The sequence below is a fragment of the Solea solea genome, chromosome 1 (genome assembly GCF_958295425.1).
Source record: "Solea solea chromosome 1, fSolSol10.1, whole genome shotgun sequence".
Lineage (NCBI taxonomy): Eukaryota > Metazoa > Chordata > Actinopteri > Pleuronectiformes > Soleidae > Solea > Solea solea.
In genome coordinates, this window is record NC_081134.1 from 21,540,858 (window position 1) to 21,662,753 (window position 121,896).

At 41.0% G+C, this 121,896-nt stretch overlaps 6 protein-coding genes and 2 non-coding genes across 17 annotated transcripts in view; 4 read left to right on the plus strand and 4 right to left on the minus strand.

The window, feature by feature from the left end:
• Positions 1-17,098, plus strand: part of pitrm1 (pitrilysin metallopeptidase 1) — a 23,387-nt gene extending 6,289 nt beyond the window's left edge. Inside the window, exons 11-27 of the mRNA XM_058635826.1 lie at positions 691-804; positions 4,035-4,131; positions 4,305-4,439; positions 5,425-5,563; positions 6,402-6,518; positions 6,624-6,753; positions 7,625-7,745; positions 8,671-8,747; positions 9,647-9,812; positions 9,973-10,073; positions 10,648-10,768; positions 11,696-11,746; positions 11,850-11,962; positions 15,592-15,717; positions 16,217-16,362; positions 16,674-16,776; positions 16,864-17,098. Of these exons, the coding sequence (XP_058491809.1) occupies positions 691-804; positions 4,035-4,131; positions 4,305-4,439; positions 5,425-5,563; positions 6,402-6,518; positions 6,624-6,753; positions 7,625-7,745; positions 8,671-8,747; positions 9,647-9,812; positions 9,973-10,073; positions 10,648-10,768; positions 11,696-11,746; positions 11,850-11,962; positions 15,592-15,717; positions 16,217-16,362; positions 16,674-16,776; positions 16,864-16,957 (1,951 nt within the window). The 3' untranslated portion in view covers positions 16,958-17,098. The remainder of the gene's footprint in view (positions 1-690; positions 805-4,034; positions 4,132-4,304; positions 4,440-5,424; positions 5,564-6,401; positions 6,519-6,623; positions 6,754-7,624; positions 7,746-8,670; positions 8,748-9,646; positions 9,813-9,972; positions 10,074-10,647; positions 10,769-11,695; positions 11,747-11,849; positions 11,963-15,591; positions 15,718-16,216; positions 16,363-16,673; positions 16,777-16,863) is intronic.
• Positions 1,485-4,016, plus strand: LOC131463797 (tripartite motif-containing protein 16-like). Its single transcript, XM_058635838.1, has one exon. It carries the CDS (start codon positions 1,659-1,661, stop codon positions 3,306-3,308), a length of 1,650 nt encoding a protein of 549 aa, XP_058491821.1. The 5' UTR covers positions 1,485-1,658; the 3' UTR covers positions 3,309-4,016.
• Positions 17,099-25,657: 8,559 nt separating the features above from the next.
• LOC131460731 (ATP-dependent 6-phosphofructokinase, platelet type-like) lies at positions 25,658-57,318 on the minus strand. Of its 5 annotated transcripts, XM_058631475.1 has the most exons (23): positions 57,070-57,318; positions 52,851-52,924; positions 49,583-49,660; positions 48,904-49,093; positions 48,651-48,816; positions 47,651-47,695; positions 47,445-47,553; positions 44,967-45,062; positions 44,546-44,638; positions 43,211-43,336; positions 42,385-42,449; positions 40,795-40,864; positions 38,194-38,340; positions 37,109-37,179; positions 36,378-36,465; positions 34,680-34,832; positions 32,624-32,776; positions 31,665-31,829; positions 30,516-30,577; positions 29,306-29,417; positions 29,124-29,223; positions 28,932-29,037; positions 25,658-26,445 (listed from the first exon to the last, which is right to left on the minus strand). In XM_058631475.1, exons 1-23 carry the CDS (start codon positions 57,170-57,172, stop codon positions 26,286-26,288), a joined length of 2,532 nt encoding a protein of 843 aa, XP_058487458.1. In that variant the 5' UTR covers positions 57,173-57,318; the 3' UTR covers positions 25,658-26,285. The 5 variants fall into 5 exon arrangements, with proteins under 5 accessions (XP_058487458.1, XP_058487494.1, XP_058487484.1 ...); XM_058631511.1 differs by lacking the exons at positions 34,680-34,832; positions 44,967-45,062 and adding an exon at positions 46,540-46,635; XM_058631501.1 differs by lacking the exons at positions 32,624-32,776; positions 44,967-45,062 and adding an exon at positions 46,540-46,635.
• On the plus strand, positions 41,089-41,180 carry trnar-ucu (transfer RNA arginine (anticodon UCU)). Its single transcript is given in 2 exon segments — positions 41,089-41,125; positions 41,145-41,180. It is a non-coding gene; the product is annotated as a tRNA-Arg (tRNA).
• Positions 47,157-47,248, plus strand: trnar-ucu (transfer RNA arginine (anticodon UCU)). Its single transcript is given in 2 exon segments — positions 47,157-47,193; positions 47,213-47,248. It is a non-coding gene; the product is annotated as a tRNA-Arg (tRNA).
• A 2,757-nt stretch (positions 57,319-60,075) lies between the features above and the next one.
• On the minus strand, positions 60,076-92,745 carry LOC131461432 (nuclear receptor coactivator 2-like). Of its 6 annotated transcripts, none has more exons than XM_058632706.1 (23): positions 92,626-92,745; positions 86,035-86,051; positions 84,409-84,519; positions 84,126-84,304; positions 82,355-82,458; positions 82,095-82,272; positions 80,387-80,587; positions 77,377-77,478; positions 77,157-77,297; positions 76,519-76,666; positions 73,256-74,405; positions 72,593-72,800; positions 72,299-72,493; positions 67,848-68,012; positions 67,665-67,770; positions 67,417-67,585; positions 66,383-66,727; positions 65,052-65,129; positions 63,974-64,376; positions 63,528-63,714; positions 63,335-63,449; positions 62,759-62,836; positions 60,076-62,249 (listed from the first exon to the last, which is right to left on the minus strand). In XM_058632706.1, the coding sequence occupies exons 3-23, from the start codon at positions 84,498-84,500 to the stop codon at positions 62,238-62,240; spliced, it is 4,356 nt and encodes a 1,451-aa protein (XP_058488689.1). In that variant the 5' UTR covers positions 84,501-84,519; positions 86,035-86,051; positions 92,626-92,745; the 3' UTR covers positions 60,076-62,237. The 6 variants fall into 6 exon arrangements, with proteins under 6 accessions (XP_058488689.1, XP_058488716.1, XP_058488708.1 ...); XM_058632733.1 differs by having other exon boundaries at positions 73,256-74,291; positions 86,035-86,089; XM_058632725.1 differs by having other exon boundaries at positions 73,256-74,294; positions 86,035-86,089.
• Positions 92,746-94,986: 2,241 nt separating this feature from the next.
• On the minus strand, positions 94,987-109,602 carry lactb2 (lactamase, beta 2). Its single transcript, XM_058645365.1, has 7 exons — positions 109,337-109,602; positions 108,532-108,692; positions 105,350-105,470; positions 97,021-97,199; positions 96,351-96,499; positions 95,871-95,958; positions 94,987-95,504 (listed from the first exon to the last, which is right to left on the minus strand). The coding sequence occupies exons 1-7, from the start codon at positions 109,456-109,458 to the stop codon at positions 95,461-95,463; spliced, it is 864 nt and encodes a 287-aa protein (XP_058501348.1). The 5' UTR covers positions 109,459-109,602; the 3' UTR covers positions 94,987-95,460.
• Positions 98,172-103,821, minus strand: LOC131469917 (tripartite motif-containing protein 16-like). Its single transcript, XM_058645351.1, has one exon. The coding sequence runs from the start codon at positions 101,598-101,600 to the stop codon at positions 99,954-99,956; it is 1,647 nt and encodes a 548-aa protein (XP_058501334.1). The 5' UTR covers positions 101,601-103,821; the 3' UTR covers positions 98,172-99,953.
• Positions 109,603-121,896: the final 12,294 nt, after the last annotated feature.

Genomic DNA, 121,896 nt, shown 5'->3' on the forward strand with positions numbered 1-121,896 from the left:
GGCTGTAACATCCACAGTAGAGATGTGGTTGAGAGGAGGTGGATAGCTGTGCTCCGCTCTTCTTATATTCAAATACTGAACAACTTTCTGCTCTGAGGTTGATGCCGTGCGCGTTCAGGTGCTTCGTTAAATTTGTTGTGTTGCCGACCTTAGTGGTGATATCTATTTAACAAATTGTGTCACGCACTATATTAGTATTACTTTTGTTGAAATGGAGCCACACTTTCAACCTCGGTGGCATTTTTAGCCCCTTCATCACAACACACTTACGTGTAGTTTACAACACAGATACACGTGAACCTGGTCTGTGGGTGAAACAGCACTGTATTCTTCCTGCACGCCGCAACCACATGTAACGTTACAACCAATCACTGGCAGCATTATCAGAACTTGATCACCTGATTAACTTCGAAGGTATCGAAACTTAGGACCGAAAAACAAGGTCGGTGCCATAAAAGAACCGAAGTTCGGTACCCAGCCCTAGTCGCGTAGCAGCGTGTAATTAGTCTTCACTCGACTTGTAGTTACGATGTTGGGAGGTATTTTTCTTCCACATATACAGGTTCCCATAAAGAGCATTAGTTTGCTAGGATCCTTCTCTATTTTATCTATTTTACTGGAGTATAACAGGTTCAGTATTAAACGTCGTTGATATTCGCTGACTTTAAAAAAAACTTTTCCGTCGTGCAGATATGACGGCAGCACCAGAGAGGCGTCGTTCAGCATTGGCCTGCAGGGCATGGCTGAGGAGGACACGGAGAGGGTAAAACAAATCATCAGCCAAACCATGGAGGACATTATTGAGTAAGTGACACTATTACGGGTTCTTGTTTTAATGGATTTAAAAAAAATTGACTTGGAAAAAAAATTGGAAATGAGTAGAAATCAAAGGTGGTTTAAATCTTAAGAGTTTGAGCTGGTGCTGGATATTTTCAAGATTCAGGACATGAGGTGGGAACGAAATTGCAGTCCCTAAAACCCGGTCAGCCCAAACATTAATAAACAAACAAGTTAAAATTAAAATTAAACCTCTGGGGGTAAGGTGCTGTGTGTGGCTATGAAAGATTAAAAAGACTTGTGGTGACTTGTGGCATGTTGGTACTGAGGTAAGTATATAAATAAATTAGTGCAAAAGACTTACAGTGCAAACAGTCCGTGGACACACAGTCACATTATCAGGAATGCGGGGGGGTGCAAACAGTACAGTCGGTGGGGGTGGGGGCAGCAAGGCTATGGGGCTACAGAGTGTTCATTTTCAATTTTAAGAAGGATTTTCATTGTCAAATGTCTCAGTTGTCCATGTCCCAAAATACATCTTGCCTAATTCAACAAGTCATGTCACATGTTCACTTCTTATCTTGCTCTTGTGTCGGCACCTTCTCTTAAAGCCACACACACACACACACACACACACACACGTTTCATCCGGTCTAAAAAGTCATTGTGGCAAACTTTGACCCCATTTATTACGTTCTCTATGATTGTGCAGAGATCACGCAGAGTTTGTGTGAAGTGGATTTGTCATCAGAATTACAGCAGAAATGTCAGATATAAACTTTAAATGCCTCCGCCTCCTCCGGAAACATGAGTCACAGTGGAACTTCCTGTTCTTTGTGTTCTGCTCGTTCGCTTCGAAGCTGTTGTTATCATAAGGAGAAATGGCTCAGGGAGGAAATCAGGTGGACCGAGAAAGATTCTGCTGCTCGATCTGTTTGGATCTACTGAAGGATCCAGTGACTGTTCTCTGTGGACACAGCTTCTGTATGAACTGTATTAAAAGCCACTGGGATGGTGAGGGTGAGAAGATGATCTACAGCTGTCCTCTGTGTAGAGAGACCTTCAGACCGAGGCCTAAACTGATGAAAAGCACCATGTTAGCAGATTTAGTGGAGGAGCTGAAGAAGACTGAAGTCCATGATGCTTCTGCTGATCCCTGCTCTGCTGGAGCTGAAGATGTGGCCTGTGATGTCTGCACTGACAGGAAACTGAAAGCTCTCAAGTCCTGTTTGGTTTGTTTGGCCTCTTACTGTGAGGAACATCTCCAGCCTCATTATCAATCACCTGCATTTAAGAAACACAAGCTGGTGGAGCCCTCCAAGGACCTCCAGGAGAACATCTGCCCTCGTCACAATTTGGTGATGGGCATGTTCTGTCGCACTGATCAGCAGTGTATCTGTCGTCTCTGCTCTGTGGAAGAACATAAAAACCACAACACGGTCTCGGCTGCAGTAGAGAGGATGCAGAAGCAGAGAGAGCTGCAGCTGAGTCTCCAGAGACTGCGGGACAGCAAGAGCATGCAGATGCTTACAAAGGAGGTGAGGGCTATTGATCTCTCTGCTGATAAAGCAGTAAAGGACAGTGAGAAGATCATCAGTGAGCTGATCCGACTCCTGCAGGAAAGAAAATCTGAGGTGAATCAGCAGATCAGATTCCAGCAGAAAACTGAAGTGAGTCGAGTAAGAGTTCTTCAGATGAAGCTGCAGCAGGAGATCACTGTGCTGAATTGGAGAGAAGCTGAACTGAAGCCGCTTCTGAACTCAGAGGATCACACCCAGTTTCTCCTCACCTACCTCTCAGTGCCAGCACTCAGTCCATCTACACACTGGTCCAGCATTCACATCCAACCTCGGAAATACTTTGAGGAGGTGACGTCAGCTGTGGCAAAGGTCAGAGATCAAGTACAGCACGTTCTGACTGAGACACAGAACAATGTCCCAAGGACAGAGACTAAAGTGGACGTTTCACTATCACAGCCACAGCCAGAGACCAAAGAAGACTTCCTCAGATATTCACAGGCAATCACACTGGATCCAAACACAGCAAACACTTGTCTGGTGTTATCTGAGGGAAACCGAACTGTAGCAGCAGTGTGGGAAGCGCAGCCTTATCCTCATCACCGAGACAGATTCACTCATTTGTGTCAGGTCCTGAGTAGAGAGAGCATGACTGGGCGTTGTTACTGGGAGGTTAAGTGGACAGGAAGAGGACTTCGTGTAGCACTGACGTACAAGAACATCGGTAGATCAGGGAGATCGGGAGAATGTGTGTTGGGAAACAATGACAACTCTTGGGCTTTGGATTGTTCTAACAACTGTTGTGAGTTTTTTCACAAGGGGATCAAGACCAAAGTGTCAAGTGGTTTGTCCTGCAAAATAGGAGTTTACCTGGACCACAGTGCAGGTCTTCTGTGCTTCTACAGAGTCTCTGACACCATGACTCTCCTCCACAGAGTCCACACCACATTCACTCTGCCTCTCCATGCTGGAGTTAGGCTTAATTTTCCCGGAGCCGTAGCTGAGTTCTGTTAATAGAGCTGTTTACGGAGCAGTCAGAAAAATAAACCAAGGAAAAACGTAGCATAGTTTTAACACTGTGCTTGGTTGAAACAACCAAACGTTAAACGCACAGATGAACGGACTTTTCTCCACATGAAAACACAAACTGCTCTGTTGAATATTTGTGTTGACGTGTTTTGAGCAGCGTCGTTTCTCTATAATTAGGTTTTAACGTGTTTTTTTGTTCTGAAAAAGCTGATGTTTTGTACATTCATGATCTGCTGATGTTTTTATGAAATTGTAATGACTGTGATCGTCGTCAATGAGGTCGATGTTTTTTTTCTTTGTGAGATTGGGGTGAAACTAAATTCTGTTTGTCTGAAGTGAATCTGAGGAACAAGAGTCCCTGAACAGACATTTTCTAAATCAATATGAGGGAATACATTGAAGCTTAAAATAAATAAGGTGAATAAACATAGACTTTTCTTGTGTTGTGGATCTCATTCAAACACATTTCAGCAAATAAGAAAAAAACAAGAAAAAAACACAAGAAGTAAACAGGGTAAATAGTATGGTAGAAATAATGCATGCATAGTATTGTGTTTTTATACAGTAACACAATGGTAATATTAAACCTGTAGTATAAGAAACAACAATAAAATAATGATCCAGCTTCAACTTCCATCAATGCCTGAAGACCAGGATATCACATTTTAACAGCACAGTTATCACTGTGCTCCTTCTTATCGTCTGACACAGGAACGGCTTTGCGGAGGAAAGAATCGAGGCACTCCTCCACAAGATCGAGATCCAAATGAAACACCAGTCCACCAACTTTGGTCTGTCCTTGGCTTCGGTGAGTTTAACTGCGCCTGAAATGCTGTTTCTGTGTGGATACAATACGATTTTAAGAGAAACTCATATTGGTCGACCTCTAGTCTGAATCGAGATTTTGTACTATGTTCTCTCATTGCTGGTTTGATCATTTGTTGATTGTGATTTGACTTTGTTTTTCCCCTATGTCTCTAGTACATTGCATCATCGTGGAACCATGACGGTGACCCAGTTCAGCTGCTGCAGATCAGCGACAGCGTGGCCAAGTTCAGAAAGGCATTGGAGGAGAACCCTCGCTTCCTCCAGGACAAAGTCAAGCAGTACTTTAAGGTGAAAGAAATCGGTGCCGCTTTGAAGTTAAAAAGAAAGAATTATGGAGTAAAAATCCCAGGTTGAGGTGACAGAGTTTGCATGTTCTGCCCGTGTGTGTGTGTGGGTTTTCTTCAGGTTCTCCAGTCTCCTCCCACAGTCCAGAAACATGCAGACGTGGGTCTTTGAAATCCTTAAGAGTTTCTTGAAAAAATTCAAGGCCCTTGGAAGTATTGGAGAGTGAAATGAGTCATTGAAAGTGCTTGAATTTTGTGCAAGAAAGAAGTTCAGTTGATATTTAGGTTAAATGTCTCCCCTTTTTGTTACGACGCAGCCTACTGTTTCATGCCCTGCGTTGCTTGATGTACGTAGTCGAGGCCGATGCATGACAAACGTGGACTCATAATTACTAAGACGGTGTTGTGGACACTGTCCTCTGTCTCTCTCGCCGTCGTTGACGTGAGATTCCGTGCAGAACAATGAGTGAGTAAAGTTAAAATGAGAGAGAGCAAATGACGACGTGACGCCTGGGAAACTGAAAAGATCTCTGTCTGACCAAAGACAAATGCCAAAAGACTGACTTTGACCAAGATCCCAAGGACAATCACTTAAATCAATAAAAGTGGATGAAGACAAAGCTCTTACAAGTTGCCACCTTTAAGCTGTGTCAGCACATTCTGTCCTTGAATTTGAGGGAATTGGTCCTGCATTTGATGTCAACCAACCTGTGCAGAGTTTAATTGTGTGACCCTCGTGTGGAGGATAAAGCAGTAGAAAAGTGCGTGAGTGAGTGAGTAAGACTGGAATTTGTTTAGTCTAAAAATACGACTCGATGACTTACTGAATAACTCATACTCAAACGAGTTTACCCGTTCTCTCATGAGTAACGTCTCCAGCTCTGCGTTTGTCTACAGAATGCCACTTCTTTACATGTTTTATACCAGAGCGTTTGACGTTCATATTCTGTGCAAACACTGACTTTTAACTGTCCCTCTGACCACTGCAGGAGAACACACACAGACTGACCCTGTCCATGAGCCCAGATGACGCCTATCTGGAAAAGCAGGCCAAAGCCGAGGAGGAGAAACTGCAGAAAATGGTCCAGACTCTGTCTGACTTCAACAGGACGGAGATTTATGAGAAAGGTAGCCGTAATTTCGTCACATGGACTTCACAGCTCTCTAAGTAGGTTGAGTCATGTTAAAGCCATCTGTTCACGCCCAGATAGTTGTCAGATAATAAAGTTTTATGAGAAGGCAGGGCAGCCTTTTTGTATCGCACATTTCATTCACAAGGGCATGAAATGTACAATTTGAGAACAATTTACAGTATAACATAAATAAAACAGCAGAACACAGTGTTACAGGGCACTTCCCGTGTCATGGCAATATGGCAGCTAAATTATGAACAGCTGACTTCCTGTTGGGTCCGTAGTTCACGCGTAAGGGGTCCGTCTCTTGTGTCACATATGATGTTTGAGCCAATCAGTGGATGTACGGCAGAGTTACAGGGCACTTCCTGTTCCGTGGCAAATTGTCGAAATTGGTCCGATGTTTTGCCGTAACCACACCCCTTTTTAATAACGTTTCATCTTTGATGTGGTTAGTACAAATTGACTTATTTTTTATGTTTGTATGATAAACGTGCTCAGACGAGTTTGGTGATTTACGAAACGTCCAAATCACCAAGATGGACGCCCAAATTCAAAATGGCCCACTTCCTGTTGTGAAGTCATGGTCACAAAACTTTTTTCTTCATCTTGGGCTGTGACATATGTCTGCCAAGTTTCGTAAAAAAAATGTGTGCATCTTAGTTTTGGCGTTGTTCTACCGTGTTTCACTCTAACATCTAAGCCATTTTGCACCACTTTTACGTATTACCCTTATTTTACCAAATTTGCGTGCAAATTTCCGTTCGTTTTCACCAACGTTCAATTTCTCAAAAATGTGATTGTAAATGTTCGATGGTTCTCCTGGTGAACAGGTCTGGAACTGCTGGGAGCTCAGAGTCAAACCCAGGACGCCTCCAGTCTGCCGGCGCTCAAAGTGAGCGACATTGAGCCGACAATGCCCGTCACTCCTGTCAACATCAGCTCCATAGGTACGGCACAGTGTCCACTCTAGTCTTTGTTATCACAAAGGTGAATTTTGAAGGAGTGTCTGAAGGGACGATGATTTTTGTCTGTCCTCTTTTATGTCCACACAGGCAGTGTCCCCGTGCAGTACTGCGAGCAGCCCACCAATGGCTTGGTGTACTTCAGAGCCATGTGTAGCCTCAACACGCTGCCAGAGCATCTGAGGATTTACGTCCCGCTCTTCTGTAATGTCATTACCAGGTGAATTAAAGGTCCAGTTTATGGGAAATTATTTTCATTTGGCCGAAATTGAAGATGAAATAATACTTGGATTTCTCCGGAATCCCCGTGGGATTCATAAAAAGTTCTGGTTCTGATAATAATAGCACTTTTCTTCACAATTTAACAGTAAGTTACAGTTAACACCTCTTAAGTTGAATACAAAGTTCTTAATTAAAATTATTAAAACGAAACAAAGATTCCAGACTAAACCTGAAAATGTCACCTCGAAATATCAGCTTGTATCAGCATGTTCTGAGTTAAAATCATTAATTTTGTCATTATTTCGAGCTTTTGGAAACAATGATTATCATTTTTCAATATTTTATGACAATTTATGCACCAAACTGAAATAAGCAGCAAACTAATGGATTATGGAAATAATTGTTGCGGCCATGTGTTTATTTATGTATCGTCTTACATCATGTCTGAAAATTTCAAATACATTCCTTACCGACCCTTTTGGTTGTTGTACGTTATGTTTAAAATTGCAATAAGAGACATTAAAATGCCAAAATGTAGGTTAAAAGTGCTCAAGCAGATGAAATTTACGCACCTCGAAGCCGCACCTTTAAGCTCAACACACCGCAGACATTTAACCAGAGTCCTTGAATGCATCTCGTCAGCTCAACACACGCTGTGAATCCTGCACAAATATATTTGAAGAGTAAAACCATTAAATATTTAAATATTGATGTGAACAGTGCGGGCGCATCCAAATTCACCCCTGAATTAACTGCAGTTTTGTGACGATCAATGATGGTTTTGTTTTATTTAAAAAAAAAAAAAAAAAGCCTTTTATTGTTTTTGTTGTTGTTTTTTAAAGCTGTGCTGTTTGTTTGTGTTCCCGCAGAATGGGCTGTGGTGATCTGGACTACAGGCAGCAGGCACAGCAGATGGAGATGAGGACAGGCGGCATGTCCGTCTCTACCCAGGTCATCCCCGACTCCACAGAGCTGGACGTGTACGAGCAAGTCAGTGCCAGCGATAATATGAGATCTAAGATTTTTTTAATTGATCCCCATGAATCACTAACAAACCACAACCATTCAGTTGTAATGATTGTGTTTGTTATATGAAAAAAAAACTAAATATAATCACATTTAAGAAGCTGAAAAATCACAGAACTCGGAGAAGGTCGGACTGCGTGATTCTGGAAACAAATGTTTTTTTTCCTTAGAATTGAGGGCACGATTATTTTTCACAAATCAGAATGTTTATTGTACTCATGAATAAAAGATTAGAAACATTGTAGTGGCTTCAGTGACACATGGCGTGTTTCCGATCGCTCGACTCGTGACATTGTTACCAGGTAAAAAGTGAGTGCTGTCACAGGAAGAGATACAAGAATCAAAGTGAACAGTGCCGAACTGTAGATGAGTTAAAAAGACTTAACAATCCTGAAAACGTGGATTAATCTCCAACATTTAGCAAAGCAAATGTCTAAAGACTCATCATTTAACAGAGGAGTCTGGTGGATTTGGTGACAGCGCTGCCGAAAGCCTGCGATCCTGAGTGGCCGTGTGATTCTCGTCACTAACACCTGAGTTTTCATCACCATCCATTTTGTATTTATTTCTCCTAGCGCACACTTTCTCCTATGTTCTGTGCCACACTCACTCCGCGCCGCTGCTTGTAAACTCTCAACTGAACCATGTGACGTAAAGGCTTCATGTGGTGAGAGAGAAGGCAGCGACGAGAAACTCCCAGAGGAAAGAAAGGATCGTTTATTTGTGAAGCAGCTTATGAAATCGTTGCCATTTAGAAATGAGATCACGTGTAGCTGTGAATCGAGATTTTTTTTAACGATTTATTGTGCAGCTCTAGTTTGTGAAATCTTTACTGCTTCAGGTTTTAAAACCACTGACATGTTTTTAATGTGTTTGTTGTGTGTTTCAGGGAGTTCTCCTGTCCTCCTCCTGCCTTGAGAGGAACCTCCCTCACATGTTTCATCTGTGGAGTGACATTTTCAACAGGTATCTCCCCCCCCCCCCCCCCCAACACTGTGGCAGATTTTCAACACAAATCACCAGTGAATAAAGCATTCAGACTTTATTTATACAAATAAAGCACTTTTTATGCAACTGAGGGTAAAAGGACGTTTTATATCATTCACTATTGAGATATATATATATATATATATACATATATATAAATCAAATCCTGAATAGACACATATATGTATATGTATATATTTACTGACATATCACCCAGTCTTTCAGGATTGTTAACATGTATAATATATATATATATTTATGTGTGTGTATATATGTATATATATATATATATATATGTGTCTGTGTGTGTGTGTGTGTATATATGTGTATATATATATATGTGTGTGTGTGGACTCAGGACAAGTTTTCTTTAGAGATGTTATTACCTTTCATTTCAGATAATGCCTGCTTTATTTCTTCAAATGAGGGATATTTTAAGTGTTAGAAACAATAAAAACTGACTATAAATATGGTCAAATTCTGCTATAACAAATAATTAGGCTTGAAGTCTTAATAGAGTGACTTTTTTATCAATATATGTATAATATTTACTGTATTTCACACATTTATTCAATAATTGGCTGTCAGAAAAGATGGTAAAATAAAAAGAAAAACAAATAGTAACAGATAAAATTAAATAGTTAAGTAAACAAAGTACATAAAAGTATTAAAGTAAATAAAAGGAGTAAAACATGATAAAATAATCGGTACGATAAGACAGAAATAAAGAAAACGGTTGTGTCTGATCCTGAAATGAAATAAAAAGGTTCATAAATAATAAAGTTTGCTTTTAAAGAGTTCTGTGCTCCCCTCTGGTGTTCAGGAAGTGCAAACACAGCAGTAAAATTGATCAGGTGTTTATAAATGTTTCCCTTTAGCCCTCACTTTGACGACAACGAGCGTCTCAGAGTCCTGGTGATGAGGTCGGCGCAGGAACTGGCCAACGGGATCTCGTACTCGGGTCACATGTACGCCATGACCCGTGCGGGCCGTCACCTGACCCCTGCTGGAGACCTGCAGGAAACTGTCGGGGGAATGGAGCAGGTACTTTTCTCATAGTCACTCATAGTTAAGTGAAACCTTTTTTTGACAGAGCTTTTATATTTTTTTTAGTTTAGTTCTCATTTTGTGCATAAGATGGCACAAAATATAAAAGATTTGCAAATTTGTGGATCAAGCTAACGTTCTTTGTCGCGGTTCATAGGTGAAGTTCATGAAGAGGATAGCCGAGATTTCCGACATTGGCCACGTGATCAGGACATTGCCCAGGATCAAAAGGCACCTTTTCAACCCGGATATCATGAGGCCAGTGTGGTCTCATCTCTCCTGCTGATGCTGTTGTTGTTGATGTTTCATCCACAAGATCTTTTCACAAACACACGGGAAACATGCATGTGCAAACGAGAACGGTTATATGATGTGCAAGAAAACGTGTGTGTTTCCTGCTTATTTTCTGGTTAAATATGATAATACAGGACTTAATTAGGCTGTATTTTAATCTTGGGCTCCACAGCAAAGACGAGCAAATGTCCCTTCGCAGGCACAATGTAGTTTCTGCAGTGTGACAGAGGTCACATCCAAACTTGGTATTGGGGGCCAAACTAGGCCGAAAAGCCAGCCTGAGACATGGACGTTGGCATTTAGTGAAATATGGCTGTCAGCAGCTCCAACTGTGATTATTTAATCTAATCTGAAGACTGAGAGATCTCAAACATGTCCTATCAAATATATCTTTTTGTTATTCATAGGTTCATTTTGCATTTTCCATTATAAAATTCTGTGAAATGTCGTCATAAATATCATCATTGTAGCTGTGCATCGCGACGTCTACGTAACTTTTCTAACTTTAAACCCCCAAAATGTGTGTTTTTCTTTACAGATGTGCGGTCAACGCAACGCCACAGAAACTGAGTGATGCGGCCGCACAAGTGGAGAATTTCATCGACAACGTCAGTGTCAACAGGAAAGAACGCAAACTTTCCCGACCAAATGTTGTAGAGGTGAAGTCACTGCAGTTTATACTAGGGATGTCCCGATCCGATATTGATATCAGATATCGCTCTGATATCAGCCTAAAATCTCTTGACATAAGCTCTCCGATACAACAGTCCATTCCCCTTCAGCCCTTCTATCTAGAAGCGCCCGTTCTGATCACGAAGCCGCACAGCAAGCGTGAGTTAGCCATTAGCACCACGCTAGCTCATCCTTTGGCGAGCTGCTGAAACAACATTATTTCATAAACCAGCGCCACCTGTCGACTTTCAACAGCCTCTGTTTGTTAATTGGACCCCAAAAACCAGCCATGCCAAGAGCTTTGTGTGTTTTAAATGTGTCCTGAAGCTCCACACACGGAGCTAAGTACATCTGCGGGGCCGGTCCTCGGGCTCCGTGTTTACCTGCGGGACAAGTCACTCACCCTGTGTGGGTTGGGCTAATCCAAAATAGTGAAAACAAGGGGGGTGTTCTCTGAAGACACGTTGTTGCCTGTGAAACACGGGTGCTCTGAAAACACCCCCATTAGCACTTGGTGATGAAATTAACCATAGACTGTTTGAAATTAACATGGCAAAAAATCGAATATTCTTATGTTGAAGGTTAACATTTATGTAACCATTGCTTAATAATAAATGGGTCAGTTTTTCCTCATACCTACTGTTGCTGAATATTGTTCTCTGTTTAAGTAATATCACTTGATCAAGCCTATTCTAACATTCCACACTATAAAATATGTAATTAAAGTATGTATGATTCATGCTGATATCGTATCGGATCGGTATCGGCCAATACTCAAGGCTGCAATATCAGTATCGTATCGGAAGTGAAAAAGTTGTATTGGGACATCCCTAGTTTATACCACTGAAAATCATTCAATCATATCAACAAATCTGACATGATTTTACTGACTTTTTCATCCTTTGTTAATCCAGAGACCATTAGACCCTCTGGACAAGTCTGGACCGAGGAAGAAACTGATCACTGTAAGTTCATCAGTGATTACGATTGTTTTCACGATCAATGAATGTGTCAGTTATTTTCTCAATTAATCAATTTGTTCATAAATTTTTCTCATTTTCTCCACAGGAGCTGAATTTCCAGCCGTGTCAGATGAAAACCTTCTACGAGATGCCTTTTCCCGTCAATTTTGTCAGTGAGAGCATACGAACGGTGCCGTTCTGCCATGAAGATTACGCCAGGTAAATAGTCCTTGTACCACAAACTCCCTTTACATCAGGGGCCTCAAACTCAAATAAACTGTTCAGTGATCAGAAATTTAAATTATATCTTGATATTCCATCATGATGTTGCAGTAAAAAAAGATTTAGGATGACACGTAGACATCATCATCATCATCATCATCCTCCGCTTATCCGGGGCCGGGTCGCGGGGGCAGCAGTTTCAGCAAGGGACCCCAAACTTCCTTTTCCTGAGCCGCATCGACCAGCTCCGACTGAGGGATCCCGAGGCATTCCCAGGCCAGAGTGGAGATGTAATCTCTCCACCTTGTCCTAGGTCTACCCCGAGGCCTCCTCCCAGCTGGACATGCCTGATATACCTCCCTCGGGAGGCGCCCAGGAGGCATCCTCACCAGATGCCCGAACCACCTCAACTGGCTCCTTTCAATGTGAAGGAGCAGCGGTTCTACTCCGAGCTCCCCCCGGATGACCGAGCTTCTCACCCTATCTCTAAGGGAAAAGCCAGCCACTCTCCTGAGGAATCCCATTTCGGCCGCTTGTACCCGCGATCTCGTTCTTTCGGTCATGACCCAACCTTCATGACCATAGGTGAGGATAGGAACGAAGACTGACCGGTAGATCGAGAGCTTTGCCTTCCGGCTCAGCTCCCTTTTCGTCACAACCGTGCGGTAAAGCGAATGCAGTACCGCACCAGCCGCTCCGATTCTCCGGCCCATCTCCGGCTCCCTCGTCCCCTCACTCGTGAACAAGACCCCGAGATACTTGAACTCCTTCACCTGGGGCAAGGCGTCATACCCTACCCGGAGAAGGCAATCCACCGGTTTCCTGCTAAGAGCCATGGCCTCAGACTTAGAGGTGCTGATCCTCATCCCGACCGCTTCACACTCGGCCACGAACCGATCCAGTGAGTGCTGAAGGTCGCAGGCTGACGAAGCCATGAGGACCACATCATCTGCAAAAAGCAGCGACGTGATCTCAAGCCCGCCAAACCACAACCCCTCTCCCCCACGACTACGCCTCGATATCCTGTCCATGAAAATCACAAACAGGATTGGTGATAAAGCGCAGCCCTGACGAAGGCCAACACCCACAGTAAACAGGCCTGATTTAGTGCCGAGAACCCTGACACAGCTCATACTTTGGGCGTATAGAGATTGGATGGCCCTAAGTAGTGCCCCCCCCACCCCATACTCCCGCAGCACCTCCCACAGTATCTCCCTGGGAACCCGATCATACGCCTTCTCCAGGTCCACAAAACACATGTAGACCGGATGGGCGTACTCCCAGGCCCCCTCCAGGATCCCTGCAAGAGTAAAGAGCTGGTCCGTTGTTCCACGACCAGGACGGAATCCGCATTGTTCCTCTTGAATCCGAGGTTCGACAACCGGTCGAACCCTCCTTTCCAGTACCTTGGAGTAAACCTTACCAGGGAGGCTGAGAAGTGTGATGCCCCGGTAATTGGCACACACTCTCAGGTCCCCCTTTTTGAAAAGGGGGGCCACCACCCCAGTTTGCCACTCCTTTGGCACTGACCCCGACCTCCACGCAATGTTGAAGAGACGTGTCATCCAAGACAGCCCCTCCACACCCAGAGCCTTCAGCATTTCTGGGCGGATCTCATCAACCCCTGGGGCCTTGCCACTGCGGAGTTGTTTAACCACCTCAGTGACCTCCCTCAGGGAGATTGACGATGATCCCCCATCAGCCTCCCTCTCTGCCTCCACCACAGAGGGTGCAGATGTCGGATTCAGGAGTTCCTCAAAGTGTTCCTTCCACCGTCCGGTTACCTCCTCAGTCGAGGTCAACAGTGTCCCATCCTTACTGTACACAGCTTGGATGGTCCCCCGCTTTCCCCTCCTGAGGCCCCGAATGGTTTTCCAGAAACGCCTTGGTGCCGACCGATAGTCCTTCTCCATGTCCTCTCCGAACTTCTCCCATACCCGCTGCTTTGCGTCTGCCACAGCAGAGGCTGCCGCCCTTCGGGCCCGTCGATACCTTGCAACTGCCTCAGGAGTCCTCCGGGATAACATATCCCGGAAACACTCCTTCTTCAGTCGGACAGCTTCCCTGACCACCGGTGTCCACCACGATGTTCGAGGGTTACCGCCCCTTGAGGCACCTAAAGCCCTGGAGCCACAGCTCTCCACTACAGCTTTCACAATAGAGTCTTTGAACACTGCCCATTCAGGTTCAATGTCCCCAGCCTCCACAGGGATACAGGAAAAGCTCCGCCGGAGGTGAGAGTTGAAGGCCTCTCGGACAGGGGCATCCTCCAGACGTTCCCAGTTCATCCGCACTACACGTTTGGGTTTACCAGGTCTATCCAGAGTCCTCCCCCATCCTCTGACCCAACTCACCACCAGATGGTGATCAGTTGACAGCTCTGCCCCTCTCTTCACCCGAGTGTCCAGAACCGGCGGCCTTAGATCAGATGAAACGATCACAAAATCGATCATCGACCTTCAGCCAAGGACACTCTGTTACCAAGTACACTTATGAGCGTCCTTATGCTCGAACATGGTGTTTGTTATGGGTAGTCCATGACTTGCACAGAAATCCAATAACAAACGACCACTCTGATTTAGATCAGGTAGGCCGTTCTTCCCAATCACGCCTCTCCAGGTTTCCCCATCGCTGCCCACGTGCGCGTTGAAATCTCCCAGCAGAACTATGGAGTCCCCCGACGGAGCCCCTTGCAGGACTCCATCTAGGGCCTCCAAGAAGGCCGGGTACTCCGAGCTGCTGTTCGGTGCATAAGCACAAACAGCAGTCAGGGCTTTCCCCCCTGCAACCCTAAGGCGCAGGGAGGCGACCCTCTCGTCCACCGGGGTAAACTCCAACACAGCGGCGCTCAGCCGGGGGCTTGTGAGTATCCCCACACCCGCCCGGCGCCTTACACCCTGGGCAACTCCAGAGAAGAATAACTTCCAACCCCTATCCAGGAGTGTGGTTCCAGAGCCAAGGCTGTGCGTGGAGGTAAGCCCCACCAGATCTAATTGGTAGCGCTCCATCTCCCGCACAAGCTCCGGCTCTTTCCCCCACAGCGAGGTGACGTTCCATGTCCCCAGAACCAGCTTCTGCCGCCCAGGTCCAGTACGTCGAGATCCCCGACCTTCACTGCCACCCATGTGGCAGCACACCCGACCCCAGTCGATCTCCCTGCAGGTGGTGGGTCCACAGGAGGACGATGAAGAGGCCACAGGACTTGTTCGGGCTGTGCCCGGCCGGGCCCCGTGGTAGACCCGGCCACCAGGCGTTCGCTCACGGGCCCTCCGTCTGGGCCTGGCTCCAGGCGGGGGCCCCGGGCTTCCTCCGGGCAGGGTCACTCTCTTCCTCTGTTGTTTTTTCATGAGGTTTTTGAACCATTCTTCGTCAGGCCCCTCCCCTGAGACCAATTTGCCTAGGGAGACCCTACCAGGAGCACTAGGCTCCAGACAACACAGCTCTCAGAATCACAGGGGCACTCAAACCTCTCCACCACGGTAAGGTGATGGTTCCCGGAGACACGTAGACAATTGTAATTAAAACACTAGACAAACTTATATATATATATATATATATATATATATATATATATATTCACTCAGTGTAGATGAACATAACTTTATTTGTGTTTGTTTTTCTTTCAGTTTGTGTATCTTAGCGAGGATGATGACAGCCAAGTTCCTCCACGGAGAGATCCGAGAGAAGGGCGGAGCCTATGGAGGCGGGGCCAAGATGGGGGGAGGCGGTCTCTTCACCTTTTACTCATACAGGTTTGCCAACGTTTACGACGATTCACTGACAATCCCGTTGCCCTCAGAAATTGTGCCTGGTAACGATGTCACAGTTGCTAATGTTAGCATTATCGCTAGGTCTGCTAACTAGCAAGCTAATCTGGTCCATGTGATAAAAACATGGTATGATATAGAAGTGTCTCCACAGACACCAGTCAACAGTGTTACATGTACGACTAAAAACAGTCGCACTGTCCAATTTTTAACTGATGTTACGAATTTTACTATTTGTGGATTAGCATAAAAAAATCAGTTGATATTTGAGTCCACTAGATGGCACCAAGTTTACTCTGTTTGCAATATTGTGATAATATCATATTGTGACAGTATTGTGACATAAATATCATGAAAATATCGTATAGTTACTTAAGTGTCGTATTGTGACACTTATGTCACAATACGACACAAAATTTAAAAAAATGTCACAATATCCATTGTGACATTTTTTTAAATTTTGTGTTTGTCTTCTTTGACTCAGGGATCCAAACTCGGTGCAGACGTTATCTGCATTTCGTAAAGGTGTCGACTGGGCTAAGTCAGGACAGTTCACCCAACAAGACATCGACGAAGCCAAACTGTCGGTTTTCTCCGCCGTCGACGCGCCAGAGGCTCCGGCCGACAAAGGTATGTAAAAAAACTTTGAATAAGTTGTTATTTTTTTCTTTATTATAAACATAGACGTAGTATTTTATAAAAATATTTACATTTTTAAGTATTTAGGTAGTTTTTGACATTTTAGGTTGTTTTTTACAATATTAACATTACGTAGTTTTTGACGTATTACATAGGGGTTTTTTTACGTTAAACGTAATTTTTTATGTTTCACATAGTTTTTTTGACATTTTACGTATTACGTCATTTTTTTGAAGTTTCACTTATTACGTGATAATGATATGTTCAGTGTTTTCAGTGACGTTTTTCTGTGTCTGTCGCAGGAATGAGTCATTTCCTCAGTGGAATCACAGACGACATGAAACAGAATCACAGACAAAGACTTTTTGACGTCACGCACCAAAACCTGTCGGACGTGGCTGTGAGGTAAAGAAGGAAAAAACACTATTATATCTAATAACTTTGCTTTTTATTTTTGAAAACACAAATTTCTTTTGTGTCGTTTCACTTCAGGTACTTATACACTGGACAGAGGACGCACGGCGTCGCCATCCTCGGACCAGAGAACGAGGCGATTAAGAAAGATCCGACATGGATCATAAAGTAACCTGATTGCTAGGTTTTTATGTCATTAAAAAAACTGAAAGTCCAGTTGTTATGACGGCGATAATATTGTGCTATGTGCAGAGAAACCGAAAGTACTGTAAATCTACTTGTTTGGATTTATTTAAAAAAACACATGATCATGTTTTTTTTTTTGACTCCTTCCTGTAAACATCCTTAGTATTTTTACATTTAACATTATTACACTGTAACATAAAATGAGTCGACTCTTTATTTAATGCTATATCAATTTTCACTCTCCACCAAGTTGTTGATCCACTGCTGCCTCCATCACTGAGTTCAAATGTCTTATTTTGTCACTTCAGCATTTGAAATCCTTTGTTCAGATTTACCTCAGTGACACAAAGTGACCATATGGGGGCAGCAGTAGACCAGCAGCTCCTGTGTCCCTGTAAGCTAATGGTGCATTTCCACCGGCTCTACTCGCCTCACCTCGGCAAGACACGGCAAGGCACGATTAGGTTGCATCTCCACTACAAAAAAGTACCTACTTAACGTGGGCCGAGTCATCACTGCACGGCTGAGTGAAACTGCGATGACTTTGTTTTATACGCGACACACACACACACACGAGTGACGAGTGACTTTACACCACACTTCTGTAGTTGTTGGAGATTAACCCACGTTTTAGCATTGTTAAGTGATCTACAGTTCAGTGCTGTTCGGCTTGATTTTTGTGTGGGAGGTCTCTTCCTGTGACGGGACTCAACGGCCGGCAGTCTGACCAATCATCGCATAGTACCTGCCTTTAAGCACGCTTGGAACCTCTTCTGAGCAGGTACTAAAAATAGTACCTGGTACCAGGTACTAGGCTAGTGGAAACGCTACTTAAACTGTGGCGAGGCGAGGCGAGTAGAGCCGGGGGAAATGTGCCATAAAATCACTGATTTTCTCTATGGATTCTTGTGTGGGAAAATGAGCAGCTACATAATATCTGTGGACAAATAATTGTTTGTAGATTAATAAATATAAAACAATATTCATTATATTCATAAGAATCATATCATTGAAGTTCGTAAATTGCGTGTTCGCCTGCACCAAAAACCATAGAGAAAATCAGTGATTTCAGCTCATGAGAACACAGGAGCTGCTGGTCTACTGCTGCCCCCGTGTGGTCACTTTGTGTCACTGAGATGAATCTGAACAAAGGATTTTAAATGCAGAATTTTACAAAATAAGACATTTGAACTTAGTGATGGAGGCAGCAGTGGATCAACAACTCTGTGTTGTGATGTTAAAATCACTGATTTTCTCTGTGGGCTTTGGTGTGGGAGAGTGGTTTACAAACGTAACTTTTACACAAGAAATTACAGACATATCTACGGTGGCCCTGAAGGTCAAAACAGAACAACATTTCAGAAAACAACCACATTTTCAGATTACGTAGCTGTTTATTACCTTTTTGATGTAATTTTAATATAAATGGTCACTGTTTAGTTAAAAGAGTTGTTTCTGCTTATATAAGATTTGGACCTAGAACCTGGTGAAGGTTTGTTTCTGATTGGACAGAACCCGAGTAAATTCATAGTTTATTCAATGGATGCAGCCAGAGAATCATGCTAAAATATAAGCTGATGTGATTAGTTGTTTCGCTGCCAGTAAAGAAATGACGCTTTGTGAATGGTGAGCTACGCAGAAGTGTAGACATTGATGCCCTTTGAAGATGATCAGGAGTCAACGATTTGTGTGGAAATCGGCGCCGTGATGCATTTTGACAACATCCAGAAGACAAATCCACACTTCACAGTATCTAGACCCTGGAATGAGACACGAATATGGTCAGCTACCAAGGATCCACCAGACCTATCCTTCCTAGCCAAGCTAACGCCAGCCGCATACAAAGGAGTTGACATAGATTGGGACAGCCTAAATCACTTCGCTGTCTGGCCAACGAATCCACACTCGTAGAGTCCAATACCTTAAATAGGACATGGCTATAGTATAGTATGTCGTCCAAAATGTGACAAGAAAGTCATAGTATAGTATGTCTTCCAATATGTGACAAAAAAGTCAGTATAGTATGTCGTCCAAACTGTGACAAAAAAAGTCATAGTTTAGAATGTCGTCCAAAATGTGACAAAAAAAGTCATAGTTTAGTATGTCGTCAAAAATCACTCAAAAAGGTCATAGTTTAGTATGTTGTCCAAAATGTGACAAAAAAGTCATTGTTTAGTATGTCGTCCAAAATCACTCAAAAAAGTCATGGTATAGTATGTCGTCCAAAATGTGACAAAAAAAGTCATAGTTTAGAATGTCGTCCAAAATGTGACAAAAAAAGTCATAATTTAGTATGTCGTCCAAAATCACTCAAAAAGGTCATAGTTTAGTATGTTGTCCAAAATGTGACAAAAAAGTAATGGTTTAGTATTTCGTCCAAAATCACTCAAAAAAGTCATAGTTTAGTATGTCGTCCAAAATGTGACAAAATAGTCATAGTTTAGTATGTTGTCCAAAATCACTCAAAAAAGTCATAGTTTAGTAGGTCGTCCAAAATGTGACAAAAAAAGTCATAGTATAGTATGTCATCCATAATGTGACAGAAAAGTCATAGTTTAGTATGTTGTCCAAAATGTGACAAAAAAGTCATAGTTTAGTATGTCGTCCAAAATCACTCAAAAAAGTCATAGTTTAGTATGTTGTTCAGAATCACTCAAAAAAGTCATAGTTTAGTATGTCGTCAAAAATGTGACAAAAAAGTCATAGTTTAGTATGTCGTCCAAAATCACTCAAAAAAGTCATAGTTTTTTGTAACAATATGACTTTGTTATATTGTTACAATATAACAATATATTGTATCGATTTATCACTCAAAAAAGTCATGGTTTAGTATGTCGTCCAAAATCACTCAAAGAAGTCATAGTTTAGTATGTTGTCCAAAATGTGACAAAAAAAGTCATATATAGTATGTTGTCTCAAATTACTCAAAAAAGTCATTGTATGGTATGTTGTCTCAAATTACTCAAAAAGTCATAGTGTATTATGTCGTCCAAAATGTGACAAAAAAAGTCATATATAGTATGTCGTCCAAAATCACTCAAAAAAGTCATTGTATGGTATGTTGTCTCAAATTACTCAAAAAAGTCATAGTTTAGTATGTTGTCCAAAATGTGACAAAAAAAGTCATATATAGTATGTCGTCCAAAATCACTCAAAAAAGTCATTGTATGGTATGTTGTCTCAAATTACTCAAAAAGTCATAGTGTATTATGTCGTACAAAATGTGACAAAAAAAGTCATATATAGTATGTCGTCCAAAATCACTCAAAAAAGTCATTGTATGGTATGTCGTCTCAAATTACTCAAAAAAGTCATGGTTTAGTATGTCGTCCAAAATCACTCAAAAAAGTCATAGTTTAGTATGTCGTCCAAAATGTGACAAAAAAGTCATAGTGTAGTATGTCGTCCAAAATGTGACAAAAAAGTCATAGTTTAGTATGTCGTCCAAAATGTGACAAAAAAGTCATAGTTTAGTATGTCGTCCAAAATCACTCAAAAAAGTCATAGTTTAGTATGTCGTCCAAAATGTGACAAAAAAGTAATGGTTTAGTATTTCGTCCAAAATCACTCAAAAAAGTCATAGTTTAGTATGTCGTCCAAAATGTGACAAAATAGTCATAGTTTAGTATGTTGTCCAAAATCACTCAAAAAAGTCATAGTTTAGTAGGTCGTCCAAAATGTGACAAAAAAAGTCATAGTATAGTATGTCATCCATAATGTGACAGAAAAGTCATAGTTTAGTATGTTGTCCAAAATGTGACAAAAAAGTCATAGTTTAGTATGTCGTCCAAAATCACTCAAAAAAGTCATAGTTTAGTATGTTGTTCAGAATCACTCAAAAAAGTCATAGTTTAGTATGTCGTCAAAAATGTGACAAAAAAGTCATAGTTTAGTATGTCGTCCAAAATCACTCAAAAAAGTCATAGTTTTTTGTAACAATATGACTTTGTTATATTGTTACAATATAACAATATATTGTATCGATTTATCACTCAAAAAAGTCATGGTTTAGTATGTCGTCCAAAATCACTCAAAAAAGTCATAGTTTAGTATGTTGTCCAAAATGTGACAAAAAAAGTCATATATAGTATGTTGTCTCAAATTACTCAAAAAAGTCATTGTATGGTATGTTGTCTCAAATTACTCAAAAAGTCATAGTGTATTATGTCGTCCAAAATGTGACAAAAAAAGTCATATATAGTATGTCGTCCAAAATCACTCAAAAAAGTCATTGTATGGTATGTTGTCTCAAATTACTCAAAAAAGTCATAGTTTAGTATGTTGTCCAAAATGTGACAAAAAAAGTCATATATAGTATGTCGTCCAAAATCACTCAAAAAAGTCATTGTATGGTATGTTGTCTCAAATTACTCAAAAAGTCATAGTGTATTATGTCGTACAAAATGTGACAAAAAAAGTCATATATAGTATGTCGTCCAAAATCACTCAAAAAAGTCATTGTATGGTATGTCGTCTCAAATTACTCAAAAAAGTCATGGTTTAGTATGTCGTCCAAAATGTGACAAAAAAGTCATAGTGTAGTATGTCGTCCAAAATGTGACAAAAAAGTCATAGTTTAGTATGTCGTCCAAAATGTGACAAAAAAGTCATAGTGTAGTATGTCGTCCAAAATGTGACAAAAAAGTCATAGTATAGGATGTCGTCCAAAATGTGACAAAAAAGTCATAGTTTAGTATGTCGTCCAAAATCACTCAAAAAGTCATAGTATGGTATGTCGTCCAAAATGTGACAAAAAAGTCATAGTATAGGATGTCGTCCAAAATGTGACAAAAAAGTCATAGTTTAGTATGTCGTCCAAAATCACTCAAAAAGTCATAGTATGGTATGTCGTCCAAAATGTGACAAAAAAGTCATAGTTTAGTATGTCGTCCAAAATCACTCAAAAAGTCATAGTATGGTATGTCGTCCAAAATGTGACAAAAAAGTCATAGTGTAGTATGTCGTCCAAAATGTGACAAAAAAAGTCATAGTATAGTATGTCGTCCAAAATGTGACAAAAAAAGTCATAGTATAGTATGTCGTCCAAAATGTGACAAAAAAGTCATAGTTTAGTATGTCGTCCAAAATGTGACAAAAAAGTCATAGTTTATTATGTCGTCCATAATCACTCAAAAAAGTCATAGTTTAGTATGTCGTCCAAAATTACTAAAAAAAAGTCATAGTTTAGTATGTCGTCCAAAATCACTCAAAAAGGTCATAGTTTAGTATGTTGTCCAAAATGTGACAAAAAAGTCATAGTTTAGTATGTTGTCCAAAATGTGACAAAAAAGTCATAGTTTAGTATGTCGTCCAAAATCACTCAAAAAAGTCATAGTTTAGTATGTCGTCCAAAATGTGACAAAAAAGTAATGGTTTAGTATTTCGTCCAAAATCACTCAAAAAAGTCATAGTTTAGTATGTCGTCCAAAATGTGACAAAATAGTCATAGTTTAGTATGTCGTCCAAAATCACTCAAAAAAGTCATAGTTTAGTAGGTCGTCCAAAATGTGACAAAAAAAGTCATAGTATAGTATGTCATCCATAATGTGACAGAAAAGTCATAGTTTAGTATGTTGTCCAAAATGTGACAAAAAAGTCATAGTTTAGTATGTCGTCCAAAATCACTCAAAAAAGTCATAGTTTAGTATGTTGTTCAGAATCACTCAAAAAAGTCATAGTTTAGTATGTCGTCAAAAATGTGACAAAAAAGTCATAGTTTAGTATGTCGTCCAAAATCACTCAAAAAAGTCATAGTTTTTTGTAACAATATGACTTTGTTATATTGTTACAATATAACAATATATTGTATCGATTTATCACTCAAAAAAGTCATGGTTTAGTATGTCGTCCAAAATCACTCAAAAAAGTCATAGTTTAGTATGTTGTCCAAAATGTGACAAAAAAAGTCATATATAGTATGTCGTCCAAAATCACTCAAAAAAGTCATTGTATGGTATGTTGTCTCAAATTACTCAAAAAGTCATAGTGTATTATGTCGTCCAAAATGTGACAAAAAAAGTCATATATAGTATGTCGTCCAAAATCACTCAAAAAAGTCATTGTATGGTATGTCGTCTCAAATTACTCAAAAAAGTCATGGTTTAGTATGTCGTCCAAAATCACTCAAAAAAGTCATAGTTTAGTATGTCGTCCAAAATGTGACAAAAAAGTCATAGTGTAGTATGTCGTCCAAAATGTGACAAAAAAGTCATAGTTTAGTATGTCGTCCAAAATGTGACAAAAAAGTCATAGTGTAGTATGTCGTCCAAAATGTGACAAAAAAGTCATAGTATAGGATGTCGTCCAAAATGTGACAAAAAAGTCATTGTGTAGTATGTCGTCCAAAATGTGACAAAAAAGTCATAGTATAGGATGTCGTCCAAAATGTGACAAAAAAGTCATAGTTTAGTATGTCGTCCAAAATCACTCAAAAAGTCATAGTATGGTATGTCGTCCAAAATGTGACAAAAAAGTCATAGTATAGGACGTCGTCCAAAATGTGACAAAAAAGTCATAGTTTAGTATGTCGTCCAAAATCACTCAAAAAGTCATAGTATGGTATGTCGTCCAAAATGTGACAAAAAAGTCATAGTGTAGTATGTCGTCCAAAATGTGACAAAAAAAGTCATAGTATAGTATGTCGTCCAAAATGTGACAAAAAAAGTCATAGTATAGTATGTCGTCCAAAATGTGACAAAAAAAGTCATAGTTTAGTATGTCGTCCAAAATGTGACAAAAAAGTCATAGTTTATTATGTCGTCCATAATCACTCAAAAAAGTCATAGTTTAGTATGTCGTCCAAAATTACTAAAAAAAAGTCATAGTTTAGTATGTCGTCCAAAATCACTCAAAAAAGTCATAGTTTAGTATGTCGTCCAAAAATCACTCAAAAAAGTCATAGTGTAGTATGTCGTCCAAATTCACTCAAAAAAGTCATAGTTTAGTATGTCGTCCAAAATCACTCAAAAAAGTCATAGTTTAGTATATCGTCCAAAATCACTCAAAAAAAGTCATAGTTTAGTATGTCGTCCAAAATGTGACAAAAAAGTCATAGTGTAGTATGTCGTCCAAAATGTGACAAAAAAGTCATAGTTTAGTATGTCGTCCAAAATGTGACAAAAAAGTCATAGTGTAGTATGTCGTCCAAAATGTGACAAAAAAGTCATAGTATAGGATGTCGTCCAAAATGTGACAAAAAAGTAATAGTATAGGATGTCGTCCAAAATGTGACAAAAAAGTCATAGTTTAGTATGTCGTCCAAAATCACTCAAAAAGTCATAGTATGGTATGTCGTCCAAAATGTGACAAAAAAGTCATAGTATAGGATGTCGTCCAAAATGTGACAAAAAAGTCAGTTTAGTATGTCGTCCAAAATCACTCAAAAAGTCATAGTATGGTATGTCGTCCAAAATGTGACAAAAAAGTCATAGTGTAGTATGTCGTCCAAAATGTGACAAAAAAAAGTCATAGTATAGTATGTCGTCCAAAATGTGACAAAAAAAGTCATAGTATAGTATGTCGTCCAAAATGTGACAAAAAAGTCATAGTTTAGTATGTCGTCCAAAATGTGACAAAAAAGTCATAGTTTATTATGTCGTCCATAATCACTCAAAAAAGTCATAGTTTAGTATGTCGTCCAAAATTACTAAAAAAAAGTCATAGTTTAGTATGTCGTCCAAAATCACTCAAAAAAGTCATAGTTTAGTATGTCGTCCAAAAATCACTCAAAAAAGTCATAGTGTAGTATGTCGTCCAAAATCACTCAAAAAAGTCATAGTTTAGTATGTCGTCCAAAATCACTCAAAAAAGTCATAGTTTAGTATATCGTCCAAAATCACTCAAAAAAAGTCATAGTTTAGAATGTCTTCCAAAATGTGACAAAAAAGTCATAGGTTAGTATGTCGTCCGAAATGTGCCAAAAAAGTCATAGGTTAGTATGTCGTCCGAAATCACTCAAAAAAGTCATAGTTTAGTATGTCGTCCAAAAACCATTAAAAAAAATCATAGTTTAGTAACGTCCATAATCACTCAAAAAAGTCATAGTTTAGTATGTCGTCCAAAATTACTAAAAAAAGTCATAGTTTAGTATGTCGTCCAAAATCACTCAAAAAAGTCATAGTTTAGTATGTCGTCCAAAAATCAATCAAAAAAGTCATAGTGTAGTATGTATGTAGTATGTAAACTCACACCAAAGAAAATTAGTGATTTTAGCTCGCGGAGACAGCAGCTGCTGGTCTACTGCTGCCCTCTTATGGTCAGTTTGTTACATTACATGTCATTTAGCAGACACTTTTATCCAAAGCCACTTACAATGGAATTTAGTACAATCAGCCAGGGGTGGAGTTGAACTTGCAACCATTGCGACCATGATGTCTTTCGCACACAGGGTACCGGTCTTAACCACTGAGCCACTCCACCCCCGTTTGGGGACACATTCCTCAGTTTGTGTCACTGAGGAATGTCTAAATTAAATATTTGAAATTCCTAAGTGACAAAATAAGACATTTGAACTTACTGAAGTAGGCAGAAGTGGATCTAGAACTTCTGTTGCTATGATGTTAAAATCGCTGATTTTCTCTACGGGGTTTGGTGCCGAGGTAGTGAGCGGTTTCCAGAGCGACAAACAAACATCATGTTCTACTGTCACTGCCTCATACTCTTCAGGGAAAAATACAGACACACACACTTTCTCGTTTCCACACAACAGATGCTTTATTAAACTTGAAAGGACGCTCACATGACACACGGCGCTGGCACAGAAGCTAATGTTGCGCACACATCACATTCTTTTGCTTCACTTCCACAGAACGCGACTTAAGATTGAAAAAAAAAAAAAGAAAGACAAATGACAGACACTTTTTCAAAGTGTCTTTGACGGCTACAGTGATTCTAATGGCTCGTTCCCTCGTTTAAAAGCAGCTTTACATTAATTTACGATTAAAGTGCAGGAGAAAAAGAGGAAAAAAACTAATAAATAGAGCTACATTTTTAAAACCAAACTTTAAAATGCGATACATTATATCCTCATATATATATATATATATATATATATATATATTAACTCTATTTCCTAAATTTCCAATCAATCTCTTACTTGTTGAAATGACCCTTTAAATTGAATGTGTATATCTAAAATAATAGATATATTGTAGATCCGTCCTGAAAGTGCAGTGATTTTAACATATAATATACCTTTAATAATACTAATATCTATCTACCTATATATGTATATATATATATTTAATTTATTTTCTTAAATCTACTGCGGTGTGTGGTCGCCGTCACAGTCGCGGCGCTGTCTCTGCCTCCGCGGTTCAGATGTGATGAGACGTGGTGTGGCTGTCTTTGGGCCGGATCCGGGTCACGTGTTCCAGCTGCCCGGAGTCGGACACGTCGTAGCTCGTCTTGTACTTGGCCAGGATTTTCATCAGGGGGCGGAGCTTCAGCCACCACTGCTCCTTCGGAATCCTGTGGCTGAGAATGTTAAAAAAAAAAGATAGGAAGGTTTTAATTAGTGCTCAGCCCCTGCTCTGCTGCTGTATACACACAAATGCTCCCTTTCACACACGTTTTTCTTTAAATAAAACAGAATATTCCGCGTAGCCTTAAATGTACAAGTTTAAAAATATCCGTACACTTAACGAGAAAGTCTATAAAAATGTCACAGTTAAAAGTAAAAAAGTCGTACTTTACGTAATAAAAATGTTGTCGTGTCGTCAGACGTCAAAATAGACAAACTCAACATGAAAGCATCGTTGTAGTTCGTGTCCCAGTACAGTAAGACGTCCAAAATGTCAAAACGTATAATTTTTTATAAAATCGTACAAAAATTGTAGTTTTACAAGATATTAAAAAACAGAAATTTTTGGAAAATGTTGTAGTTTAGGGACGTCAAAAACGTCAAAATATTGTTGGACTACATAAAACAGTAAGATGTAAAAACATAATTTGGTAAGACATTAAAAAAAACCTCAAAATATTGTCGTAGTTAACCTCGCAACAACTTCATAGAAAAGTTTTGACACCAAAAATATTAAAATGTAAAAAGTAGGAATCTAAAATCTTAAAGGGGACATATTATACCCTATTTCTCCAAGTTAAAATAGTTCCCTGGTGTCCTAATGAACATGTCTGTGCTTTGGTCAAAATACCATAGGGATGAAGCACCATAGCAGTTCAATAACCCTGCCAAAACCGCCCCTTTCAGAACGCTCGGTTTTGTGCATGGTCCCTTTATATGCAAATGAGACACAGGCAAACACACACCCACTTCTTCCAGGGGGTTTCTGATTTGTCCTTTTTACAGCGCTCACTAGCTCAGCTGCTTCTCGTCTCCCCCTCCCTCCACTATTTCTCTGACAATATCAACATGGCAGCGTGTGCGGAAAACAGCGAGAGTGCCGTCACAGGAAGAGACGTCCGACACAAGGATCAAGCCGAACACTGCCGAACTGTAAATCAGTTAAAAACAATTTAACTGCACCGCTGATCGCCAGTGGCGAGTAGCGAGCTGCATAAACTGCCGCTGTATGTGACTGTATGAGTCTGTGCTCCGGTCATGGAGAACGTACTGAACAAATATTTTTAATTAGGACGTGTCAGAATGGTCAGTTATGAGCTCTATTTGACCTTTTCTTAAAAATGTGTGTGTTTGTACGTCGGTGAAATACGGTCGCTGACTAAATATGGCGACCGCTGACCGCAGTCTGATGTGAAGTGGTGCGAACACACGAACACACGTTTGCTGACTTTATCCGGCTGACTTTTTTTATTTATATTAGCTTCATATATTAAATCCTCTGAGGCTGGAAGTTTGTGTAAAACACTGTGCTCCACTGTGCAGTCACCAACAGCAAACTTGTCCCTCTGCGTTGACATAATACCGCTCTTCCTCCCTCGCCTGCACTCTCGCATTTTATAGGGACAAGGTGGAGCTAAGGTGGAGCTCTCCAAGTAAACTTACTGGTGGGCGGTAACATTCGTGGTAAAATGCGCATGCTGCCGTCATAAGCGCAGGGAATTCAACATTGCATTGCCTATACTTACACTAAGGGGGACCACGAAAACATGACTGAGTATTCTTTTTCCACACTTTGGCGACTGTTAGGGCCTCCAGAGTCCCAAATATAAGTATTAATATGATTAAAAAGTTGATTTTGCATAATATGTCCCCTTTAACACTCTTAATTATGACACTAAAAGAGTTCAGCAAGGCAAAAAAAAGGGAAGTCACGAAAACATCACAGAAAAGTCGGTAAAATAACACAAGGTAAACAAATACTTAACGTCTTACTTTACGTTAACAAAAATGTCACAACATCGTAAAATAATAAAAATAAAATAGGTTAATAGGATATTAAAACTTTGTAAGTTAGTAAGATGTTAAAAAACACTGTCACACTTTGTCACAACTTCATAACACAATAAGGGGCATGAAAAAGTTGAAACATTGTCATAGTTAACGTCACAACTTCATAGCAAAGATGCCTTAAATGTCAAGATTTTTATAAAATCTGACAAAAATGGACCTTAAAAAAAAGTAAAAAAAAATTTGTATTTTAGGGAACTAAAAAACCAATGTATAAAAAAGTCTCTGAAAATGTCAAAACGATTTAATATCAATTACATTACATGTCATTTAGCAGACGCTTTTGTCCAAATCAGCCAGGGGCGGAGTCGAACTTGCGACCATTGCGATCATGATGACTTTCGCACACAGGGTACCGGTCTTAACCACTGAGCTACTCCACCCCCTCAACAACCAAAAAGTCGCAAAAACAGAAAAGAAAAGTCAGTAAAATAACAAAAGATGAGGCTAAAAAATAACAAACAAAAAAATGTCACAAATTTTTTTTAAATTTTAAAATTTTAAATGAAATTTTATGAAAGCGCCATTAGCTGCAGCTTTAGCACTAGCATAGTTTTCTTCGTCAAATGATTTTTTCTCAAGATTTTCTTACACAAAGTCCGTCTCGTCTCGAAGCTGCGACACGGGCTGAAAGACCATCGCTCTACGACGCATCCCCAACAGGCAGGCGGTGTCGTCCGAGTTCGCAAACACTCGCCCTGCGACAAACACAGAGAAAACGTTCTTTAGCGTTAAAAACTCAAGACGACTCAAATCGTAACCAGAGCAAAAATTTATTTTTTACCTCCTTTGTACGAATCTTTGAGCGTCCGAGTGATCCACTGCATAGCTTTGGCTGCGATTTTGGTGCCGAAGTTTCTGTCAAACGGAGATGGAGCGCCCCCCTGTGGACAGGAAAAAAAGAAATGTGAACTATAAAATCATCAGAAACAAACGATCTGCCATGTTTATGAGTGTTGGTCAAACCTGCTGCATGTGACCCAGGATGTTCTTCCTGCAGTCGAACACGCCGCGACCTTCCTCCGAGTAAAGCTGGTAGATGAAGTCCGCCGTGAAGTTGTCGTTACAGTTCTCGTTCCTGGAAAATCGGAGACATTGCAGACGAGAAAATAAACAAAAACAACAAGTAAATGAAAGAGTCAAGTTCAATGAAATTATAAAAACTCTCCCACGTTCACACAGAAATTCAACTCTCGTTACAAACGCTGCAAGCTCTGTTTTTGTTTGAAACCTGGCAGGAATTCTTCTGAGAAAGAAGTGGGAATTTAAGAGTTTAAAGTCAGGAAGTCAGAATTATGCTAAAAAAGTTGGAATTTGGAGGAAAAAGTCTGAAATTTGGGACCCTGAGGGGAAAAAAAGTGGGAAATCTGAAGAAAAAGTCAGAAAGTTGGAATTCTGGGAAAAAGTGGGATATGTGAATCGATTAATCGTTACAGCCCCATATTTTTATGGCAGCTCAAACTTTTTTCCTGTGCATCACAGGAACAACATAAATAATGAAAAGAGTCAAATTGTAAGTAAACAAATGATTTCCATGAGAAACAAAACTTCATGTTACTGCAGATACACGTCAAACAAATATCCAGCGACCCATCTGTGGGTCCCGACCCAGTGTTTGGGAAACACTGACATAAAAAAAAAATCACAAAGTGAAAAAAACCTTTAACTACAAACAACGTTTTCCTGATTTTTCTTTAATATTTGATTATTTAACGTTCAACGACAAAGTAAAACTGGAGTGAATTCTCCTCAGTGACCCTGAGCAGGTGACATCAGCTCTGCTGACGCACGCTTGTGAGGCTTATTTAAATTCTGCAGGTGTAAAAATAAAGTCATAAAAAAAATAAAAACACACCCTTGGTACAATGTCACCTAAACACTCATCTCACACTCGTCCTATTTTCCTCCTCAGGAGGAGCAGTGAGCAGGAGCAGTGCTGCCATCGCGGTGGTGCAGTGGACTAAAATAGCCACTAACAGGAGATGAGACGCGGAAAACAACGCAGAAACAGCAGCAAGGTCGAGCCGAGTGATGTTAGAAAATGATTTAATGATTTTTAAAAATGAAAAGACGTCAGGTTTCTCCTCTCCCTCCAGACGACCAAACACAAACACAGACACAAAGTGTTCTGGTGAGGATGTAATGACACATGAAGGAGACAGTGAAGGATCCTCACCTGAGCACTAGTCCTCTCTGGACGCTCGTCTTCATCTTCTGCGTCAGATGCTCCACGTTGGCCTGGAAAACACGGAGCGGAGTCAAGTCAAGAAAACCGGAGCGGAGACAAAAATACAACAACCTGCACGACGACAACGCGACGACACTCAGGCCGTTAATCACACGCTGCCTCCTCCTTCTCCTTCTCCTTCTCTTCCTCCTCCTCCTCCTCCTCCTCCTCCTCCTCCTCCTCCTCCTCCTCCTCCTCCGACTCACCACAACAGAGGCAAGGTAATGTCTGGGCCACTAGAGGGCGCCAACACGTTTGTTTTTAAATGTACAGTATGTGTCGGTGTTTCAAGACGTCTTTGGTCATCAAACTACTTTTTAATAGGGTTTTTCCAGATTTTTCAGCACCTTAAATGTGAATATTCTCTGGTTTCTTTGCTCTATATAAGAAAGAAATCATGAAAAGCTGAATTAATTTTGGTTTGTGGACAAAAACAAAGACTTTTTTTGGATTTTATGCATCGAAAAGTGATTGACACATGATGAAAACAATAAAATAAAAGTTCCTTGAATGACTTAACTAAAAAGGTATTGTGATTATGATTAAAAAATAATAATATTTTGTAAAAATGTTGTTTTTCAGATTTTAAACCTGTGTCAAACATCAACAACAACAACATAAAAACAAATAAATACATATTATGAATTAGTGTTGAGTTTAAAAGAGATAGTTCAGGCGTTTTAGAGTGTAGTTTTCACTATTTCATATTAAATAGCCCCCTTTCAACAGAAAACTTAAATATGTGTCACTTTATAAAACCACTCACTCTCCCACACCAAAACCCACACCATCAATTTAAAAATCACAGCTCAGAGATGTTGTTGATCCACTACTGCCTCCATCAGTAAATTGAAATGTCTTTTTTTGTCAAATTCGGCATTTAAATTCCTTTGTTCAGATTTAGCTCAGTGACACAAAGTGACCACACGAGGGCAGTAGTAGACCAGCAGCTCCTTTGTCCCTGCGAGCTAAAATCACTGATTTTCTCTATGGACTCTGGTGTGGTGAAAATGAAATTGTAAGCAGTTGTATTTTTGGTCATTTAAATAATAACTTTCCCACATTTTAAACAACTTCTGGAAGTGTTTCACGTCTCACCTGCAGGTCGCGGATGTCAAACGGCTCCTCGTAGATGTAGACGGTGTCGGCGCCCGCCGCCAGACCGCCCACCGTGGCCAGGTAGCCACAGTAGCCACCCATGGTCTCGATGATGAAGACACGCCTCTTGGTGCCGCTTGCCGACTGTTTGATGCGATCGCACGTCTGATTCACATTAGGAGGAAAAATGTCCATGAACAAAGAGAGCGGGAGTTTATTTTATGACACAGAAAACACGTGAGTGTATAAGTAGAGCTGACAACCGTCTAAATAAAAGATGTTTGCTGATAGTCCTGCTGTTTAACGAAAACTGGAAAAAACGTTTTCCTTACCTTAACTGAAATAAAAAATGATAACACAAAATGTATTATTAATTAATTGATTTATCATTGTTATTATTATTATTTTTATTAATAATTAATTTTTAGGTTTTATTTGAGACACAATACCTGGAAAGAAGTCCAATTTACAAAAAAATTTAAACTAATAAAAACCCAGTGACATCACAGCAATGTTAGCTTACGAAAGACAAACAGATTTACACACAGGAAGAGAAAGATTTATCGCAGAATTTCATCATCAATATAACAACATTGAATAACATGCACAAGCATATAAAGATAACGGCGTGTTTTCTTAAAAAGACTTAAAAGATGCTGCGTTCCATTTACATCAGAAGTCGGAAGAGGTCAGAAATGAGTCTTGAGCTAACCACACACACAAACCATGTAGCAAAAGGTTTGCGAATAACAACTCTAACAGAAGTTTGTCTACGATTATTTTACTGTGAAACAAGTTCAACAGGAAGTAACAGGAAATTTGATTGTAGTTCATTGTAGCTCCAGTTCAACCTTAAATTCCGACTTTTGACTACAACTGGAACGCACCATTAAATCCAAACAGCACCAGGATTTTCTTGTTTTAGTTTGAATCCGCTCCACTGGACCTTGCTCCCTTACCTCCACGATGGCGTTGATGGACGTGTCGGCGCCGATGCTGAGGTCGGTGCCGGGAACATTGTTACTAATGGTGGCGGGTAACATGCACATGGGGACGCAGAACTCCTCGTGGTGGTCACGGGCCTCGTACAGCTGCAGCAGCGACTCAAAGGCCTGGCGGTGGCAGGCGGCCGCAATGTTGGGTTAGACCAGCAGGGGGCAGCACACTACATATACATGTGCTGTCAGTCAGTGAGTGAGTGAGTGAGTGAGTGTGTGTGTGTGTGTGTGTGTGTGCTTGTGCTGTCATGGTGCTCAGAGCAATAATCAGACTTTTTGGCGAAATCTAAAATTATTTTTATATTTTAATAACCTGATACTGAAAAATCATTTGCTGCATTTTCGGAATTCCTGCCTAGTGCAGCTTTAATTTCTGTAGTTTTTATACATTTTAACACATTTTTTGGTATTTATATCCATTTTAATTGAGGAAATATGCAACTTTTCTACTCTTTAAATGCAAAAAAACTTTCTATTTAAAAAGTTAAAAAAAATCAGAAAACCTGTTTTGATGACTAAAAAACCCTTAAACCTTTTAAATGATTATCAACATAATTCAATTCGTAGCTAATCGTTTCGGCCCTATTTGCTATTATTAGCTCTGCTTTTGAAAGATTTTCAAAACAGAGCCTTTTTAACAAATAACAACAAACCGTTATTTTATTTTATTTTTATTTTCTGATTTAAGATTCTCAATTAAATATGGAAAGAACGAATGATACACAGATTTTATTTTATTTAAACTGAGACCATGACAGTGTGTGTGTGTGTGTTCCCTGGCTCTCTCCTGTTGACGGGGGCTCTGGCTTCCTATTGGCTGAGAGGATGTGGGAGTGTGGGAGGGGGGGCGAAGCAGGAGGAGAAGATAATACGTGACAGTGTTGACGTGACGAGATAAAGACTGGGCCGAGACGCTCCGAGAGAGACGACGTCTCCTTCTATGTCCGATAAAACCCAGAGACTCATTTAAGGTTCAGGCCACAGAGTCTCCTGTGGGAGAGACAATGAAGAGGAAGAGCGTCCCGCTGCTGTTTACCAGACAAATACAAAAAAAACATGCCACAACACGCAACTGCATGCTCCGACACTTACCTGCCACCCCGAGCTGACACGCTCGCCTCCAACGACAACCAGCAACAAAGGTTTTCTAACTTCTGTGACCTGATTTTACGTCTTTGTGTGGACGTGTCTTTACTTAGTTTTTTAGGTTTTTTTTTAATAAATGTCAATGTTTTGCGGCGTTATCTTTTTCAAAGGAATCTTTCCCTGTCTTAACTGCTGTGTCTTCATTCTACGATGAAAGTGCACCTGTATCACTGCCGCCGTGTGCTTGTTTACGTGTAAACAGAACGTGTGTGTGTTCCATTTAAGCCGAGTAAAATCTAGGTCCCGTGTTTACACTGAAAATATGACAGCAGTTCACAGCAGGCTCACCTGTCAAAATCTGCACCGTCTTAAGTTTCCTACCCCCTATTTCATTTCATTTCCTGCTTTGACGGCCCTTTTTCCAACAGGAAAGTTTGTGTCACCCTGCACCAAACTCCAGTAAGAAAAACAACAATTTTAACATCACAGCACACAGGAGTCGCTGACCCACTGCCGTCTCCATCACCCAGTTTAAATGCGTTACCTTGTGATTTCGGTTTCTGAAATCCTTTGCGCAGATTTACCTCAGTGACACAAAGTGACCACATGGGGCAGCAGTAGACCAGCAGCTCCTGTGTCCCTGTGAGCTAAAATCACTGATTTTCTCTATGGAGTTTGGTGCAGATGTGAAAGCATTTTGTTTCTACTTGGAAACAGTCATCTAATGGTGAGATAAAGCAAAGAAAAAAACATATAATTTTAAGACCTAAACTGGAGTATATCTTATTAGGTGCAGCGTGTGCGTGTGTGTGTGTGTGTGTGTCCAATATCAATTAGCTCCACCCTCTGATTGCTGGCGCATGGAAGCAAGCCGTCACACAAAGACGCTGTGATACCTGGCAGGCTGACTGTAAAGCGCAGCCACACTTACATCAGTGATGGCGTTCAGAGCGGTGTCTGCACCGATGCTGAGGTCTGAACCAGGTATATTGTTGGAGACTGTGGCCGGGACCATGACCATGGGCACACAGAACTCATTATATTTGTCCCGTGCTGAAGAAAGCTCCAGTAATCCCACGTAGGCCTGCAGCAGTGAGAGTCTTATTGGTTTGGTTTGTTTTTGATGTAGAGACAAAGAGGGATGAGGTCGCGAGAGGCAAAGCGGTGGGGGAAAACAACATGGATGGGAGGAGCTGAAGCAGTGGTGGTGGCGGTGGTTTCTGTATTATGTTAATCTTAAATACGACGTTTTATGGATGAATGAGAAACAAGGAGGAGGGGAGGAGTCAACTGGCAGAGAGGGAGGGGCTTAACGTGAAGAGGTGTTGTATAGCTGTAGCTGTCGGAGGAAAAGGGGAGGGGAATGGGAGAAATTAAAGTCTGGAAGGAGTTGACTGGTGGGAGGAGCCAAGAGGAGAGAGCCAGGGCCAATCAGTGAGACACAGACAGGAAGTGGACGACAAACAAGGATGAATTGACGATATGCATGGTCACTTAGTCCGATTATTTACGATAAAGATTCTACAGAGTTTTAGTGACAAACTTTTTCATTTTCAGCCATGTTGAATAACTACTTAAACAACCACTTAACAGCAATATCGGAGGTTTTAATCGCTAACGTTACCTTACAAAGTCAGGTAAAGGAAGTTAAGGAGCTGCCTTCTATTTTAGCTTTAGCTTTAAGTGATGCTTTGGGCATAATCGTCAGTTCATATTTACATCAGGGCCAAACTGCCAAGTTCAAACACCAGCGTATTTTTTTTTTTTAAGCATTATTTAACGACCTAATCTTAGGTATTGATGAGAATTTTACATTCATTTAACCTTAATTTGGAACTTATATAAATCCATTTTAGTGGCTCAAAAATTACACTTTTTTGTGTCCGATACTGATACCGATCTCAGTCTTAAATGTTCTTTTACCACATTTTGTTCAGTGATCTGCAAATGCCCTTCATGACACAACCCTACCGTTTATTATCTGAGCCTGGAACAAGTACAACGAATGTGGTCGATTTAAAGTGTTAAAATTATTTGTTAAATTAACCTAAACCAATGGGAATTGCCTACTCTGCTCTCAGAGGTAACCCCAGCCCTTGACCTGTCAAGATTCGAACCAGCCACCCTCCAGTTACTCGCCAAGATCTCTTACCACTCAGCCACTGTTCTGCCTGTATTTACCACTGAACTCTAACCAGCCATTTTACAAACATAAAGCTACGACTGCGTAGTGGACATTTGGTATTTTAACATTTCCTCTTGCAGATAATCCAATCCAATGATTCAGGTGAGTATTGGGTCTAAATAAAGTTATATAAAGTATAAATAACAAACAAAGGTTTGTCTTTGCAGCTTGGCCTCTACATAGAAACACTAACATGGGGACAGACGAGACGAGAAAGTGTGTAACATTTAAATGTGTCTTTGTTGTGTTTTTAAAAATGTAAAAAAAATTACATTTTCAAATCAGCATAGTCAGTGAAAATGATATGGACTCAATGCTGAACATGGAAAACACATTCAAACTGGAATGAAACAATAATGGAACGATCTTTTTAAGTCATACATACTACTATTTTTTTTTCTGGATCAAAAAGAAAGATTAAATTTCAGTGTCAAAGTTACGTACCTCAAAACCCCCGATGACGAGCAGAGCGTTGATGTTGTGGATCCTCATCTGCTCTGCAATTTTGTCCAGATGTTTTCCTGGAAGAGTTCTAGACAATAAAGAGAAGGTAAGTTACAGTAAGTGAGACATTTTTCCACTTAAATACAGGAGGAAACGTGGCTTTATTTGTAGCTACTTTTGGAAACAGTGGGGGTGCCACAGGGTTCAGTACTTGGACCGCTGCTGTTTCTTTGTATATCAATGGAAAATGTTTGGTTTCAAAGCCAACAAGTGTGTTTTAAAGAAGATAACTGATTTTCAAAGTCACTGAAGTGCTGATGACACTGCGGTATTTTGTGAAGTGGAACATCTAAAATGACTTTTGGCCACAGTGGAGAAAAAAACTGCACATAATTTTCCACTTAAATTTACAGCTACTATTAAAAATGGTGGGATTCCACAGGGTTCAGTACCCGGACCACTGCTGTTTTGGTATATTAATGGAAAATGTTTGGTTTCAAAGCCACTGAAGTGTGATTTAAAGGAGATAACTGAGAAAAATTCCACTTAAATCCAAGTAAAGTGACTTTATTTGTAGCTACTGTAAGAAACGTGGGGGGCGCCACAGGGTTCAGTACTTGAACCACTGCTATTCCTTTGTATAGCAATGGAAAATGTTTGGTTTCAAAGCCACTAAAATGCATTTTTAGGAAGATAAATGAGAAATGGTCTACTTTATTGACAGCACTCACCTTTTTGTCCCGAGCAGTGACCCTCCCTGACCAGTCCATCCACCCACATCTCCCCATTTAATCTCCTTGATCTAAAAGAGGAAATAAATACATGTCACTTTATAAAAAATATTAGTATTAGTACATTTTGGGCCACTTTTGTCTTGATCTTTGAGCAGTTTCTCCCTCATTTTAAGGTCATCCCTTTGTGAGATTATGTTTCTTAAAACGAGTAAAACATGTATCAAATTAAGATTTGGTTTTATTTATTTTAAGTATGGCTATTTTGTGCAGCTTCACTTTTTAATCACGTCTAATCCTCCCGCGCAAAGGCTTGATCGCTTTCAATGGGTCAGTTACTTTCCACACAGCTGAGAGAGAATGTGTGAATGTGTGATACTCTGTGTGTGTGTGGAGTAGCAGCAGCTGTGGGAGCGCAGTAATTGGCTTACAGTAAGCAGCAGCAGTGTTTATCTGCACACACGGTTATTATCAGTGTAGCAGAAAGGACGGAGGGCGACTGCGACACTTCCTGCTCCTCTGCTCACTGTGACCTCAGAGGAATGTTGTGTTTACTCTCCATCAGTGACCGAAGCTTACATTACATTTACATCTAATATACAGGCTAACATTAGATTATCCTCCTGATAATGTAAGGGAGGAACAATTATAAACCAAAGGTCTCATAACTCACGGCCAGACCTCCCATCGACTTAAAATCAACTTCAGGTTTGCCACACCTAAATCTTGATAACAGTCGAGTAAAAAAGTCTAAATCGTGTTTTGTGGCAGGAAGATCTCGTCGTAGTGTGTGGCTTGTAAACCCGAAATGTGTGTATTTTTTAATCATAGTAACGATGGTATAGCATTGAAAAACGGAACGCACCATAACGTCTACACCCGAAAAACACCAGGGGGCAGTGTTAAGGGTCAGTCTGTCAAGTTCTGCGACGTGTTGCTCAATCTCGGAGGATTTATTAGCTTGAAACTCGTCATTGTTGATGAAGATTTTCCTGGCAACATGGCCGTGTAAGCAAAGTGAGTCACATGGCGTCCGGAGCTCAGACTTCACCTTAAATGCACGGTGCCCCCATCCACCGCCTCACCTGTCCTTTGTAGAATCCCTCGAAGCCGTCGCTGACCGCAAACACCCTGTGGCCCTCTGCGATGCCCACTCTGACGGCAGAGCGCACGGCGCCGTTCATTCCTGCCGCCGGTGCCCCGACATTCAGCACCGCCACATTGAACGCGTTCTGCGGGTTGATACACAGAAACACAGTTAATGCACGGAAAAGTAAAGAAAAACCTTGAGCATTTGTCGGCACACGTCAGACACGACAAAGCAAAGTCCAAATACAGTCCAAAATACAGATTTTCCAAAATATTTCTGCAACCTATAAAGCCTAGAGATACTATTGTTTATATACTGATTTATACACAGGATTTATAGAGATTATATCAGTGGTCCCCAACCCCCAGGCCGTGGACTGGTACCGGTCCGTGGGTCAATTGTACCGAGCCGCCCAGAAAGAATACATAACTTACATTATTTCTGTTTTATTTATTATCTGATTCTGAACGATGTTGGAAAATTACCGGATTCTCTCCGCCACGTGTGTATGACTCACTCTGGACGCATGTCAAGATGCTTGCCTCGGTCACATGTCACAGTCCCCCAACCGTCAACGCACGGCTGCGCTCTTTGCGGTATCGTTGGTGAAATGTTACGAGGGCGCTGCTAATAAAGTTGCATACACAGTGGATTCACATTTATTATAATATTTACAAAATACCAGTTTTTATGCCGATCGTATGATTTTATTTTGTTGTATTTATCCGCCACACCTAAAAGGCCGGTCCGTGAAAATATTGTCTGACATTAAACTGGTCTGTGGCGCAAAAAAGGTTGGGGACTGCTAGATTATACGACAGACATGTGGATACAGTTTATTCTTCTTGGATTAAAAAGTTACAGTTTTCTGAAGTGTGGTTGTATTAGATCGTGCTTGTGAGAATGAGACTCTCTCCATCACACCGAAGTCCATAGAGAAAATCAGTGATTTTACAAAACACACCGGAGTTGTTGATCCCCTGCCTCCATTAGTCACTTTTGTGCGATTTTTTTAATTTGGTGTTTGTAATAATTTATTTAGGTTTACCTCAGTGACACAAACTGACCACACGGGGCAGAAATGGAGCAGCGGTGGGGCAGCAGATCCTGTGTCGGTGTGATATAAAAAAAACAATGATTTTCTCTGTAGAGTTTGGTGTGAGAGAGTTTCTGTTTTCAATCAACAACATCGTAAACTGATGCAGACATCTTGTCTTGGTTTAATCCCCCTTTTTTTATGAATTTTATGCTCTTGACCTGTAGCACTGAGAATTTGATTAAAGTATCAGTACCGACTGTGCCAGTTAAGTATACAACCACACTTCAAAATAAAACCATTAAAATATCAGCTTAATGCCTCAGTCAGAACAGTTTGACCGTCTCCGCGTCTCATTAGCGAGACCTGGTCTCAGAGCAGCAGCAGCAGCATCAGGCGGAGATTACCTTCACATGCAAGAAGCCACATGCTGCTTATGAACTCAGAGAAACGACAGCAGCAGCAGGTTTCTCATTACAGCCGAAGGCTGGAGTGCAAACGGCCACGGACAGTTTTCTGTTTCTGTCAAGGTTCTCCCGCTCTGTGCTGCTCCTGACTGAGCCGGACACAACTTTCATGCCCTGAACTCATTCACTGACAAACTCCGGGAGCACAGAACCATCTGGCTTCTGATTGGATGATGGGATACCACATTGTCACAAAAATGAAAAATGTCAGTCAGGCCTGTGAAATCATAATGAACTTTCAATCAGTGTTTCCAAAACCTCAAAATCATGTTCTCAAATGTCTTTGTTTTTGTCCACACACCAAAAATGATTCCATTTAATTATTTTTGTATGTATGTATGCAGCAAAAAAAACAGGAAATATTCACATTTTAGAATCTGAAAACAAAAAAAAACTCAAAATTATTAATAAATGATTAAAATAGTTGCCGATTAATCCAGTAATCGATGCATCAATAATGGATTCAATCAATAACTAAATCATTCATCAACTATGTTGTGTTTTCAGTGTTTTTTCAATAATTAAAAACTGGTTGATTTCAGCATCTGAAAATGTGAACATTTCCTGGTTTCTTTGCTCCATTATAACAAAGAAATCATTCAACATGAATGGTTTTGGTTTGTGGACAAAACAAGACATTTAAGAACATCATCATTTCCAAGTTTGGGAAACACTGATCAACCTTTTTCAACATTTTACGGACCAAACAATTACTCCATTTGATAAAAATAATCATTAGATGCAGCTCTAATTCATAGTAAAGACAAACCCGTGACTGTTGTTTAGTTTTTCGAAAATCCACTCTAAATGAGTTCATCTGCGAGGTTAAAGTGGAGTTGAACTTGAGTGTGTTCAGCTGCAGCCTCATCACATACTACTATCTCCTCGTCCTCCTCGTCAGGACCGACACAGTCACAGAGAAACAGACTCGAGGGGTTAGTGCAACAAAAAAACATGACCAGGAAATACCTCACAGGCTAACGCACAAATCTCAGAGGTGCTGGTGGAAAAAGACACATTAGAGTGTTAGTAAGTTCTTGGTGTGTTCATGTCGTTGTTGTTGTTTCAGGGTTCTGGATCAAAGGCCACTTACGTGTGGAAGTTCCCCGTCAGCTTTGTGGTAGGAGAGGAGTCTGTATGTGGCGAGGTTGTGCTCAAAGCTCCTGTAGACGACCAGAGACACAGAGGATCAGAGAGCAGTAACAACAACGACAGTATTAAGCACCATGAAGCAACCAGGAACCATTTTCAAGAATTTAGGCCTTTGGCTTGTTGGCAGCCACGTTAACAGATTAGACCAAAGGTGGTGTAAACTGAGACGAGGCATGATTTCCATGGTTACATGGTTGAGTGACTGAGAGCAGCTGTTGTGTTTAAGTTAATACCAGGCTCTGTGGCGCAATGGACAGCGCATTGGACTTCTAGTCAATTACAGGAGATGTCATTCAAAGGTTGTGGGTTCGAGTCCCACCAGAGTCGAGAATTTTACAGCAAGAAACTATAGTAGCAGTAAAATCGAAGTAAATCTTTAGGGTGTTTGTGATTTCCCTTTTTTTAGTTCTAGAACTACTTGGCTCGGCTCAACTCTACTCTGCTACTGCTCTGAAGAAGTTCCAAAATCTACTGATAGTTCTAAAATGTTCTTATAATTCCAAAATCTATTTGTAGTTCCAAAATCTACTTATAATTCCACAATCTACTTATAATTTCAAAATCTACTTATAATTCAAAAATCTACTTATAGTTCCAAAATCTACTAATAGTTCCAAAATCTACTTAATAGTTCCAAAATCTACTTAATAGTTCCAAAATCTACTTATAATTCCAAAATGTATTTATAATTCCAAAATCTACTTATAGTTTCAAAATCTCTATTTATTGAATTGTATTTTTATTAATCCCCTTAGGGAAAGTATTCCTCTGCATTTGACCCATCCTAGAATTAGGACTGCCACACTGAATAGCGCCCGGGGAGCATTGGGGTTTGGGTACCTTGCTCTGGGGTACCCCAGCCCTTTTTGGTCGGGTGGGGATTTGAACCGGCGACCCTCCGGTTACAAGTCAAGTTCCCTTTCCACTTGGCCACGGAATCCCAAAAACTACTTAAAATGCCAAAATCTATTTATAATCCCTAATCCCACTGAATGGTCAGAGCATGTCATCACTGAAGAGTCATGAGCGCGACCTCTGACACAAGAATTGTTGAAATCGTTCAGTGGTATTTCAGTTCAGTGACTGAATGGCCTGAACCATTCTGTGAACAAATCTTTTTAAATCCACTGATTCTAAGGATTCAGCTGCTTTACAAGTCACTAGTTTGTGTCGCATATAAAACGGCGTCACTGCAATTTCACGCAGCCGAACTAAAGTAATGGAAATTTGGTTTGAACAGCCCTTAAGTACCAGGTACCCTTTTCAAGAACTGAGAAGATTCACAACAACCTGGATTTGCATTAATGTAAAAGACTACGATGTCACCGTTGACCCCCGGGTTTCATCAAAGCCTCAAAGACTCCTGTACTGAACCCCCGAGCAGGGACCTTCACTGGGCCAAATAAAAAATATCTGCCTCTTCTCAGTTCCTGGTTCCCACTGTGGAAACATGCCTTAAATCACACGAGACCTCTTTAGCCTCAGTTTGTACAAACATTTCCAAAATAAACTATGAATATAAAAAAAATACCTCCCACGCAGTCTGACCGCCTCATCAAACTTCTTCTCATCCATGGCCTTCTGGACTTCCTGGGTCTGACGACAACACATGAAAAACAAGAATTTCAACCAGAAAGACAGAACTTTCCCTACACTTCATTAACTAACCAAATGAAAGTTAAAAAACTAAATAACAAATCATTTAAATGCCACTCCCCCTTCCTTGTGCCATAAATTAATCAAATAATTGATTAATCGTTTTGAGATCCAAACTCCAAAATTAATTTGGTTTTTAAGCTTCTTACATGTAAATATATAAAATAAAAAAATATTCTTATCTCCATTTAACAACAAAATCATTAATAATAAATAATGTTTCTTCCCTGAAAACATCATCACTATGATGTTTACACCAGGAAAACACTGAGCAACATTTTCTAGAGTAAACAACTAATTGATTCATCAGGAAATAATAAGACAGATGAATCTTTTATTAAGAAGATAATGTCCATGCTACATGCTAATTCTAAGCAGCTCTTACACGTCGAAATTAAGTACATTTTATGCATGTTATTTTAAAAATGCATGCAAAACAAAATCATACAAGGCTGGAAAAACTTCTGCAAATGTTATTGGGACCCAAACACAGTCTCCCAGGACCCATCTGTGGGTCCCCGACTCAGGCTTTAAAGATAACATTAAGATATTAAGACAATAACACAAGTTTTAAATCAGTGTACTATCGCACATCAGAGACCTGCAGGCGCCTCGTGAAAGTATGCAAAAGGTCAAATGTGAGTGTACAGTAGGTCGTATCAGACACACACACACACACACACACACAAACACACACTTACCATCTGAACACACTCCATAAGTGGTAGTCGAACGGCCTGGTTACCGACCAGAGACACGACGCAGGCCGGGGTGGTGGCGGACGCCTCCAGTAACGCCAGCACTGCCTCCACGCCCATACGGCTCGCCTGCAGGGGTCATTTTAAAGGTCACACTGAAAGGGGCTGGTTGTCAAAAATACCTTTAATGACTGGCTAAAAAAACAGGCAAGTTCACTCTCAGTGAAAGCATGGCTGCCACAATAAAAGAGATTTTAGCCACTTAATAATAATAAACTCCACCCCTATTTCAGTCTATGAGGTCTCAAGAATAAATCTTTATCTCACTGTTTGACAGACTTTTACATCAGGAAACTAAAGCTTGTTTCACTCTATATTAAATCTCTCTCTCGCTCTCTCTGTTGATCCCGTTCACTGCATCCATTACATTACATTACATGTCATTTAGCAGACGCTTTTATCCAAAGCGACTTACAATGGAATCAAGTACAATTAGCCAGGGGTGGAATCGAACTGCATTCTCTGGTGACTTCAGTGTTTGAAATCCTTCATTCAGATTTATCTAAGTCTGGAAAAACTTGACAAATAAGGCAATGAGTAGACCAGCAGGTCCTGTGTCCTCTGTGAGCTAAAATCACTCATTATGGAGTTTGGTGTGAGAGGGTGAGTGGTTTACAAATGTCAGTTTCCTGTTAGTAAAATCTACACCAGCTTAAGTCTATGATATCTTACGAACATGTTTGTGTTTTTATCTCCCTGTAAGATAGAATTTTCCTCCACTCACTCTCCCACACCAAAGTCCATAGAGAAAATCAGTGACATTAACCCCACAGCAAACAGTAGTTGTTGATCCACTTCTGCCTCCATCAGTAAGTTCAAAAGTGTTATTTGGTTACTTGTGTGTTTGAAATCCTTCATTCAGATTTATCCAAGAGTCAAAAACAAGGCAGCTGTAAACCAACAGCTGTTGTGTTTCCCGTGAGGTAAAAACGCAGATTTTCTCTATGGATTTTGGTGCAACAGGTTCACGAAAATCTATTTCCTGTTGGGAAAAGGCCGTCTAATGGCAGGATACAGCAGCAAACACATACTGAAGATTACATACACTTACACCTGTGTTGATTTTATGGGATGAGCCTTTTTGTGAAGTGGTTAAAAATCTGTATTTACTTGAACCCCCGCTGGCAACAGCCCTGTTTTCATTGAAAGTGCTCATGCTGGGTTCTCAGCATACCCAGCACATGCATTTCATCTTCATCTCTTTAAAAAGGTGAACATTATGTATTTGAGTAGTACAAAACACCTAATTTTGACCATAACGTGATCGCATAGACTTACCAGGATCCGGTCAAAGGCCGAGGGGGTCCCACCTCTCTGCACATGGCCCAGGATGGTGACCCTAGTGTCAAAACCCAAGCGGCTGACCACCAGCTGGGTATGGAAGCAGAACATAGGCGTGATTACAGGATCGGTAAAAATCTATGGCATATTATCAAAGCTCAAGAAAGTGCAGAAGTCTTACAAGAATGGACAGCACACTTGAATTTGATGTGCAGAAAACAGAGGGAGAAATCATGCAAAATATCACCTGTCATGTGACGATTTCATCAAGCATAAAAACTTAGGTTGCAAACGAATGGATGTTGAGAATAAAAGTGGGAAAGCTACATGAAATCATATTAAAATCATATAAAAGCAATTGGTGAAAAGGAAACCAGGAAGGAGCTAAACACACGCCCTTGGTCTCCACCATACTCACATCCTTGATATAATCGGGAGTTATAGCCTTGTTGTGGGAATCTATGGCACCTTCGGCTACAATAATAATGTTCAGCCTTTTCCTTTCAGCTCGGTTCTAGAGGGGGTGTGAAATAAGAACAATTCAGTTTAACATGACTGAGTGACCTTTTGCATTTTCCATAAGCTGGATCCAGTGATGGAGGATAAATCTGCTGTGACCACGCTCTGCCACACACTGTGAAAACAAACACTGGTGGCTGCCTGCTGTAGCAGTGTTAGCTTGAAGCTAAACCTGTGGAGTTTCCATGCTAAATAAATAGCCGAGTCATGGCTCACAAGAGCATTTGCTTCTTTAAAGTCTTAAACACATGTTGGAAATGTTTCATTTGACATTTATAGTTCAGTAAAATGCCTTATTAAAAGTTGGAGCCACAGGTGTTGAAATCTTACATTTACTGGTTGCTCGCACATTTTTATTAACAGTTTGAGGCCCAGGCTTTAAAATCTTTGACTCCTCGAAGCTAGCTAGCAGTCTTCTTTGACATTTACGGATCAGTAAAACACTCAGAAAACATATTTTACTAAAATGTTGACTTCAAGCCTTACCTTAAACTTACTGGTTGCCAGCTAGCAGGCTTCTTTGACATTTAAATATGAGTAAAAACAACTTTTTATTAAATGTTTGAGCCACATGTAAAGTAGCCGTCCTCTTTAACATTAAACATTTAGAAACACAGTTTTGTGGAAAGTTTGAGTCTCAGGCTTTCAAATCCTTGACTTTGCTACCTAGCAGTCAATAGAGCTAGCTAGCTGCTCAAAGTAAAAAAGAAGACGTTGCTCGCTAGTAGTCTTCTTTGACATTAAAAGATTAGATAAACACCATTTTATTAAATGTTTGAGCCACATGTGTTGAAACCTTGATAACTTGTAGTCCTCTTTAAACATTTAGAAAACAGTGTTATTAACAGTTCGAGGGTAAAGTTTTCAAATCTTTGACTTCTTTACCCACTAGCTAGCAGTCAATGGAGTTAGCTAACTGCTAGAAGTATCTTCTACTTATTTAAGTTTTCACTTAAAAGTAATAAAAAATATTATTTTATTGGAAGAAAAATATATAACAATGATGAATGCAATTGCTATGCAGGTTTTCACCTCAGATATGTGACATTTATTGTAATAATTATCGCTGAAAACCTTTGTATTTTGTTCAATCAACATTTTATTGGGTTTGACTTGGCTCAACTAAATGGTTGCATCATTTTCCTTCTTACCCTAACCACAATACTTTTTCAAACACAGCTTATAAGGTATTTGCCTTACCAGACTGGAGATAGGCCTCAAAACATGCCACCACAGCGCCACCAGTGTCTTAATACCTTAATAAAACTATAATAAGTCATTCTTTTTTTACTGTTTGGAAAAATAATTTAAATAAAGAAACTCTTTTAGAATGTGGCAGACGTTAACGATCAATGTGGTTTTTATTATTTCCTTGTTTCCGTCATTGTTTGTGTTTGTCACACACACAGTGTGCTGGTCCAGCTTCTGGTTCTCCCTCTGCGTCAGTCTGACACTGAGCTCTCTCTACTCACATCCTTTATACAATCAGACGTAACGGCTCGTCCTTGTCTGTCAATGGCTCCTTCGGAAACTATGATAATGTTCAACCTGGAACCTTGAGATCGGCTCTGCGTGACAACAAACACAGCTCACCACCACAGCAGACCCACAACGCATTCAGCTGCTAGCGTCGGAAAAAATATATTGTGAGTTTTTTACTATTCTTTTTTGGCAGAGTAGAAATGTTTTACTATAATTACCACTGTCCTATGACTTCATTATTGCACTATTGTATTATTTATTCAACACAGTCATGTAGTTTTCATAGACAGTCTCTTCCAAACTGTTCAGCCCAATTATGAAAATATTCTCCATTAAAAGAGGCTCTTTTATCTGCTGCATTGATTTCCTTTTTTGTACATTGACACTGGAGCCTCCCAGTGTCAAATAAACCCATTACTGCGTCTACTTACTGAGAAAAACAACGCACCTTACCCTTAATGGAATGATTTGTTTTAAATTGAGACGAGGTAAGGACCCTGTTTCCATGGTGCATGTTGGGTGGTTACATGAGTGGGTGAGAGCAGCGTATTATCAGGCCTTCTAAGTCCGTGAATCCATCGTGTCCACACTCACAGGCATTAAGACAGGCTCTGTGGCGCAATGGACAGCGCATTGGACTTCTAGTCAAGTGTTAGAGATGACATTCAAAGGTTGTGGGTTCGAGTCCCACCAGAGTCGAGGTATTTTACAATATATAAACATGATTACAGTAATACACATTATTTGTAATATAATAAATGACTGTAAAAACTGAAACCAGTACCACGCGCAAATGGAGCTAAACTGACACTGAAATGGTGAAAATGTCGCTTCTATGTTAATATTTTGGACAAACAGCGACATTCAGCTGCTCTGGTCCTGAATCATGTGTTACCTCAGACAGTTTGTGACACATGTTGTCCTCCCAGCCGTCCTCAGGAGGCATTTCAGGGATAAAAACCCAATCAGCTCCACAGGCCAGGGCACTGACCAGGGCCAGGTATCTACACACACACACACACACGCAGATACACACAGGAAATGTTTGTGTTGTTGTTCCTTTGCTATATTTGAACTAAAAATATAGAGAAAAGTTGGTACCCGCAGTGTCTGCCCATGACCTCCAGGACAAACGTCCTCTGGTGGCTGGAAAACAACAGAAACAAAAGGAAAAGCACTCAGTGGTAAATCACAGCAGGCGACAGAGAAACAATCGAACCATTTTATCCTAAAATTAGACACAATCACAGACAAATCTGATAGCAGCAGACAGACACTAACTTTCAATCCATCGCAGCTCAAAGAGCTCTCACTTTCAGCAAGTGTGTTAGTGCACTAAAGATGGGCCTTAAAGTAAGGAATTAGACTTGTTCTTTTTATTTCTTCTCCTAAACAGGTAACGGAAACAACCAGCTAGAGTATGGTTAAAGTAGTCAGTCTGCAACAACTCATCAAAGATTAATCAAGTACTGAATTAAATGGATTTCCAGATATTTCAGCTTTTTTAAACGTTAATATGTTCTGGTTTCTTTGCTCCATAAACAAAGAAATCATTCAAACTGATTGATTTAAGTTTGTGAACAAAAACAAAACATTTGAGAACATGATGATTTCTAGGTTTGGGAAACACCGACCGATGCATTTCAACAGTTTCTACCATTTTATGGACCCAACAAGTGCTCTGTTATGATAATAAATGTTAGTAGCAGTTGTATTTCAAAGTGATTATACACTATTTTATGATAGTACTATTTTTTTTACTATTTTACTTTGAGGTAAACCAGATTTGACCAAATAAATACTCCTATTTATGTCTAATATGTCTATTATCAAATCTACTCATTTGATAGTTGTTTGCGTACGGCTGGGTTTAAAGAAAGAAATCATCTTCATTTAAGTGACAAAACATAGATTTATAAAACTTTTACAAGTTAAATATGCCTTTTCCTATAAGTAAACTTCATTTTGCAAATTCTGGCCATGTGAGAAACATAGTTTTATGGGCCATAAAATGTCATAAATTTCAGTTTCAATGATTTCTTTGTTATACAAAGAAACAAGTTCAGTCTTGCGCCTTCCCGTCAGACCTTATTATTTTTACCTCTGAGCAGTGGTCATGATGGCGTCCACCACCTCAATGATCCGATGCAGGGCGGAGTCGGTGCCGATGGTCATGTCCGTGCCGCAGAAGTCATTGTCGATGGAGCCGACCATGCCGACGATGTGCAGCACCGAGTTACTCACGACCGCCTCGTCGTCGATCAGACCTGGAGAGCGACGACGGGGAGGAGGTTAATTCTGTAAAAAACTGTACGTGGTCAACAGGGAACACCCGGCGAGTGGCGAGCAATCACCTTGCTGGAGCAGCTCGTCCAGAAGGCTGCTCCACTCCTCTCGGAACAGGTTGGCTCCGGTCAAGCTGCCGTCTCCACCGATCACACACATGTTGGTGATGTTGAGCTTCACGAGGTTGTGCGCGGCCTTCAGGCGGCCCTCGCGGGTGCGGAAGTCTTTGCAGCGGGCGCTGCCGATCACCGTACCACCCTGAGGACGCAACACAGGTACACGCACTGAAACTGCATAGCTCAGGTTTATTTCAAGGTGTTGTCGTTATGAGGCACTGGCAAATAAAACCTGATTTTAGCCACTTCACTAAAGTCTCAACTGGTGAAATATATACCTGCTAAAGTCTACAATGTCTACAAAACACATTTGCTTGTTTAAAAGCCCTTAATGAGTGGAAATCAAAGTTTGTAGCCCTCTCTGTCTCCCTGCGCCAAAGTCCATTTTACCAATTTTACATCACAGCACGCAGGAGTTGTCGATCTATTTCTGCCCTCATCTGTAACTTAATATTAGCTATTTTATGACTTTGGTGTTTGAAATCCGTCGTTCAGATGTATTTCAGTGACACAAAGTGACCACACGAGGCAGCGGTAGACCAGCAGCTCCTGACTCCCTGTGAGCTAAAAATGTCGATATTCTCTATGGACTTTGTGGGGAGAGTGTTAAATTATATTTACACTCACTCACCACTTGCAGCATGCTGGAGACACTTTCCCAAGTCGCCTCTTGGATGTTTTCTCCGCCGTCCACCATCCCCTGGTAACCCTATATGATACAACATCACCTTTATATGATACAACATCACCTTTATCATCAGAAGCAGAACACGTCAGCTAACGCCGCCCTGACAGTAGAAAATAAAATCTCACTGTTTATTACACTTATAATGATTAATAATACATTTCCCTTTCTCATTTTGTGTCTCCCAGAGAACAATTACTCTCTCTCTGGGAGACACATGTCCCCCAGGATTATTAATCATGATCACACTCTGTCCAGTGAGTTTTTATTGAAAGACATCAGGATATTATTACCTGCTGCCTCCAAGGAAGACAAACCACTTCTCTAAATGATTCATTCCTTCTGCCAGTAGGCTGCTCAGTGGTAGCACTAACCACACAATATGTCTTTTGTACTTGTTTTTAGTCGCATTTATCTCGTACCATTTTTTTTTTCTGATATACTAAACACAAAAATTACCTTATATGGATTTTATTAGCATCATGTAAGTTGTGATAAAAAGATTTAACCACAAAAAGCAGGGAAAAAAAATATGAATCTGTATTATTTTTATCACAGTAAATGTCCACTTTTGGAAGTGGACATGTTTGTCTGCCAATGACTTAAGAGTATGGTGATTTTTTTTACAGGGATCTATTAGACAAATTGAAAAGGAAGGGTTTTTTTCTAGATTCTAAAACATTCAAGGTCCCATGGGGAAATAATTTTCAAGGGCTTGGAATTTTATTTTAAATTTCAAGAATTTTAAGGACCCATGAGAGGACTCCTTGAGATCTAAATTTAGAAAAAACACAAAATGCAAGTACTTTCAATGACCCTTGTCTATTTAGGCCCATTTAAAAAAAAAAAATGGCCCAAGGGCCTTTAATTCTGAGACAATTCCATAAAAAAAAGAATTAATAGAAACGTATTTATGCCAAAGAAAATAATGCTAATGTCATAATGCTAAATTGTGCAGAGCCTTCAGTTACCAGGCTCCTCCTCTCCTGTGGAACCAGCTCCCAGTGACAGTTCGGGAGGCGGACACTCTCTCTGTATTTAAAGTTAGACTTAAAATGTTCCTTTTTGATAAAGCTCAGGGAAACCTGGACCATCTCTTAGTTATGCTGCTATAGACCTAGACTGTTGGGGGAATCTACTGTGGTGCACTCACACTCACTCTCTCACACTCAGGGTATGAATATGACTTTTTATATGTCATTAACCTTGTTCTTTCTTGTTCTTGTTCCTTCCTTTCCTCTCTCCCTCTCTCTCTCTGTATCCTCATTTTGCAGGTTGCAGAACCCAGATCCAGTTTTCGAGGCTATTACTATGGAACATATCATCACAATTATTATTATTATGCTATAATTATAAGTCGATATCAGTATAATTTTTATCAACAGTCTCTGCTGCTACTTATATAAATGATATTGCATTTTTATAAACATGTCATCATTGACTGTATATACCTGTAACTTGATACAATTGTTATCTGCTCCTGATCTCTCTTCTGTCTCTACCTCATCTCCCTCTTGTCCTTTCTCTCCCCCCTTTCTGTCCCCCACCTCTCCTCTGTCCCCCATTTTTCCTTTCACCCCAACTGGTCAAGGCAGATGGCTTGAATTTGTGCCTCTGGTAATACAGAGTGATTCCAAATCTGCCCGGTCGGTGGTTTTCCAAACTGCACATATACATTCTCAGACGATCGATATCCAATAAGGTCCAAATGTCTGTGGGATTTATTACTTTCTTCACAGAGGAGCTTATGTCTCCACAGCTGCTTGTTTGTTCACAGGATTAGGTAAAAATGTATTCAATATCCTGATAGTTACTCAGTATTGTATAGTTTTCAAAAGATTCAACAACACAAAGCAGGAAAAAAAAATATGAATTTAAAAATGTTATTTTTATTGCAGTTTTTGGAAATGGACATTTTTGTTCTCCAATGACTTAAAGAGTATGGTGATTTTTTTCAGGGATCTATTAGACACATTTAAAAAGGAGGGTGTTTTTTTCTAGATTCAAAAACTTTCAAGGACCCTTGGGGGAAAACAACTTTCAAGGGCTTGGAATTTTATTTAAAATGTACAAACTTTCAAAGATTTTAAGGACCCATGGGAAACCTCCTTGACAGTTTGTGAACACAAAATTCAAGTACTTTCAATGACCCTTGCCTATTTAGGACAAATTTTAATGTTCAAGGACCTTGAATGTTTTTTTTAAATTTACAAACTTTCAAGGATTTCAAAGACCCAGGTTTTTCTTAAATAGCAATGAATTTGAATTTTTGTTTGAGTTTGTTTTTTTCACATTTTCTATATAAAGGATTTCAATCATTTTACCACGAGTTAAATACAGGAGTACATTTAATCAATTACTTAATAAACCATCAACTACTATAAAAAATAACATACATACATACTTACACAAAGACTCCGTTTAAATGTAAATATTGGCTCTGGCAGGTTATAAATACCGGCTCGAAACGGAACTTGAAATAGTTGCACTAATGAGCAGGAAATACAGTTTCTCTCTGGGGACAAAAGAAAAATGTTGCTATTGTTTACCCAGAAGAAAATAGGACATGAGAAAGGGCAAGAGTTTGGCTTTAACATTCTGTTTGACAAAAGACAAATTACATTTTAATTTAATTCCATTTAAAGAGGGAAAAAATACGACAGAATACTCTGCACAAAAGCTTTTTTGAAAGTATAAACTATGTTAATATGAAATGTCTTGGAGGAAACAAGAAATTAGGAAATAAAATAAAGAAATAAAGAGAGATAAAATTCACAAACTTTCAAGGATTTTAAAGACCCTTGGGGAAAAACTTTCAAGGGCTTGGAATTTTTTTTGCAAATTGACAAACTTTTAAGGATTACAAGGACCCGTGGGAACCCTGAAGGGCACATAGGCCAATGTGCAAGTGACAAAATCACACTTTTCACAGGTTAACGTCTCAGAAATCCAGCTTTTTGAGTCCAAAACTGAAGGGAAATCAAATTCCCTTTACTGTGATTTTTGTCTCTTGTCTGGTCTTTAATAAAAAAGACTCAAATGTATGAGGTTCTTAAATACCGCTGTCTCTCTGAGAGACAAATATGACCTCAAAACAGGATCAAGAACTCATAATGAGCTCTAATTTAGCCCCTTTTGTTGAGCGTCACAGACACTGCAGACCCCCCCCCCCCCCCCCCCCCAGGCTTCATCTGGAGTCTGAGTCTTGTCTCACCTCGTGGATGAAGTAAACCTTTGCTCCGACGTAGATTCCCATTCTGACGACGGCCCTCACAGCTCCGTTCATACCTGGAGGAAAACAAAGAGGTCGACAGATATGGGTCATTTATTCCATCTTTACAAAATCAGGGCAGACGGTGGCTGAAATGTGACGTTTAAACATTTTGGTGACTTGGGAGAAAATATAATATTTTTAAAGCTGTTTTTAAGGATAAACACAAAACAACAATATCATGATCTGTCAATGGTCAATTCTCACGTCACCCGGTGACATTTATGCGTGACACACAGGAAGTGATATGTTAATTGTCAACACAGACGGAGGTGCCCAAAACGCTGGTTGCATGTTGATAAATATTTGATAGTCCTAAACTCGTTCTTGTGCATACGGTTCTTAACCCTCAGGCTTCTGTTTCATTAACTACCCTCTTAAGTCATGAGATCATTGAAAGTTTGAGAGTTTAAAAAATAATTCTTGCACAAAGTTCAAACACTTTCAATGACCCATGCCTATTTAAGACAATTTCAAAAATGTTCAAGGGCCTTGAATGTCTCGGATTTTTTTCAAATTCACAAACTTTTAAAGATTTCAAGGACCCTGAAGGGCACATTAGCGAAGGGAGACATGTCCATTGAGGACAACTTTCAAGGATTTTAAAGACCCTTGGAGAAAAACTTTCAAAGGCTTGGAATTTTTTTGCAAATTGACAAACTTTCAAGGATCTTAAGGACCAATGGGAAGTCTCCTTGAAATCCTTGTAAGTTTGTGAATTAGGAAAAAAATTAAAGGACCTTAAAAGCTTTTGAAAATAACCCTAAATAAATTAAAATATCTCGCACGGAGACATTCACCTAAATATTAACTGAACTTCTTTCTTACATAAAATTCAAGCACGTTCAATGACCCATGTCTATTTAAAAAACTTCCAAGGGCCTTGAAATTAAGTGTTTAAAGGACTTGAGGGCCCATTGGATGTTTATGAGTGTGCTCTCTGTGCTGGTGGTGATGGAACAGTGAGCACAGTAGGAACAAGCTTCTGCCGCTGCCAACGCAACTCACTCCGGCCCCTCGAGGAGCAGAGACAGAGGACGAGACACGACTGCTACTGAGACCACAAGGTCACCGCCGTGGCTGTGGGAAGATGTTTCAATGCCAGATATAATACCGACGGTTAATCAGCAGCAGCAGCAGCAGTAGCAGCAGCAGCAACGGCAGCAGCAGCAGCGACAGCAGCAGCAGCAGCAACAGCAGCAGCAGCAGCAGCAGCAGTCGCCACTGGACTCGTCTTGAAACTCTACGGTCTCATTCACACGGGAACAGATCTTTTTTCCTTTTTTCATTCTGAAAATGTTTTTCAGCATTTCACGAAATGTCTTCATTTTAGAAGTTGTCGTGATAAAGGATCTGTGGTGTGACTTTTCCTCTGCTTTTTCATGCTGCTATTTATTGTTTTTAATTTGTGTTTTATGTAGTTTTATGCAGCATTTTATATTGTATTCTATATTGTTTTTAATCTGTGTTTTATATACTTATCTGCAGGGTTTTATATTGCATTCTATATTGTTTTTAAATTGTGTTTTATATAGTTTGATGCAGGGTTTTATATTGTATTATGGACATTAATAAACGGTGCAGGAAAACATGGACGTCACATGGTTTCAGGCTGTGATGTTAACGCTCACTGATGCTAATGGGATAAGCCGGCGTTGCTAAGAAACCGGGTCGGTGCCTCCTGATTGGACGAAGAGAATCTGACAGAGGAAAAAAGAACATGAGGTGAATGAGATTGTAGAGATGTGTGTGTGTGTGTTTCTGTGAATAAAATAACAATTACTATTATATAATATTGATTTGACTAAAAGCAATAATAATAATGTATGTTTATAGCAGGTTTAGTTCCAGGTTAAAAAGAGAAAACAATAAAATTCACATCCAGCAATTAACATTAAGTTAATGTAAATAAGTGAATTAGTCACATATGTAATAAAATAATATTATATATATATATATATAGAAAATATATTAAAAAAATTAAAGGGTCTGATGTCAAATCTGATTAAAATGTCAAAAATAAAAACACAATAAAATAATAAATGTTTAAAGTGACATAAAAGTATCATGATACTTCAGTCACGATATGATATTATCACAATATAAGTGAATAAAATAAGTGATCGGATATAAACCTCCACTAAATACACATTGAACATGTATGGGCGGGTTGTATCATGATTTATTGATAATATAATATAATAACGGTGCAATGACGTCATAAAAAGTTCACTTTTAAATGTCAGCACTTTGTAACATCATTTAACTAAAGGTGTCAGCTGTGAACTCTCTGGTCCTCACGCAGACACTGACACAGACAGACACAGAAACACCAGAGGTCAATAATAACAACAGAGGGCCGCCTTCAAAATAAGAGCACGCTGTGGCGTTTAGTGTGGAAGGATAGCCACAGGAAGTGAGGTGTTTGTTTCATTCCCCCCCCGATCCGATGACCACTCAGCGTCTGTGATGCAGAACATGTGTTCACACTGTGAGTGTGTGTGTGAGAGAGAGTGAGAGTGTGAGTGTGTGTGTGTGTGCGTGTGAGAGAGGAGTGTGTGTTCGTGTGAGAGAGAGAGAGGAGAGTGTACATGTGCGTGTGTCTGTGTGATCACTCAGTCATGAGACCTGCTGAGTGTGTGTGTATGTATGTGAATATTTTATTTTGTTATTCTTGTAATCTAGTATTTTACATGACACCATTTTTGTATGTTTTAAATCATTTTTAATACATGTTTATATTGTTTTTTTATATACTTTTATGTGGGGTTTTATACTGTGTATACAGTATGTATTGTGTTTTATACTTTTATATTGACTATTATTTTGTGTTTATATACTTTTTACATCCTTTTTCTATCATTTTACATTGTGCTTTAAAAAAACTTGAACGGTGTTTTTAGTTACAGTTGAACATCTTTCTCAACTTACATTTATAGCATTTCTTTTTCTTTTAGCGACTTTTTAAAAAAAAACAGCATTTGGCGTAGCTAGCATTGATGAATACTGCGTCACAGGTCGGGGCGGAAAACGTAGCCGTGTACTGTTGTTAGACGATATTTAAGTCACAATTTCGATATTATCACGATATTTAAGTCACAACACAATATTGTCACAATATTTAAGTCACAACACAATATTGTCACAATATTTAAGCCACAATGCAATATTGTCATGATATGATACTGTCACGGTATTTAAGTCATGATAACTTAAATATTATCACAATATTTAAGTTATGATACAATATTATCACGATATTGCAATATACTGAGTATTTTGCAAAATGATATATGCGATATATTCACACAACAGCTCTTGTGAGCGCCTTTTTTATGCTAATCCACAAAAAGGTGGATGTTTATTTTTAATCTCAGTTCATAAAAAACTGCAAAAAACCTGACATATCGCCACGTAACATATTGCTGCGTATCAATCCTTGATCATTGCAAGTTTCTGAGTTGGAATTCCAGACTTCCGACAACAACTGGAACACACTTAAAGTGTTCAGTCAGCATTGCACCTCAAAGACTCCTTTACTCGAGCAAAGACACGCAACAGGTCGAGTATTGGTTCCACACCATGACTCAGGTAAACACACACGTACAGATGCACCATGAGGACAGAGACACGCCCTCTGTCCCTGAGGACAGAAGCCACTTTAGCTAAAAAATCAAACTAAATCAAATTGACCCGCCTCTCTCACGTGACCAATCAATGACGAATAAGTATCGATGACCAATGCAGAATCCTGACTGTGAAGGGACGATAAACTGTTGCATAACCAACCTCTGTTGACATTCACTTACACTTAAAGTACAAATAAATACCACGGGACTGCTTAATCAAAATATTGATTACTTATAGATCATTAAAAAGGCGTCACCCTTTTTTTTCTCTTCCTGTGCTGCGGCAAAAACATTTTCTTAGAGTTCAGTCCACAGGAGTACCTGCTCCATGCTGATTCCATTATCGGACAAGCCGCAGGCCTGACAAACCCGTGACAATTCTCGGTAAAATAATGATGTAAAATGTAACACGATCGAATAGAGTATGAGTAGTTTTGTAATATATAAAATGGTGGGTTAGTTTTCTTAATGTTTGACTGCTACAGCGGATGTGTCCGATGATGGAATTGAGCTTCTTTTTTTTTTTTTTATACCTTGGGCATCTCCTCCGCTGGTCAGCACCGCGATGGATTTACCTTCCCCGGACAAATTCTCGAAGAATTTCCGCGTGTCCTGCCGCTTCGGTGCGACCGCCATGTTTGTGAGGTGAGGTAAAGACTGAAATTAACGGACAGAGTGAAGTGAAGAGAAGAGAAGAGAAGAGAAGAGAGAGAGAGAGAGATGGAGCGGGAAGGAAAAAAAACCTGAGAAGACGAGCGGTGATGTACTGGAGTCAGACCGCAGTGGGCACCGCCCCCTTTTCCCACCGACACACCCACCCTCCACAAAGATCATCCCCGCTGACGAAGATGAGTCACTCCAGAGCAGCGGTCTCAAACTCACATGACCCGGGGTCAGTAGAGGGAAAAAGCTCATGTGGAGGAAAATATAAAAAAAATCCAAATTTTTAAGACAAATATAACAGTTAAAAGAAGAGATATTTAACAGAATTTCACAATAAAAGTGTTTGTTTTGATGGGGAACAAAAAATATATTGAAAAAACAATATATTTTACAATAAAATAAAATATCACAATATTTAAGTCACGATACGATATTTAAGTCACGATAAGATATTTAAGTCACGATAAGATATTCTGACGATATTTAAGTCACAATACGACATTATCACGATATTTAAGTCACAATAAGATATTGTGACGATATTTAAGTCACGGTACGATATTGTGACGATATTTAAGTCACGATACAATATTGTCACGATATTTAAGTCACGGTACGATATTGTCACGATATTTAAGTCACGATACAATATTGTCACGATATTTAAGTCACAGTACGATATTGTCACGCTAAACAAGTCACAATACAATATTGTCTACGCTAAACAAGTCACGGTATTTAAGTCACAGTACAATATTGTCACGCTAAACAAGTCACAATACAATATTGTCTACGCTAAACAAGTCACGATATTTAAGTCACAGTACAATATTGTCCCGCTAAACAAGTCACAATACAATATTGTCACGCTAAACAAGTCACAATAGAATACTGTCATGCTAAAACAAGTCACGATACAAAATTGTCACGCTTAACAAGACAGGATACAATATTATCCCAATGCGATATTGTCACGATACAATATTATCACGAAGAAGTGATTGTTTTGATCTGAAGGAATAAAACTACATTGAAAAAAATAATATTTATGATAATTTCGCAGAATTTCATCAATTTCAACAACATTTTTAAAAAAAAAGTCAGAATTGGCGATGCACTGTCACTTCCTGGTTTTCATTTTGGAAGTTTTAATTCACTAACATTATCTTAGCATCAAGTGACCGTGAATTAAGGAGATGGTTTATATTTGAGTGCAAGTTGTAAGTAATGATAACTGTGATTAAGAACTTTGAACTGTGGGGCACAGCCTTACACCTCTTAGTTTACAGCCTGCCAGAAATGATTATTTTGTAATTATTGTTCATGTTTATGTTTATAATTATGTTTACAAACACAGATTATCTCAAGAATAAAGACATTTCATGTAGGTTCTGAGTGAGGGAGTCTGGGAAAAATCCATCAGAGTGACACATCTTCACTTTTTCCTGCAGTCTGTTTTCCTTCTCTGATTGACAGCTGAAATCCACCACTTAGCGTCCAGCTCACGTCCAGAGGACAAACATAGCAACAGAGATAAAGAAAAGTATTTCATTCAGAAAATAATAAAAGACTTTAAACACAAACATTAGAAGAAAAAAAGTGAATGTCGTAACAGGAGGAGATTAGATTCATACATGTGAAATATCACGTAACCATGGAAACTGTGAAGTGAACGCAGAGACGCAGGAATGTGAGACGTGTTCATCATCACCGTGGCCCTGTGTTGGTTTAACCTCCATCTCTTTCCCTCTAAAGTGATATAATTAGACACAGTAATGTGTGTAATGTAGCCTCCACTCACAGTTTATTTATGTGTCACTTTGATGATACTGGGGGGGGCTGTGACCTTACAGAAAGTTCACGACCTTGAGCAACTGTGTGGGCACTGTGACCTTTATCTCTGACGGCCAGTTTTATTTCATCACCATAACAAGAAAAACATAGAAAAGAAAAGGTTTGTTTGAGTGTGAGCTGATTTATCTCCACCTGCAGACAGTGTGGTTTAAAGAGGCCACACAGAGGACATGGGGTGGGTGGGGGGGGCTGATTTATGCCACCTTTTCTGCCTGTTGCTTACTTTCTAAACCATTTACTCTCCCACACCAAACCCCATAGAGAAAACTGCCAATTTTAACATCACAGCAAACAGGAGTTGTTGATCCGGAATTCAGCATTAGGAAAATAACCCCGGTTCTCTGAATAATGCTATGGGTATTTTATAATTCTATGAATAGTAACAATAACAGTTGCAATACTTACAAATACACAACTGTATGTATATATATATATATACAGTATATATAGATATACGAGGTGACAAACTTCAATGACTTTCATGTGGCCCACAACTAAAATGAAATCAAATTATAAACGTAGTATTTGTGTATGTTTGGTTTTGTTTATCAGTTTAATTTTGCATTATGAATAATTGATTTGATTATTTGATTTCATTTTTTTTATTTTTTTTTATTGTGAACTATATTTAAAAAAAAAATAAACTTCTATTTTGAAATTCGGTGACATAAATTTTGCTCATTAATTTCTCTTATTAAAGATTGTGTCCTGTAGCACCCACTGCTGTTTTACTCGGTCTGGGCATGTCTATATGTGTATAGACATGCACACACACATATGTATATATGGATATATGGTGACCAAGAAATCTTTAGATTAAAGAATCAACCCCAGTTCTAGCAAAGTTATTAATATTTCCCAGACAATGTCGCCCCCTGCTGGTGACGAGTGAGAGAGACTAAAAGTGCACTTTGACCAAATTATGAATGAATAATTATTAATCTGATACTGATTCATTATACCATTATTAATATTTAATAATAAATATAATGTGAATTTCAGGTGAAATAAACAGACACCGCTCAATAAAAATAGTTTATTTACAGTGGCAAGAATCATAAATTAACCAGTAGCATCAGAGTGGACAGTTTGTATAAAGTGGGGTCAAAGTTCACCCTCTTACATAATAATATAATTTAATAATAATAACTGCTCTGAAACAGTGAAACACGTGGTCTGGTGCGCTTTTATCACTGGAAACAATAAAAATAATAATAAGTACATTTAATACACGTTAGAGGACAAAAAGAAAAATAATGTGGCTTTAATTAAAGATTATCTATTATTTTATACTTTTATTCTGAAAACTGAGTGAATTAAATAATTTAAATAGTTACTGTTTGAACATTAGCTAATTTTAGCATGCTAACACCCTAAACTAAGATGTTACCATGGTAAATGCTACTGACATTAGCCAATGTTAACACACTGGCACCCTGAACTAAGATACTCAACATTAGCTAATGTTGGCATGCTAACATCCTACACTAAGATGGTGAACATGGTTAATGCTTCTTAACATTAGCTAATGTTAGCATAATAGCACCCTGAACTAAGATGGTGACCACAGCTAAAGCTACTAACATCCTAAACTAAGATGTTACCATGGTAAATGCTACTGACATTAGCCAATGTTAACACGCTGGCACCCTGAACTAAGGTGGTGACTGTGGTAAATGCTACTCAACATGAGCTAATATTAGCGTGCTGCTGCTTCATGTCGTATAAACATCATCTATAAATACAAACCTTCATTCAAACATGTCATTAAACATGGAAACAGTTTCCTGTTAACACTTGAAATATATTAAATCTGAAAAATCAACATTAAAATGTACCATTCTGAGATTTTTTAAATATATATATATCATGATTTTCTTTTTAAATGTTATACAAAGTATCTCTACATTTCTTCAAAAACTATAAATACAAGTAAAATATATACTGTATATACATATATATTTTAATAAATCTTATTTGACGTCTTTCAGTCTGCTAAAACCAGAATTTACATTTGTCGACCAATCAAGCGCCGTGACATAATTTTGCTTTCACTCACTCACTCACAGTTGCAGTTATCTGATCTGAGCACATGCTAACATAAATTTTTTTTTAGAGTGACCTTCATTGAAGACAGTGTTAGATTTGTCCTCTCTGGGCTACTGTACCAACATGTTGCTAACTCCATAATGCTACATTTAAGCAAACATTTTATTTATCATAAGATCTTTTGACTTTGCTGTTGGAATCACTTGTGTAACAACCACATGTTGTCTTCCTAACACCCCTAGATTATGACCACAGCAAATGCTGCTCAATATTAGCTCATTTTTAGCATACTAGCACACTGAACAAGATGGAGACCGTGGTACATGCTAGTCAACATAGGCTAATGTTAACACACTGATGTATGGTAACCACCATAAACAAAATATTAGCTAATGTTAGCATACTAGCACACTGAACAAGATGGTAACCATCACAAACAAAACATTAACTAATGTTAGCATACTAGCACACTGAACAAGATGATGACTGCATCAAATGCTACTCAACATTAGCTAATGTTAGCATGCTAGCATATTGAACAAAATAGTAACCATCATAAAACATTAGCTAATGTTAGCATGCTAACATACACGAAGGTTAGATGGTGACCACAAAAAAAGCTACTCAATATTAGCTAATGTTTAGCATACTGAACAAGATGGCAATCTTTGTAAACGCTCCTCAACATTAGCATGTTAGCATCTAAACGTGTTCTGTACAATAAATTAGCTTCTGTTTGTTCTCAGTGAAAACTCAACACTTCATGTGACTGTTTCACATTAAAAGCTCTAAAAAAACATGAACACCATATTCCTGTCATTTTTGTGTTTTTTTTTTGTGTTTGCTGTTAGCTCGCTGTTAGCATGGCTCAGATAACAGTTGTCGTTGTACAGCTTTTCTGTTGCATAAAACAATGTTAAAATGTTTGTGAACTAAGTCACAGTGAAGTGAAAAAGCAGTTTGAAAAAGCAGTTAAGAGGTTTTTTTATATATATATACACATATATTTATATATTTATTTATTTATATATATATATATATATACACACATATATATACATATATGTGTCTGCTGTCCAACAGAGTCTCACAGAGTCCTTGACTCCTCGGTGCTTCCTCGTCAGATCAGCAGGGGTCAGCAAAAATTCTACGAAAGACAGAAAAATCTAATGAATCAAGAAAATCGACTATAATAACTAATAGTTAATGTAAATACAGTATAAATGCACATAAACTGTTAACCTACTTAATACACAATGATTAGATGCTACTGAAGAATTCATCTACCTCTAAAGGGGTGTGGCCTCAGCTTTATGATAAAATTTGTCTTCCAACATGGCAGAAAAGTACTTTTTAGTACAAATTTTTAAAATGGCATGAAAATGCGTTTTGTTTGTGCGACTCAGTGTAGAATCATTGCCGTAGATTTAAATGGACGTAACCAATTGTAGCATGTAGATTCAGAATTGAAATGGGCCCAGGGTGGAGCCCTGGGGTACACCAACATCAAATAACTGAAGGAAATGGAACAAGGCGACCAAAATAAAAATTTCAATATATTTAAATAAATATAAATCTGAACTTTTTCGCAGTGATCCTGATTTAGGACAGCGTTACAACATAGATGCTAACATGTAGAGTCAGTGTTTTACTCACAGACGCGGCATCATCGTCATCGTGCGTTAGCATGTCGAGCCCCGTCAGCTGCTCCAACATCAGGCTGTTGTCTGTCACCTGTGTCCAAACACAAACATGCTTATTATGAATAAATAAACTCTTAATACATCATATTTTATATCATTGATTCAGGAAGTACATTTTTTTTATTCATTTCTATTTGTTGAAAACACAATTATGTTGAACAAATATGTGTAAATATAGTAGAGTTTACATCAGATATTTGTAAATATAGCAGATTTTTGGGATGTCTTGACTGACTAGAGCTTAAATCAATAGTCAGACTTAGAGCAGAGGGGCAGGAGAACTGTGATTCAGGACTTTGAACGGTAGAGGGCGGCATTTAGCCTCTTAGGTACAGCCTGATGGAATTTAATAGCAGAAGAAGAAGAAGGGAAACCCGTGTGTTGTGTGGGTTAGACTGTCTCATTTCACTTGCATGGACTTCCTTCTCCTCCTGAGTGAGCAGCCGACACAGTCATCTCCTCCCTGGGCTGCACACTTGGGAGGATCCAGACCCTGGATTGAGACACAGCTGGTGTGTGTGTGTCTCACCTGCTCTGTGTTCATGGAGGTCATAGAGGTCATCTGTCCGGACATGTTGCTGGACATGACTCCCAGGTTCATGTTGTTGTTGTACATTCCTCCGCTGGGATGTTGAGGATACACACTGCAAACAAAATATGTTCAAAACATTGTTCATAGAAATGCTAATAAACTGCTCTGTCGTCTGTCAACCGGTGTTTACCTGTTGGCAGTTTGGGGCCAGCAGTTGAGGTCCGTGCTGGCCTGGTAGCCAGGCGGCGCCCCCTGGTTGGGGCCCTGGGATTGCGGTTGTGTTTGGCCCTGACTCTGCAGCAGCATGGGGCTCGGACCCTGGCCCATCCTGGGGGACAGCAGGGGATCCTGGGGTTGTTGCTGCTGTTGGCTCATTCCTGGTGAGAGGAGCCGGTGAATGAAGGTGAGACGTTTTCTGGACACTTTATCTCACAGAGAAAATCAGTGATTTAATATCACAGCACACAGGAGCTGCTGGTCCTCTGCTGCCTCGTGTGGTCACTTTGTGTCACTGAGGTAAATCTGAACAGAGGATTTCAAACCCTGAAGTCACTAAATAACACATTTGAAGTCACAGATGGAGGCAGCAGTGGATCAAACAAAAAAACCACAGAGACGCTGCTTCTCTGCTTTCACCTGAACCGCTGAACTGGAAGCCACTGGTGTGTGCCGGCGAGCTCATGACCCCGCCGCCGTACTGCCTGCCTATATTTCCCATCATCTGGCCACTCAGGTGACGGCCGGGGGAGAGAGGGGAGGACGAGCTGGGGAGCGGGGGTGAGGAGGGCAGGCTGCTGCCGTAGCCGGAGGTCACGTAGGAGTAGGACTGCTGCAGGTTACCCTGAGGGAGGCGCGGGTTGGTGCCGCCGACGGGCATCAGTGTGGGGGCAGCACCGCCGCTGGGCATTCTGTGAGGCGGCATGTTGACGCCCTGAGGCCGCATCATCATGGCACGCTGCTGCTGCTGCTGACGCTGGCGTAGGTGGTTGCTGAGGTACTCGCGCTGATGCTGGGCCAACATCTGAGTGTTGAGGGTTCCCTGCACACACACACACACACAATGGTGACATAGGACCTGCAGGAATCCCCCTGAACTTCTGTTGTAAATCACTTTGTTTCACAAGGTGTTTTTGAATTGAATCTGTTTTCAGACAGAGATGAATTATTATTTTCATCATCTATGAATGTGTTTGGTCCAGAAAATGTTCTTAAATGTCTGAATATTCACCTTAAGAACATCAGACAATATGTTTTTAATTAATAAAAAAAACACAAAAATGATAAATCTATTAACAAAATAGTTAAATCAGGAGGTAGAGAAGTTTATTTTCATCACAATAAAGTTTTTCATTCACTTCATTAGCTTAACTTTATTTCTTTGTTTATTCTTTAGTTTTGCCTCATTTCTGCTTCTTTTGTTACATATTTGAATATAATCTGTCAGTAGGAATGGGCGATGAGTGTTTTATTTCATTTTAATCTGTTACTTTAATTTAAAATCACTTTTGATGTGAATAAGAGATTTAAAACTAAAAATAACTGACATTATTACTAAGGCATAAATTACTTTTATTTGCACATTTAAAGGCATTTTATTAATAATAAAACTTGCCTGTTTCATTTTATTTCTTCTTCTTTTTTTTTTTTATCAATTTTTATTCATTCTTTGTTTCCCTGCTCACTCCAGCGCAGACACAGGAACACATGGACTCACCTGGTTTGGTGCATTAGACCTTAGAGGTAGATTCATGTGGGACACTCCACTCATCTGGTTCAGCACTGGCTGACGGTTCTGAAGGAGGACGAAGATCAGAGAACTTCGTTAATGTCAGACAATAACAACTTCATTTTCTACTTTATTTCACTGTGGATCAACAACTCCTGTGTGTGTGATGTTAAAATCACTGATTTTCTCTATGGGGTTTGGTGTGGGAGAGTGAATGGTTTACAAACTTCAGTTTCCTGTTGGAAAAGTCTGTCTCACAGTGAGATAACTACGTGAACATGTTCTTAAGATATTGTCGACTTAAACAGACTTAGATGAGGTGAGTCTTTTGCTGAATGGCTAAAACCAGTTTTTCTTCTCTCAAATCAACTCACACCAAAGTCCATAGAGAAAATCAGTGATTTTAGTTCACGGGGGACACAGGAGCTGCTGGTCCTCTGCTGCCTCGTGTGGTCACTTTTTGTCACTGATGTTAATCCAAACAAAGACTTCGAACACCGAAGTTACACAGTAACACATTTGAACTCAGTGATGTGGGCAGCAGTGGATCAACATCTCCTGTGTGTGTGATTTTAAAATCACTGATTTCCTCTGTTGAAAAGTGAGCGGGTTTATGAAGACAGGTTCTGTGTAGAGTTTATGTTTAACGGTCGTCTGTATTCATTCATTCATTCATTCATTCACTCATACTTTGACACACACGAAGACCCCAGAAGCACAGTTTTAAGTATTAAGTATTAAGTATTTCATTTATTATTAAGTACATTTAAGTAACGTCCTGGTCTTAATGAAAGGATAAATCTGACCGGAAACTAAAGTTATGTTAAAGTTTTGAGGAGCTATTTTCATTTGTGTTTTCTCTCAACTGTCCACCAGGTGGCAGCCTAGATTAACCTAAAAAACAAGGGCTGCAGGAAGTGAAATTAAGAACTAAAAAAGTAACAGAAAAAAGGAAATCTATATTATTTTTTGGTTGTACAAAGTAAAATAAAATAAAACACAAGTTTTTATTTTGTTTTAGTCGTTCATTCACCACTTCCTTTCACCCTGGCTTTTCAAAATAAGAGCCACAGAGTGGTATTTTTACCACTCCCCTGTGGAAACACAATAAAATTAACTCACAGTAATTCTTACAAAATAAAATCCACTTTTCTTTCATTTTACTAGTGATTCTGTCTAAATTAAAGTAGACCCTAACCCTAACACTAAGGGTTAGTTTTATTTCACAGCTGTCATAAAGAAACAACAACATTAGCGCTAACAGGAAGTGGCAGCGCTTTGGTCACATGGAAACAGGAAACAGGAAACAGACAACTCACCAGCTGAGCCTGGAGTCTGTGCTGCAGCTGGAGTCTCAGATTGTTGGGCTGAGGCGGTGCCACAGGACTTGGGCTCCCGGGCCTCATCCCGAGCGACCTGGGTCCCACACCGCCAGGCATCTGCATCATGGGAGGGTAACCGGCAGGGGGCGTCCTCTGTGGCACCATGTGGCTGCTGCCGTGGAAGTCAGGGAGAACACCGCCGCCGTAACCCGGAGGGCCACCATAACCCGGAGGGCCACCGTAACCCGGCAGGCCACTGTAGTGCTGACTGTACTGAGGAGGCTTCAGAGCCAGTCTCGGGTCTGAGGAGCCAAGGTACTGGTCCTGGTCTGACAGTGGACCCTGCAGCATGGAATCATGGGAAATAAAAATAAATAAATAAATAAATAAATACTGTATTTTAGAGCTGTAACCAACCTGAAACAAGTGTGGCACTCACTTATGAGCAGAACTTTATTAGTTATTAGTTTGGAATATTTGAAACACTTACTTACTTCTAGCTCTTGTTTGTACCTAAATGTTGAATTTTGACAGACTAGTCTAATCCCAGACTGTGTAGCCACAATAGTGACTAAAGGGCCCAGTAATGTAGCTCTTATTTTGAAAGGCTGGCTTATCAAAGTACAGAGAAACTAGGCATTGTCCCTCTCAAAGAAAACATGGTTTCAGCTACTTAATTTAGGACTCAAGTAATATAATCTAAACCAGCATAAGCCTATGACATTTTAAGAAAAGTCAATCATTTAATCTGACTGTTACACAGCTTTTTATAACTAAACAATGATGTTCTGTGTCGCTTTGTAAACCACTCACTCTCCCACACCAAAACCCATAGAGAAAATCAGTGATTTTAACATCACACACACAGGGGTTGTTGATCCACTGCTGCCTCCCATCACTAAGTTCAAATGTCTTATTTTTTAAATTCGGCATTTTAAATCCTTTGTTCGGATTTACCTCAGTGACACAAAGTGACCACACTTTGAGGCCTAAAAACATGAGAAAACACGGTGAATATTAAAACTTGGTACCTGTCCAGCCAGCGTGGGAATCCCCAGCATCTTATCAATCTCCTCCAGACCGTCAAAGTCCTTCAGCACCGAGCACAGCTGGCTCAGCAAGGCCCCTTCGTCCGGCTGGCCCTCGGGCCCTGAGCCGCAGCAGCCCATCCTGTCCTCTGGGGCGGCACCGTACTGCGACCTGAGCGACACCACAGTGTTAAAATGTCACCACAGACTCGAGGGTCAAACCTCGTAAAACCAAACTAGACAACACCAACCTGCTCTGGTTTCCATAGTGATCCATCATCATCCCGTCAGGCCACGGTGCCGTCCGATTGGGCGGGGCCTGTTGCGGCGGGTAGGCGGGGTTTGCCATCTGCATCTCTGATGGAGGGAAAACCACATAAGACGTCAGGGATCGGTTCTGGTTCAGATAAGAATCCGTATTTTTCCTTACTCACCGTTGCCAACAATCATGGTTCTGGATCCTGATGGACCTCTGGAGGGCAGGACAGGGACCATGCGACCAGGTCCCATCGCCTGGCCCATCATCTGTCCCACAACAGGCCCCTGAGGATCCCAGCTCTGCTGCATGGAGCCCCGCATTAAACCGTGAGGCATCAGGCCTTGAATTAAGGACGGGAATTATTCTAAATACACATCAAACATCATCCAAAACATGTGTGTGTGTGTGTTTGTACCTGAGGGAAAAAAGTTAACAAGGATAGTTTTAATATGTTTTTTTTGTTTAGTTAAGGTGAAAGTTTGTATTTTGGCTGCTCTGTCAAAGAGAAAGTTGTTATTGTTGCTGTTTTGACCTAGTTTCAATTGAGACATCACAATCACCAGATGTGAAGTTTCATTGGCTACAGGGGAGTGGCCAACACAGCTAAGTAAGATTTAAACCAGAGCCAAAGCAGCATTTGTCAGTGTGCATTTGGACTTTCTGGGTATCTCATAGGACTACTGGAATTAAGCTAAGTATCACTTCTGTAGGTCTTTCTTATTTGGTTGCTATTTCATTAATTGCTATTGTATCTAGCTGGGTTGCTTGACTTTTGACTTGTCTGTTTAGTTAAGGTGAAAGTTTGTTGTTGATATTTTGTCTGCTAGGTCAAAGAGAAAGTTGTTATTGTTGCTGTTTTAACCTAGTTTCTATTGAGACATCACCATCACCAGGTGTGAAGTTTCATTGGCTACAGGGGAGTGGCCAACACTGCTGTAACCAATCAGCCCCTAATCAGGTGCTTTCTTTTAGAAAAAAGCTTCACTGAAGTTTCATTGGCTACAGGGAGTGGCCACACAGCTGAAACCAATCAGCCCCTAATCAGGGAGTGGCCACACAGCTGTAACCAATCAGCACCTAATCAGGTGTCTTTTAAAAAAAAAAAAAAAAAAAAATCAGCACTCACTTTGAAGCGGCAGACAACAATTGTTTTCTACCTTTCACATATGTGAACTTTTTCCATTCCTGTTCATGTCTCTACTCATAGATATTACAAACCTTACACTCACTCACAGCATCAACGTAATCTGTCCTCACTTATCTATCCCACCCGCTCTACACACATCCAACACCTTGTTGCTCTCTCTCCCCCTACTCTCTCTCCTCAACTGTTCTATCAGCACTTCCTTCAGCTGACTCCTTCTCACTCATGCATCCCAACTCTGCCACAGACACCTTCCTCTCTACTCTGTCCTCCTCTCTTGACTCTCTCTGTCCTCTTACTTCACGGCGGGTTCGTAAGTCCTCCCCAGCCCCGTGGTTGTCTGACTCAGTGCGTGCTGAGAGAGCCACAATACGGGCAGCAGAAAGGAAATGAGGGAAATCAAAACACCCTGACGACCTGCTTTCCTATCATTCTCTTCTCTCCACCTTCACTGCCTCTATCTCTGCAGCCAAACAATCTTTCTATCAGACTAAAATTCAATCCTCTTTCTCTAACCCCAAAAAACTTTTTTCGATCTTCTCTAACCTCCTTGACCCCCCCACTCCCCCTCCCTTCTACCAATTCACTTTGTCAACTACTTCACAAAAAAAGTAGATGACATTCGCTCTTCTTTCTCAACCCCACCTCCTGATCTCACCACTCTACCAGCCACAAATTCATCTCCTTCTCAATCCTCTATCACCCCTCTATCTCACGATCAAGTTCTTTCCCTAATAAACCCCCCCCCCCCCACCTCCTGCCCCCTTGACCCTATCCCCTCTCACCTTCTTCAGTCAATTGCTTCTGATCTCCTTTCTTTCCTCACCCACCTCATTAACACATCTCTATCATCTGGTTGCTTTCCGGACTCTCTTAAAGAGGCCAGAGTGACCCCCCTCCTTAAAAAATCCACCCTTGACCCATCTGAAGTAAATAACTACAGACCTGTCTCTCTTCTTCCTTTTCTCTCCAAAACTCTGGAGCGTGCTATCTTTAATCAACTCTCCTCCTACCTTCACTGGAACAACCTTCTTGATCCTCTTCAGTCTGGTTTTAAAGCAGGTCACTCAACCGAAACTGCACTTCTTGCTGTCACTGAGCAACTCCACACTGCCAGGGCTGCCTCTCTCTCCTCTGTGCTCATCCTCTTGGACCTTTCTGCAGTGTTTGACACAGTTAACCACCAGATCCTTACTTCCTCCCTTCAAGAACTATGTCTCTCAGGCTCTGCACTTACCCTACTCTCGTCCTATCTTCAAAACCGAACATACAGAGTAACCTGGAGAGGATCTGTGTCGGAACCCTGTCCTCTAGCTACTGGGGTCCCTCAGGGTTCTGTCTTGGGCCCTCTCCTCTTCTCTCTATACACCAACTCTCTTGGTTCTGTTATTGTCTCTCATGGTTTTTCCTATCACAGCTACGCCGATGACACCCAACTCATTCTCTCCTTTCCCAGCTCGGACACACATGTAGCAGAACGGATCTCCGCTTGTCTGACCGACATCTCTCAGTGGATGTCTGACCATCACCTGAAACTCAATCTCGACAAGACTGAGTTTCTTTTTCTCCCAGGAAAGGGCTCTCCCACCACAGATCTAACCATCACCCTCGACAACTCTGTGGTAGCTCCTTCTCATACCGCAAGGAACCTGGGTGTGACACTTGATGACCATCTCTCCCTCACTGCCAACATTGCTGCAACAGCTCAATCTTGCAGATACATGTTGCACAACATCAGAAGGATACGGCCTCTTCTAACCCAGAAGGCGGCACAGGTTCTGGTCCAGGCTCTTGTCATCTCACGCTTGGACTACTGCAACTCCCTCCTGGCTGGTCTCCCTGCCTGTGCCATACGACCTCTGCAACTCATCCAGAATGCAGCAGCTCGACTGGTCTTCAACTTACCAAAATTCTCCCACACTACACCGCTCCTCCGCTCCCTTCACTGGCTTCCTGTAGCAGCTCACATCCGCTTCAAGACTCTAGTGCTTGCGTTCCATGCTACAAACGGATCCGGTCCAGCCTACATCCAGGACATGATCAAAACCTACACCCCAGCCCGCCCACTCCGCTCTGATTTGGCAAACCGGCTTGCTCCCCCCTCTCTGAGAGGATCGCAGAGGCATTCACAGAACTCGAGACTGTTCACTGTCCTAGCTCCCAAATGGTGGAACGAGCTCCCCATCAACATCTGGACAGCGGAAAGCCTCCACATCTTCCGCCGCCGACTAAAAACACATTTCTTCAGACTCTACCATGACTAAGACGACGGTGACAAAAAAAAACAAAAACTTATACATCGCACTTATGACTAGCACTTCATAGTTTGGCTTACTTGAAGCTCTTACTTACTTCTAGCTCTTATTTGTACCCAAATGTTTAAATGCACTTATTGTAAGTCGCTTTGGATAAACGCGTCTGCTAAAGGACATGTAATGTAATGTAATATGTCAAATAAAGAAGAAATTTGGTTGTAGGAGGTACTAAACCACTCACTCTCCCACACCAAAGCCCATAGAGAAAATCAGTGATTTTAACATCACACACACAGGAGTTATTGATCCACTGCTGCCTCCATCACTAAGTTCTAATGTCTGATTTTGTCACTTCAGTGTTTGAAATCCTTTGTTCAGATTGACCTCAGTGACACCAGCAGCTCCTGTGTCCCTGTGAGCTAAAATCACTGATTTTCTCTCTGGACTTTGGTGTGGGAGAGTGAGTGGTTTATAAACTTGTGTTTTATGTGAGAAAATTTTGTCGAACAGTGAAATAAAGTAAAAACTATCTGCTATAGTTTCCTCTGACATTAATGAAGCTCTTTAATCTCCATTAAGAACCAGATTAGTGTCTCACATGAATCTACCTCTGAGGTCTAATGCACTAAACCAGGTGAGTCCATGTGTTCCCGTGTCTGTGCTGGAGACCACAACTGATAATAAATTAAAATACATAAAAACAGGCCATCAAAAATTAAGTTTTATTCTCTAAACTGCATTTAAATGTGCAAATAAGAGTTATTCCTACCAAAGTTATAATACATTATTGCCAGTTATTTAAAACAATTGCAAAAATGCATTAATGCGGCAGCTTTTGAGCTGTTTTTAACTCTAGTTCAAAGTCTTGTTCACATCAATGAACCAATCTGTGAGACCACTAAATGTGAGTGTTTCATAAGATTAAAAGCTACTAACAGATTATATTAAAATATGTAACAGAAGAAGCAGAAATGAGGAAACACTCATGAATAAATAAACAAACATGCACCAAAAAAGACATTTGAGAAAGTTGTCATCTCCAGCTTTTTGGAAAATGAATACAAATTGATAATAAATTGGAAAAAAATATTAAATTCATAAAACTAGTCAATAAAAGCGCATTTAAACGTGTTAATAAAATTAATTCCAACCAATGTAACCAATGTTATTCCAGATTATTGTAAAAAAATGGCATTTTCGTGTTTGTTATTTTTTCCCCTTCCTCACCTGTGTTGGCCATCGCCATGCCTGTGTGACTTCCCATCATGCCTTGCTGCTGCTGCTGCTGCAGTAGGGCGTAGTGGCCATTGCTCCTGTGTTGAGGAGGGAACGGCCTGGTGCTGCCGGGGTCCAGAGAAGGCACGATCCTCGCAAGAGGAGGAGGAGCTCGACTCTGTTGACCCGACCTGGCTCCATTAAAGCCTTCAGGGAGGAAGAAGAAGAAGAAAAAAAGAAGAAGACGTAGTTTTATTATTTATCTTTTAGAAAGCTGTGAAATTCAATTTTCAGAGTCTGACAGACTTTTTGTAGCGGGTGCACTGATGGGGCTGAAGGTTCTGCTGCTGCTGGTCATCTGCAGGATGTCACTGATGATGGTCTGTTTGTCCACAGAGGAACCAGGTGGTGCAGAGGAGGAGGTGGATGTTCCTCTGGCACCAAACAGCTGCTGCTGTTGCTGCTGCTGACTGCCACTCTGCAGGTCGTCTAGCAGGTCCTCCAGCTCACTGGTCTGAGATCAGCAAGAGCAGAAAATTAGCAATCCCAGGGGATTAAATGAGAGTTTGTAAACCGCTCACTCTCCCACAACAAAGACCATAGAGACAAACAGCGATTTTAGCTCACAGGGACAAAGGAGCTGCTGTTCCTCTGCTGCCTCGTGTGATCACTTTGTGTCACTGAGGTTAATCCGAACAAAGGATTCCAACACCAAAGTTACACAGTAACACATTTGAACTTAGTGATGGAGGCAGCAGTGGATCAACAACTCCTGTGTGTGTGATGTTAAAATCACTGATTTTCTCTATGAGGTTTGGTGAAGGAGTGGTTTAGTAACTTAAATAAACTAAATAAACCAGCAAATATTCTTCAGTTATTGGAAACTTATGCAGGAGCACAGTTTATTTGGTGAGTCTTTTGTATACACACACACACACACACACACACACACACACACACACAGCTGACCTGGTCCACTTCCTGTGTGTCTGTCTTCACGTAGGACAGCATTGGTCCCTCGCCGGGTTCCGTCTTGGCGACTTTGTCCGGGATGCCGCTATCATCCCTGTCCAGCAGGTAGCGCAGAAGCGCGTTGTCCTTCTTCCTGGGACTACCCGGCTCCTGCTTCACGCAAAGTTCGATCAGCGCGGCGGCCATGTTGTCCCCGGTGGACAACTCTGGACCTTCTTTCCCGGTGGCCTCGGCCGTGAGCTTGGCCAGTTCCACGGGCGACGTGCTGTTCTGCAGCAGCCTGTGGAGGATCTTGTGTTTCTCCTTTAACGAGGTGGAGCCGCTGGCCCGGCCCAGGTGGTCCTTGCAATTCTGCTCGTCCCGGAAGGACCCAGTTGGTGAGCCAGGATCGGAGGGTTCTAACTTATTGGTGAGGAGCTGCAGCAGCTTTGTGTGGCCTTTGGCACTCAGGAGGCGGTTCTGGGCATCGCCAAAGCCGTCGCCGTCTTTGCCGCCCCCCTGCTCACCCTCCTGGTTCTGGGACGACAACAAGTCCTGCTGCTCCGCAAAGGTCCCGAACAAGTCAGGCTCTAAGCTGGAATGGCTTCTTGCGAGGGGGCTATTGAGGCCGGACAGCTTCCTGTCAGGCGAGTCTGGATGTTGCCCCTCGGTGAGACCCTGGGAAACCCTGTGACTCTGGCTGAGAGCCTGCAGCGCACTGAGGGAGTTGAACGCTTGTCCATTCCCGGTGCTGCTGCTGCACACAGAGGTTGGGGAGTGGAGGCCGGATCCAGGAGAGAAAGAACCTGGGGGGTGTTGTGGGAGGTGAGGGCTACTGCAGCTGCCGTGGCTCGCTGGCCGAGCCGGGCTGTGGGGATGACACGGCGACAACACGGCGCCCTGAGCCCCCGAACTGACGCTGGGGCTTCCCTGCACCGACGGGCTGCGGGGCCTCAGGGCGTGGTGGTTCCCCTGAGGTGTGGGCGCCCAACCTGACGCCGACCCAAAACCACGTCCGAGGTTGCCAACAGCTGATGTGGGGTGGTGGGTGTTGCTGCTGACACGGGCGTCAGGGGAAGGGGAGGGGCCACCGACACTCGTCGGGGGCATGGGCGTGACCAAGCCCTGGCCAGCGTGTGTGTGTGCCGTCAAGCCGGACACGTTTTCTCTGAGGGTAAAAGAAAAAACAGAGAAAATAGTGTTTTCAAAAGCTCAACTGAATTGAGAAAGACCTAATCATTCTAGAACAATGAGAACCACGGAGACGAGTGAATCGTCTGCATAGAAACAAACAATGATGGAAAACTAATGTAAAACATCCTTTTTAAACCAAGAGGTGGCAGTAGAGCATGAATTTAAGTAGTTTTTATTACCACTTTAGAGAGTTAACTTAAAATAATCAGGGTAACCATGAAGGCGAGTGTATCATCTGCATAGACACTAAGAATAAGGATTAAAAACTGGAAAAAGTGGAAAAAGTAAAACATCCTTTTCTAAACCAAGAGGGGGCAGTAGAGGATTAAAATAAATAAATATCATTCCCATCTTTAAGAATTAACTTAATAATTTTAGAACAATCAGGGGAACCACGAAGATGAGTGAATCGTCTGCATAGAGACGAAAAGCTGGAAAATGAATGTAAAATAATGACAGTGATGATGATGATTGTTATTATTAATGATATCATTCTTAAATAAACCATAATAATTGTTGACCTTGCTGCCCTGAGATAATGTAAGTCATGAATGTTGTTTTTGTTGAATAATGAATACATAACTATAACTTCTAACCCACTCTTTCAGCTTCGATTCGTCATCAAGTAAAAAATCATGTGACACAACAAAGCGCTAACAGAGGGAAGCACGGACGAGCTTTAGCTCCGACAACAGAAAACAAAGCTGTCATTGTTTCCCCGAGTCATGAGGAGAGAAATCTGGAAAAAGAAAAAGTTCTTTCCACTGATCTGTGAAACTCTCTAGGTAACAATCCTGGCAACACTGTGTCCACAAAAACCTGACTCTGAAACCAACGGGCTGAGGAAGGGGGTGCTGTGGTGTTGACAAAAGTGAAGAGATAAATATAAAGGTATGTTATGATCTAATGCAGTGGTTCTCAAACTTTTTTCTGTTGGGCCCCCCTTTGGAGGAAGAAATTTCCTGGACTCTCACAAAATTGTAACAAAAGTATAACATTTATTGTGTTTTTTATTGATTTAATGAATCAATATTAGAAGAAACGTTTCACTTATCTTTCAATAATCTGTTGTGCAAATAACATTTTTGCTTTAGCAATACAAATAACCTCAATATTGCTTCGTGAAAAAGCAATTTTCAAATAAAAATAGGAATTGTGCCATTATAACTATAATAGTGTCATTTTATAAACAATAAATACATTTGGATAACAAAGAATACTTTACCAATATCAATAATTTGCTGTGCAAATAAAATTTTTTGTTTTCGCAATACAAATGCTGTCCCCAGCCAATGTTTTGAGACACAACACACAGAGAGGTCTTTGGTGGCATTTTCTCGTCTTGGGTTTTGGTGACTCATTCTTCTGTTCGGCTGACGTTGGCTTGTTGTTAGATTAATTTTCTTTTTGCCCCAGTCAGAAACTTCTCTATTATCCAAACCTTGTCACCAGTGTAGATTTTGTTGTGGTACGTCACTTAAATGAGTCCGGGTCACATTGAGACCAAAAGTTCCGCCTGCTAAACTTTAGTTAGGACTTAAAAAAAAACAGAACTTGCGCGCCACCTGGAAAGTCTCCACGCCCCCCCCCAGATCAGCCTCTAAAGACAGAGGGGAGGACAGAGCTGAGGACAGAGGTGAGGACAGAACTAAAGACAGAGGGGAGGACAGAGATGAGGACAGAACTAAAGACAGAGGGGAGGACAGAGGTGGAGACAGAGTTAAGGACAGAGGTAAGGACAGAGGTGGAGACAGAGGTGAGGACAGAGCTGAGGACAGAGATGGAGACAGAGGTGAGGACAGAGGTGGAGACAGAGGTTAGGACAGAGTTGAGGACAGAGCTAAGGACAGAGGTGGAGACAGAGCTGAGGACAGAGCTGAGGACAGAAGTGAGGACAGAGGTGAGGACAGAGGTGGGACAGAGTTAAGGACAGAGGTGAGGACAAAGGTGAGGACAGAGGTGGGGACAGTTAAGGACAGAGGTGAGGACAGAACTTAAGACAGAGGTGAGGACAGAGTTGAGGACAGAGCTGAGGACAGAGCTGAGGACAAAATTAAGGACAGAGGTGAGGACAGAGCAGCTGTTACCTCTTGAGGATGTGCCGGGACATGTAGAGCTGTGGTTCATTGGTAACAGCAGAGCGGACCAGTTTGCTCTTGGTGTGAGCGGAGACCAGTTTTCCATCTGCCAGAGAGAACGCGTACATGGGACTGAGAGCGTGACCGTTCCTCATCACTGCACCGACACAAACACACAAACACCAGCATGAGCAACACACTTTAGTGCGACTGCTGTCAATAATAATTTCCCTGAGATGTTAGTCTGTTATAGACCGATGATGTAATCCCATTATGCAACTCTCTGAGACCAAAACAACGCCATTTTGGCAGGAAGTGTTGCTGTTCACTCAGACCACTGCTCTGCTGGACAGATGTTGTGTTGCCAGGACGATGAAACAGTCGGGGGACGAGGTGAGGAGAGAACTTTGGACAAATAGTCGAGGATTTGAGGACACAGTATAGGACAGGATTGAAGACGACCGTTAGCCCCATGTCAGCGGAGATTGACCCTCATGTGGAGGAGACAGCGGTAGACAATGAATGAGCAAATGCTGCAGGTCTAAAATAATAAACCCCAGCTGTTTCCATACTTTCCATGGCGGTGTAAACATCCACAGCTCTACTCTAACGCAAGTCTTCTCCAGCGCTGATTTTCACTCACTCACCGTCTTGATGGTGCTTTTTGGCAAAGGACATGTCTCCGTCTTTCTGCAGGTGGAACCTCTGAATGCAGCGCCGGACCAGGTCCTCCCAGCCCGGCTTCATGGACGCTCGCAGGAGACTCGTGTCCAGCGACGTGATCTTACCTGGACAAATGACATTAGGATTCGGTCTCACTGAACTGAAAAAAGTGGATCGTTGATCTCGATTTAGTGCGACACCAACCTTGAAGGTCCTGCCTCGTGGTGAAGCTCTCGTACGAGGACATCGCAGGTCTTTCTTTGACGGGGACTCTTCTGGCAACGCAGATCAGACAGGACTGCAAATCTGCCAGTTTAAAAGCAAACATGGCTTCAAATCATAAAGACTCTTTTTAAAGACTCAAGGACACTTTTTATAGACTCAAGGACACCCTTTAAAGACTCAGTGACACTAAGTATATACTCAAGGACACTTTTTATAGATTCAAAAACACCTTTTAAAGACTCATGGACAATTTTTATATACTCAAGGACACTTTTATAGACTCAAGGACACCTTTTAAAGACTCAGTGACACTTTTTATATACTCAAGGACACCTTTTATAGATTCAATGACACTTTTTATAGACTCAAGGGCACTTTTTTAGACTCAAGGACACCTTTTAAAGAATCAAGGACACCTTTTATATACTCAAGGACATTTTTTATAGACTCAAGGACACTTTTTATATACTAAAGGACACTTTTTATATACTCAAGGACACTTTTTATAGACTCAAGGACACTTTTTATATACTCAAGGACACTTTTTATATACTCAAAGTCACTTTTTATATAGACTCAATGACACTTTTTATAGACTCAAGGACACCTTTTAAAAATTCAAGGACACCTTTTATATACTCAAGGACACTTTTTATATAGACTCAGGGACCATTTTAATCCATGGGCTGTCAGACGGTTTAACCTTAAAACCTAAGTCATGTGCAATAGTAATTTATTTATGCGCAACATTCATTTATTCATCATTTCGCCATCTCTTTGTTATTTTAGCCGCTTTTGTTCTTGTTGTCTCTTTCGAGGCATCTTTCTTTTTATGTATCTCTTTATCTTTTAATCGTTTGTGATTGAGCTACAGAACTCTGTCTGACGACAATAAACGTTTTGTATTCTTGATTCTGATTTGTTTGATTGCGCTGATGTAGAAACACGACGTCAATGATTACACGACCATACGATTATACTTTAAAGCGACTTCTGCACGTTGTTAGAACATTAAGAGACGTCTCTAAACCGGACTTAGTGCAGTGACCTTAATTAACCTCAGCACAGACTGCAGTTTTAAACACTGACCTCAGCGTCAACACTGCGTCAAAGTCAAAGCTTCAATCTTGGAAAAACAATTCAAAAATTAAATAAAAAATAATAAGCATGGTGAAGCTCAGGAGTCCTCAGTCTGTCCAGCAGACATTCTCCTCCTGTCAGGGGAACTAAATCTTTCTGTCAGGCGCCTAAAGATAAGATAGGGTAATGACAAAGTGCCACGCACTAATTAGTGTCTCCTAAGAGACGGGGGAGGAAACGTTATGGCGGGAAAAAAGGAGGACAGGACGCCGAAGATGAGACGAGGAGGTGGAGGATTGAGAGAGAGAGCGACGGGAAAGTGACAGGAATGTTGAGGACAGAGGTGGAAATGGAGGAAAGAAGAGAGAAAACTGAGAAGATACAGAAAGAGATTAAAGGACGTAGAGGAAAGAACTAGAAACTAGGACAGCACACAGTAGGTCCCTCGTGTCCCCACACAAGTCAGACAAGAGTTCCCTGACCTTACTTTTGAATCCGCAAAACCTTTTGACAACTTTTCACCTTTGATGCGTCTCGCTCATCTACGTAGGGTGCAAATCGCCAAATTGGACCAAAAATTCCAAATGGCCGACTTCCTGATGAGTTAAGGCCATGGTTACGGTCGACTTTTTTGTTCATCTTGGTCGATAACATCTTCCCACCAAGTTTCGGGAAATTTGGTGTAACTCAACGTATGCCGGTCAAAGTGCACTTCCTGTTTCGTGGCGAATGGTCGAAATTCGCCAAATACGCAACACAGAGGGTGGCCGTGGGCTTTCAACAACTTTTCACCTTTGATGTGTCGAGTATAAATTGGTGTCCTCAAAACCTCCTCAAAAATAACCGCAAAGCCACGTAATATTAAAGGCAACCTAGACCGGAAGCTCCAATTAACGCTGCGTTTGTGTGTGTATCTGCATCATTACCTCGTTTATGAAACCCTAAAGTTTCAGAACAAAAAGTTCAGCCACTGCTGAGAAAATAGTGTTGTATTTTTTTCCTGGGCTCTGCGAAGCGGATCGGCACTTCCCTATGCTGATGATGTCATCAGAAATCCTCACCACTCCTCTCACCACCGTAGCGCCTCCTGGTGCGGGCACTAGTCCGGGCACATCCGGTTGCGTACATTCAACCGCAGAAGAAGAAGAACTACTCTTGTTGTAGCTGCTGAGATGCAGAGCATCCACCGTGCCAGAGGGGGAGCTGTGTATCTGAGAGCTGGCCTACCAATTACATCACTTCCAGGTACCTGGCCAATTAACAGGACAGTGGGAAAGCTCTCGTTGGCTGGCCAACACAACACAGTGCACGTTCTGGGGGTGTGATTTTGGTCTGAAACAGCACGGCTGACGAGAGTGTCAGTGAGGAGATATTTTGATCGGCTTGTTTGCAGCGACTGGGAGGTTTTTAACGATGAACAAGTTAATATATGTAAGTAGACCTCCATAACTAACATATATGTGCTATACCAGCATTCAATGTCACCTTTAATAATAATCTGAAGGATAACAATAGGTTCCTCGCACAAATTTGTGCCCATTTTTTGGCCTGTTATTGGCAGTAAAATACAAAAGAAAAGGAAAATTAATGAATGTCACGTTTCTTTTTTCCTCGGTCATGGGTGATCCTGACACAGGAATGGGGCCTAAACTCAAACTAAACTTGGGGCAACCTCACTAACCCTGACTTGGGATTCCAAGATTCGTACAAACGCTGCTACTTTTACCGTTAAAAGAACTTCTAACTATTTTCTACAGTAAATAAGTTTGATTTTTAACCGTAGACATACCAGAATACCTCTCAACTGGAATTTGGAGAACTCTGGCGTGACATCACTCCCAGTTTCTGACTAAAACAATAAGGTAAGTAAATATTAAGGTAAGTAAATAACAGGGGTCATTTTCCATACCTTCCCCTTCTTCTTTTATAGACTTGGGTTCGGACACGGCAAAACACTGCATGGTCTCGTACTTCTGCTGCTGCAGTGGTGGCGGCGCCTCCTGCAGGTCAGATGTCGGCTGCGCTTCACCGTCGGTGCGAGGCTTGACCAACATGCGGCACGTGAAGGTGTGGCTGTTCCTGCTGGACGAATCTGCGCTGTGGTGACTGACTGGAAGAGAGAGACACACAGACGTGAATGACGCGGTGAAACATCCGCTGAGGGGTGCCCATTCGAATCCCGACAGGTCAAGGAAGGGCTTGGGTACTTCTGAGCAACGTACCCAATCCCCATTGGGTCTCCATGAGCCCTCTTATGACCATCATGGATTTATTTAGACTTCATGTTCATGGTTAGGGTTCAGGTTTACCCTTTCACTTTCCATATGTGGCAGTTATTCAACCATTTAGGAATCATGGTACTGAGAAGCTGATGTCACAAACGTGTGACGCTGGTGAATCTCGTCTGCGATTGAAGTCCTAAGGTTTTACCGTAATGACATGTATATGGGCGCAAAGCTCTATTTCTCTGCTTTCCGGTATCCATCCATCTAACACATTATGCTCCACATGAGGGTCACGCAGGGGGCGCTGTGCCAAAATGTCAGCTGACATAGGACAAAGGGCGGGGTCACACCCTGGACAGATTGCCAGTCCATCATGTTTGAACGGTCTAAGAGTTATGGTAATGAGAGGTACGCAGTATCCTGTCAGCGGCAACAGGATTTAACAGGATGGTAACATAAGGGATAACTGGACACTCTACGTTGATTGGGGGACCTGGATAAACTGGAGGAAGGAAAATCCGGCGTAAACTGGCAAATCAAATATGTGGATTAACCTAAAGATTCAGGTGTAAACTTGAACCTAAAAAACCTGTTCAAGTTCAAAATATGAATATGATATCTAGAGGCGCATCCAACTGCCTTACGCAATTACCTCTTAGTTCAGCAGAGGGCGCTGTGAACTCAGCTTGTGCAATGCATCAACGCGCATGCAGCTCAGATTTTAGAACCACACGCAAAGAGCGTGTCTGTTGCAAGTGGACGGTGCATGCGCAAACTAAACTTCCACCCCACCAGCAGATGGAGTATTAAGCCTCGCCCACCAAGCAGAAGAAACATTTCAACAACAAAAGAAGTAGGAGAGTCATCTGAAGGATAGTCATCTGAGCCTCGACCTGGCGACCCTTGAACCGGCCGTAACCCCAGTTCCCCTGCTGACGGACCATTCATCGGTGAGCCACTCCAACCAGATGTGTCCGAGGGAGCTGTAGCATCGCTCTCTTCTTCTTTGGTGAAAATGCGTCCTATTCCCTGCGTCCAGACTTGTACCGCCACTCAATGGTGAAGTCAGATACTACAGGACCCTGACGTGCGAGTATACCAGGGTGCGCGATGTGTTGCGAGGCATGTGCGCAGTAGTATACCACAGGCTTTAGCTCCACCCAAGCAAAGCAGTAGAGTAGGCATGAGTAAAAGTAGATATAAATCATGTTGTCACATTTGGATTTGTGCGCGCATGAGGAGAACAACCAGATATCTTCAGAGGGATCGCAAGTGTCTCACTAACCCTTACACTCACTAACGCTCACTAACCCTCACTATCCCTCACTAACCCTCGCTAACCCTCACTAACCCTCGCTAACCCTCACTACCCTCTGTGTGAAGATTCCTTACCCAGACTCTTGGGCAGGAGGTTCTCGGTAAACTCGGCATGATCCCCGGCGTGCAGCACGCTGTAGACGCTGGTGTTCATGAGCTCCTCCTGCTGGTAGTGCAGGTACTGGCTGACGTTCTCTGAGACAAACACGACGACACCGTCCACGTTGACCACGAAGAAGAAGCCGTCAAGAGCCTGAGGAGAGAGAAGAAGAAGAAGATTATTCTTTCATCGTTTTCTGTCCCAGTTTCTTTTCTCTGGAGTCGACAGAACAAACCTCCAGCATCATCGGCCCGAGAGCGTCTTTATCTATGACGCCCTGTCCTGTGGAAGACACGTCGGCCTTCTGCACCTCCTCAGCGTCCTCCACCGCAGCTTTGTCTGGAAGAGACCAGGAGGAAGATGCATTTATTTATCTTTATTTTAAATGTGCGAAATAGAATCACACAGACGCTAAAAATCATGGACACAAAATCTGTTTTTAATCTATCAATCAAATGCACCGATCCGATACCACGTAATTTATTAGAGCTCCGTTATGTCTGACACAGCTCTTCTTCGCTGCTCTTGAAACAGTTGCGCTGTGCTGTTTTAGAGGTGTGAAGAAGAACTGATCACCTGACACCTGTAGACAAGGAGCTAACGTTAGCTCATCATGTCGGAGGTTTGGCAGTATTTACCAGTTAGCTCCGTTAGCATTGTTAGCTGCGCTAGCTCTGTTAGCACACCTACAGTCAAACTGGAGTGGCCCGTTTATTAAACGAAAAGAGCAGTGCTACAACTAACCAGCTTACCTGTGTCCTGAGTATGTATGCCTCTGTTTTTAAAGTTTAGCGTTACTTCAGAGACTCATTCTGGAGTCATGTAAAAATGATGTCACGCGCCTCCTTTCCCGGTCAGTCGTCATGGAAACATGAAGCTCTGCCAGTGCTGCGGTGTTTGGACCAGAGTCAAAACAAACGTACAAGCTAAAAAACGAAATAATATATGTTTGTTGTTTTCGTTCATGTTTTACAGAGGGTTTAACCTGAGCCAAACCTTACCACCAATGATAATCATATCACAGTCATGCAGGCGTAGTATGATATATTTTTTTTATACCACACTGGTATCGGTATCGGTACTCTGTATCGGCCGATACCCACAGCACAAATATCGGAATCGGTATCGGGAGGAAAAAAATGGTATGGAACATCTCTAGAGGGAGGTGAGGAAGCAAGAGAAGGAGGTAGGAAGCAAGAGGAGGTGAGAAAGCAAGGGAAAGAGGTGAGGAAGCAAGGGAAGGAGGTGAGGAAGCAAAAGAAGGAGGTAGGAAGCAAGAGGAGGTGAGGAAGCAAGGGAAGGAGGTGAGGAATCAAGAGAAGGAGGTAGGAAGCAAGAGAAGGAGGTGAGGAAGCAAGAGGAGGTAGGAAGCAAGAGGAGGTGAGGAAGCAAGAGAAGGAGGTGAGGAAGCAAGGCAAGGAGGTGAGGAAGCAATGCAAGGAGGTGAGGAAGCAAGGCAAGGAGGTGAGGAAGCAATGCAAGGAAAGGACGTGAGGAAGCAAGAGAAGGAGGTGAGGAAGCAAGAGAAAGAGGTAGGAAGCAAGAGAAGGAGGTGAGGAAGCAAGAGAAGGAGGTGAGGAAGCAAGGGAAGGAGATGAGGAAGCAAGAGAAGGAGGTGAGGAAGCAAGAGAAGGAGGTAGGAAGCAAGAGAAGGAGGTGAGGAAGCAAGGGAAGGAGGTAGGAAGCAAGAGAAGGAGGTAGGAAGCAAGAGGAGATGAGGAAGCAAGAGAAGGAGGTAGGAAGCAAGAGAAGGAGGTGAGGAAGCAAGAGAAGGAGGTAGGAAGCAAGAGAAGGAGGTGAGGAAGCAAGGGAAGGAGGTAGGAAGCAAGAGAAGGAGTAGGAAGCAAGGGAAGGAGGTGAGGAAGCAAGAGAAGGAGGTAGGAATCAGAGAAGGAGATAGGAAACAAATAAGGAGGAACGAATCAGAGTAGGAAGTATGGAGCAGTTAAGGAGATAGAAACAGGAAGAAAGTGTCCTCTCTCAAACGAGGACACACAGACACTCACCCTGCTCTTTGATCTGTCTGATCTGCTTCACCGTCTCTTTGAGGATGACACATTTGTCTGGTTTGACGTCGAGGACATCCATGTTCATGTCGTTGATGTTGGCAAAGATGAGCTCGGCCAACTCCTCGATGTATTTGTTCTCCTGCTCACGGTTCCTCCTCTCGCTGCTCCTCTTAGGACTACACGACAAATCAAGTTGACTTATTTTACAATCACTTAACTCGTCTGAGTGTTTTCTTTAATACATTTATATATACAGTATATATATAATGTTTCTGTTTACCTGGGTCCCGGCAGCTCTGACTGACAGTCCTTCCTCTTCAGAGACTCCCCCCCTCGGGTGGGCTCCGGGGTGTCCCCCCCCTTATTGCTCATCTTCACCAAATATCAGCACCTGCAGGTGTACATGTGCAAACATAAATCCTGTTTTTAGACACATCACTATATATTTGTTTACGTCGTCAGAACGTTTCTGCGTCACACTTAGCATGAATCTGCGTTAAAGCTATGCTAGCAACAGCAGGCTACAATCCCAACTCTTCTCACGAAAGCTTCGAATGTGAGTGAGTGAGTGTGTATGTGTGAGTGAGTGTGTGTGTGTGTGAGTGAGTGAGTGAGTGAGTGAGTGAGTGTGTGTGAATGAGTGAGTGTCTGAGTGAATGAGTTGTCTTTCAAAAGGAAGTGAGGGAGCGCAGATCAAACAAATAAAAAATAAAATATTTCTGAACTTTATTTTATTTTACAATTTGTGTATTTTTGATTTTGTGGTTTGATTTTTGTTTTGCTCAATAATTCAGAGTGTTTACAAATGTTGTGACTGAGTGAAGCAGAGATAATGACATGAAATGAAAGTGAAAACACAGTGAGATTTTACAGAGGTCAAAGGTCACTTATCTCTGTTCTCAGTGTGAAAATGAACACACAGTCACAGCTGAGACACTTTCAGGGAAACGACACGACGACATCAACTTTTGTTAAAGGGAGGAGTTAAACAGCTGCTGAACCTCAGGTGACAGAGCAGCGACTGACCTGCTGACTGTGCACTCTGACACACACACACACACACACACACGGCCGCTCAAAGTCCAGCTCTGACTCACACACACATACTTCGTTTACATCATAATAATCTGATTTAAACCACAACTATCGTTTGAAATTGTTATTTTCTTTACTGTAACTACAACAAAAAGTGCTAAAACATGAATTAGCTGGTCTGGGATTCATGGATTCATATATTTACTGCATATACATTTAAAAATAAACAAAGTTCAAATCAGGTTATAACACAGAGAGAATGTCAGAGTGACACACACATACACACACACATACCTCCCTCTGCTGTGGTTCAACCAGACCAGGTCCATAACAAGTGCAGAGCTGAGCAGACATCCCATCATCACTGGTCAGCAACACACACACACACGCACAGACACACACACTGTGACTGAGTCACACACTTGTTTTGTATTTCCTGTCTTCACTGTGTGAGATCACTCAGCCTGTGTGTGTGTGTGTGTGTGTTTGTGTGTGTGTGTGTGTGTGTCTAATGACAGCTGACAAACTACATGCCACAAATCCTCTCCCTCTTTCTCTCTGTCCCCTCCCCCATCACATGGACACTCACGCACACACTCCTCCCCCTCCTGTTAGCTGATGACCAGGAAACAGAAACACTCTCTCTCTCTCTCTCTCTCTCTCTCTCCCCTGTCTCTCCTCCTTTTTATCTCCCCCTCAGGTTCCATGCTCTATTGTTGACATGAGAATTACACTTTTATTATAAAAAAAACAACCACCTGTGAACTTTTCATGTTCCCCAAATGGGGGCCACAACCCCAAGGTTGGAAAATGCACAACGCCATTTTTTTTTAATTTCTCACCTTTTATGGAAGTAAATAAGCTCACTTACCTCAAATGCAAAGCATCCTGGGTAAAATTCCACAGTGTTACATGGTGACGACAGTCTACGGAAACACACAGTGAGAATCATTAACGCAGGAAAGATAATTAATCCATGAACTATTACAATAAAAATCAGTTTGCCTCATTTTCAGCTTCTTAAATGTGAATACGTTCAAACAAATAAATGATAAAACACTGATTCTTTTTAGTTAGTTTGTGAACTAAGAGAACATCATCATTTCCCGGTTTGACAAACACTGATCAACATTTTTCAACATTTACTGACAAACTAACTATAATACACTATAACAGTAAAACTACACTATAACACAGTAAAACTACACTATAACACAGTAAAACAACACTATAACTAGGGCTGGGCGATATGGACTAAAAGTCATATCTCGATATTTTTTCCTGTGATGTAATTGGGGTTTCCCCCAAAGCACTATAGCATATTAGATCAAATGTTTTCCAGAGGCAACACAGCTTGTTGATATGATAATTAAATAATGTCTTATATTTTATTATCAATATTGCCAACTTCGGGCTTCCATATGTCCAAAAGTGACTGACAGTAATGGAAAATGATTCAAAACTATATTGCGTGTGAACTATGAACCAGCTAGTTCCCGCCTCCTCAGCACAAGCTGAACGATAAATCTAACACACCAAGAGAGGCAGGACTGAAGGCAGAACAGCCAATCATCAGCTGGTGTCATGTTTGAGGCTACGACAGGAGAGGGAGGGGGAGAGGAGGCAGCCGCAGCGAGCGCAGAAATGGAGCGACTGTAGTGAGGCGTTTGTGCAAATCTGAGGAAAAACTGCAGAAAAAGTGTGGGTGTTGAACCCTCTCACCGGGAAAAGTGTGTGTGTTAAAACACCCACATCCCCCACGGGTGCGACGTCTCGGCGTGTGTGTGTGGAGACGCAGGGAGAAATAGGTGCGAACTTGCGGCCCATGTATTGTTATTTTAACGCAAAATGAACTATATCAATACAAGTGATATTGTTATATCTCGTTTAGAAATATATCGATATATATTAAAATATCGAGATATCACCCAGCCCCAACTATAACACAGTAAAACTACACTTTAACACAGTAAAACTACACTATAGCACAGTAAGACTACACTATAACATAGTAAAACTACACTTTAACACAGTAAAACAACACTTTAGCACAGTAAGACGACACTATAACACAGTAACACTACACTATAACACAGTAAAACTACACTATAATGCAGTAAAGCCACGCTATAAAATAGTAAACTACACTATAATGCAGTAAAACTAGACTATAACATAGTAAAACTACACTAAAACGCCATGAAACTACACTACAACACCGTAAAAATACACTACAACGCCTTAAAAGTACACTATAACGCCGTAAAACAACACTATAACGCAGTAAAGCCATGCTATAAACAGTAAACTACACTATAATACAGTAAAACTATACTGTAACATAGAAAAACTACACTATAACACCGTAAAACTACACTACAACGCCGTAAAACTACGCTATAACACTGTAAAACTACGCCATAACGCAGTAAACTACAATATAACGCAGTAAAACTACACTATAATGCAGTAAAACTACAATATAATGCAGTAAAACTACACTATAACGCAGTAAAACTACACTATAATGCTTAAAACTACACTACAACACCGTAAACTACAATATAACGCAGTGAAACTACACTATAATGCAGTAAAACTACACTACAACGCCGTAAAACTACGCTATGATGTAGTAAACTACACTGTAACGCAGTAAAACTACACTATAACATAGTAAAACCACACTATAATGCAGTAAAACTACACTATAACCCAGTAAAACTACACTATAACGTAGTAAAACTACACTATAATGCAGTAAAACTAAACTATAACCCAGTAAAACTACACTATAATACAGTAAAACTACACTATGGCACATTAACACTACACTATAACGCAGTAAAGCCACACTATAACACAGTAAAACTACACTATAATACAGTAAAACTACAATATAATGCAGTTAAACTACACTATAACATAGTAAAACTACACTATAAAATATTAAAACTACGCTATAACACAGTAAATTACAATATAATGCAGTAAAACTACACTATAACATAGTAAAACCACACTGTAACACTGTAGAATTACACTATAACATAATAAAACCACACTATAACATAATTAAACCACACTATAACACAGTAAAACTACACTATAATACAGTAAAACTACACTACAATACAGTAAACTACACTACAATACAGTAAACTACACTATAGCTTAGTAAAACTATACTATAACATATTAAAACTACACTATAATGCAGTAAAACTACCCTATAACATAGTAAAACCACACTGTAACACTGTAAAATTACACTATAACATAATAAAACCACACTATAACACAGTAAAACTACACTATACATAACAATTATCAAATAACTACATTACAATGAGCTGGAACTACACACTAAAATACAGTACACACTGAAATAAAATACATGTAAACAACAATTCTCAAATCAAATTTAAAACATAATCAGTACAACAAAATATGATAAACCACACTTCATCGCACACTAAAACTTACAAGACAAATGAACCCAATATCACTCCAATATTAACTAAAATAATATAAAAAGCTTTCACCTTCCACTGATTGTGCTTTAGTTCTCACTCTGAGCCACAATAACAAGAAAACCTGCTGCTTTTCCCAGACACTGACGCCGCCTGTGCAAAGACTCGGACTGTTTTCAAGCCTCTTGCACACCGTGAGGCCGACCCGGGCCCGTATGGTGCTGGTCCAGGTTCACGGGGTTCCCACTGCACGGCTTCTCACTCACAGACGCGTCCTATTATTTAAAAACAAAAACCTCTAGATCTATTTGAACAGCTGAGCTGAATCTCTCTCTCACATAATCAAACTTAAATAAATCAGAGTGACCATCTTCACCCATCTCATTCTTAAATATCTTAATGTCTGCAGCTTTCATCTCACCTTTGAGACACTCTAAACCTGCTGAAACCTCTCACTCCCCCCACACCAAAGTCCATTGAGAAAATGACAATTTTTAGCCCGTGGGGACACAGGAGCTGCTGGTCTGATGCTGATCTACTGCTGCCTTGTGTGGTCAGTATAAGTCAACTCCTATGTGCTGTGATGTTAAAATCACCGTTTTTCACTATAGACTTTGGTGTGGGAGAGGGAGCGGTTCACGGAGCAACACAGAACTTCCATTTTCCAGTCAGAAGGAATCAACCTTAATCAACACCCAACTGAAGAATATTTTAATGGTCGTTTTTTAAAAACAAAATGTCTTCATCCACACAGAACGACTCTCAACACTGTAGTACATATGCCAGGCCTGTACATGGCGCTGTAGCACTGCTACAGAAAGGTATACGGAAACCTAGAAACTCGCAAAACCTCAGCAGATTCTCTTGAACTTGTTTTCCCTTTAAGTTGACGTAGATTTGACTAAATTAACCTTTTTACAGGAAGCCATGTTTTCAGTGAGTGAGCGTCTAGACTATGTAAACACACTTTCAAATAAAACATGATAAAGCCCTTTAAATGTAATTTATACAAGGTTTAATCCTCCCGCCCCACCTTTCCTGAAGTAATCTGGTGAAAATTCAACTTTCCAGGAAATGGTTCTCATCACATGTTGCACTCACATGAATCACATCCTCTTTTGCTTCTTTCTTTCTTCATGTTATGACAACATTTAGTTCGAGTGAAAGCATTTCTCCTATTATTGTTGTAATGTGTAAATGTGTCGTTAAAGACACATGGTTGAATACAAGTTGTGATGGAAAAAAAAGAGTATTAAATGACGTAATGCCACGCAGTAAATCACAATATAACACACTAAAACTACACTATAACACACTAAAACTACACAAACTACACTATAACACACCAAAACTACACTATAACACACCAAAACCACACAAACTACAAAAACTACACTATAACACACCAAAACTACACAAACTACACTATAACACACCAAAACCACACAAACTACAAAAACTACACTATAACACACCAAAACCACACAAACTACACTATAACACACAAACTACACTATAACACACCAAAACTACACAAACTACACTATAACACACTAAAACCACACAAACTATACTATATCACACCAAAACTACACAACCTACACTATAAAACACACCAAAACTACACTATAACACACTAAAACTGCACTATAAACACAAAAACTACACAATGACACACTAAAACTACACTATAACACACCAAACTACACAATAGCACACCACAACTACAAATAACTACATTATAACACACAAAAACTACACTATAACTAAACTAAAGTAAACTAACTTTACTAAACTAAATTTTTGTTTATTGATGGATTTGTTTTTCTTTTTTAGGACGACATCTACACATACACACAGTTATTAACATCTGCTCTGGTATTTTGTGTGTAAGTGTGTGAGATCTGCTCCACTGTGTGTGTGTGTGTGTGTGTGTGTGTGTGTGTGTGTGTGTGTGTGTGTGTGTGAGTGTGCGTGTGCGTGTGCGTGTTTATGTTTGGCTTCTCTCTCTCACACACACACACACACAGAGGCAGAGCCACCTGGCTTTCTGTCACGCAGCAGAGACAGTTGTCCTCCGCCTCTGATCCTCTTGAGACCAAGTGCTCTAATTAACCCGACACACACACACACACAACCAGGAAGTGAGCACACATATCATCAATTCCTCAGTGTGGGTTTTGCTTGTTGGTGGAAAACCTGCAGCAGAGAACTGCACAGTGGAACCTCTGCCCTTCCTCCTCCTCCTCAGCTGCTGTCATTGGTCGGCTCATTATCCGAGGCCTCACGTGGTGAAGTGAAATCAAGCGACTAAGGATCCGACACTGGGGCCAACTGCCAATCTCACGTTAAGATCTTGGCCTTAAGTACATTCCTGCACTCTCGCTGCACTGAAGTGGCCTCTGGAGTGCTCTGACGTTTATTATGAGTCCACACATTGTATGTACTGTATATCACGAGTCCAGAACCTAAAGATAACCTATTCAGGCGGGTTTGAAGTCAGCCGTCACGTAGGCAAACTTTCAGGTAACATAGCTGCACAAACCGACTGACAACCACAAAAAGGCAAATAAAGATAAAGACGGGTGTTCGTCTCACATTGTGGGACAAATAGGGTTTGAAAGGGAAAGTTCAGGGCTTTCACTGAACAGACGGCTGCTAGAGGGGAAACAGAACTTCTTAAAACTTCCTGTACCTTCCTGCGCCAACATGCGCTTTCCCAGTTTATGTGAACGTGTCACGTCACGCACGTGTTCAACAGTGTTAGCATGAACGCAGATCATTGCCAATACGGAGCTGAAACATTTGCCTGGATGCAGTTCATTTTTGTAACACTGATGTTGCCCTAGTGTCTGTACCTACGGTGGCCCTGGAGTGCCAAACGCTACAACATTTAAGAAAACACTACAACATTAAGAAAACGTTAACACATTAAGAAATCGCTAAAACATTAAGAGAATACTAACACATTAAGAGAACGCTAACACATTAAGAAAACGCTAACACATTAAGAAAGCGCTAACACTTTAAGAAAACGCTAACACATTAAGAAGCTCTAACACATTAAGAAAACGCTAACACATTAAGAAAATGCTAACCCTTTAAGAAAACTACTACTAAATTACGTAAACACCACAACAAAATCGGAAAGTGCAAAGACTTTTGCAAAACATAACACATTTGTGTTTTTCTAATGATTTAGCAAATGTGTTTTATAACATGTTTTTAATGTTTGACACTTCAGAATACAGGGTCCATGTACACACACGCGCGCGCACACACACACACACACACACATTTTTTGGTTTTATTTTGAAAGGCAAAAGCGGAAAGTACATGGCTATATTTAAATCACCTGACGCTTGCTTGAATTATGTTTAAAGGAAGTCTGAGCTGAATTAACAGTTCATAATTTAAAAAAATCGATCAATAAATCACTTTAGTCACATACAAACCTTCAAAAATCGATCGATGCTTTACGTTTTACTCTTGACAACAGTAGAAGAGGAACACAGGCTGGTGAGAGGTTCACAAAAAACACTTAAACATGTTCAAAGTTAACTTTTCACCATGTCTCACCTAGTGCTTATTTTTCGTGTTATTATTTTATATTATGTGCTTAAGACTGTCTGGCCACCACCACGACGGCGGCGGCGTATTTATCCGTCTAAGCTAGCGATAATTCCGCTTCGTCACCGTGAGAGCTGTCGGTGTGAAATCCACCGAGGCTTCCGAGTGAACGGAGCCAGAAAACAGTTCGCCAAAAGCGGCTAAAACAGACACCCACCACCACGGTGTTGGCAGGCGGACGTTTATACGTTATTACGGTAATGTCGCGGTGTCACCGATGAAGAAAACTGTTCCTTGAAAGTCCAACAAGCGCGACCTAAAGCTGAAACACACACACACATCACTTAACGGCAGTAGTACACACGGTAGTTAAAGTGTAAGTGTGTGTGTGTGTGTGGGGGGGGGGGGGGGAACCTAACCTGAGAGTTGCGGAGAAGAGGCGGACTGTGCGGATGGTGCGGGGTCTGTCAGCTGCGGGGCGAAGCAGCAGCTGCTGCGGCGGCGGCGGCTTCCATGGCTGGAGCCGCCATGTTTCCGAGGCTGAGAGGCTTCACAGCTCAGCTGTTTATCTCCAACAGTAGAAACACACACACACGCACGCACGCACACACACACTCACACTCACACTCTCCTCCACTGTCAAACACACAGGTTTGTGAAGCTCTTCTTCTCAGAGAACCCTGCATTGACTTCCATTCATTTGGACAGCCGGGTTTTCACCAACCTTAACCATAACCAGTTAATGACTTACTTCAACTAACCACAACATGACTACAAATCAATTTTTAGTCCTTAACTTAACTGGTTCCCTAGAAATGAAGTTCTGGCTCATTAGATCTGGTTTTGGTCTCCATGAGGACTGACTGTCTATATAAGTATCTACGCTAACTAGAAATATATCTACCTGTGCTTATGATAATTAGCAATCTATCAACACTAGCTAACCATCTATGTATGCTAGCTAGTAATCTACACTAACTAGCAATATATCTACCTATGCTTATGCAAGATAGCAAGCTATCAACAAGAGCTATCTATCTATGCCAGCTAGCAATCTATCTACACTAGCTAACTATATCCTACGAAAGCGTTTTGCTGCCAAAAACACAAAAAAAAGTGGGGTGCTCAGTATTACGTTATAACGCGATAGTTTCTTGTTATAACGTAATACTGAGCACCCCACTTTTTTTGTACACTCCTGATCAAAATTTTAAGACCAGTTGAAAAATTGCAAGAATTTACATTTTGCACTGTTAGATCTTAAGAAGGTTCTAAGTCAGGGGTGTCAAACTCAAATGACCTGGGGGCCAATGAGCATATAGTCTGGTCAAGTGGGGGCCGACATAGAGGAAAAAAAGTGGAAAAAACAACAACACATTTATGATGCACAAAAACAGAGAATTCAATTGGAAATTTAGCAAATAATGACGAGGATAATTGTGATTGAAACAGCTTAAATATATGTAATTTCATGTTGAGTGTAATACATTTAATAAAGCAATGATTACAACCAAAGGTCTTATTACTATTATAAAAATATTGCCGGCAAATACATTTAGTCTTATATTCTGTCTCTATTCCATCACCTTGCACAGTGGTGGGCGGGCCGCATGTAATTGATTGGAGGGCCACATGTGGCCCCCGGGCCACCAGTTTGACACATGTGTTCTAAGTAGTGCTTCAAAATGCAAAAAGAAGCAATGGGAGTGAGACAAAAACAATTTGAGTAAGCAAAAAGTGAGTTATTGCAAAAATTACACTGAAATAGGCTGTTCATCAGCTGATCGAAAGTTTAAGACCACAGCCTTTAAAGGCCTAAATCTTCGCAAAAATGTGGATTCAGTGCCATTTTCTGTCAGGTATCCACACTCTCACGACCTCCTGATGGCAAAGGCAAAAAGCATTCTCTCTTTGAATCCACATTTTTGCAAAGATTTAGGCTTTAAAAGGCTGTGGTCTTAAACATTTGATCAGCTGATTAACAGCCTATTTACATTACATTGCATTACATGTCATTTAGCAGACAATGAACATTATTTCAGTTTAATGGTTGTTTGCAACAAAATGCTTAAATTTTTTTGTCTCACTTCCATTTCTTCTTTTTGCATTTTGAAGCTCTACTTAGAACCTTCTTAAGATCCAACATTGCAAAATGTAAATTCTTGCAATTTTTCAACTGGTCTTAAAATTTTGATCAGGAGTGTACGTGTGGCAGCAATACGCTTCCGTAATATCCATCTATCTACGCTTACTAGCGATCTATTAACACTAGCTAACTATCTACCTATGCTTACAATATCTAGCAATCTATCTACACTAGTTAACTAACTATCTATGCTAACTAGCAATCTATCAACACTATCTAAATACTTGTTTAAGTTCACAGGCCTGTTCTCGTCTTCCTCCGTGATTCATTCTCTGCACTTTCTTCAGTAAAAGTCATGACTCAGCTCTCAGTAAAGTGACTCAGTCCTTACTTCAGTGTCAGATTCAGAGAAACCGAGAAACCGAGACAAAGCTCGGAGAAAACAGGTCACACCCCCTTCTCTGTTGGTCAACATGAAAAGTGATCGCAGGTCAGTGAAGGTCAAACATTCAGGCAGACACGTCGTCTGGTTATATCACACATCACATTTGATTATGAAGCGAATTTTCACAACCACACTTCCCTGAAAATATCGGTTACCGTATAGTGCACTAAAACATTGTGGTTTGCTTTAAAAATAAACATTTATTTACACACATGTGGATTACTATCGAGTAAATGACGGGACGTGTGGTTTGCTTTGAAGTAAACAGTGTATTTATTCATTCATTTATTTATTTATTTATGTATAATGCAAATTAATGAAGCTGTTTACCTCTTAAGACTTTTCTCACTTGAACTCAAACACATCCTCCGTTATTTTGTTTTGTGAGCAAAATGTCTCATTGACTTGTTCCAAAGAAAATGACATGACAGACACTGCCTCCTAGTGACTGAATGAACATACAGCATTTCTAGTTGCAACAGCAGCAGAAATGAAAATAAATGTAATAATCTAATCTGTTCTTTTCCCTGAGTATCAAACTGTAAATCACCAGACCTAAGTCGTTTTACCATAATGTATATATATATGCATATATACATATATATACTGTACATACATACATATACATACATACATACATATATATAATTTTCATTAAATTCACTGATTTGATGGATTTTCACGATTCCGATCAATTACGAGCACATCCGATCACTGTCTTCATCACAGGTTACTCTTCCATTTGGTGATCTGTGACGACTCCTTAACTGAGGAAAAAGAAAAAAAATTGTAATAAAGTTAGTATACAGTTTTCAAAAATCCTAAATTAACGCACATAAAAAAATAATAAAACTACATTAACGCAAAATCTAAACATTCGCTCAATAAAATCCTGGATGGCAACGCGTGATGATCTGAATTAAATGTAACTTCAACATAAACAGAATATATAAATAGAACAAAAATGATATTGGTAATGGTTTTTAAAGGCACTCAAACTGATAAACAAATAATCAAAATAGTTGACGATCAAGTGTGTGATCAGTACATAATCGATGAATTATCACAGCCCCAATCCAAACAAACCAAAGTGAAAAAATGAGTGAAAATGTTGTGTTAAGAGAGTCACGTACCCGCACTAATCTTGCCATCTTTCTCCAGTTTCTTTAAATGATGGACCAGGTTCACCTGAGCCGCTCGGTGCAGATGTTCAGGAGTGTCCTGGAAGACAAAAAGAAAACTGTTTTAACACAGTTGTTATTGCTGCTGTGATGATGACGATGATCAGTGGTACATTTTAAAATTCTCCAAAAATACCGGACACGTGTCAGGCTTGGATCAGACAAAAAAAACAGGACTTAGATCAGGCTCGGACAAATTTTTTTTTAGGACAGGTGTCAGGTTGGGCTCAGGCTCATATTAAAGAAATACTGGGCAATACCGTGTTGGGTTTGGATTGGGCATGGACAAAAAAAACACAAGTCACATGTCGGGCTTGGATCAGGCTCAGACAAGAAAAAACAGGACATGTGTCGGGCTTGGATCAGGCTCAGACAATATAAAAAACAGGACATTTGGTGGTCTTGGATCAGGCTCAACGACCTTATACCAACCTTATACACGATCTTGACGAGCTCCATGGAAGAGAAAGGTTTTCTTTGTCCGTCCTGAATGGCCATCAGTATCTGCTGCTCTCTTTGCTGCCGGTGGCTGATGTAGTGTCGGATTTTAGAGGCAGCGTCCTGAACCACAGGGCCGTGTCCTGCATGTAGAAGAACAAGAACAGCGTCAGAGCTTTTGTCCCATCATCTGAAGACACCGCCGTTTAAAACGTCAAACCTACAGCAGGGGCCTCCAACTCAGAGTTCCTGGATTCACTGAACTTCAAAATAAAAGCTTTTTTCAAAAGCATACTTTCAAACTCTTCCTGATAACGCACCGGTCTGGCTTCTTCTTTTATTTCCCGGGTCTAAGGTCAGGAGCGGGAAATTCGGATGGAGAGCGTCCAGACCAATTGTATATGTACGACAATAATTCAACTCCCAACTACATTATCTTAAGTTGCCGTGTTAGTCCAACCTGATTTCCGACCATTTCATTGGACTAATGATGAATGAATACGTGATGGTTTTAGCTGGCTAACAACAATTTGTCAGCGTGCGCATCGCGATGAAACGGTCCTTCAACACTCAACTGTTTAAGAGCAAATCAATCAAGATACATGGAAAGATTTTCATAAGGTTTCTCGCAGCCCTGGAACGTGCCGGGCTGTGGTTCCCTCACCGGGGTAGATGAGGTCAGCCTCGGAGTCAAGCAGGACGTTCAGAGACTTCATGTAGTCGTAGAGGTCCTCGAACACGGCCGTGCCCTCGCCCAGGATGCAGTCTCCGGAGAAGATGGCGTTCTCCTCCTCCAGCAGCAGTGACATGTGGTCGTCTGTGTGACCCGGCGTGAACAACACTCTGGGAAACAGAAATAAAAAAAACCTCAGTAAGTTTTTCTGATCTGCTAAAAGAGTGGGACGTCTGTAGGTTTATCGCTGGCAGTCAACCATGACATGAACCTTTTACGTATTTTATTTACAATTGTATTGATGTTTGTTTGTTTTTTTACATGTTGAAAATGTAATATTATCATTTTATTACATTAAAATGCTTTTATAATAACAGGATTTTTTTTACTGTGGTCTTATTTACAATTTCTACAGTTTCAGTGTGTTTGAATGAGATCCTGGAGTGAAAACACAAGGAAAGTCTGTTTATTTTCCATTATTTATTCAATGCTTCAGTTTCACAATGTCACCGATGGAAAAGAAGGAAGGAAGGAGGAAGGAAAGGAAAGCATCTTTATTGTCATTATACTGGTATTGTACAACGAGATGTCGAGGTCAGATGGAGGGTTGATCAGAGCCGCTGCGACTGAGCGCGCCGCCACAAGGGACCAACCTGACCGAATGTAACTAACATTCTAACATGTTTTGATGGTGGGAGGAAACTGGAGAGCCCAGGGGAAACCCACGCAGACATGGGGAGAATATGCAAACGCCACACAGAAAGGTCCCAGACCAGGAATTGAACCCAGCACCTTCTTGCTGTGAGGCAACAGTGCTAACCACCACTACTAACCACTGCGCCACCATGCCGCCCCCTTTTTTTTTTTCTTCTTTCTTTTTCTTCTTTTCTTTTTCTTTTTAACTCTGTATTCTCCCGACCGTAATCTTTCCCTCACTTCTTCCCCGCTTGATTCAGGTTTGTTGTGGCCGCTGCTTGGCACTTTTGTGACGTCAGGTCGCAGGTGGATTTACCCAACAGTGTGGTAAGAAGTAGGCTGATCATATTTAATCCATAATGACCCGCCCCGCCAATAAAGTGAACATTTCTTGACCCGACCCAACCCAACATCACCCAGCCCTAGCGATATCTCGATATTTTAATATACATCAATATATTTCTAAACAAGATATAACACGGGACAATATCGCTTGTATCGATATAGTTCATTTTGCGTTTAAATGACAATATATGGGCCGCAAGTTCGCACCTATTTCTCCTCTCCCTCTCCCTGAGTCCTTACACACACACGCACACAGGGGCATCGCACCCGTGGGGGATGTGGGTGTTTTAACACCCACACTTTTCCCGGTGAGAGGGTTCAACACCCACACTTTTTCTGCAGTTTTGCCTCAGTTTTGCACAAACGCCTCACTACAGTCGCTCCATTTCTGCGCTCGCTGCGGCTGCGGCTGCCTCCTCTCCCCCTCCCTCTCCTGTCGTTGCCTCAAACATGGCACCGGCTGATGATTGGCTGTTCTGTCTTAAGTCCCGCCTCTCTTGGTGTGTTAGATTTATCATTCAGCTTGTGCTGAGGAGGCGGGAACTAGCTGGTTCATACTTCACACACTATAGAGTTTTGACTTATTTTCCATTACTGTCAGTCACTTTTGGACATATGGAAGCCCGAAGTTGTCAATATTGATAATAAAATATAGGACATTATTTAATTATCATATCAATAAGCTGTGTTAAATATCTATATGAAATAATTGAGAAAATTGTTCAAACCCAATTCAGCATTAATTTTCACAGATACAATTTTTATTTTATTAGTCATGTTTGTTCCAATTTTATTAAGTCCATTTTTATTTCTGTTAAAATTGTAACAGTATTGTATTTTTGAATGAATTACTGTATATTATTGTCATGCAGGAAAGAGATTAGTTTTATTTTTTCAAGGAGCATTTTTATTTCAGTGACCTCTGACATTTGGCATTTGGCTTAAACTTATAATGGATTGTTTGTTTATTTTTTTAAAGGGTTTGCCTCTGGAAAACGTTTTATCTTATATGCTACAATGCTTTGGGGGAAACCCCAATTACATCACAGAAAAAATATCGAGATGTATATCGAGTATTGACATTCAGCTAAAAAATATCGAGATATGACTTTTAGTCCATATCGCCCAGTCCTATGTTACAGGTCGGCCCGCGCATCACTAGTCTGAAGGTCTACACAGAGGACAGCTGTAGATCCTCCTACCGTTCATATAGTAGTGTCTACAGAGAACAGTCACCGGATCCTTCAGTAGAAATCTTGTTTTAATCATATAAAAAACCTTCAAACCGATTGTCGATTATCAAAATAGTTGTCGATTAATTTAGTAATCGATTAAAAATCGATTAATCGTTTCAGGTCTAGAAATATGTGCTTAAAATACAAGAAAAAACAAACCCATAATGGAGATATGTGCAGGTGGAATCCCAAAACAAGAAAATACACCCAATAAATCATCATAACTGAAGTCATACAAGTTTCAAACACAACAATTATGTCACGACAAAGAGAGTAGGTACAACATTACTCAACTGATCAAAGACAAGAAAAGTATGGCAAACTTCTTCAATGAATATAGTGGAATGTCTAGTGTGATTAGGTAAATCTAAAATACAAATAAAAACAGTTAAGTAGAATAAAACTCAATATATATGCGATTAATAATATAACATAATATATAACTGGAGCTCCTGTCCCCTCGTGAGATAACATCACTGATTTTCTCTCTGGACCCAAAATGTCTCATTTAATCCAAATTCACTTTCACCTGAGTCTCCTGTTCTGCTGATGTCACGAAATGTACATTCATTAAAAGAAGAATCAACATTACTTCTTTAAAATGTTTAAAATGAGTTTAACTCACTGTCTCTTTAAATAACTCAAGACTTATTTGAGTTTACAGAACTCTGCTGTGTCGCCATAATAATGAATCTTGACTCCAGCATAGAGAGGCTGAGTGAACGTGGTCTGGACTCTGTGCAGGAGAGTCATGGTGTCAGATACTCTGTAGAAGGACAGAAGACCTGCTCTGTGGTCCAAGTAAACTCCTACTATGGAGGATGAACCATCTGGGACTCTAGTCTTGATCCCTTCGTGATAAAACTCACAACTGTACGAGGAACAATCTAAAACCCAAGATTTGTCATTGAATCCAAATTTACATTCTCGTGAGTCTCCTGACCTGCTGATGTTCTTGTACGTCACTGCTACACCAACTCCTAATACTGTCCACTCAACCTCCCAGTAACAACGTCCAGTCAGACTCTCTTTACTCAGGACCTGACGAAAATCAGTGAATCTGTCTGTGTGACGAGGATAAGACTGATCTTCCATCGTGAATGTTACTTTTCTGTTTCCCCCAGATAAGAACAGCTTTGTGTTTACTGTGTTTGGATCCAGTGTGAGTTCCTGTGAATATCTGAGGAATTCAGCTCTGGTCTTTGGTTCTGTTTCTGTCAGGAAGTGTTTGTAGATGTTTGTCCACGTCTCAGTCAGAACGTACTGCAGTTGACCTCTGATCTTTGCCACAGCTGCTGTCACCTCCTCAAAGTATGTGGGAGGTTGGATGTTGATGGTGGACGAGTGTGTAGATGGATGGAGTGCTGACACTGAGCGGGAGTTGAGGAGAAACTGGGTGTGATTGTGTGTGAGTGAGAGCTTCTTCAGTTCAGCTTCTCTCTTCTTCAGCTCAGTGATCTCCTGCTGAAGCTTCTTCTGAACATCTTTGACTCGACTCACTTGAGTTTCCTGCTGGGATCTGATGTGCTGCTTCATCTTAGAGAGTCTTTTCTGCAGGAGATTCATCATCTCAGTGAAGATCTTGTCAGTGTCCTTCTCAGCTTTATCAGCAGAGAGATTGAGGGCGTTCACCTCCTGATCCAGCACCTTCTCGTCTTTGTCTCTGTCCTGGAGTCTCTGCTGGACTTCTTCTAGACTCAGATCCAGCTCTCTCTGCCTCTGCGTCCTCTCTACTGCAGCCAAGACCGTGTCGTGGTCTTTATGTTCTTCCACAGAGCAGAGACAACAGATACACTGCTGATCAGTGCGGCAGAACATATTCATCACCTTATTGTGACGAGGGCAGATGTTCTGGAGGTCGTTGGAGGGCTCCACCAGCTTGTGTTTCTTTAATGCAGGTGATTGATGATGAGGCTGGAGATGTTCCTCACAGTAAGAGGCCAAACAATCCAAACAGGACTTGAGAGCTTTACATTTCCTGTCAGTGCAGAAATCACAGGCCACATCTTCAACTCCAGCAGAGCATTGATAAGCAGCGTGGACTTGAGTCTTCTTCAGCTCCTCCACTAAATAGGCTAACATGGTGTTTTTCATCAGTATAGGCCTCCATCTGAAGGTCTCTCTACACAGAGGACAGCTGTAGATCCTCCTCTCATCGTCCCTTTCCCAGTGGTTGTTAATACAGTCCATACAGTAGTTGTGTCCACAAGAAACAGTCACTGGATTCTTTAGTAGATCCAAACAAATCGAGCAGCAGAGTCTGTTTCTCTCCATCTGATATCTTGTCTGAGCCATTTGTCGTCTCTGCAGTGAATCTGCTCGTTCTAGTAGCCTGCTCAGTTCGATTAAATGTTGTCGAGTTTGAGATCAGAATAAAGAGGGAGTGTTAGCGGGTTTTGCTTCATTCCAGGAGGAGGAAGAGTGGTTTGATGTGTTTGAGGTGTGTTGTGTCCTCATTTTTAACATTGTTGCATGACAAGAGAAACTGGCAGCGAGTTTGAAAACGTCTGAAAAAGTGAGATGAAGTCACATATCTGGATTATTAAAGGCCTACGTTTGAAACAGGAGTGTGAAAGTAGCAATAGCTATAATCTGTGTTAAAGGCCACATAGACCGGAAGCTCCAATTAACGCTGTGTTTGTGTGTGTATCTGCGTCATTACCTCGTTTATGAAACCCTAAAGTTTCAGAACAAACAGCGGGGCGCCACTGCTGAATTTATTTATTTTTTAACGAGGAGATGTGGAGAGTGGGCTCAGTCTTGTCTCTTTAGAAAATAACATTATATTATTTTGTACTGTGGACGCTTCAGGTCAATCACACACCTATTTATGAAAATAAATCACGAACCTTCGCTACATACATGTACATATCATCCAGATGTACGTAACGTTACCAGTTGATGCAGGTGATGCGGCGCGCTAAACTCCGCTATCCTGCTGTGCCGTTTCTCAGCATACAGCAAAACGGAGGTAACGTTAGCGCCAGGTTTGGAGAAGGTGCAACGAGAAACTTTGAGCTAACTTGATAATATCAGCACAACGATTTTGACAATGTATTTTTGTCAACCATGAAACAAGCAACACTTGATCACAGATTCAGGATTATCATTCAGTTCTGCAACTTCTCGTGACTATCGCACAGTAACGTTACAGCAAACGCAATCATTTGAAAGAAATAACAAGGAAACACATGTCGGCCTATAGGCTTTTCTGTGAAATAAACAACATTTGGAAGATCCATCTTCTTCCATAAATTGTATCTTGAGTGATTACATTTTCCTGGAGCAGATCTTATGCTCCGTTCAACGACAAAATCAGAGGTCAGAATTTCCTAGTTCTCTGGGTTCTCTGGTTTCCTCCCACAGTCCAAAAACACACAGATTTGGGGATTAGGCAAAATTGGACACTAAATTGAGTGTGAGAGTGGATGGTTGTTTGTCTCTGTGTCCCTGTGATGGACTGGACTGTTGACCTGTCCAGGGTGTGACCCCGCCTTTCACCCTTTATCAGCTGGGATTGGCAGCCTGTGGCCAAGTGGAAAGGGAACTTGGCTTGTAAACAGAAGGTCGCCGGTTCAAGGCAGTGGGGTACCCCTGAGCAAGGTACCCAACCCCCATTGCTCCCCGGGCGCTACTAAGTGTGGCAGCCCACTGCTCCTAATTCTAGGATGGGTCAAATGCAGAGAAATAATTTCCCTAAGGGGATTAATAAAGTATATATTCTATTCTATTCTTCTATTCTGACGACCCTCATGTGGAGGATAAAGTGGTAGAAGATGAGTGAGTGAGTTTTCATGCAGTTTCTTCTTTCAGTCACTTGATGTCACCAGTGCCTCATGTTACTAATGTGACGACCCCGAGTGGGCGGGGTTGTGTAGGTGTGCCTCTCCGTTTCTCAATATCCATACTTGTGCGTACTTGTGCGTACTTGCGAAAACGTCATCAGCCTCAGTCCAAGTTCTGTTCCAATTCTCAAGTACGCGAACAGCGAGGACGGTTCTCAAACCCAGAAATGTTCTCGCTCCACCCATCTTTACCAAGTATGCATCGGAGGAGACTTAAGCGTACTTGGGATGGCCATGTATCCCAGAATACATTTCGGCGGAGCATAGCAGCAGATAATAGAAATATAAATCTGAAATAAATATTTTTCTGTGTCCCGGAACAAAGTTTTAACATCATTTGAGGCGAGAAATTAGTCATTTAGAATTCAAACATGTGGTTTGTGTATGAAGATATGACGTATTTATAGTTTGGCAGCGACGTTTGTCGGAGGTGATCAGCTCCGCCTCTGTGGACGCTCGGCGCTCACTGTGCACACAGAGCAGCGTTACCTCGGCCTGTCCTGATGAAATGATCCGCTGGCTCAGACGTCGCTGTCATTAGATGCTCGGTGTGATCCATAGATTTGTTGTTGACGTGTTATTTTGTTTTTAATGGAAGCCTGAAAGTTTGAAGGTTTGTATATTGTTAATGTTTTATTTATTTTAACTTTGAATGTTAGATTTATATTAAAGTCGAGATTTATATTTAAATATAATAAGTAAATATTAGATATGTGTAGTATAGTATAGTATGTAGAGTAGTATATATTTGTACACGTACATATATGTCATACATATATATATATATATATATATATACTACTCTACAATGCTGTAATATATCTATTTTCCACATTGTATTATTTGTATTGTATATTTTAATAGAAATAAATTAATAAATGAAGTTAAATATTTAAAATGTAAAAATAATAACAACATATTTATGCATTTATTAAAAGTATTTCATATGTTCATTTATCAACACTGTAGGTGGCGGTAATGAGGCTGCAGCACTTGGCGCCAGCCACCATTCAAACAGCAGAACAATACATACATACTTGCATGCTTGAGTATTGAGAAACAACCACATACTTGTGTACTCCCGTACTTGGCAAGTATATACTCCCAGCGTACTTCTCAAGTATATACTTCCCAAGTTAGCAAGTACATACTTGCTTACTTGAGTATTGAGAAACGGCCTCTGTTTTACACAGGCAGGCAATCAAGCCTATGCATCGCAGGTGTGTGCAGTTACCAAGAAGCGGGGCTGTGCCTTTAAAGCCCAACAGTCCAGCCGTGCTCTCGCTCTCTCTCACCATTTCCAGCCTGGCGTCCTGCAGCTCACATTGTTTTGTTCTTAGTTTCACATCCAACACTCACACACATCCCTGCACCTGCATTTACAACTGATTCCCCTAATTACAGATATAGGTTATGTTTGGTTTAGATAATTATTTTTTTTGATAAATAAATGTTAAATTGCCGGCATCTCTCTTGTACCTGTGTTTTTGTCAAGTCATCTGAGCCAGTCTTGACACTAATAATTCAGATTTCACAGGGTGGACGAGTATGTAGATGGACTGAGTGCTGACAATGAGCGGGAGTTGAGGAGAAACTGGGTGTGATCGTGTGTGAGTGAGAGCTTCTTCAGTTCAGCTTCTCTCTTCCTCAGCTCAGTGATCTCCTGCTGCAGCTTCTTCTGAATGTCTTTGAAATCACAGGCCACATCTTCAGCTCCAGCAGAGCAGTGATCAGCAGGAGCATCGTGGACTTCAGTCTTCTTCAGCTCCTCCACTAAATCTGCTAACATGTGGCGTCTCAGGAAGGGCGTTACTGTCAGGGAACCGTACGATGTGAAAACTTTTTCTTTGTTCAGTCCCGGACATCACAGTGACACACCTGCGCTCACTTCACCACACAGTCTCGGGGAGGCTGCTTGTCTTATCGTCACTATCTGTTCATAAAGTTACAAAAAAATGTGATAAACACGTGAATTAATGTTGAAGATAAATATGTACGACCTTTTTTCTATGTGCATAAACGAGAAATCTTTTCGCTGTAACGTTTTTGGTTTCCTTCACTTAGACCAACATGCCGACGTATCGCTGTACGATTGTCTCGCGATACAGACTTGTTACAGAATCGTTGTCGCAATATTTATTAGTATCGTGGACCGCGTACCGTGAGGTGACCCTGTGATTCCCGCCCCCTCATTCTGACCTGAGCGTGGCCCCCTCCGTCTGGATGACGTCTCCGTCCCTCAGGTAAGTGTAGCTCTTGTTTCCGGCTGTTTCCGTGACTCGGCTGGAGCGAGGCAGTTTGCTGACTGGCACCTCAGAACCTGCAGGACAAACGGACACACACAGGTTTGTCACAGTCATGACCGACGACTTCCTGTCACTGCTTATGTGTGAGGACAGTTGTGGAATGTCATAAAAACCATGTGTGTAAATATAAACTAACTTTCTCTACAAAACAGGGACTGATTTTATAAAAGTTGTCGTTCAAAAAACGGAGTCAAATTGCGTGTGTCTTAGGGCTGCCACGATTAGTCGACTAGTCAAGATTATGTCGACTACTAAAATCGTCAACAACTAATTTAAGAGTCGATGCGTCTTTTTTTTTAAACTTTGTTTTCTCTCAAAACTGCTGTGGCACCTTCCACTGCCGCGTCTGCCTTTCTGTCCTTGACCCACATGCGCAGTAGTGGTAATCTGAGTCAGCCGTGATCTGGTATGGCTACCCGGTGGCAACAGAGCTCAAAAGTGTGGGAGCATTTTAAGAAAATAAAAGAAAACAGTGTGCAATGCAATATCTGCAAGACAGAACTTGCCTTTCACGGCAGCACAAATGCGATGCACGAGCACCTGAAAAGGAAGCACGTTGTGGCTGACAACGACGATGAAGAGGGACCGTCGTCTCAGAAGCTAACTGGCTAGTTAGCGTAAACCGAGAGCTAACTTACTACTTACTCATATTGATAGCTGTAAACGTTAACATTAGCGATGACGATTTGATTAATTAGCCTTAGCACACATATTTCATGTGTTTTCTGTAACATAACAGTGTAGTAAAGTTGAATACAGTTGTGAGCACTGAGCACAAAATGCACTTTTGTTATATTTGAGTCAGTGAGACCTAAACTTTAATAATTCCTTAGGTGCCTACCTCATTGTAGCTATGTTTGATGCCAAAGAAAAATGAAAGAAAAACCTTAAGTAGGCCTATTTATTTTTGTGTTTAGGCCAGTGGTTTACTCAGCTGTTTGCACTACAATTGTTTGTTGCTACAAGCATATTTCATTAAAGGTTTAATGAACTATCATCTTAATTGTCTTAATTTTTAGTTTGCATATACCTTAAACACTTCAAGCTGAAAGCCAATGATTGTTATATAAGAGCAGCTGCATGCTGGTGCGATAAACTGTATGTTATACATTCAATTACGTATGATCCGATTAGTCGACTAATCGAAAAAAATAGTCGGTGATTAGTCGACTAACAAAATAATCGTTTGTGGCAGCCCTAGTGAAGCCACATGAAGCTAACAAATTTGCCGTCACAACGCCAGTGTTTTATTTTTCATTTATCAAAACTAAACAGCGGCAGAATCTCATTAAGTTCATTTTTTTTTTTTTTTTCTTAAATCACCTCCTGGGCCATATACTGATGCCCGGCAGATGACGGGCAAGTTTTGGTCCACGGGCCACCAGTTGCTGACCACCGGATTAATAGATTCGTTTTTTTAGTGTTAACATGCATAACAACTCTTGAAATTTGGCACAGGTCAGGTCAACGAAAAACGCCATAGTGGCGTAGGGTAGGGGTGGGCGGTATACCGGTGTCATAGTCAGCACCGGTGTGACATTGCGCCATGATATGGATTTTGCAATACCGTCAATACCGTGATAAATCAATTGAGCGCCAATAATCTCCTAATTCTAAATAATAATGCATTACATTTTCTTCAAACGTTCAGTGGTCTGAATATCTGTCCTTATATACTGTATATCTTGTTGCAAATAAAAAAGTAAAACATATTCGGTGGTAAAAGGGGAGTGGCCATTAAATTAGCGTAACAAGCACTTGCCAGAGCTGTACACGGAGGTACGGGACAGAGTAATGAACGAAATTCGCCACCTTGACGCCTACTCGGCCACTACTGATTTATGGTCCAGCCGGACTACTGAGCCATACATTAGCCTCACCATCCACTTCATTGACAATGACTGGAAGTTGCGCAGCAGATGCCTCCAGACCGCCTTCTTCCCCGAAGACCACACCGGAGCAATAATTGCGTTAGGCCTGAAGGACGCACTTTCTGACTGGTGCTTGGATGAAGCGCGTCTGACGGGCATGACAACTGACAGCGGTGCAAACATGGTGCGCGCTCTGGAAATTAATAAATATACGAGACTCGCATGTTTTGGACACAGACTGCACAACGCTATTGGTAAGTTACACTATGTAAACCTAACATTTCATATTCAGAAAATGTGTCAAGTCCTTTTCTGTTTGTATTAAAAAAAGAAAACAAAAACAAATTTAAGGCCACCACATTAGTATTGTATTGTTCGTTGTTAGTATTGTTCAGCCGTGATTCCTCTGGGGACCGGATCAGAAAGGAAAAAAAACTACAAATATCAGATTAGAATATTATTAAAAAATATGTACTCCTCCCAAAACCTACCAAAAAAAGTAATACCGTGATATTATACCGTCACCGTTCAAAAGATGAAAAATACCGTGATATTAATTTTAGGTCATATCGCCCACCCCTAGCGTAGGGCACAAACCCGTTCGTAGCCCGAGTGCTTTATAGCGCCCGCAGACATCAGGTCATGGTAGGACAAAAGTCGTCGGATCGGGAAGAAATTTGTTGAGTGTCGGGCTTACTCCAAAGTTTCTTGAGTAATATTTTGTGGAATTTTTGACGTGAGAGAAAGTGGCCAAAATTGAGTTAAATGCCAACTGTTGGATTTTTTCTATCATGTCTAAGTCGCACATAGTTGCTCCAATTTTAACCAAACTTGGTTAAACAAATCCAAACAAGTCCAAACAAATTAAGAATGTACTTCCATTAGCTCCGCCCACCCAAAAGTCGGCCATTATGGAAAAACTAAAATGGCTAGTCTACGCGGTCCATGTGTTCTAGAGAAGTTAATGATGTTAAGTCATCAAAAAAAATTCTCTACGTCAAAAGGTGTGGCCTCAGTGCTCAGATAAATTTGATGTTAAAATTGAACGAAAACCACTTTAAAATTCCACTTTTTGAAAGCTTTAACGTAAACAGAATTACATGAAATTTCTCATTGAATATGACAAGTAGAATGGGGCGAGGGCCGTTTCATGACTGTGTGTCCTAGTTGTCTTCGTTTTTTGGACAATTGTTTGTAATGTTACCTGTGACGTCCCGGCAGATGTCCTCCACGCCTCCACTGTGGTCATGGTGCCAGTGTGTGATGATGACCTGCTGGATGCTGGTGTTAAACTGTGTCAGTGCCTGTTTGAGACTGCTGAGGTATTCCGGTACGTCGTGGTCTCCTGCGTCTATCAGCACACGCCTGCGGGAAACACATTACACGCACAACGCGTTTAATTACAGCAGCTATTTTTTACTATTTGTTGTAGAACAATTATTCAAAGGTAAAAAAATAATAATAATACCCTTTTGAAGTGAGATGTACATCATTACAAGAAAATGAAAACATTTCAAGGTCAAGACAACAAACTAGCCTAGTTAAACTGTATAAACCACACTCAAACAGATTTAATGAGTACTATGCACTACCATATGCCAAGTCCTGTTAGTTTTCTCTCATTGTCTAAACTTTACGGTTAATAGCCAACAAGCAAATAAAAAATTAAATTGGCCAAATTTTTAATTACTTTTTTTCCCATGAGTAAAGTAAGGTCTGCCTTGCTAAAAAAATGATGGACTTAATCTCTAATCATTTATATCCCGAATTATTAACACAGTCCTTGTCTATCATACTAACATTTTAGTCTTGGTCTAAACGCTACGAGATGTGGGCTAGAAACAAGAAAATATTAAAATTAGTACATTTCGAATGGAGGTTGGCTTAACATTTTTGCATGAACAAATGCAGGGCAGCCTTGCACCAAATTATTGATTTTAACACTTATTATGTATATCCCGAATTATGAACATGGTCCTGGTATATTATGTAATCAAAAAAAGTGTCACCTTTTCCCGGTGCCGACCAGGTAAGTGTTGGTTCCCTGCAGCGTCATTGGTCCCGGGTTACAGCCCAGAATCCGGACAACCCGCGCGGACAGCTGTTCTATCCTGGGAATAATGGCGCTCATGGCCGCAGCAGTGGAGCCGCTGTGACGGTGACAACCAGCGGCCTGTGAAAACAACAATACAGACACGAAAACTAGGATGTAGTGAATGTTTAAGAAGAGGCCGGAAGTCAGTGATGTTTACTTCCTGTCAGAAAGTGGCCTTCAAAATAAATTTTATTTTGACAAGTTCCCATGAATTTCTTATCCAAATAAAAGTCCAAGTCGAGACGTGGTGTGTCTTTGAAAAAAAGATCAAAGGAAGGTATCCATATGAGCAGAGGTGATCCTACACTCTTATGTATTGGAGTAAAAGTACACAATTTATTTAGGGAATGTAGTAAAAGTACACAATTTATTTACGGAATGTAGTAAAATTTATTAAAAAAAATGTATACACACAATTGTACAAAAGCTTTGTTGTGCCATAAACAGAGAAATCCTGCTGCAATCAAAAGCGAAAGCAGCTGTAAACAACCCGTTTTTCAGGATATCTATCACCGTCAATGTGGAATGAAAATGCCAGAATGAAGCAAACACTAGATGGCGTCATTGTACCATGTGATCATGGCTCCGTCAGCGTAATACAGTTTTTCTCAGTCGCTTTGGTGCTTTTCTCAGATCAGAATGAAAATTCTCATAACTATTAGTTCAACCTCCACAACATTCATCATAGTAGCAATTTCTCCTTCCTCTGAACAAATTGCAAATGCATTTGGACATGTATCAGTTGCTTTCATACAATTCTCTGCTGATTTATAACATTATCATTTCATTTGCTTATGTCATGTCAGTCAAAATGTCTATGTCATAACTATGGATGCTGAAAAGTTGTTCCCAATAAAACTAATAGTCTTTGCTTGAGTCATTACATTCAAAATTGTTGAACTAGTTATCAAATTCTGTCAAGCAAATTTTATACCTTTCTTTATCATCTTTTCCTGGAAATGTCTCCTAAATTGAACACTTGCTCTCAGGTGAACTGAGTATGACCGGCGTCCACATGTTCAAAAGGCCCTGCTAGCAGCCATGGATGCAGCATGTGACGACATCACAGCAGAGTCATGCAGAGGGTGGATTCTCCACTCCAGGAGATACTTTTCTCGCTGCATTGCAAGGGATGATGGGATGATGTTGTGATGTAGATATTATGAAATAATATAAATATTATAAATATGTGGCCAGACAGACGGGAACGTCTGGATGTGCCAGAATGATTTACCTATGTTCAGTTACAATATGTACTGTTACATTGTTCACATTTGTGCACAGCTCTACCAAAAGGTTGTTTCTTATGTTTGTTCTAAATAAGTGACTGTAGTGTATTTTTCTTTTGCACAATGCTGGAGAATTGCAAAGAAACGTACGTATTCAGTGTCTTGTACTCACTTACTCCCCTAACTACAGCAATGAGTAACTTTACTGTAGTTTTCAAATGGCTGTACAAGTAGTGTATAGTGCTGTCTTGAGCATTTTCAGGTAGTGTCACCGAGTTCTGACCTTTTCTTTGCATTGGAAAACACTGAGAGAATAAACTGTCATAATGAAAACTTGACAAAGCCATTTGTCTATCTTGTAATGATGGTCAACACTTCTCATGTTGATGACACTGTCAGTTTCATTGACATGAATACTTGCTTTTGAGAAATGGACAATCCATTTTGACCAAGTGACGTGCTTTTGCAGGTTATCCAGTAGGTTTTGCAGTTTGCACTAATTGTTTTGAGAAATGCACTAACTGCTATGCAAATGTTAATAGTGATGTGAGAAAAGCACCAAAGCCACTGAGAAAAACTGTAATAAGCTCACAGTTTAGAGTATCTGCTCTAATGGTTGCTGTTATTGTTCTTATTAATCTGAACGTTTAAATATCTCTGTCTGTTTGTTTGTTTGTTTTAAATTAAACTGAAGGAATTACATTGCTCCATATGAGGACAGAAGAGTTTGTCTGCATTAACAGAGTTGTCTGCTGTGGTTACGTCCACATCCTTATGATGCATGTGGAGACGTCCTGTGCTTTGTACGTGTCGTCGCGCTACCAGGACTACAACCCCAACACTTTTGTTCAAGGTTTTTATTGAAAGTTTTTTTTTTTCTTTACACATACACATCAGGAGATAACAGAAAAGGGGCCACAGGGGAAATTCACAAGAATGAACATATAACAACACAATTCGTTAAATTTAGATACAGAGCCTCTCTTTAAGTGTCGAATCTTTTTGAGTTTTATATAAAACATTAATATGTAACCTAATCCACAATGAATGTGTTGGTGGGTGTTGTGATTTCCAATGCATCAAAATCAGACGTCTAGCAATCAAACAGAGAAAAGCAGCAAAATCAGATTGTGGTTTTGATAATCTAGTGGAATCTGATAAGACACTGAACGGGGCCATGAGTGGACACAGCTGCAGAGTTTTTTGAAATACATCAGAGAGAGTGGAGAATATAGAAACCCAGTATATATGCAAGGACGGGCATGTCCAAAACATAAACAAAATAAGAGTACCATGGTGCTGTCGACATTTATCACACAATGGGTCAATGTTGCAATAGATACGGGACAGTCTGGACTTAGTCCTAGATACGCAGTATAGAAGCTTTCATTGAATAAGCCCATGCCTGGCACAAACAAGATGAATGGACACGCAAAAGAATAGATTCCCATAAGTCTGACAAATCAACATTCAGATCCTGGGACCAAATAGTTACAAGTGTTTGGTTAACTCTGGTTGATGTCAGTTTAAAACTTCAAAAACAAACAAAATGTTACAGAACGAGGGGACGTGGAAAGGATGGTGGAGGAAAGCAACATCGCTGACAGCAGCTTAAGTAAAATAGTGTTAAGACGTGATAAATTGCCCGATAAGGACTAACACTTGCTTCTCATCATCTCGTCTGACATTAAACCTCTCCAGTAAAATCCCGACTCACACAAACATTCTGTGATATTTACAGGGGAAAGAAAACACCATTAAAGACTGAGGGACATTATTTCCATACATGAAATCGATCCTGACATCATGTGGACGTCTATAGGTCCCATGCTCTCTCTCCCTCTCTCTCTCGCTTTGTAATTACACGACATAATAGTGGTGCAGTCGGCCCATAATCTCCCATTATGATAAGTCTCGGCTGCCTCCACTAGCTCTTCACCACGGTTTCTAATTCAATATAAATGTAAATGACTGGGAGAGAGGGTGAAGGAGGAGGCCGGGGGGAGGCGGGGGGAGGCGGGGGGAGGTGGGTGCATGAACAGTAAGTAGAGTGTAAATGTGGGAGTCTGCTCTCACCACGTATCCGTTCTTATACTTAAGTTGTGTGCTGTCTTTATCCTCATTTTGACAAACGGAGCGTTTGGACAATGCGAAGCGCTCAACATTAAAAGGTCCAATACGCAAGGTTCTGCCTCAAAGGTGTCAGGAAGCAAATGGAAATATTCAGTCGAGTAACCGATGTAACGTAGCAACGCTGACTCTGTGTGGTTGTTGTGAAACTCCCAGTCATTCTTCTCTGCAGACGTTTCCACAGCAGATAAAGTGTCGTACAGTTTTGAGTGTCCACACACAAAAATAAAACATTCCCCCGAGCAGAGTCTGGATGTTGGCCGTTGCGTCAACCATTCACTCTGGAGAAATCCCACACACGGGAAGGACATGCAAACTCCATGCAGAAAGGCCCTTGTTCCGACCGGGTCGCAAACCCAGGTCTTTTTGCCACAAAGGCAAGAGCATTAACCACTACACCAACCACGTGGACCCTGTGTCGCTATCTTGCTTTTATTTTGGTAGCCAGTCCAACTGCTGCATCGGAAAATCAAGTCAGATTTGAAAAATCCTCTCGTGTGGAGCAGGATTAAGTCACAAACCACATTATGTTTGTTTTTGAGTGACAGAAATTATAGAAAGCAACATTTATTTTTTGTACAATGTCGTATTTGTCATATTTTCGTGTGTCGTGTTGGCTTCAAAAAACAAAAAGATGATATCAATTAAATAATAACAAAAAGATTCAAGTCACATGGAAGCGTCTTTGATACCTTTGTTACTTTGCAAAATAAGTGTGAAAAATCTCTTTGCGGCTTCAGTCTGCTGTGAGAAATGAGGCAATATGTTACTACACGCTATCGCAATTCATAATTCAGAACGCTGCGTAATTAACTTTCTCCACTGAAGCCTTAATGTGTTACCAAATTAAATAAGTGCAAAGGTGGGGGGGATGGGCGAGATAGAGAGGAGGGCGGGGGGTGGGGGGGTAGTTTTCAGGGAGAGAGAAACTACAATCTATCAATTGATTAAAAGTCATTTGTATCGCGCCGTTCTCACCCTCAAAACTCTAGATGGTAACAAAAAATCAAAGTGAACAGGATTTTAATAACAGCAGCTGCAGCAACCGAGTAATACAAAACAGTCAAATCAATTAAAAACAGGCTTAAAATATAGAAAAACTAATAAATTATGAGAGCATGTAGTGATATTAAAATATGGACGTGTATGACAAATCTCTCTGTTAATTCAGGGAACGTCTGTCTTTCTGTCTGTCTGTCTGTCTGTCTGTCTGTCTGTCTGTCTGTCGCATAAACTGTCCAACCGTTTGCTTGACAGGCGTCAAACTCAGCAGGTGACGTACTGAGAGCAGTTCTGACTTTGGGGCGAGAAATGCAGGAGATATTGATGGCAACAGACATTTCTCAAAAAAAGCAGTCGACTGTGTGATCGATGCGAGGAACAAGAAGAAAAAGTGCCACCAAGGGGAACTGCGGATTAGAGGTGGGCACTTTGGACTGCGTTGGACTTTGGACACCGTGGAGGAACCTTGGACTGCGTTGGAGGAACCTTGGACTGCGTTGGAGGAACTTTGATCACATATTTTCTCTGTGGACTTTGGTGGAGGAGAGCGATGAGTTTCTGCCTTATATAAACTAAAACTACCCCTCAAACATCGCCATGACTCCGTAGGTTGTGTTGCTTCACAGTGTGTCGTCCTGTGCCGCCTCAAGTAAACACACGGCCCGTCCTCATCCTGCAAATGCAAGCAAATGTAAAAGAACTACTGGCCAACTGGGACAAAACAAAGAGGCAGATGTTTGCAAAGACAGAGAGACAGACAATGAGACAGTTGCACAGACAGGACAAACTGCCTGATTTGGAGAGGGACCAACCCAGGGAAAACTGTCAGACACTGGCAGGAATCTGCTGATTAACCTGAGCAGTGATGGAGAAAAAACATCCACAGAGAGTGTGTGTGTGCGTGTGTGTGTTTTTTCGCGTGTTTGTGTGTGTGTGTGTGTGCGTGTGTGCCTGTGTGTGTTTGTGTGTGTGCGTGTGTGAGAGAGAGAGGTGTGAAAAAGTGGTGGGGAGATGGAAGAAGATTTGTATATTTTATGCTATAGTGTAGGAAGACATAGTATAATACTTATACATATATATGTATTTTCTTTTTTTTTCACCTGTTTTGCCACTAGGGTGCAGTCATTTTTAACTGCTGTTGTCCTGATGAATAATCTGGAAGTTTATCAACAAATGCATGTTTGCGAGAACACAAAAGACAAACCTGAAATATATTCATTGCTCTGAAGAGGGCGCTAAACTCTTCTCTTGATCATTGGCGTTTGTCGTTACAAACTGTCATCGCTGGATTGCTAAATGTTAGCGGCTAACAGCTACTGTACACCAGCTGAATAGCTATTATAGCTATACGAGTAGCAACTGTCTAATTTTGTCTTCTCATGGGCTACCTACTGTAGTAGCTGTTGGCAGCTACTGTAGCAGCTAACAGCTACTGTTGGCGTTTGATGTTAGCAGCTACTGTCTTGTCTCGAAACAAACAGTTGTTCATCAAGCCTACTGTAGAAGCTCTTATCATCTGTTGAAGCCAGTTGCTAACTGCTACATTAGCTGACTAGCTATTGTAGCTATAAAGTGTTTGACATTAGCCGCTACTGTCTCCTTTTTATTCTCAAATACATCGTTATCAAACTTACTATTGTAGCCATTAGCAGCTACTGTAACCAGATGCTAACAGCTGCTGTAGCTGCTAAAAGCTATTTGGTCAGATGCCATTTGTGTTGGCATTTAATGTTAGCAACGATCTTATCTCCTAACAAACACTCTTTTATCAAGCTTACCATAGTAGCTGTTAGCAGCTACTGAAATCAGTTGCTAACAGCTACTGTAGAAGCTAATAGCCAATGATGCAGTGATGTTGGCATTTAATGTTTGCAGCTGCTGTCTCCTTTTCTGTCCTTAAAATACATCCAGTTATTAGCTGCTAACCATATGTTAGTGGCTACTCTAGCTAGCTGCTAACAGCATTAAAGGTTGATGTTAACGACTCTTCTTCTTTTCCTTTCGGCTGCTCCCTTCAGGGCTTGCCAGAGCGAATCAACCTCCTCCATCTAACCCTGTTCTCTGTATCCCCCTCTCTCACACCAACCACTTTCACTACATCCATAAACCTTCTCTTTGGTCTTCCTCTAGACCTCCTGCCTGGCAGTTCCAACCCCAGCATCCTTCTACCAATATACTCACTATCCCTCCTCTGTACATGACCAAACCATCTCATTCTGGCCTCTCTGACCTTATCTCCAAAACATCTAACATGTGCTGTTCCTCTGATTGACTCATTCCTGATCCTATCCATCTTCGTCACTCCCAAAGAGAACCTCAACATCTTCATCTCTGCTTCCTGTCTTTTCCTCAGTGCCACTGTCTCTAGACCATACAGCATCGCTGGTCTCACCACTGTCTTGTATATCTTTCCTTTCATTCTGGCTGATACTCTTTTATCACACATTACCCCTGACACTTTTCTCCACCCATTCCAACCAGCTTGAACACGTTTCTTCACCTCTTTTCCACAATCTCCACTGCTCTGGACTGTTGACCCTAAATACTTCAAATCCTCCACCTTCTTTATCTCCACTCCCTGTAGCCTCATGGTTCCACTTGGGTTCCTCTCATTCACACACATACGTATATTCTGTCTTGCTGCGACTAACCTTCATTCCTCTCCTTTCTAGAGCATATCTCCACCTCTCGAGCTTTTCCTCCACCTGGTCTCTGCTCTCACCACAGATCACAATGTCATCTGCAAACATCATAGTCCATGGAGATTCCTGTCTAACCTCATCTGTCAGTCTGTCCAGTACCATAGTTCCTCTCTCGGCACCCTGTCATAGGGCTTTTTCCAGATCTACAAAGGCACAATGCAGCTCCCTCTGACCTTCTCTGTATTTCTCTACCAGCATTCTTAAAGCAAATACTGCATCTGTAGTACTCGTTCTAGGCATGAAACCATACTGTTGCTCAGAAATGCTGACTTCTGCTCTCAGTCTAGTTTCCACTACTCTTTCCCATAACTTCATTGTATGGCTCATCAACTTTATTCCTCTATAGTTACTGCAATTCTGAACATCTCCCTTATTCTTAAAAATGGGCACCATCACACTTCTTCTCCATTCACTTCCAGGACATTCCTAACAAACTCCTCCTTTAGGATAACCCCTACTCCATTTCTCTTCCTATTAATACCATAGTAGTACAACTTAAAACCTGCACCTAAGCTTCTCGCCTTGCTACCTTTCCACCTGGTCTCCTGGACACACAGTATATCCACCTTCCTTCTCTGCATCATGTCACTCAACTCTCTAGCTTTTCCCGTCATTGTCCCAACATTCAAAATCCCTACTCTCAGACCCAGACTCTTGCCTTTCCTCTTTTCTCTCTGTTTCTGAACCTGCCTTCCTCCTCTCCTCCTTCGACTTCGACCCACAGTAGCCCAATTTCCACTGTTACCCTGTAGGTTATCGGCACCAATGGCGGTCGTTGTTAACCCGGGCCTCGACCGATCCGGTATGGAAGTCATAGGTTCGATTTTAGGTCTTTAGGTTTAGGTTTTTAGGTTTTAGGTCAATGTTAACAACTACTGTCTCCTTTTTAGTAGCTATATGCAGCTACCGGCCTTGTCAACAACAATATGTGTTTACAGTAGCTCGTAGCTACAACCATATGGTGGTTTTCAAGAGCCTCCATTTTATTTTTAACATTTTTTTCCACATTATTCGCTCGATCAATGTATATATATTTTTAAATGTTGACAATTCATAGTTAGAATGGTAAAACAAACTGTCTTCTTTCACATCTGTTCTCTCTCTCTCACCATTTTGGTTAACGTTAATATCACCACTCTGCCCGGGGGCAAAAACAGAAGCAGAAGAAAGAAAATCTCCATCTTTAACTTTAAATGAGCTGTAATGGCCTCAGTGCACACACACACACAAGGCCAAAGGTGTGAGTTTTATCTGGAGATTCATTCTCTGGACTTAAATAGAAAAATGGAAAGTGAGACTTCAGTCACCGACCTCTGTGTGAGTTTGACGCTGCTCATTCTTCATTTACTGCCAGGTAATCTTCACCTACAGAGGAAGAGGACCAGGAGGAGGAGGAGGAAGAGGGAGAAGGTAATGGCTGCAGCCTGCGGGAAGGCAGCCCCGCCTTGAAGGTCCAGCCCCGCCCACAATACAATTTAAGGATCCTTGGCCGTTTCTTAATACTCAAGTAAGCAAGTATGTACTTGCTTACTTGGGAAGTATATACTTGAGAAGTACGCTGGGAGTATATACTTGCCAAGTATGGGAGTACACAAGTATGTGGTTGTTTCTCAATTTCTAAATGTTTCTTTCAAAAGTATGCAAGTATGTATGTATTGTTCTGCTGTTTGAATGGTGGCGCCAAGTGCTGCAGCCTCATTACCGCCACCTACAGTGTTGATAAATGAACATATAAATCAGTCAGTCATCATCTACCGCTTCATCCTCTGCCAGAGGGTGGCTGTGCCAATCTCAGCTACATCGGGCGATAGGCGGGGTACACCCTGGACAGTTCGACAGTCCATCGCAGGGCCACACACACACACAGATAGAGACTATTTGAACCCACGCACACACGGGAAACTCCATGCAGAAAGGCCCTTGTTCCAACCGGGGCTCGAACCCGGGTCTTCTCGCTACAAGGCGAGAGTGCTAACCACTACACCACCGTATGGCCCTGAACATATAAATACTTTTATTAATTTATATAAATATATAACGTGTACAAATATATACTACTCTACATATCTAATATTTACATATTATATTTAAATATAATAGGGGGTGGAGTGGCTCAGTGGTTAAGACCGGTACCCTGTGTGCGAAAGCTATCATGGTCACAAGTTTGACTCCACCCCTGGCTGATTGTACTCAATTCCATTGTAAGTCGCTTTGGATAAAAGCGTCTGCTAAATGACATGTAATATAGATACAATGACTGTGCGACTTTAATACAAAGTTAAAACAATAATATACAAACTTTCAAAATGTTGCCATTTTTATTCCATTGTTATTTTGTTTCCACAACAAAATAACAAAATGTTTCCATCAAAAACAAAAAAACACGTCAACAACAAATCTATGGCTCACACCAAGCATGTAATGACAGCGACGTCTGAGCCAGCTCATTTCATGAGGACAGGCCGACGTAACGCTTCCGGGTTTGAGAACCATCCTCACTATTCGCTAACTTGAGAATTGGAACAGGAGGAGGAGGAAGACTTGGACTGAGGCTGATGACGTGTTCACAAGTACGCACAAGTATGGAAGTTGAGAAACGGCCCTTGTGTCCGCCTGTGCCAGTTGCGGTGAAATTAGTTATGAAGCTAAACTGTTGGTTAACGTTAGTGGTTAAAACATTTAACGTGTGTGTCTGTTAATGTTACCGTACTCAACATTTGCTAACTAGATAACCATGTTACATTTCAAGAAACGATGGATTATTGAATGTTACTAGTTAACTGAGCTGTAACGCCAAAGCTGTGTTCGCACCCAACGCAAATTAAAATATGTCTGGCTACACAACTAATACTTGTTAGTAGGATCAATTATCTATTGGTTAATGTCTTCTCATGGAATTTGTTGACAAAGTATAGAATGTATCACTAGATTTATCCTTTTACGATTCCTTTCAATTGCAGACATGCATTGTGTTCATGGTGGCGAGCACCACAAGCACAACTCTATCGATGTTTGTGGCATTTTACATCACCACCCAACATGGATGATGATTTGTCCCATTCCCAAAACTGTTCTGTGGCAGTGGGGTATGGTTAGAGCGGCGGCTGCTGGAGGAGAGGGAGGAGTGGCTCAGCCGGTGATCAGACAGCTGGACAGAATCAGGTAATCAGTCAGCTATATAAGCACACTTGTAACCTGGTTCTGGTCTCTTGCAGTAGGCTGGGTCCGGAAGGAGGAAGCAGGAACGAGAGAGAGAGAGAGAGTGCGACGACGGCAGTTTATTTGTATGTTTGGTGGACTTTTTCTGTTGAAATTAAAAGATTATTTTCCACCACCACGCTGACTGATCCTTCCTGAACCCGCAGTGAGCAGCAAAGCTCACATCTGGCGCCTGAACAGGGACCATGGAAGGACAGACGCCGCTGTCGCTGGCACTTCAGCACCTCGCTGCGATGCAGGAGAGCACCACCACGCTTCAGCAGCAGCAGTCCAGAGTCCTCGCAGACATCGCGGCGGCCCAGCGGGACGACCGTGCTCTCCTGCGGGAGCTGCTGCAGCGCCCCGGTGCCCAGGACGCCAGTCCGGAGCCAAGTCGGGGCCGGTCTCCGCCTGTTGCCCTACAACGGATGTCCACGGAGGATGATCCAGAGGCGTTTCTGGCGAATTTCAGCGCCTCATGGACCGGGTGCTGCGGCCTCACTCTGCGTATGCTGCGGCCTACTTGGATGACGTCATCATTCATAGTGAGACCTGGGAGCAGCATATGCAGCAGGTGGGAGCAGTGCTTGGGTCCCTGAGGAAGGCGGGGCTCATGGCCAATCCGGGGAAGTGTGCTGTTGGACGGAGGGAGGTACGGTATTTGGGGTACCACTTGGGGGGCGGGCAGGTGCGTCCACAGATACAAAAGACGGCAGCGATTGCAGCCTGCCCAAAACCCAAGACAAATAAAGAGGTCAGGAGGTTTCTGGGGCTGGCTGGTTACTATAGAAGGTTCATTCCGGCTTTCTCGGAGCTGACCAGCCCCCTAACCGACCTGACCCAAAAGGGTGCCTCAGATCCGGTCCAGTGGACGGAGCCTTGTCAGCTGGCATTTGAGAGGGTTAAGCGAGCCCTCTGTGGGGAGCCACTTTTATACACACCTAACTTTTCTCTCCCTTTCATCCTGCAGACCGACGCCTCGAACAGAGGGCTGGGTGCCGTTTTGTCACAGGAGGTGGAGGGGATCGACCGCCCCGTACTGTACATTAGCCGGAAGCTGGCTCAGCGGGAGGTGAACTACAGTACGGTGGAGAAAGAATGCCTCGCCATACGGTGGGCGGTTGGGGCCCTCCGCTACTACCTCCTGGGGCGCCCATTCACCCTCTGGTCGGACCATGCCCCGCTCCAATGGCTCCACCGCATGAAAGATGCCAACGCGCGGATCACTCGCTGGTATCTGGCGTTACAGCCCTTCCGGTTCGAGGTGATCCATAGGCCGGGTAACCGCATGGTCGTGGCTGACTTTCTCTCCCGCTCCGCGGAGGGGGGGGGGAGTGGGCTTTGCGGCCGGTGGGGTCCCGGCCTAAGTCGGGCGGTGGGGGTATGTGGCAGTGGGGTATGGTTAGAGCGGCGGCTGCTGGAGGAGAGGGAGGAGTGGCTCAGCCGGTGATCAGACAGCTGGACAGAATCAGGTAATCAGTCAGCTATATAAGCACACTTGTAACCTGGTTCTGGTCTCTTGCAGTAGGCTGGGTCCGGAAGGAGGAAGCAGGAACGAGAGAGAGAGAGAGAGAGAGAGAGAGAGAGAGAGAGAGAAAAGATTATTTTCCACCACCACGCTGACTGATCCTTCCTGAACCCGCCGTGAGCAGCAAAGCTCACATGTTCATCTACAGGTATTGAATGAAAAAGGCACAACACCTCGTGTTATTCATTACACACATTGTTTTTACCATGACACTCAAAGCTTGGTGTTGTAATAGCAGTTACAAGTTAAAATGTTTTATCCATTGTAGAAATAGTGATTGTATTCACATGAACTAAGTTTATAGGGGAGACGGTGAGTGTAATAATTATTCATGTGTCCTTCATTTCGATAACTCTGAATGTGATAGTAATATATATATATATATATATATATATATATATATATATATATATATATATCTTACTTCTTTTAATATTTCTTATTTCTTTACGAAAAAATAAGAAAAATTTGTTTTTCATTGTGTGAATTAATTAGAGAAAAATAAAAATTCGGTTTTGGTTTTTGGAATTAACTCAATAAATATTCCTGGGGAAAAAAAAAATATATACGTATATTTTTGTATTTCTGAATTAATGAGAAACATTTTCATGATTTTATTTTATTAACAACAGCAAAAGGTGAAAAAGAAGGTGAAGGAAAATCTAAATTTTTTTTTACTTTTTTT

Bases quoted from the DNA above. Each gene is read 5' to 3' on its own strand.
- LOC131460731 (XM_058631475.1), bottom strand. From the start codon at position 57,172: ATGGCGGTCGCACCGAAGCGGCAGGACACGCGGAAATTCTTCGAGAAT. The intron at 52,925-57,069 runs GTATAAAAAAAA...GTTTTCCTCCAG, and splicing joins CAGCGGAGGAGATGCCCAAG to GTATGAACGGAGCTGTGAGG. The intron at 42,450-43,210 runs GTAAGTGTGTGT...TGTTGTCGTCAG, and splicing joins TTATGGAGTGTGTTCAGATG to ACCCAGGAAGTCCAGAAGGC.
- LOC131463797 (XM_058635838.1), top strand. From the start codon at position 1,659: ATGGCTCAGGGAGGAAATCAGGTGGACCGAGAAAGATTCTGCTGCTCG.
- lactb2 (XM_058645365.1), bottom strand. From the start codon at position 109,458: ATGAGCGCCATTATTCCCAGGATAGAACAGCTGTCCGCGCGGGTTGTC. The intron at 105,471-108,531 runs GTAACATTACAA...TTTGTCCTGCAG, and splicing joins CATCTGCCGGGACGTCACAG to GTTCTGAGGTGCCAGTCAGC. The intron at 97,200-105,349 runs GTCAGAATGAGG...TCTGTTTCCCAG, and splicing joins ACGGAGGGGGCCACGCTCAG to AGTGTTGTTCACGCCGGGTC.
- LOC131461432 (XM_058632716.1), bottom strand. From the start codon at position 84,500: ATGAGCAATAAGGGGGGGGACACCCCGGAGCCCACCCGAGGGGGGGAG. The intron at 80,588-82,094 runs GTAAGGAATCTT...TCTCTCTTCCAG, and splicing joins CCTCCTGCCCAAGAGTCTGG to TCAGTCACCACAGCGCAGAT. The intron at 67,586-67,664 runs GTTGGTGTTGTC...GGTGTCGCTCAG, and splicing joins CACTATGGAAACCAGAGCAG to GTCGCAGTACGGTGCCGCCC.
- LOC131469917 (XM_058645351.1), bottom strand. From the start codon at position 101,600: ATGGCTCAGACAAGATATCAGATGGAGAGAAACAGACTCTGCTGCTCG.